This window comes from Neoarius graeffei, chromosome 11, assembly GCF_027579695.1.
Source record: "Neoarius graeffei isolate fNeoGra1 chromosome 11, fNeoGra1.pri, whole genome shotgun sequence".
In the NCBI taxonomy this organism is placed as follows: domain Eukaryota; kingdom Metazoa; phylum Chordata; class Actinopteri; order Siluriformes; family Ariidae; genus Neoarius; species Neoarius graeffei.
Window position 1 is genome coordinate 9,447,984 of NC_083579.1, and position 144,179 is coordinate 9,592,162.

At 41.6% G+C, this 144,179-nt stretch overlaps 2 protein-coding genes and 1 pseudogene across 4 annotated transcripts; 1 reads left to right on the plus strand and 2 right to left on the minus strand.

Moving 5' to 3' along the window:
- The first annotated feature begins 39,391 nt into the window (after positions 1-39,391).
- LOC132894093 (cytochrome P450 26C1) lies at positions 39,392-67,386 on the plus strand. 3 transcript variants are annotated; one of them, XM_060933376.1, is made up of 7 exons: positions 39,392-39,604; positions 40,657-40,987; positions 50,419-50,643; positions 53,317-53,592; positions 55,845-56,000; positions 58,968-59,396; positions 61,912-67,386. In XM_060933376.1, exons 2-7 carry the CDS (start codon positions 40,781-40,783, stop codon positions 62,287-62,289), a joined length of 1,671 nt encoding a protein of 556 aa, XP_060789359.1. In that variant the 5' UTR covers positions 39,392-39,604; positions 40,657-40,780; the 3' UTR covers positions 62,290-67,386. The 3 variants fall into 3 exon arrangements, with proteins under 3 accessions (XP_060789359.1, XP_060789360.1, XP_060789361.1); XM_060933377.1 differs by having other exon boundaries at positions 50,419-50,613; XM_060933378.1 differs by having other exon boundaries at positions 50,419-50,550.
- Positions 67,387-82,675: 15,289 nt separating this feature from the next.
- LOC132894696 (up-regulator of cell proliferation-like) lies at positions 82,676-97,066 on the minus strand (annotated as a pseudogene).
- Positions 97,067-99,251: 2,185 nt separating this feature from the next.
- Positions 99,252-106,831, minus strand: LOC132894697 (up-regulator of cell proliferation-like). Its single transcript, XM_060934839.1, has 3 exons — positions 106,801-106,831; positions 106,562-106,612; positions 99,252-103,918 (listed from the first exon to the last, which is right to left on the minus strand). Exons 1-3 carry the CDS (start codon positions 106,829-106,831, stop codon positions 99,252-99,254), a joined length of 4,749 nt encoding a protein of 1,582 aa, XP_060790822.1.
- Between the last annotated feature and the right edge of the window lie 37,348 nt (positions 106,832-144,179).

A 144,179-nucleotide genomic window follows, 5' to 3' on the forward strand; every position in this document is an offset into this window, starting at 1 on the left:
AGCTTGCCTGTGACCCTGTAGAACAGGATAAAGCGGCTACAGATAATGAGATGAGATGTTGATCATTGACGTAATGCAGGACTCTGGGAAATGTTTCTGAATTTCCCAGAATTTCCTGAAATTGTTGTTTAGGTCAGTTCATTGTACTGTAGGTGTTACTTATTTAATTATTTGGCTTATTAAATTATTATTTAAAAAAAAAACAATGGATGCAGTTGTTTGTGCTTTGTTAACGTCTATTGGTGAACATGGTCTATTAATGGCGAAGTTCACAGTTTGTTAAAGTTAATGCATGAAATAATGTGAGTTAAGTGAACATTAATGTCGAGTTAATTAATCCATTTGATTGAAAATTAACCGCGACTCTGGTGGTGCAGATCTTCTATTGAAAGCAGCTCTGCAGCAGCCATCCATCTCGGTGGCAGGGGGCAGGTGTGTGTAATGAGTGTTTGAATGTGAAACGACGGCAGATAAATCCAGTTAGGCTTTGATTAGATTACAGTAGGGCAGGATGAATGGGATCAGCTAGAGGACTGACAGAGAGCAAGAGAGAGAGAGAAAGAGAGAGAGAGAGAGAGACTCAGAGTTGGGGTTCGAAATGAAATAGCCTCGATCCATTCACCGCTTCCAAAAACTTCCTTCCTCTCCTCTTTCATATTGATAGTGCTCCCAAAGGGGGGGTCTTGTGGGAAATGGGGTAGGGAGGGTACGAGTGTATTTGTCGGTGGGTGTCTTGCTATCCGTTTATGGACGTTTCTTCAACTCTGGGCACTTTTGGCCCTGTGAACTTTTAAGAAATAAATTCTCTCAAAACACAAATTTTAACATTCTATTCTTCCTAGTTTCATTAATTTGCCTTGTAACAAAACATGATAATGGGCGCATTTGCATTCCCCATTTTTCTCAAGCATCATTAAAAAAAAATGTCATTTCTACCACATCTCAAATTATGTCTATTATTTGGAGATAATAGAATAACTAACAGCTATTCCATGAAATAGAATCTCATGAGCTGATTACGGGTATACAGTGCCTTGCAAAAGTATTCATCCCCCTGGGTGTTTGTCCTGTTTTGTCGCATTACAAGTTGGAATTAAAATGGATTTTTGGGGAGTTAGCAGCATTTGATTTACACAACATGCCTACCACTTTAAAGGTGAAAATTGTTGTTGTATTGTGACACAAACAATAATTAAGATGAAAAAACAGAACTCTGGAGTGTGGTATTGAAAGGTAGGTATTCACCCCCTTTCATATGAAACCCCTAAATAAGAGCTGCTCCAACCAATTCACTTCATAAGTCACATAATTAGTTGATTTAGATCCACCTGTGTGCAATCAAAGTGTCACATGATGTCTGTATAAATCAGCCTGTTCTGGAAGGACCCTGACTCTGCAACGCTACTAAGCAAGCAACATGAAAACCAAGGAGCCTCCAAACAGGTAAGAGACAAAGTTGTGGAGAAGTATAGATCAGGGTTGGGTTCTAAAAAAAATCCCAAACTTTGAATATCCCACAGAGCACCATTAAATCCATTATAGCAAAATGGAAAGAATATGGCACCACTACAGACCTGACAAGAGAAGGCTGCCCACCAAAACTCACAGACCGGGCAAGGAGGACATTAAACAGAGCTGCAACAAAGACACCAAAGATAACACTGAAGGAGCTGCAAAGATCCACAGCAGAGATGGGAGTATCTGTCCATAGGACCACTTTAAGCCATACACTCAACAGAGTGGGGCTTTATGGAAGAGTGGCCAGAAAAAGGTCATTGCTTAAAAAAACATGTTTGGAGTTTGCCCAACAGCATGTAGCAAACTCCCCAAACACATGGAAGAAGATTATCTGGTCAAATGAGACAAAAATTTAACTTTTTGGCCATCATGAGAAATGCCATGTGTGGCACAAACCCTGAGAACACCATCCCTACAATGAAGCATGGTGGTGGCAGCATCATGCTGTGGGGATGTTTTTCATCTGCATGGACAGGAAAGCTGGTCAGGACTGAAGGAAAGATGGATGGCGCTAAATACAGGGCAATTCTGGAGGAAAACCTGTTTGAGTCAGCCAGAGGTTTGAGACTGGGATGAAGGTTCACCATCTAGCAGGACAATGACCCTAAACGTACTGCTAACGCTACACTTGAGTGGTTTAAAGGGAAACATTTAAATGTCTTGGAATGGCCTAATCAAAGCCCAGACCTCAATCCAATTGAGAATCGGTGGCATAACTTGAAGATTGCTGTACACCAATGCAACCCATCTAACTTGAAGGAATTGGAGCAATTTTGCCTTGAGGAATGGGCAAAAATCCCAGTGGCTAGATGTGCTAAGCTAATAGAGACATACCCCAAGAGACTTGCAGCTGTAATTGTAGCAAAAGGTGGCTCTACAAAGTATTGGCTTTGGGGCGGTGAATACCTATGCACACTCCATATTTCTGTTTTTTTTTTATCTTAATTATTGTTTGTGTCACAATAAATAAAACAATGTGCACCTTTAAAGTGGTAGGCATGTTATGTAAATCAAATGGTGCTAACCCTCCAAAAATCCATTTTAATTCCAGCTTGTAATGTGATAAAACAGGACGAACACCAAGGGGAGTGAATACTTTTGCAAGGCATTGCAAGCCATGTATGAAAAGACTGCATGGAATAATTGTTTTATTCTATCCATGTTCACTGGATTTTGAGAAACGGAGCATTTTATTTTTAGCAAATTTGATAAATAAAATCTTTATACAAAACATCCGGCCAAATAATTTCCGCTTAGAATGTAAACAAATTGGCAAAATGACAGGAGCAATTTGTGAAAAATTCTATAATAATAATAATAATAATAATAATAATAATTCTTGAAAAAATGATTTTTTAAAAACATATGTTCTTACCATCAAATACATTCATTCCATATTTTGCTGCTTTTTTTGTATTTTTGGGGGTTTTGTTTTCAAGTCGAGTTTTTATTTCATCCTCGGTTGGTTCAGCAATATGCTCCGCCATTTTGTTTTTCTCTACTCATGGTATATGAGCTGATATCCTAATAGTAGAGTAGCCAATCAGCACACGCGATTGCTCATATCCAGTGAATATGACTAGAATAAAACCCATTATGTTTGATTATGCTCCAACTGCCATACCTATGACTATAACAAATAATACAATTTCATGAACTAAATTTATTATTACTCAACATTGCAAAATGCCATGAGTTGTGTTTCCCATCATCAGAAATTCACTGTTTGCAGGTCCATAGTTATTTGTAAATTCACTTACATATTGTCTAGCACAGGGTGGCACGGTGGTGTAGTGGTTAGCGCTGTTGCCTCGCAGCAAGAAGGTCCGGGTTCGAGCCCCGTGGCCGGTGAGGGCCTTTCTGTGCGGAGTTTGCATGTTCTCCCCGTGTCCGCGTGGGTTTCCTCCGGGTGCTCCGGTTTCCCCCACAGTCCAAAGACATGCAGGTTAGGTTAACTGGTGACTCTAAATTGAGCGTAGGTGTGAATGTGAGTGTGAATGGTTGTCTGTGTCTATGTGTCGGCCCTGTGATGACCTGGCGACTTGTCCAGGGTGTACCCCGCCTTTAGCCCATAGTCAGCTGGGATAGGCTCCAGCTTGCCTGCGACCCTGTAGAACAGGATAAAGCGGCTAGAGATAATGAGAATGAGATGAGATTGTCTAGCGCTAATGAAAAAATGAATTAAAAATTTGGAAAATAGTTTAAATGTATATCATTTGTATTTTTTTAATCAAAACATATGATGTAAATGACAGTGTGTGGTGCAAACGACAGTGAAAGTTTTGTCTCTGGTTATTTTTACTGAAAATGTTATACACCATGCCCACCATGTCTTAATTAATTAAGTGACATATATATGTAGGTCAGTTTAGTATATACAGTGCTGTGCAAAAGTCCTAGGTATATGTAAAGAAATGCTGTCGACCAAAAACAGCTTAAAAATTATGAAATGAAATGTTTCAACATTAAAAAAATTACTATAAACAGTAATCAGTAAGCCATAATAAATGAAACGAAGTCAATATTTGGTGTGAGACAACCTTTTGCTTAAAAAAATAGTAGTCTCAGGTACAATGAGTGCAGTTTTATGTGGAAATGAGCTGTAGGTTTTACTGAGCATCTTACAGAACCAGCCACAGTTCTTCTGGACACTTTTGACGGTCACACTTTTGTACCAAAACCCAGTCGCCTTCATTATGGTTTCTTTTTTAATCTGAAAAGCGCTCTCTCTGGAGTACCATCACATTTCAGTGTTATTCTGATACCAAATCACCAAATTCAACTAATCTGCATATTAACTAGACAGGGACACTCTAACGAGTGCAAACCCCGCCTTTTCCCTATTAAAATACATTGGGCGAAAATTTCGAAGTTCTGCCATGACCTTGACCTTTGACCTTTGACCTCCAAAATTTAATGGTTTCCTTCCTGGGTGATTGGCAACACATGTACAAAATTTGGTCCAAATCGATCCATTGGTTCTTGAGATATCTTGCAGACACACAGACAGACAGACAGACAGACAGACAGATACACACACACACACACACACACACACACACAGACTGACGCAGGTGAAAATAATAACCCCTCCGACTACTGTCGGCGGGGTTAATAAGTCTAATCTCGGTTAAACCAGATGAGTTAGAGGCTGTAAAACAGAAAAAGGTGCTTTCGGGCCAAACAGTTCTAGGGACTCAAGAGCCCCTAGCCCTTCAAGGGCTTTATTTCCTGTTTGCATTCGCACTACGGGTGGGAACACTGAAATGATGTACAACCCCGATTCCAAAAAAGTTGGGACAAAGTACAAATTGTAAATAAAAACGGAATGCAATAATTTACAAATCTCAAAAACTGATATTGTATTCACAATAGAACATAGACAACATATCAAATGTCGAAAGTGAGACATTTTGAAATTTCATGCCAAATATTGGCTCATTTGAAATTTCATGACAGCAACACATCTCAAAAAAGTTGGGACAGGGGCAATAAGAGGCTGGAAAAGTTAAAGGTACAAAAAAGGAACAGCTGGAGGAACAAATTGCAACTCATTAGGTCAATTGGCAATAGGTCATTAACATGACTGGGTATAAGAAGAGCATCTTGGAGTGGCAGCGGTTCTCAGAAGTAAAGATGGGAAGAGGATCACCAATCCCCCTAATTCTGCGCCGACAAATAGTGGAGCAATATCAGAAAGGAGTTCGACAGTGTAAAATTGCAAAGAGTTTGAACATATCATCATCTACAGTGCATAATATCATCAAAAGATTCAGAGAATCTGGAAGAATCTCTGTGCGTAAGGGTCAAGGCCGGAAAACCATACTGGGTGCCCGTGATCTTCGGGCCCTTAGACGGCACTGCATCACATACAGGCATGCTTCTGTATTGGAAATCACAAAATGGGCTCAGGAATATTTCCAGAGAACATTATCTGTGAACACAATTCACCGTGCCATCCACCGTTGCCAGCTAAAACTCTATAGTTCAAAGAAGAAGCTGTATCTAAACACGATCCAGAAGCGCAGACGTCTTCTCTGGGCCAAGGCTCATTTAAAATGGACTGTGGCAAAGTGGAAAACTGTTCTGTGGTCAGACAAATCAAAATTTTAAGTTCTTTATGATAATCAGGGACGCCGTGTCATTTAGACTAAAAAGGAGAAGGACGACCCAAGTTGTTATCAGCGCTCAGTTCAGAAGCCTGCATCTCTGATGGTATGGGGTTGCATTAGTGCGTGTGGCATGGGCAGCTTACACATCTGGAAAGACACCATCAATGCTGAAAGGTATATCCAGGTTCTAGAGCAACATATGCTCCCATCCAGACGACGTCTCTTTCAGGGAAGACCTTGCATTTTCCAACATGACAATGCCAAACCACATACTGCATCAATTACAGCATCATGGCTGCGTAGAAGAAGGGTCCGGGTACTGAACTGGCCAGCCTGCAGTCCAGATCTTTCACCCATAGAAAAGATTTGGCACATTATAAAACGGAAAATACGACAAAAAAGACCTAAGACAGTTGAGCAACTAGAATCTTACATTAGACAAGAATGGGTTAACATTCCTATCCCTAAACTTGAGCTACTTGTCTCCTCAGTCCCCAGACGTTTACAGACTGTTGTAAAGAGAAAAGGGGATGTCTCACAGTGGTAAACATGGCCTTGTCCCAACTTTGAGATGTGTTGTTGTCATGAAATTTAAAATCACCTAATGTTTCTCTTTAAATGATACATTTTCTCAGTTTAAACATTTGATATGTCATGTATGTTCTATTCTGAATAAAATATGGAATTTTGAAACTTCCACGTCATTGCATTCCGTTTTTATTTACAATTTGTACTTTGTCCCAACTTTTTGGGAATCGGGGTTGTAAGCCGGCTGACGGTTGCTATAGCAATATTACTAGTTTGTTATTTGTTTTCATATGAATGTGAGTCTTGCCCAAAAGAGTAAACTATTAACATTAGGATTTAAACTTGACCACTTTCGTGTGCTATGTTTCAGTTGCATGTTTCTATAGAAATGGATCATTCAACTTTACTGTAGAACGTGGAGACCAGGAAGTGTTACGTGCTTTTATATTACAAAGAATAAATTTGTGGTGGAAAATAGTTTTTAAGATTGCTTAAAATATGTTTACCGAACATGTTAGCGTAGATTAATTTTTTTAGTATAAACACACAAGCGATGATAGAAAATCACGCGTGCTGATAATCACCTCGATCGACTCGGTAAAATGGCGGCCAATTACTTTGTCACCGTGAGTGAGGAAGAATTACAAATGATGAAAGAAAACACTGTTCCTAAAAACACTAAAGATGCTGCGAAGTTTGGTCTAAAACTATTCAATGGTACGTAAGGTGGGATTATGATTTATTTCATTTATTTCAAAACAAAGTATTTTATGTGACTCGGCGTAGATAAGTGACACAAGTCTGCGCTGTGTCATTATTATATTTACATGTCGCTTTTGAAGTTTGAAATTAATTATTTTTAATATGATTTTTTAATCATCACCTGTGTATTTTTGCTCAAACAATTACCCATTTCAGACTCAGTGAATATTGGTGAATAATAACCTTTCATTGCATTTTTTTTTCTTTTTAAGACCATAATGGTAATTTAAATTAAATTTTTAGATTAATTATATTAATGAGATTATTAAAGATTATTGTAACGTACTTTTGAAAGTATAGTTTTATATTGTATTTTTGAAACTGTAAGTTAGTATAGTTTTTCAGGACCCCTATGGATACCAGCTGTGCTGAATGGGCCACCCTGTTGAAATAAAGTCTATCTATCTATCTATCTATCTATCTATCTATCTATCTATCTATCTATCTATCTATCTATCTATCTATCTATCTATCTAAACATTGTGGAAAATCCATCACTTCCATTATAACAGATATAAACAGATGCTCTGTTGTTCCCAGTCGTGGTGTTAAAGGTTTGCTTTGGCACTCATCACAACCAAATCTCATCATCCTCAGCAGGAAATGGCTGCCAGAGACGCTGAGTGATTGACGTTCGGGGTGTTTTCTGATGACTTCCTTGGCTCAGATGGAGAGTTTACGTCCTCCTCACCTACCCATGTTGCTGGCCATCATATTTGATCATTGCCATTACTAGCAACTCAAGCAACTGTGTTTAAAGCTCTTTTTTTTGGGGGGGGGGTGGATTTGCCAGGATTACAGTGTTGGAAAGAAAAAAAAATACATATAGACAAGTTATTGCACACTCAAACCTTACGAAAGGTCCAATTAGTCATGTCTTTAGAGAACAGATAGATAGATAGAGAGAGAGAGCGCAAAAATATTAAATCTGGATTGCTGTTTAATTTACAACCATCAGAAACACATTCCAGACAGTGTGTGTGTGTGTGTGTGTGTGTGTGTGTGTGTGTGTAATCCTACAAAATGATATATTTTTGGTTTCCTCCCCCTGTAGCTTAGGGTGAATGTTTCAGACAGACCTTTATAGCCTCACTTCCGACTGCACATGATTAACATCCACGCATACCCATATCCAGGTTTGTGTGTGTGTGTGTGTGTGTGTCACTCTTCAGCTAGACTGTGGTATGTGTTCCAGGCACTCACCTGTTTCTGGTCAACGCCCTTTCACAGTGAAGAGTAACCTCAGCGATCCAGGTGTGAACATATTCAAATAGTTATCGCAAGCAGGAAGTACACACCTTCATTGAATCTGCTTCTGTTTTTTTTTTTCCTGTTATTTAATAGCTCTTTCACCCTAAGGCTGAGAGACAGAGAGATGGATTTGGGCTTTGGGATGAGACACCTTTTGAAAGTGCACTTTTGAGGGCCTTTTTAAGGCTTTTGTCCTCCTCTTTCCTCTCCTCTGTCCCTTTTTCTCACCACGCTTTTTGTCTCGAGGTGCATTTGACCCCTTAATCACTGCCTGAGGTGAGCTCCACACGCCACTAATGGATCGCTTACACACACACACACAGTTTGTTGATGTGTGTAAGTAAACAGGGAGCTTCTTCAGGTTGCCATTGTGGCGTGAGAGACAACGGAGTATGCTGTTGTCACAAAGCAATCTGTTAACACACACACACAGAGCCATTCTACCAAGTGACCAATAAATTATATAACACATGATATGAACAGGAATGACATGTTTTACAAAAAGGACTCTAGATGCTTTGAAACATCCACATACATAAAGATCTTCCTCCCTTGTAACACTTCTATCACAATATATAAAGGATATTATACGGTTGCGCGAAGATATGAAGTTTATCTTCGAGTGGTGAATGGATATATCACGAGTGAGCAAAGTGAATATCTTCAACACAAGAAGATAAACTTCATAACTTTGCACCATCATGTAATGTTCTTTATATTATATGGACACACCCACAAAAAATATCCAAGTTAATCAAAAGAATTTTAATTTTGAACCGGTTCGCCATTTTGACAACGTGTGTCTAGTCAGCGGGAAAACACTGGGAGTGACATCATCGGAGTGAAATATCAGGAATTATCCATACAGGACACTTTTTCCATGGAATAAAAACATGCGTTCTATTCCCTTTACATTCATTTGATTCGATAGCATGCAATATTGTTAGCATATCGCTTATCCTACGTGTATTACCGTACGTCATTCTACCCAATGGAGAATGAGCGTTGAATATGGTTTACGATATTGCATGGTTGTCAAGACAACATGACATCACACATCAGAGGCGTAAAACTTCCACGAGCGAGCGACTGTGACAATTTGTAAACAAACATGGCCGTCAGGTTTGCTTCATTTAAAACAGAAAATTTTGAGAGAATTTTGGCTGCCAGGTTGCGCGGTTGTGTGTAGCTGTTGACGTTGATTTTAAAAGTAACTAAGTGAAATGAATACTTAAGTCTGAGTGAAAAATACTGTAGCAAGCATGCAGCGTGGAAGAAGAGTCTGGAGACAGAAATCTTAGTTTCTCGGGCGTTAGCCTGTGCTACTTGTTCTCGATTGTACTGGCTTGACTGTGCTAGTGTTAGCCTTCAGTAACACTACTGCTGAATGCTACACCGGCTGGAAGGAGACTTCACTGCCACACTAACAGCACCGAGTCGCAGGTAAGCTCACGTTGGCCTTCGAATGTTGATATGAAGAGAATGTGTATGTATAATAATAATATTGGCTGGCTTTTTTCATGATATATCAGTTATATTTCATTCAGCTACCCGTCTTTGACTCATTCAATATCATGCTAGCTGAATGGAATATATGTGATATACCACGAAAAAAAGCCAGCCAATATTATTTAAATATGTCACTCAGATCCATAATGTATGTCGTATGAAAAATACAAGTTTTTCAACACGAGAAGATAAACTTCATATCTTCAAGCCAACGTGATTTTCTCGACACATTCACAAACAAAGTCCCCAAATTTATCAAAACAATTCATCGATTTCCTCACAAGTGATATATAGAGATTTATGTCCCCGTTTTGGTTCTCCATGTCCCGGATGGAGCTCGTATGAAAAATACGAGTGGTGTATTTCCCAGTAAAACACTCGTGCCCATATAATACTATTTCATATGAGCTACACAGGTGATTGGTTTCCTGTATTGCACATGCTAGTGTTGCAAAACTATAAAATATGTGATGATGCCACAAATCATCACCACAAGAGTTGCAATAAAGCAACCAGACGTCATTCTCTTTGAATGATGGTTGCCAATTTACAGTGACAGCACATAGACTGATTACTTGCAACATGCATGAGGTTCAGGTGATGTAGTTCAACTTTTATATGAGATGTGAAGTGATGTGGTGACTCCCAGTTTTGTGAGTGTGTGCACTTTATTAATAATAATAATAATAATAATAATAATAATAATAATAATGGGCGGCACGGTGGTGTAGTGGTTAGCGCTGTCGCCTCACAGCAAGAAGGTCCGGGTTCGATCCCCGTGGCCGGCGAGGGCCTTTCTGTGCGGAGTTTGCATGTTCTCCCCGTGTCCGCGTGGGTTTCCTCCGGGTGCTCCGGTTTCCCCCACAGTCCAAAGACATGCAGGTTAGGTTAACTGGTGACTCTAAATTGACCGTAGGTGTGAATGTGAGTGTGAATGGTTGTCTGTGTCTATGTGTCAGCCCTGTGATGACCTGGCGACTTGTCCAGGGTGTACCCCGCCTTTCGCCCGTAGTCAGCTGGGATAGGCTCCAGCTTGCCTGCGACCCTGTAGAAGGATAAAGCGGCTAGAGATAATGAGATGAATGAGATGAGATGTATTTAAGTAAATATATGTATTTAAAAGCAGTTGCAGTCAATAACTCAAACCGCAACAAACCGAAAATGCCGCGCCCTAGGTCTCTGAATACAATTGCCTCAAACACCTTAAAACTTTAAACCTATAATATAATATGATATTATATATATATATATATATATATATATATATATATATATATATAACCTTTTAAACCTATAATGTAATATAACCTATAAATAATGTACTAATATTAAAAGATAAGATAACTATAATAAATTTTTTCCATTGTTAAATTTTCCCATTGTTATATTACAGAAATCTATACGATAATTTCTATTACATTTATTTTATAATTTCTACCATTTTTTTCCCCCAGACGCCACATTCAATGAATTACTGGCTTGTACACCATGTGAAAAGTGCTATATATGTAACAGCGAGCGTCAAGGATTCTGGAGGAATTTCAGTGTGTAAAGGGCAAGGGCTCAAGCCTAATCTGAACACCTGTGAGCTCCGATCTCTCAGACGGCACTGCATCAAAAACCGTCATTCATCTACAGCTGATAGAACCGCATGGGCTCAGGATTACTTTGGCAAAACTTTGTCAAACACTACAAAGCAGAGTTACAGCCACAAATACCAGTTAAAACTTTACTGTGCAAAAAAGGAAGCCTTACGTTAACTGTGTCCAGAAGCGCCATCAACTTCTCTGGGCTCAGAGGGATCATGATTCCACACAGTGGAAACATGTATTGTGGTCAGATGTATCAGTATTCCAGGTCTTTACTGGAAGAAATGGACCCTGTGTACTCCAGACAAAAGACAAAAAAAAAAAAGACCATCCAGACTGTTACCAGCAACAAGTCCAAAAGTCTCTCATGGTATGGGGTTGTGCCAGTGCCCTTGGCAAAGATAACTTACACCTCTGTGACATCTTTTCCAGGGAGATTTCAACAAGACAATGCAAAACCATATTCTGCACACATTACAAAGGCATGGCTGTGGAAGAAGAGGGTGCCTGCCCCCTCTATCCCCAATAGAGAATGTGTGGAGAATTTTCAAATGAAAAAAATATGACAGTGACAACCCCGTACTGTTACATACCTTAAGACCTGTTTGCAGAAAGAACGGGATGAAATAACACCTGAAACACTTGGTGTCTTCAGTCCCTAAACATCTTTTAAGTGTTATGAGAAGGAAAGCGGTGGCACGGTGGTGTAGTGGTTAGCGCTGTCGCCTCACAGCAAGAAGGTCCGGGTTCAAGCCCCGGGGCCGGCGAGGGCCTTTCTGTGTTGAGTTTGCATGTTCTCCCCGTGTCCGCGTGGGTTTCCTCCGGGTGCTCCAGTTTCCCCCACAGTCCAAAGACATGCAGGTTAGGTTAACTGGTGACTCTAAAATTGACCGTAGGTGTGAATGTGAGTGTGAATGGTTGTCTGTGTCTATGTGTCAGCCCTATGATGACCTGGCGACTTGTCCAGGGTGTACCCCGCCTTTCGCCCGTAGTCAGCTGGGATAGGCTCCAGCTTGCCTGCGACCCTGTAGAAGGATAAAGCGGCTAGAGATAATGAGATGAGATGAGAAGGAAAGCAACATTATGAAGTGGTAAATGCTTTACTGTCCCACCTTTTTCAAACATGCTGCAAAAAAATCAAAATTGAAGCGTGAAGACACTGGAGAAACTTCACCAATTAACTTTGGTGAAGTGATCCCTAACAATTAAATTAGGGAACACTTTATTTCATAAGATAAATATGTACATGATCTACAAATTTATCTTATGAAATAAAGTGTTCCCTAATTTAATTGTTTTGCATTTTAATGTATTCATTCATCTTTCATTGACTTTTAGTAACTGCTTTCTGAAAAGGGCAAGATCTTGAATATACCGTACCCTGGCTGGAACCAGGGTGTATTCTCCGACCTTCTGCAAAATTTAATCACATAAATATTGACTGAACTAACCTGAAACTAAGATAAATTCAGGCTATTTAAGCTCTGTTACTGCTAAAATTAGTGACACAACTTCATAATACAACAAGAAGCGACATAAGCTAATTAGTCATAATGATTCATAATCAAGTAAATAAGTCAGATCGATTAAATTATATTAATTTTTACTACTGGCCTCTTTTGAATCTTCTGAATTTGAGGATATACATACCCATGTGGTCAATATTGTTCATTGGTGGAGTAACGGTATTACTCTAGATTATATTGGACATGTGTTGGAATAGCACGCCTACCTTTTAAACATTAAGCATATACATTCATCCTTTCTTCCTGGAGAAATTGACTTCGTTCTATCTATGTATGTTATCTCACTAAACTATAGTGTAATGAGACTCTCAGTGACGGCGTAGCTCACTCCGGCCTCGTCTAGTCCAGAAGGAACGATCTAAAGTGGGCCACCTTGTGCAATAAATGTTGCAAACTATATATAGAAGCTATATCCACCCGACTTCTTTGCAAGAAAGAATCCAAAATGGTGAGGAATTGACCAAGAAGAAGTGATTTTTGTTGAACTGCTCATTAAGGTTTAATTAGTCCATAACTTCATTAATAATTGCAATGAAGCAAATCTGGGTAGAAGTTCTATGCACCCTAGGTACCCCTACCTTCATGGCAGAAAGAATCAAAATTGGTGAAGAATTGAGGGAGAAGAAGCAATGTGTGGAAACTGCTCATTAGGGATTGATTAATTACTCCATTTCTTCATTATTAATTGGAATTATGCAAATTTGGGTAGAAGCTATAGTATATGCACCCCAGGCAGACCTACCTTTCTGCCAAAAAGAATAAAAAAATTGGTGAAGAATTGAGAGAGAAGAAACGATTTTCATGAAATGTGGATGCTGCCGGATGGACAACAGACAACACATGATGGCATAAAGTCATCGCCTATCAGCTGGATGAACTAATAAATTACAATGGTTGTTATTGTTGGGTTTACAATTCTGCATCCATCAATATTATACCATTGCTATTATTTGATACTTATTCTTGAAAAGGTGATATGAACATAATGTGATCATATCCATGATCAGTTTAGTTTCATAACATTTTTGTGACACTATATACTGTATTTAAATGGTAACACACATGCTCAAACTCAGTGTTAACTCCTTAAACTTCCAAAACCTTTCAGCAGTCCAGACTTGTATTCCTCACTTTTATTACTACATACCTTTCCTATTAGTTTTACTGTAATTACTGAATTACTGAAAATTCATGTTAGTTACGATGAATCATATGAATAATATGTGACCAAATAATACACTAGGACTGTTTTCATTGCTTAACAATGTTAGTGTCAGAAATAAGGGAACAGAAGGAGTCCATTTCTATCCCCTAAGGTACAGTCTACACTAATGTACCTCTAGGGCACATTACTGGTCCTTACAGTAACTGTGTAGGTTTTTTGGGACAAAAAGGTACATTATGTTCCCAAGCAGTATCTAAAAGATACAAATAAGTACCTTAGAGGGTACTGCCCCAGTGACAAGCCATTGTACCCCTAAAGGTACTTTATTTTCTGAGAGTGTAGTCAAAAACACCACCATTTTTTTTTAAACCTGTATTAGTAAAAATTAATGGAATCTCTTTAATGATTAGTTAATGACTGAATAATGAATAGTTAACTTATGTATGTAATTGTTATTGTTAACTATTTTAAATGTGTAATTATTGCTAATAGTACATTTTACATTATGGATTAATATTTAGGTATTAGGTTAAAACCTTTATTCATATATTATTTTAAAAAGTTTTGATCTCAAGCCCAGTCTCAAGGTCTGACATTGTCCTGTACATTTTCATCTTCCTCTGCTCCTAACACTCCTCATCTACTCAGCATTAACTCTTCAAGAGCTGGACCAGTCACTGATTCAAGCAAAATCCCTACTAACCTTTCAGATACAGTTAGGTCCATAAATATTTGGACAGAGACAACATTTTTCTAATTTTGGTTCTGTACATGACCACAATGAATTTTGAACAAAACAATTCAGATGCAGTTGAAGTTCAGACTTTCAGCTTTAATTCAGTGGGTTGAACAAAATGATTGCATACAAATGTGAGGAACTAAAGCATTTTTTAAACACAATCCCTTCATTTCAGGGGCTCAAAAGTAATTGGACAAATTAAATAATTGTAAATAAAATGTTCATTTCCAATACTTGGTTGAAAACCCTTTGTTGGCAATGACTGCCTGAAGTCTTGAACTCATGGACATCACCAGACGCTGTGTTTCCTCCTTTTTAATGCTCTGCCAGGCCTTTACTGCAGCGGTTTTCAGTTGCTGTTTGTTTGTGGGCCTTTCTGTCTGAAGTTTAGTCTTTAACAAGTGAAATGCATGCTCAATTGGGTTGAGATCAGGTGACTGACTTGGCCATTCAAGAATATTCCACTTCTTTGCTTTAATAAACTCCTGGGTTGCTTTGGCTTTATGTTTTGGGTCATTGTCCATCTGTATTATGAAACGCCAACCAATCAGTTTGGCTGCATTTGGCTGGATTTGAGCACACAGTATGTCTCTGAATACCTCAGAATTCATCCGGCTGCTTCTGTCCTGTGTCACATCATCAGTAAACACTAGTGACCCAGTGCCACTGGCAGCCATGCATGCCCAAGCCATCACACTGCCTCCGCCATGTTTTACAGATGATGTGGTATGCTTTGGATCATGAGCTGTACCATGCCTTCGCCATACTTTTTTCTTGCCATCATTCTGGTAGACGTTGATCTTGGTTTCATCTGTCCAAAGAATGTTCTTCCAGAACTGTGCTGGCTTTTTTAGATGTTTTTTAGCAAAGTCCAATCTAGCCTTTTTATTCTTGAGGCTTATGAGTGTCTTGCACCATGCAGTGAACCCTCTGTATTTACTTTCATGCAGTCTTCTCTTTATGGTAGATTTGGATATTGATGCGCCTACCTCCTGGAGAGTGTTGTTCACTTGGTTGGCTGTTGTGAAGGGGTTTCTCTTCACCATGGAAATTATTCTGCGATCATCCACCACTGTTGTCTTCTGTGGGCGTCCAGGTCTTTTTGCATTGATGAGTTCACCAGTGCTTTCTTTCTTTCTTTCTTTCTTTCTTTCTTTCTTTCTTTCTTTCTTTCTTTCTTTCTTTCTTTCTTTCTCAGGATGTACCAAACTGTAGATTTTGCCACTCCTAATATTGCAGCAATTTCTCAGATAGGTTTTTTCTGTTTTCGCAGCTTAAGGATGGCTTGTTTCACCTGCATGGAGACCTCCTTTGGCCGCATGTTTTCTTCACAGCAAAATCTTCCAAATGCAAGCACCACACCTCAAATCAACTCCAGGTCTTTTATCTGCTTAATTGAGAATGACATAACGAAGGAATTGCCAACACCTGCCCATGAAATAGCCTTTGAGTCAATTGTCCAATTACTTTTGGTCCCTTTAAAAACAGGGTGGCACATGTTAAGGAGCTGAAACTCCTAAACCCTTCATCCAATTTTAATGTGGACACCCTAAAATAAAAGCTGAAAGTCTGGACTTTATGTCCATTATATAACTATAACTTGAATATGTTTCAGTAAACAGGTAAAAAAACAAAATTTGTGTCAGTGTCCAAATATATATGGACCTAACTGTATTTATTTATAAATCATTGATTCTAATGCATAATGTGAAATAATACATTATTTATATCAGTAACAGTGCATAAATAAACAAATTTAAAATGAGTGTAATTGTTTACATGGTGACATTTATGGAAGGAGTCTTCAATGTCAGAGCCAGTGTTGTAGTCGAGTCACTAAACCTCAAGTTCGAGTCCAGTCTTGAGTCACCGGTGTTCAAGCCTGAGTCATAAAATAAAATTTCGAGTCCACTATTGATCCGAGTTCAGTCCGAGAACAAGACTCCAACTGCACCATTTGACGGTGGCTGTTGCTGCCTTTATATGAAACCATCTCTGCTACTGTGTTGCACTAACGTTACTGCTTGACTGACCCATTTTAGTTAATAGGCTACAGATACAAAGCTTGGTCATCACTCAGCAAGCCCCGCCCACTATCAACATGGCAAATAACATGAGAGAAAGTTAACACTAGCTAGTTCACTGGTCAGCAAGCAAGCCCCGCTATCAACAGAGCAACGAACATAGCGTGTCACTTCCTTCTCTGGGTGGAGTCTTATCAAATGACGATTGAAGTTCGAGGTTGTCCCTGTCGTCTCCTCAATAGGTCTTCTACACGTGGAACACATAGCAGTGCATTTTTTTCCCACTGCATGAGAAGTCTGTATAAGCAAAGCAGACAATCCTAGGGGCGTTCTCTCCAGGCATTTTAGCGTCATTAACGTTAATTTGTTCCTAAACATGACGTATGAACAGGTGAATGTGCATTCTCTTGCACAAAATTAGTATAAAAATTAATATAAATATAAATATCTTATGCCAAATTATTATGGCATGTTACAAAAAAACAAAGAGAAAATCCGTGTCCTCGTCTCCAATTTACGAGTCCGAATGCAGTTAATGCACAAGTCCGAGTCCAAGTCCAAGTCATCAGTGCTCAAATCCAAGTCAAGTGACGAGTCCTTAAAATTAGGGCCCGAGTCAGTCTGGAGTTCTACAAGCCGGAGTTAGAGCTTCGTAAAAGTTAAAGCCGATGTTGTAACTTTAAGCCGTCATCGTTCGTGTAATTTTCTTGGGAATTACACTGAGATGTCAGCATTCTCCAGCCAGCTGACTGTGTCCATGTCCAGTTTGATGAGACCATCAGGCCCATGGGGTGGCCTGACGACTGGGCACTCCTGAAGGATGTGGGGATTGTCTGCGTGCGACTGCACTGGCAGGCGTCGTCCTCACTAGCTCCAATAACTTAAAGCATTCTGACATGACAAAGTCTTAATGACCCACACCTCCATTTTGCTATTTCTTGGTAAAACAACATACTGCATTTTTTTGTCTTATTACCTCTGCCAACTATGTTGGACAAGGTTATGTTTTTGCCTCCATTTGTTTGTTTGCCTGTTCCCAACATAATTCAAAAAATAGTGAACAGATTTTGATGAAATTTGGAGGAAAGGTGAGCCATGGGCCAAGGAACAATTGATTAGATTTTGATGCAAATCTGGATATGTATGCAGATCCAGGATTCAGATATGTATGCGGATCCAGGATTTTTGTCTGTTCCCAACATAACTCAAGGTATTGAATGGATTTTGATAAAATTTGGAGGAAAGGTGAGCCATGGGTTAAGGTACAATTGGTTAGATTTTGATGCAAATCCAGATATGTATGCAGATCCAGGATCCAGATATGTATGCAGATCCAGGATTTTTTTGTTTGTTTGTTCCCAACGTAACTCGAAAAGCAGTGAACAGAGTTTGCTGAAATTTGGTGTCCAGCTTTAGTATTATCCTAGGTTCAAGTGATTTGATTTTGTTGTTGATAATATGCAACTTAGCTGAGGTATGCACTCTCCCAAGTGTCCTTCTAGTTAACTTCTAGAGAGTGAAAAAGATCGGCTGGTGAGGGAATGACTGTTTATAGCTGCTATAACACGCTATAATGTTTCATAGACGTTCCACAACATTAAATGTAACTGAAAATGGATACGCAACATAATGCCTGGCTATTAAATAAATAAAAACGTTAATTGCTGTGGTGTAAAACGAATAAACAGGATGGTGAAAACAGTAATTGTGATTCGTGTCATTGATTATTTTCCTATAACACCATGCATTGTGCCTAAGCATAACAAATTAACAAATATTTTGAAGCAATATTTTAAGAGAATCCTGAGAAATTAAATTAGAATACAAAATTACATTAATTCCAAATCAAATAAAAAGGTTACTCAGACCTTTCAATCCGACTGTGTGATAAATAATTTGGAAATTTAGACCATTTTTACGATGTCACATTACTCATAGGCTTTAAGTCATTATTATGTATAATATGCCTGATGTATAATGTGTTTAAATTAATTTAAACGTGTTGAATTGCTGTATTGTTTTAAGGATTTTTTTTCTTTTTCTTTTTTCTCCTCAGAGGAAGCGAAGGCCTCAGGGGTCAGTGTCCGAGGTCATGAGGCGTCACCAGAACAGAACCTGATACCCGCCGGGCGACACGGCCCTCTGACAGATAAGGAAATGAGACGGGTGACTGGGCGCTGCTAAAGCCTCTTGAAACGCACACACACAGCTAAACAAGCTCACATATGCAAAGACCTAAGAATCTCCACAATACCCCAAGGGGGTCAGTATGTTCCCCCTCGAAATGCTATGTCCTTCTCTCATCTAAGTGACCCCTCCACCCCACCCGAGCACATACACACTGAGTGATGATAGGCAGTGCTTAGGAGGAGGGAAAGACCAGCATTATCAAAGCAGGACGTCCATGAGACGAGTGTGTGAGTGTTGGAGTGGTGGTCCAGTTTTGATGAGAGATGGTCTGAAGCGAGTCTTGCTCCCAGGTCAGTGAGGACTTCCTCTATAATCTTTTCCATATTATCCCTAAGTCAGTATTTATGGCTCTGTCCTAAATGCCCAAATTCATTCTAGATAACTTTCTTACTTACTGGAACATGAGCCTTTCTAAGAAATGTCCCAAATGTAAAAATATGTAACGTCTCTATAGTGATTAATTCCAACATTCCATACAATGTTGTTATGGTAACCAAAAACATAACATTTGAATAACTGTATGTAAATACAATGTAAAGTACACAAAAAAAGCTTACTGAATTTACTTAATTCAAATGCATACATCAGTTCCACGTGATTGAACTAAGTTAGGTTAAAATAATTTGATCATGCTGAATAAAATCAAACCCTGCATTCTTATTCAGGCTCAGGTCTCTATTCGGATCTGGGTCTCTAGCATTGTGAGACGCCATTCTATTGCACGAGCTTTAATCACGTTAATACAATTCTTTATTATAAATATGCAGGTGATTATAGAAAAATCACACACGCTGATTGGTCAAGAAATTCTGACTATTTCTTGATCACCTCAAGTGACTCGGCAAAATAGCAGCCAATCGCTTTGTCACTGTAAATGAGGAAGAATTACACATGATGAAAGAAAATGCTGTTCCTAAAAGCGCTAAAGATGCTACGAAGTTTGGTCTAAAACTATTCAAAGGTAAAGTGGAATTGTGATTCATTTTATCGATTTCAAAATGTGAGTCGGCGTAGATAAGTGACACAAGTCTGCGCCACACTGTTATTACATTCGCATGCCACTTTTGAAGTTTGAAATCAGTTTTTTTTAAATATGATTTATTTTTTAAATAATCACCTGTGTATTTATACTAAAACAATTATCAGCCTCAGGCTCAGTGAATATCGGTGATTAATAAGGTTTATGGTTATTTAGCGCAAAAGTCTTTAAGCACAAATCTAAAGTCTCTTGGCATAGCTCTAAGTTCTTTAGCACAAGATTCAAGAACACTTTATGATGAATACTTACTGATCATTTTTAAAGATGTTTGATGGATTTTTTTATGAAAGTTGCTGAGATTCCAATCGAAAATGAGCGATTGTATTTTCCCACTCCGCCATCTTGTGATCTGATCAGAAGTGACTGAAGTTATCTGTGAAGGTGCCCACAATTCAAGGTTTGTTTTGGCTTAACTACAAATATCCAAAGATACCAAAGAATTGGATTTTCAGTCCACGTTTCAGAGATCAACAACAGCAGCAGAAATTCCGGTTTCCAGTCCCCAAGCAATCATAATAAACCCCTTCCAATATAAAGATGAGGTTTTTTTTAATTGTGACCATAACCCAGAGTTGTGCTAAAGAGCATAGTTGTGCTAAAAGACTTTGGATTTGTGCTGAAAGACTTTTGTGCTAAAGAACCGGATACCATTAACAGGGCCGCTGACAGCTTTGGCTGGGCCCGGGACAAAATGCTCTGAATGGGCCCCCCCTGGGTCAACCCACACACACACCCACCTCTCTTATCCCAGTCTCTACTCACATGATTGGGGTGCTCTTGAAGGAGCAGCGATGGACGGGGGATTTCGGGCAGGGTTGGGGGCGAACATAGTATACTGTGCGTGCGTACTGTCCAGTGTGAAAAGCAGAGAAGAACACACCGCTCGAGAAACGGCGGGATATGATTGTGGGCTAATGTGAATATTCTTAGCTTCAATCAGATATATGAAACACAATGTTATTAAGCCGTTGTGGTTATGAAATGATTCAATGCCCTGTGCGTTTGATATGGTGTTCAGTGTGACTTGCTCTCCCCTCGTTTGTAACATGAATTGCGTGCCGCGCGTGCCTTGGTTGGGGTTACTTTACGGGGCTGGAAAAAGTTGGCTGTGTCTTACCTGGCTCAGCTGCCCCACTGCCTTTGCTAGTACCTGCTGCATCATCCGAATCTTTTTTAAAATATTTATGCAGTGAGCCCCTGAGTCTCTTGGTTTCTTCCTGTCTTTTTCTCTTTTCTTTTCTTTTCTTTTCTTTTCTGTGCTCCTGACTTGTGCATGTTGGCAAATGGCACACACGCTGATTGTCGAAGCGCTATGATCGAACGATGTCGTTTTTTTCCCCTTAATCAAAGAGTCAGACCAAACCATTTTTGCATTAGGGGTGGTAGGGGGTTCTTGACGCCTTTTTCAAAGACAATAAAGGCAAAAGATCTAGAAATCATTTATTGAATGCAAATATAGCACATTTCTCCCCCAAATCAACACATTTTGAAATGAAATAAAATAATCACAACTTCATGAGAGCCCAGTTCTGCCCCCCCCCCCCCCCCCCCCATTCCTGGGCCCGGGACAACATACCCGTTTGTCCCCCCCTGTCGGCGGGCCTGACCATTAATAACCTCAACTTTGTCTCAGTTATTATTTAAATAATATTGGCTGGTGTTGAGTGGTATATCAGATATATTCCATTCAGCTAGCATGATATTGAATGAACAAGTCGAAGATGAGTAGCTGAATGGAATATATCTGATATACCACGAAAAAAAGCCAACCAGTATTATTATTATTATTATTATTATTATTATTATTATTATTATTATTATTATTATACATACACATTCCTTTCAGGTGTTCAATGCATCTTTCTCTTTCAAAATTTTCTCAAAATCTTCCACATTTAACGAAGCAAATCTGGCAGCCATGTTTATTTATGAATTGTTCCAGTCGCTCGCTAGTGTGGAAGTTTTACGTCTCCAACGTGTGACGTCATGTTGTCTTGACAACCATGCAATATTGTCAACCATATTAAATGTTCATTCTCCATTGGGTAGAGCGACGTAATACACGTAGGATAAGCGATATGCTAACAATTTTGCATGCTATCAAACCAAATGAACAAAACCCGCTAGAAGGGAATAGAACACATGTTTTATTCCATGGAAAAAGTGTCCTGTATGGATAATAATCACCAATATTCACTTCGCCTTCGGCAAATAATTGTTAAATCGCTATTTCTTCCGGTCAGCACCAACATCCGCATGAGATTTTATCATGTAACATTAATTCTATGTGACTTGATCACAGTCACACTATGTAATTAAATCTACTGATTAGAAACTTGTTTAAATTAAGTTTAGTATAAGCAATATGTAATGTGCTCTCTTAAATCTGTAAACCTGACCAACTACTTGTTCCATTTTTTTTTTTTACATAGCCAGAGGACAATTTATGTATCTGTCGATGTTTATAACTGCCAATTAGTTAGCATGCTATTATGTAGCTATTACGTTAACATGTATTGGATTTGTTTACACTTTTATCCAAAAACTTTTAACTATAACGAGCCAATTTCAATTTTAAATAGGATGCAATTTCACAAACATACTGTGAACAGTAAGATGTCTATAGATTTTTCTAGCGACTCTAATTTTCCACACACTTTATGGGAAGCATTTTTATGGGTTTTTTTTTTCAGCATTCTGAACAGCTTGTCATTGTTTTTGTTCAAACAACTTCAATAAGAACCATTTGGCTTTAAGCCAGAGTCTAAAAGACTAACCGGACCTCAACCTTGTCTTCACCTCAAACAGGAAGTGTGTATTGCTCTGCTGATGGATGTGTGTGTCCCTCTGTTCTTTCAGCCAGGTGAACACTTTCGCTCTGACCCCGCTGCTGCTTCTATGAGCCGTGATCTGCAATCGATGAGTGACGAGGGGTTAGAGGGAGAAGGAGAGGGATAGAGTGACTGCTTAAGTCTGTGTGTGTGTGTGTGTGTGTGTGTGTGTGTGTGTGTGTGTGTGTGTGTGTAAAGACATGTTGCATGGTTTTCCCCAGACTTTCCACATCAATGCATATATAGATGAGTCAGTGAGTTCAGCTGGTGGACTGGTGGCATACAGGAATATACCGTACACATTACACACATTTAATATTATTCTATCCACATTCACTGGATATGAGTAATCGCATGCTCTGATTGGCTACTCTACTACTAGGCTATTGGCTCATATACCGTCAGTAGAGAAAAACAAAATTGTGGTGTGTGTTGCTGAACCAACCGAGGATGAAATAAAAACTCTACTTGAAAACAAAACCCCCAAAAAATACAAAAAAAAGCAACAAAATATAGAATGAAAGTATTTGATGGTAAGAATTATTATTATTATTATTGTAGCATTTTTCACAAATTGCTCCTGTCATTTTGCTGATTTGTTTACATTCTTCATCCTTCAGGCAGTCAGTTGGTCGAGTTCAATGCCCGAACTGCTAAGTGCATCATCAGTTTCTCTTTGGCTAATCAGACACAAGGTACGCCACCACTCTTGCCGGAGCGGTTGGGGGTTAGGTGCCTTGCTCAAGGGCACTTAAGCCAATACTGCTGGTCCAGGGAATCAAACCAGCAACCTTTTGGTCCCAAAGCTGTTTTTCTGGCCATGGCTTCCCCCAAAAGATTCATCTTTAAGCTTTATTAAAATTTGTTGAGTTTTTTTTCTTTAGACTGGTTCAAAAGCTCAAAGAACTTTGAAAATTACATCACTGAAAATGTCCAAGGAAGAATTAAATACATATATAAAGCTATTCTATACCTCAACATGACAGCAACGGCACTTTCTACAAAAAAAAAACAACACTAAAGTCAATTCATGCAACCATCCATAGGTTTTTAAGAAGTCTGCCTGAGCAGAAATGATTTTGTCAGATGTTTTCTATAAAGTTTTTATTTATCGAATTTGCAAAAAATAAAAATGCTCGGGCGGCATGGTGGTGTAGTGGTTAGCGCTGTCGCCTCACAGCAAGAAGGTCCAGGTTCGAGCCCCGTGGCCGGCGAGGGCCTTTCTGTGTGGAGTTTGCATGTTCTCCCCGTGTCCGCGTGGGTTTCCTCCGGGTGCTCCGGTTTCCCCCACAGTCCAAAGACATGCAGGTTAGGTTAACTGGTGACTCTAAATTGACTGTGAGTGTGAATGGTTGTCTGTGTCTATGTGTCAGCCCTGTGATGACCTGGCGACTTGTCCAGGGTGTGCCCCGCCTTTCGCCCGTAGTCAGCTGGGATAGGCTCTAGCTTGCCTGCGACCCTGTAGAAGGATAAAGCGGCTAGAGATAATGAGATGAGATGAGATAAAAATGCTCCGTTTCTCAAAATTCAGTGAATGTGGATAGAATTTATTTCACTCAATCTCATCATACATGGCTTATAGCCAAGTCAGAGCTACGGATCAGCTCATGTACGACTCGATTTCGTAGAATAATTGTTAAATATTAACATATCACACTATTATCCTCATACCACTTCGCTGTTGAATTCTCAAACCTGATTGGTCGGAAGACGTCAATAAATGTTCTATCACAGCAACTCCAACAATAGTCCCAGCTGTAATTCAAATTAAATGTTTAAATTAATGCACTTGCACTACAGCTAATTCAGCTGTGTTAGTTATAGCTAGCTGCTATACTGTTAGCGATAAGAGGAATTTGTCTCACAGAGATTATATATCATTCAATATAAGTATAAATGTTTTTTTTAAACACGTTCTGCATTAATACATTCAAATTTGTAAACATTGGAAAGTGGTATAGGAAAAAACATTTCAGGATTATAAACTTCTCGAATTTCAAGCCAAACAAAACCCTTGGTCCATACTTTATTTGTCAATCACAGCAAATGCCCTAATGCACTTTTTATTTAAAAATAAAACTTCATGACAACAATTTATCCATTTTAAAAGGTGCGATATTACTAAGAATAGCTTCCCTGGGTGTGGCCATTTGCATCGAAACTGGATATCTGCTTCTAACATAGCCTACTCACTAGTACACCATTTGCTTTAGTAACATAGAGCCATGTAATTAGAAGTTTTCTGTAACCATGTGATTTTTAATGGTAAAAAAAAAACCACTAGAAAGAACTGGAAACCAGAGGTTTAAGCTGTGACACATAGAAAGTGGGGTGAATACGTCGCATGGTGAGTGGTAATGCCAGTCTGATGGAACATGGATTGGTTATCTTGCTGATGAGGAAAGGTCCTAGGTACCTGGGAGCCAGCTTGCGGGAGACAGTTCTGAGTGGCAGGTGGTGTGTGGAGAGCATGACTTGTTGCCCCCACCATAGAGCGGCATTTGTCGGCCTGCCTCTTGGATGCTAGTGCGGAGCGAATGAGTTTTCTCTGGGCCATTGCCCATGTCCTCCTGCAGTGGAGTATGAAGATCTGGGCTGAGGGTACAGCGACCTCCTCCTCTTGGTTGGGGAAGAGTGGTGGTTGGTAACCTAGGGAGCACTGGAAGGGTGAGAGACCTGTGGCAGATGAAGGAAGATTGTTATGAGCGTACTCGACCCAAGGTAAGTACTTACTCCAAGAACCAGCATCCCTGGACACCATGCACCTGAGTGCCACCTCCAAATCTTAGTTCGCCCATTCCGCCTGGCCATTGGTTTGAGGGTGGAACCCTGAGGAGAGACTACAGGAGGCCCCAATGAGTTTGCAGAAGGCCCTCCAGAACTGCACAGTGAACTGAGGACCCCAGTCGGAGACGATGTCAGTGGGGAGTCTGTGTAGGTGGAAAATGTGAAGGATGAGTAATTTGGTGATTTCTTTAGCTGTGGGAAGCTTGGGCAGAGGGATGAAATGGACTGTCTTGGAGAAATGGTCCATAACTGTGAGGATGTATGTGTTGCCACCTGACTTGGGGAGTCCTGTGACGAAGTCCAGGGCGATGTGAGACCAGGGTCGATGAGGAATTGGGAGGGGTCTTAGCAAGCTGGCAGGGGGTCGATTGGCTGTCTTGTTCTGGACACATGTCACAGGCTGCCATGAACTCCTGGATGTCTTCCTTGATGGATGGCCACCAAAAGCGCTGTTGGATGAGCACCAGGGTTCGAGCAGCTCCCGGGTGACAAGCCAACTTGGAGCCATGACCCCACTGCAGCACCTGGGTTCGCACAGAACAGGGAACAAACAGATGGTTAGGTGGTATGTTGCTTGAGTTACCTTCACCAGGGTCCTGCTCCAGGACCTTCTGCACGAGCGTCTCAACCTCTAGAATGGTGGCTCCCACCAGACAGCATGGAGGAAGGATGGTCTCAGGCAGCTTGAACTCCCCTTGGTGGGAAGAAAACATCCTGGACAGGGAGTCGGGTTTGCTGTTCTTGGAGCCTGGGTGATAGGAGAGCGTGAAGTTGAACCGGGAGAAGAAGAGAGACCATTGGACTTCACAGGAATTGAAATGTTTGGCAGACTTGAGGTACTCCTTGTTCTTATGGTTGGTCCATACTAGGAAGGGGAGATCCAACCCCTTGAGCCAGTGCCTCCACTCCTCCAAGGCTAGCTTGATGGCCACCAACTCTCTGTCGGTGATGTCGTAATTATGTTCAGCAGGGGACAGCCAGCAAGAGAAGAAGGAGCAGGGGCGGACCTTGTTATCGCTGGCCCTCTGGGAGAGAGTGGCTCCAACCCCGGACTCGGAAGCATTGACCTCCACGATGAACTGTTTGGTCAGATCGGGTATGGTGAGAATGGGTGCTGTGGTGAACTTGCGCTTGAGCATGGAGAAGGCTTTCTCTGCTTCCTCCCCCCACTTGAACTTGGTCTTAATCGAGGTCAAGGCAGTGAGCGGTCCGGCCACCATGCTGAAGTCGCGGATGAAGCACCTGTAGAAATTGGCGAATCCCAGGAAATGCTGGAGCTCTCGTCGCCAGGATGGGGTAGGCCAGTCTGCGACTGCCTCAAGCTTGAGGGGGTCCATCTGGATCCTAGCTGGGGAGATGATGAACCCCAGAAATGAGACAGAGCTCTGGTAGAATTCGCTCTTTTCTGCCTTGACAAACAGCTTGTTTTCTAGCAGGCGCTGGAGGACCTGCCGGACATGGCCCCGATGTTCCTCCAGGGAGCAAGAGAAGATCAGGATGTCATCCAGGTACACGAAAACAAAGATGTTAAGAAAGTCCCTTAGGACATCATTGACGAGTGCCTGGACGACTGCGGGGGCATTGGTCAGGCCGAAAGGGACCACGAGGTACTCATAGTGGCCAGTGGTGGCATTAAAGGCCATCTTCCACTTGTCCCCCTCCCTGATCCTGATGAGACGGTAGGCATTGTGTAAGTCCAACTTGGTGAATATCTTGGCTCCCTGGAGTAGTTCAAAGGCCGTAGACATGAGCGGTAGGGGGTAATGTTTCTTGATGGTGATAGTGTTGAGACCTCGATAGTCAATGCAGGGGCAGAGTGACTTGTCCTTTTCCACAAAGAAAAATCCCGCCCCGCTGGGGAGGAGGAAGGGCGGATGATCCCAGCTGCCAGAGACTCGGACATGTACTTCTCCATGGCTTGCCTTTCAACAGGAGAAAGAGAGTAGAGTCGCCCTTTGGGTGGTGCTGTCCCGGGCAGGAGGTCAATGACATGGAGTTGGATGGTTTCAGAGTGGTTGCCGGAAATCCTCAGGATGAGCAGGGTGGTAAGGTGGGTGATGGTGGTCAAGCCAGTGCCATTGAGTGTCAGGACTGTGAGAGGGATGTCAAGGGCGAGTAATGGAATTCCCAGATGCTTGGCAGTGGCGGAGCAGATCAGGTTCCTGTCTGCCCCTGAGTCAACGAGATCCTGGAGATGGTGATGCTGGTTGTTGTGGATGACGATGACAGGGAGTAACAGTCAATCAGTGGGGGGCTGGTTCCGAGTGTTGTGCACCAGGGCCCCTCGATTCACTGGTGGTCTTGTTCCCTTTAGCAGGCAGGTTTGGCAGATGTGTCTTCGCTGACTGCAACAGAAACAGGCCCCTGTGCTCTGCCGGCGCTGTCATTCCTCCGCTGACACCTGACCCCGGTCTACCTGCATGGGTTTGATGGACGCGGCAAGGGGTGGAGAGGAGGTGAAGCTGGGGTGGTTCTTCTCTCTCCTCCATTGCTGGACCCAGGCATCGATGTGGTTGGTGAGGTCCATGAGGCTGGAGAGGTTCGACGGCAGTTCCCGCGATACCAATTTGTCCTTAATGGCGTCAGACAGGCCATGCAGGAACGCGTTGATCTGGGCACTCTTGTTCCAACCACACAATGTCGCCAACATCCAGAACTCGATGGCGTAGTCCAAGGTAGACCGGGACCCCTGCCGCAGCTCCATGAGCCCTCTAGCTGCCTCCCGGCTGGACAGTGAGCAGTCGAAAGTTTGCCTCATCTCCTCGGAGAAATCCTTGAAACAGGAACAAAAGGGCGCATCAGCGTCCCAGACCGCTGCTTCCCACTCTCTGGCCTTGCTGGTGAGGAGCGTGATTGTATATGCTACCCGGGAGCATTCTGTGGGGAAGGCCAGAGGTTGCAGTTCTAGGCTCAAAGAGCATTGAGACAGAAACGGTCTGCAAGTACCTGGTTCTCCATCGTAGGGCTGAGGTGCTGGAAGTCTCGGTTCACGGAGAAGAGCAATGGCAGGAGCTGAAGTAGGAGACGGCTGGGCAGGGGAAGGCATGGCTTGGTAGCGCTGCATCTGTGTGGTGAGGAGGTTGAGTGAGTTGGACAGGGTGGCAAGGTTCTGGGTGATCTGCTGGAGGTCTTGTTGATGGGTCCCGAGGAGAGTCCCTTGCTGCTGGATGGCCGTTCTCAGACAGGTGAGTTCCACTGGATCCATGATGGCCAGAACATACTGTTAGGGGAGGTGGAGGTGTGGTGAGATAAGGATTCACAAGCAGAACACAGACAGTAATCCAATAAAAAAAGGGATTTAATCCAGGGAAAAAGGGTGTGGCAAAAAGGTGAACAAACGGGACAAAAACAAATGGCAAAATAGTCCAGGTAAAAAGAGACAAAAAACTTGACAAAAACACAAGGCAGACAAGGACAAAAACGCTAGAGCAAAAAACCATAAGCAAGAAGAAAACCCTAAGTGCAAAAACCATAAAATAGAAAAATAGTTTGAGCAAAAACCATGAAATGCAATAAAGGCACAGAAACGGCTGGAATAGCAAAATGAGACGTTCTGGCAAAGTCAGGGTCTGAGAACGGCCTTTATATAGGCAGGGTGAAAACCAGGAAGTGAGTTGAAGGTGAGCTGGAATTCCCGTCCCGGATCTGGATCAGCGCTGGCGTGGGAGATCCGTAATCTGCAGAGTGGATGTCCAGGGCAGAGCATGACAGTACTGACACAGATACTAGTAAACAATGGTCATTCTCATAGCACAAATATGATTCTTGCCATTTAAAAAGATCACTTTTCTCTGTGAATAAAAACAAACAAAAGTATGTCACATAAAAATACAAGGAAACCCCCCCACTGTGAGTAGTCAGCGACAGAATGTTTACAGTATAAGCAGCAAAATAGCCTGTTGCCGGCAGTTATCGACAGGGCTGCTATGTCTGAGATTTAGATATCTTATGTATGTACAGTAAGCTTAGCCAAGTGCATTTGACTGACTGAATTATGGTTATAGAAGACTCTGAATTATCGCTCACCGTACCGCTTTTATTTTTTTCCTGTTTCTGTAATCTTTTCCGATGTGACACATTCCACCTTGAAGTGGTCTTAGCAAACCACCTTGTACCTGCCAAAATGAAATTTGTCCACAGTGTGACCAGTGCCGATGAAATGCAGCCTTGTAATATTCACTTGTAAAAATAATATCCTTTGTAGGATTGAGGATGGCAAAAAAAGATTTCCCTTCATGACATTTGACAATTATTCCATGAAATCGAGTCATACATGAGCTGATACCTAGCTCCGACTTGGCTATAAGCCATGTAGCCTGAACAGGATGCGAGTGGACCCCTGCCTGGTCACTTGGATCTCCAGCTACCTCACTGACAGGCCGCAGTACATCAGGCTGAAGGACATCACGTCTGACACTGTAATTAGCAGCACTGGAGCACCCCAGGGCACGGTGCTGGCCCCTCTTCTCTTCACCCTGTACACCGCAGACTTCTGCTACAACTCGGAGCTATGTCACATTCAGAAGTTTGCCGATGACACAGCCATTGTTGGGTGTATCAGTGATGACAGAGAGGAGGAGTATAGGAGCCTGGTGAGGGACTTTGCTGTGTGGTGCAACAGGAGCCATCTGCAGCTCAACACCTTGAAGACCAAGGAGCTGGTCATTGACTTTGGGAAGTCCAGACCAAGGTCACGACTAGTTCTGATCGAGGGAGTCGAGGTGGAGGCTGTGGATTCCTACAAGTACCTCGGGCTGTGTTTGGACAGCAAGCTGGACTGGACTTGCAACACCAATCACTTATACAGGAAGGGACAGAGCAGGTTATACTTCCTTAGGAGGCTGCGGTCCTTTAACATCTGCAGGAAACTCCTGTGGATGTTCTATCAGTCTGTGGTCACCAATGTCCTGTTTTACACCGTGGTGTGCTGGGGGGGGCAGCACATCCAAGAAGGACACATCCAGGCTGGACAAACTGATCAGGCGGGCCGGCTCTGTGGTCAGCATGAAGCTGGACTCTCTGGTGACGGTGGTAGAGAAGAGGTCTATGGACAAACTATTGAACATCATGGACGACGCCAGTCACCCTCTGCACACCATCATCAGCAACCAGAGGAGCCTGTTCAGTGACAGGATGCTCCTTCCCAAGTGCAGGACGAACAGACTCAAAAACTCCTTTGTCCCTCATGCCATCAGACTGTACAACTCCTCTCTGGGGGGGAGGAGGGGTAACAGGAGGACAGAGGATGGGAAGGAGCAATAGCCTAGCCTAGCCTAACAATAAGCAATACCGGACAATGTGCAATATAATGTGCAATATAAAGTGCAATATCTTTCCTGCTCCCCCCACACACGCGCACACACACCCTAACCCCACTTCTCCCCCTTTCCCCCCTCCCCCTTCCTCTCTTCCCCATATCTTATTCTTTTTATATTTGTATATGTAAATACTTAATTTATTTTAATTTATCTAGAAGTTTTTCTCTGTTTCTTTTCTCTGTTTATCTGTAATGATGCTGCTGGAATCTTAATTTCCCTGAGGGAACCCTCCCAAAGGGATCAATAAAGTTTTATCTAATCTAATCTAATCTAATCTAATCTAATGTATGACGAGATTGAGTGGAATAACTGTTTTATTCTATCCACATTCACTGGATTTTGAGAAACAGAGCATTTTTACTTTTATTTTTTGCACATTCGATAAATAAAAACTTTATACAAAACATCCAACAAAATTATTTCCGCTCTGGAGGGCTTCTTAAAAACCTATAGATGGCTGCACAAATTGACTTTAGTGCTGTTTTTTTTTTGTTTGCTTGTTTTTGTAGAAAGTGCTGTCTTGCTATTGTGCCGAGGTATAGAACAGCTTTAGACACTTATTTAATTTTTCCTTGGACATTCTTTAAGCTTTTGACCCAGTCTAAAAAATATTCAACAAATTTTAATGCTTAAAAATGAAGAATGCAAACAAAGCAGCGAATTGACAGGAGCAATTTGTGAAAAATGCTATAATAATAATTCTTACCATCAAATGCTTTCCATATTTTGTTGCGTTTAATTGTATTTTTTCAGTTTTTGTTTTCGAGTAGAGTTTTTTTTCATCCTCAGTTGGTTCAGCAACACGCGCTGCCATTTTGTTTTTCTCTACACACTGTATACTACTAGCCTAGTCGTAGAGTAGCCAATCAGAGCGTGCGATTGCTCATATCCAGTGAATGCGGATATAATATTTAGGATTATTTTTACACCCAAACATTTGACACTTGAGCATCTTCAGGGTTCTTTACAACAATTTAGAAGTGATGTGTCCACTAGATCTCAGCCTCGGTAAGTCATGTCATATGTAAGTTATGTCACAATCTCCAGTTCTCTCATGTAATTTGTATTCAGAGCACGATATTTGTACCTCGGAGAAAGTAAGATAAGTAAAAACTCCCAGGGAAGTTTTATTTTCAAAGAAAAGCAATCCGTACACAGTATACGGGTACAAATACAGTATGAACAAGTGAACACTCAAACCTGTCTTGTATGGATATTATCTGTCAGTTTATTTTTTGGGTTTTGTTTGCCTTTAATAAAAGAGTGTGAGCTTTATCTGAGAGTTTTCTCATTAAACTTGAGGATCTAAAGGAAGCTTTAGGATCTGCCAATGCACCAAACAGTAGAGTGATTAATAGTCTAAAAAATGGAGAAACAGGCCTCAACACTTTCAGCGGGCATTTTCGGGATATTCCAAGTCTGCTGAAGTAAAACGATCCTTCAGGTGCATGTGATTTCACACACTGATCAAAGTGACCCTGATAAAGCACGAAGCATCAGAAATGCAATGTTACCCCCTGCAGCGAATTTATATAGCGGAGCCAATGGAAAGTGTGACTGCTTTGATGGTGCTACTTAATTAAAATAAATTTTAGACGCTACAGCATTCCTTGCTCATTTGGTTTTTTGTATGATGTGGTCTGAGTTCTGTCAACTCCGAGACAGTGGGTTAAAAGATATGGGATGGTTCTTTGATTAGACTGTTGTCAAGTCTACAGATGCAGAAAACCACCAAGGTAAAAAAAAAAAAAAAATTAAGGTATGAGAGTAGAAAAGTGGAAAAAAAATAAGAATCCTGCTGATTGATGTTTACAAATCAAGTCTTAAAATTTTGCTGCTACTCTGTGTGTGTGTGTATGGGGGACGTCTCTGTAAATGTGTGGCGGTGTAGCGTGCTCACACATGCAGCCAGAGGTGGGAGCTTCCTCTGGTATCCTGAGTCTCGGCTATTAAAATTAATAACGGGATTTGCCGAACACCTTTGACAGAGAATGTCTCTCTGAATTTTCTCACTCTTCTTTTTTTCAGGCCTTTCTCTTTTTTAGCTGTCTCAATCTTTTTTCCTCTCTCTTTTAGTTTTGTGTAGTGTACTCACTTCATGAGTACACTTTTTTCACTAAGGGGTAGACAGCAGAGGGGTGATTTGAAGAGAAGATGAGGAACTGAGAATAAAATACAGAAGAGAAGAGAAGAAAAGAGGTCAAAAGGTCATCCTAATGGATTAGTCAAGCCCACTAATCCAGGACTCAAACTAGCCATCCTAAGCCTCTGTTTACACTCCAGACATCTTATTCTTTCCTCTGAACAAGAGCTTTCAAACACACGCGGCCCAGAGGCCGTGTTTCCGAGCTGATCCGAGATAACACCGAAAAATCCTAGAACCTAGATCTTTCAGTGATCTGATTCAAGTCCTGAAACCAAGTCAAGTTAAATCTCTTTAAACAATATTCATTCTAAAGAAATTCTCAATCTAACAATTGAGAACCGCTTTGCTGGATTTTTTTAATCAATATACGAGCTTTAAGAAACTATGACCAGATAATAGATAACATAATCAAGACATATCAATAGGTTTGAAGAAGATTAGGCTGTTACGTTACAAAAATAACATTCTGAATAGATGTTCTCAGAAGGACAACAACTAACATTCAGGAAATGTTAGCATTTATATTTCTACAACTAAAATATAGCAATAATATTTACTTAAAGATGTATGTACTGGGAACATGACAAAAACTTGACAGCCCAACAAGACTGTCATTTAGAAAATGTCTGCTAAAATAAAGTTATTGGATTTATTGAACCTTAACCATTGGATGGTGTGTTTCTAGCAGGATAGGACTGTAATGTGCTGTCATGTTTTTTTTTCTTCATTAAATTGCAGGTTGTTAGATGGATGCGGTGTTTTTAGCACTGGGTATGTCAGCTCCTGTATTGTTGAATGAATCTGTCATGTGGTTCGTGGTTTTAGCGCTTCTGCTAACTGATGGCTGTTATTGAGGTATGTAAAGAAGGTTATGTGATGCTGGTGGTCTAATGCATGGAGAGAGAGAGAGAGGGAAGATTGAGAGCATTGTGGCTTTACTTGGCATTACTTCAGTTTACTGTTACTGGATTCACCACATCATGGTAATCATTGGAGATAATCATTGGAGCGTATTTTAATTTATAAATTATAAAGTATGGAATATATTAACTAAAAAATTGTCTCTTCATAAAGCAAAGATTTGGATACGACTTGGAAAATTTAACATGTATTTAAATAACAAAACAGTTTGGTAGCATAACACGATATTATAATGATGGGCACTCGGTAGAGTGCATACCTCAGCCAAGCCACATATTAAAATGTCCAGATGTTTACATACATATCTGGATTTGGATCAAAATATAAACAATTGTTCCTTGGCCGATGGCTCACCTTTCCTTCCAAAGTTCATTGAAATCCATTCACTACTTTTTGATTTACATTGGGAACAGACAAAAAAAAAATCCTGGATCCACATACATATCTGGATTTGCATCAAAATCTAACCAATAGTTTGTTATAGCAGGATTGCAGTGTATTATCAACATCAAAATCAAATCACTTGAACCTAGGGTAATACTAAAGCTGTACACCAAATTTAATCAAAATCCATTCACTACTTTTTGAATTACGTTGGGAACAGACAAAAAACATCCTGGATCCACATACATACATATATGGATTTACATCAAAATGTAGTCAATTGTTCCTTGTCCCATGGCTCACCTTTCCTCCAAATTTCATCAAAATCTGTTCACTACTTTTTGGGTTATGTTGGGAAACGGCAAAAAAAAAAAATCCTGGATCTGAATACATATCTGGATTTGATTAAACAATTGGTCCATCTAAACAAATCTAAACAACTTGGCCCATAGCCCAATTTTCCTCAAAACTTCATCAAAACCTGTTCACTAGTTTTTGAGTTATGTTGGAAACAGACAAAAAACATCCTGGATCCACACACATATATATCCAGATTTGCATCAAAATCTAATCAAATGTTCCTTGTCCCATGGTTCACCTTTCTTCCAAACATCATCAAAATCCGTTCAGTACTTTTTCAGTTACACTGGGAACAATCAATCAAACAAACAAACAAATAAACAAATGTAGGTGAAAAAATAACTTCCTCCAACAAAGTTGACAGAGGTAATCAGAGCCTTGGAAAATAAGATTTTTTAGCCCATATCCCACTAAATATATTCCATTTACAATATATATATATATATATATATATATATATATATATATATATATATATATATATATAAAATTTACCAGCTGGGAGGTCCATATCGTGAAATACCGTGACCGAGGTTGTAAAAATACTGACCAAGGCCTCTGGGCCGAGGTCAGTATTTTCAAGGCCGAGGTCACGGTATTTCACGATACGGACCGACCTTATGCTGGTAAATAATTTTTTTTTCTTTACTAAATTCTAAGAGAAAATGAGAGCGCCCAAAAGGTAAACCATAGAACAAACCTGCTACAAGCTCGTTTTCGGCTTTCTCCTGAAATGTTTTCCTTTATTTCGTCTTCATCAGGGTAGTAAAACTTGCTTTCGCTGTGAACAGTCATTATCACTATCCATGCTGTAAAATTAACGCTATTATACTGAGAAATGCAAAAACAAATGTTGACAAAAAATTGTCACTATGTTTGTTGTTGTTGTGAACGAGCGAGTCGCCAAAGGTCTGTAACCGGGGTCCGGATCGTAGGATTCCGGACTGCTCGCGAGCAGAGCGCATGATTTGATGGAAACCGGACTGTGAAAAAAATAATAACTACTTATTAACTGAGCACAAGGTCTTTACTGAAAAATATCAGACTGAGGTCTTGACAGTATGGACCGAGCCATAGGCAAGACCTCTGTCTGATATTTTCCCGTAAAGACCAAGCAAGCAAGGTTAATAAAGAGTATATTATCTGTCTTTCATTTCTAAGATTAAAATAGATGGTCATTATAATGAGGTGTGACGCTGCTTTCAGTCACATCATATTTGTAACATAGTTGAGTCACGTATGCAGAATAAATGGCTAGCGGTTTCAAAACTGAATTTCTGTTAGCTGTTAGTGCTTTCTGAATGCTCTTCGCTGCTCGTTTCTTGAATAAGTCTGTGATTCATGTTTGTCTTTTGTGTTTTGGTCATTTTTTATTCCATTTTGATTTCCAATTAATCTTTTTTGTCGGGGTTTGTTTGTTTGTTTGTTTGTTTGTTTGCTTGCAACATCGAAAGCCAGCGCCTTGGAAAGAAAGTCCATAATCGCCCACAGGCATTACAGGAAAATACTGCCCGCCAAAGAAGTGATTGGAGCACACAATTTTACCGGAAGTAGCTTGTGCCATATACTAAACCTAATTATTTTTCTCCTTTCATTTTTCTCATAATTGTCAGAATAGAAACGAGACAATTTGGGGAAGTTGGCAAAGGATTTGTATACATGTTAGCTAATGTATGTAGCTTTTATAGACCTATAGGTTAGCATATGTATTAAATACGCATTAGTCTAACTTAGGCGGCACGGTGGTGTAGTGGTTAGCACTGTCGCCTCACACCAAGAAGGTCTGGGTTCGAGCCCCGTGGCCGGCGAGGGCATTTCTGTGCGGAGTTTGCATGTTCTCCCCGTGTGCACGTGGGTTTCCTCCGGGTGCTCCGGTTTCCCCCACAGTCCAAAGACATGCAGGTTAGGTTAACTGGTGACTCTAAATTGACTGTAGGTGTGAATGGTTGTCTATGTGTCAGCCCTGTGATGACCTGGCAACTTGTCCAGGGTGTACCCCGCCTTTTGCCCGTAGTCAGCTGGGATAGGCTCCAGCTTGCCTGCGACCCTGTAGAACAGGATAAAGTGGCTAGAGATAATGAGATGAGATGAGATGAGATGAGATAGTCTAACTTAATATTACCAAATTCACACAATCTCAACCTCAGTCCACTCAAAATGAGTTCAAAAAGATAGTCTTAATTATTTTTAACGCCTTTATATAGGATAATTACTGCATGATTAAAATGTGAAAGACATAATATTTTCTCTGAGAAACATTAGCACTGTGTGAGTGTGTGTGCGCGCACGCCATCATGGCGCTGCTGAAGTCGCCATTAGAACGACCGTTACATTTTAAAAATCCCAGTCAGCATGAGACACTTGCTCTAATGAGCGGGTGGTACATTTGTAATACTGTGTGGAGGTTATTTAGCTTAGCATAATTCACTAAAATGAAAAATCCTGAACAAAGGAACAGAAAGAGATTTTCTCTCTTTTTCTCAAAAAAGGGGTTAAAGGTATTTAGTGACCAAAAACAGGTGATAAATGAGGAAATTACCACTCTGTGGAAAGAATATGTGATAAAGTTTGTGAGGTAGCTGATGACAGGAAGTAAAGGGGAGTGTAGCCTTCAGTAGTTACCAGGTGGACTGAGGAAAACATTATAAATTAATAAAAATGTTAAATATTTAACGTCACTGCCAAGAACATACCTCATCTCATCATCTCTAGCCACTTTATCCTGTTCTACAGGGTCACAGGCAAGCTGGAGCCTATCCCAGCTGACTACGGGCGAAAGGCGGGGTACACCCTGGACAAGTCGCCAGGTCATCACAGGGCTGACACATAGACACAGACAACCATTCACACTCACATTCACACCTACGGTCAATTTAGAGTCACCAGTTAACCTAACCTGCATGCCTTTGGATGGTGGGGGAAACCGGAGCACCCACGTGGACATGGGGAGAACATACAAACTCTGCATAGAAAGGACCTTGCTGGCCACGGGGCTCAAACCCAGACCTTCTTGCTGTGAGGCAACAGCGCTAACCACTACACCACCATGCCACCCAAAAATGTACCTGTTAATTACAATAATAATATCTATAATATTGATTTTTGGTTTATAATGTCACGCAGTGAGCTTTAAATCTGACAACTTCAGGCTTAAATAAGCTGAAACTATTCAGATACAGAGTCAGTATCCTGTGTGTGCTTATTTATTTATGAATAAGGTTTGTAGGTTATTTATTTAAACCTCAAGCAGTTCTGGAGATTTACAGACTAGAGAAAAACAGTAATCTTTTATAGTTCCCTGTGAAGAAAATAAAATTTATGGAGAAACAGGGAGAAAAGGCACCAGATGAGAAGACTACTTCCTTTGCTTCCTAGTTAGTTAGTTAAAAATAAATAAATAAATTTTAAATCAGATAGATAGATAGATAGATAGATAGATAGATAGATAGATAGATAGATAGATAGATAGATAGATAGATAGATAGATAGATAGATAATTTATCAATGAGTTCTTCAGGGTTTCGGGGGAAAACCTTCCTCCATCATTAGATATTTAGCACAAGATGAGAAAATAGGTGGAAGAGTGTAAATAGACAGACAGACAGACAGACAGACAGATAGATAGATAGATAGATAGATAGATAGATAGATAGATAGATAGATAGATAGATAGATAGATAGATAGATAGATAGATAGATAGATAGATAGATAGATAATTTATCAATGAGTTCTTCAGGGTTTTGGGGGAAAACCTTCCTCCATCAGTAGATATTTAGTACAAGATGAGAAAATAGGTGGAAGAGTGTAAATAGATAGATAGATAGATAGATAGATAGATAGATAGATAGATAGATAGATAGATAGATAGATAGATAGATAGATAGATAGATAATTTATCAATGAGTTCTTCAGGGTTTTGGGGGAAAACCTTCCTCCATCAGTAGATATTTAGTACAAGATGAGAAAATAGGTGGAAGAGTGTAAATAGACAGACAGACAGACAGATAGACAGATAGATAGACAGATAGACAGATAGATAGATAGATAGATAGATAGATAGATAGATAGATAGATAGATAGATAGATAGATAGATAGATATCTTCAGGGTTTTGGGGGAAAACCTTCCTCCATCATTAGATATTTAGCACAAGATGAGAAAATAGGTGGAAGAGTGTAAATAGACAGACAGACAGACAGACAGACAGATAGATAGATAGATAGATAGATAGATAGATAGATAGATAGATAGATAGATAGATAATTTACAGCATTGCTCTAATGCCAGGCATAATTAATAATAATAAATTATTTGATTAAAAGGCTATTATTATTATTATTATTATTATTATTATTATTATTATTATTATTATATAAATAGCCTATAACCTAAAGGCGTTTGTTTGTTTGTTTGTTTGTTTGTTTGTTTGTTTGTTAATATCCGATCGGTCTAAATTAGCCTGATTGGGTGTTTTGGAAAATTAAAAGCCGGGATGCGTTATTTTCGCGGATTCGCGCGCGCGTGCACACGTACACCCGCGCGCACGCGCACACACACACAAAGAGAGAGAGAGAGAGAGAGAGAGAGAGAGAGATTGTGATTGGCTACCTGTATATTCCCTTTCTCTTTGCTCTATAACTTATTCCCATCCATGATGATTTATCAATGAGCTGTTCAGGGTTTGGGGGAAAACCTTCAGTAGATATTTAGTACAAGATGAGAAGACAGTAGACGGGAGAGTGCACAACTTTCAGCAGGAAGATAAAACACGCACATTGCTTACTTTCATTTTTTTTTACATATAGGCTATATTATTATTATTATTATTATTATTATTATTATTATTAGGTCTATTTCACTTTTTTTCTTGCAGGAAAACTGGAATGTGTGTATGGCGGCATTTAGGTAAGTAGTCTGACACTATATATATATATATATATATATATATATATATATATATATATATATATATATAACCTTTTCACTCTTTTAACCGAGTTTAGTTCTGGATTTAATCCGTGTATATCCATCTCAGTCTCCAGGATGTGGAGCTTAAATCCAATTTACGGTATAAAACTGCGACAAAAGCCGCATGGCTCCTCTCTCCTCAATAATACAACTGTAGCATTTATTATTATTATTATTATTATTATTATTATTATTATTATTATTATTATTATATGTTTAAAATGTAATAACTCTTAACTAGCCACGTATAATAGTAAACATTTTCTTGGATATTCTTCTGATTTTTTTAGTGTAATATTGCTATCAGGTCTATATAAATATACTAAATGAAATTTGCCTCTGTGTGTGTGTGTGTGTGTGTGTGTGTGTGTGTGTGTGTGTGTGTGTGTGTGTAACAGCATTTCAGGTAGCTGTCATTTCTTTAAAATGAATAATATTTATTTACACAGAAATTAAAATCAAAGTTTAAGCCCATTTGCGTTAATTTATTTGAATGAATGGTTTGATTAATAATGTGCACTAGTTTGCTAAAGTCTATCCTGAATGATTGTTTGCTTTTTTCATGGTATTGTCATGGTTTAAAAAACAAACAAACAGTATAGGTCCCATCCTGTCATGCCACAAAACAAAGCATTTTGGTCAACAGATCAAATGATCCCGTAGGTTATGAGGTGATTAATAAAAGAAGATGAGAAAGTGATGGCATTACGCATGCGTGTAGAGAATATGACTGTCCATGCAAGTCGCACAGATGTTGTTTAGTATGTTCACTGTGCTCCTGTTACATCTGTACACAGTATACAGGCCACTCTATAAAGTCAGATGAAAGACATGCCAGCGCTTGTAACTTGTAAAACTATTTGGCATACCTGTCAGTTTCGAGTTGCGCTTTTTCGGAGCAGACAGAAAGTGCCAGGCATGTTTTTTTTTTCCTCTGAAAACTAACAGGAAATTTATTATTATTATTTTTTTTCCTTTTTACATCCTAGCTATCTGATGAAAGGGTCCCACCTTCTATAAAGAGCCTGGACGCTTATGTTTTTGCTTCTCATTCGACTGAAATTGACCAGGAAGACGTGATTTTTTTTTTTTTGACGGATCTTATGGTTGGAGATGATGTTTGGGAGTGAAGGCGGCTTGGTGTCGGCGCTCCTCGCGCTTCTCCGTTCCGTGCTTCCGGCGCTGCTGCTGCTCGCGCTGTCGCGGCGGCTGTGGGCGCTCAGGTGGAGCGCGGCCCGGGACAGGGCGTGCGCGCTCCCGCTGCCGGAGGGCTCCATGGGCTGGCCGCTGATCGGAGAGACCTTCCACTGGCTCTGTCAGGTACGAGTAGTGTTGAGGGATAAAACCAATGTCCTGAACTAATGTCCCTGTAGCACACTATATAAGAGTTTTAATGGTTAGAGAAGCAGCTTTGGGACCAAAAGGTTGCCGGTTCGATTCCCTGGACCAGCAGCACCTAACCCCAGACTGCTCTAGGTATGTTGCTCTGGACAAGCATGTCTGCTAAATGTAATGTCCTAACCAGTGTGAAAGGAACTATTATGGGAGAAGGTAAGACCGTGGTTAGTACAGTCTCATTACAGCAAAGAGGTTCCGGGTTTGGACCTGTCTTTCTATGTGGAGTCCAAAGACATTTTACAGTTCTTATCTCATCTCCTTATCTCTAGCCACTTTATCCTGTTCTACAGGGTCGCAGGCAAGCTGGAGCCTATCCCAGCTGACTACGGGCGAAAGGCGGGGTACACCCTGGACAAGTCGCCAGGTCATCACAGGGCTGACACATAGACACAGACAACCATTCACACTCACATTCACACCTACGGTCAATTTAGAGTCACCAGTTAACCTAACCTGCATGTCTTTGGACTGTGGGGGAAACCAGAGCACCCGGAGGAAACCCACACAGACACGGGGAGAACATGCAAACTCCACACAGAAAGGCCTCGATCACCGGCCATGGGGCTCGAACTCGGACCTTCTTGCTGTGAGGCGACAGCGCTAACCACTACACCACTGTGCCACTCCATTTTACAGTTATTCCATGAATTCAAGTCGTACATGAGCTGATCTATAAGCAGTGTACGACGAGATTGAGTGGAATCACTCGTATTCCATCCACATTCACAGGATTTTGAGAAACAGAGCATTTTTATTTTTTGTAAGTTCGATAAAAAAATTTTATATGTTCTTATCATCAAATGCTTTTATTCCCTTTTTATGGCGGCAGGGGTGTTCGAGTAGTTTGTATTTCATCCTCAGTTAGGTCAGCAACACGCACTGCCATTTTGTTTTTCTCTACTCACGGTATATGAGCTGATAGCCTAGTAGTAGAGTAGCCATGACCTGATCTGTAAGCCGTGTATGACGAGATTGAGTGGAATAACTGTTTTATTCCATCCACATTCACAGGATTTTGAGAAACAGAGCATTTTTATTTTTTGCAAGTTCGATAAATAAAAATTTTATATGTTCTTACCTTGAAATACTTTTATTACTTTTTTTGGGGGGGGGGTGTTTTCAAGTAGTTTTTATTTCATCCTCAGTTAGGTCAGCAACACGCGCCGCCATTTTGTTTTTCTCTATTCACGGTATATGAGCTGATAGCCTAGTAATAGAGTAGCCATGTGCTGATTTATAAGCCATGTATGACGAGATTGAGTGGAATAACTGTTTTATTCCATCCACATTCACAGGATTTTGAGAAACAGAGCATTTTTATTTTTTGCAAGTTCGATAAATAAAAATTTTATATGTTCTTACCTTGAAATACTTTTATTACTTTTTGGGGGGGGGGGGGGGGTTTTCGAGTAGTTTTTATTTCATCCTCAGTGAGGTCAGCAACACGCGCTGCCATTTTGTTTTTCTCTACTCACGGTATATGAGCTGATAGCCTAGTAATAGAGTAGCCATGACCTGATTTATAAGCCATGCATGACGACACTGAGTGGAATAACGGTTTTATTCCAACTACATTCTCAGGATTTTGAGAAACAGAGCATTTTTATTTTTATTTTTTGCAAGTTCGATAAATAAAAACTTTATACAAAACGTCCGACCAAATAATTTCCGCTTAGAATGTAAACAAACTGGCGAAATTACAGAAGCAATTTGTGGAAAATGCTATAATAATAATTCTTCTCATCTCATTATCTCTAGCCGCTTTATCCTTCTACAGGGTCGCAGGCAGGCTGGAGCCTATCCCAGCTGACTACAGGCAAAAGGCGGGGTACACCCTGGACAAGTCGCCAGGTCATCACAGGGCTGACACATAGACAACCATTCACACTCACACCTACGGTCAATTTAGAGTCACCAGTTAACCTAACCTGCATGTCTTTGGACTGTGGGGGAAACCAGAGCACCCGGAGGAAACCCACGCGGACACGGGGAGAACATGCAAACTCCACACAGAAAGGCCCTCGCCGGCCACAGGGCTCGAACCCAGAACCTTCTTGCTGTGAGGCAACAGCGCTAACCACTACACCACCGTGCCACCCCATAATAATTCTTGGAAAATAAAAAAAAGATATGTTCTTACCATCAAATACTTTCAGTCCATAGGTGTTTTGTTTTGTTTTGTTTTTTGGGGGGGGTTCAAGTAGTTTTTATTTCATCCTCGGTTGGTTCAGCATCACGCGCCGCCATTGTGTTTTTCTCTACTCACGGTATATGAGCTGATAGCCTAGTAATAGAGTAGCCAATCAGAGCATGCGATTGCTGATATCCGGTGAATGTGGATAGAATAGCAAGGGATAGATTGCTGACCTGCCTCCCATCCAATGTCATAAATGAATGAATGAGTGAAGAACTCGTATGAACTTTTATTTCAATGCTGTGGATTTTGTTGTGCACACTATCTATGTGATGGTAGTGCAGCATTGAGTGCAGTTTTGAACGTAACCCAAATGGTGGATATTCTAGAATACACTTACTATAATACACCACCGAGACTACTAAAGTTTCTTGTTTTGGCCAAATTTGATGGTTGTGTGGCCTATTATTAACAGAACGCCAGCCTCAGTATCAGTGCCCTTGACACTTCTGGTCTTGCGATTTACATTTGCACATTTTGTCCTAAAATGTCCATATAGTGCACTATATAGTAGTCCAACATTGGGGAAAAAAAAGTGTTACATTAACACCTGAAGTGTTCAAATGATCGAATATATGATCCAGATGTGCTGATATGAAGTGTTAAATCAACACTGAGGATTTTCCTGAGTACACTGTGCAATCTTGGCCTCATTCCAACACACAATTTAGTGCGGTTTTGGAAGGAACCCAAATTATACAAGTGTTCATAATCTCTCTTGTTTCTCTCTCTCTTTCACACACATTTGCAAATTTGTAACAATTCATATAACTCCTTTTGAATGATTACAAATGTACATTTTCTGATTAGATCATCATGATTGGTATTGAAGGACATCGCCCATGTACTTGTTCAAATTTCTAGGAATTTCCCATGAGATCAAGTCAGTCTCGATACCTTGCAAGTTATTGATAGGCAGCATAAAGTCACTAAATGTATGGATGTTACAAGTGTACTGAATAAGTAACAGGTCATGCTGTTATAGGAAAATAATAAATGATGGGGTGGTGTTTTACCCCATTGTTACCGCTATACATTCAAATATTTTACAAAGCGGTTCATCCTGAAGTGTTTCAATCCTCTTACACCACACCATATTGCCAACAATTACCTGTACAATGTATTATTTAAGATCCACAAACGGTGCTTTTGTCCATTTATAGTTTCATTTAATATTGGGAATATCTGTGAGACAAGTTATTACTTGTGTTATAGCAGTTATAAACAAACAGTCATTCCCTCATCAGCCTCTCTTTTTTAAGTTAAAAAGGTAAAAACTCAGCTTGTCATGTTGCACAGAAACTGCAAAACACAAATTCCTCTGTCCTGAAGATTTTCCCATGTAGGAAAGCATTACGGGTGGCACAGTGGTGTAGTGGTTAGCGCTGTCGCCTCACAGCAAGAAGGTCCGGGTTCGAGCCCCGTGGCCGGCGAGGGCCTTTCTGTGTGGAGTTTGCATGTTCTCCCCGTGTCCGCGTGGGTTTCCTCCGGGTGCTCCGGTTTCCCCCACAGTCCAAAGACATGCAGGTTAGGTTAACTGGTGACTCTAAATTGACTGTGAGTGTAAATGGTTGCCTGTGTCTATGTGTCAGCCCTGTGATGACCTGGCGACTTGTCCAGGGTGTACCCCGCCTTTCGCCCGTAGTCAGCTGGGATAGGCTCCAGCTTGCCTGCAACCCTGTAGAAGGATAAAGGAGCTACAGATAATGAGATGAGAATGAGATGAGGAAAGCATTACAATGTGCTTACATTGGGGATTCCTTCCATGCATGTTAGATTAGCGTATTGTGTTTATATTAGTGCACTCATTCTATCATTTGACTTGTGGCTGGAATCACTGTCAGAGCTGCTGTTATAGAAAACTTATCAACATCTTCTGACCAATCTGGTTGGAGAATTCAACAGAGCTGTGGTATAGTAATCTGGTAATCTGCCATCTACGACCTACTAAGGCACCTTATTTTAGGTACCATAGAGCATCTCAGTAGCACAGTTTTGGACCTTCCTTCCTACCTTACTTACGTTTACTTACTTTTAAATAAGTACAGTGGTAAGTAAGTACAGCTGGGCAGCACAATGGTGTAGTGGTTAGCACTGTCATCTCACAGCAACAAGGTCCTGGGTTCGAGCCCAGTGGCCAACGAGGGCCTTTCTGTGTGGAGTCTGTATGGTTTCCTCTGGGTGCTCTGGTTTCCCACAAAGGCCAAAGACATGCAGGTTGGGTTAACATGGGATGGCCTTGGGCTGAAGTGCCCAAGAGTGGTGGTGTGCACATATGCAGTGGCTTTGCTCTGCTATGATGAACTAAATTTCTTTGTGACAGTAAAAGGCATTCTATTCTTTTTTTTACTTACTTACTTTTATTTACTTACTTACTTTTATTTATTTACTTACTTACACTTACTTTTATTTACTTACTTACTTATACTTACTTACTTACTTGTCAACATTATTTAAACAGATGGTCCAATTCAGCGAAGGCTGGTTTAAATGGAAGCCTTTATAAATAAATAACATATACAAACACCTAAAAAAGGTATATAAATATATTAATATGTATGAGCAAAAAACTATAGGCGATGAACACACATATATCCAAACTAACTACACAAATGAAGACTGAGACTCTTCTTGAATTTAGGGAAGGATGCTTCCTTTCTCAAACTACTCGGACGTGTATTCCACACTTTAGTAACATTTAAGCAAAAAGAAATATAATACTTAGTAGTTTTAGCAAGGGGCAAGCAGATAAGATCATTCTTACGAGTATTATATGTGTGGAAATCACGCAAGTAGTGAAAGTTGTGTAAAAGATAAGCAGGCGCTAGGTCATCAAATCTTTGGATCAGATCTAATGGACCAGCCATCAAATGACAGCATCTCAAAATGTTCCCAAATGGTATATTGATACAAGGGAGTCCCATTTCTCTAAACAGATCTCAAAAAAGGTGTTAACGAGCACCATATTTGGACCTTCACTGCACCCTTTTGCAAAAGCCTGCATCTGTGTGGCTTTAGCTGTAATCTCTGATCTAAAACACTTTGAAATTATTAGCAAGATCCAATCACAGCAGATACATAGATATTAAACACAGGGATAAAATATATTATGATATTGCTTGGGGCGGCACGGTGGTGTAGTGGTTAGCGCTGTCGCCTCACAGCAAGAAGGTCCGGGTTCGAGCCCCGTGGCCGGCGAAGGGCCTTTCTGTGCGGAGTTTGCATGTTCTCCCCGTGTCCACGTGGGTTTCCTCCGGGTGCTCCGGTTTCCCCCACAGTCCAAAGACATGCAGGTTAGGTTAACTAGTGACTCTAAATTGACCGTAGGTGTGAATGTGAGTGTGAATGGTTGTCTGTGTCTATGTGTCAGCCCTGTGATGATCTGGCGACTTGTCCAGGGTGTACCCCGCCTTTCGCCCGTAGTCAGCTGGGATGGGCTCCAGCTTGCCTGCGACCCTGTAGAAGGATGAAGCGGCTAGAGATAATGAGATGAGATGAGATGATATTGCTTGTTTGGGGAAGCCATAGCCTAATGGTTAGAGAAGCCGCTTTGGGACCAAAAGGTCGCCAATTCAATTCCCTTGACCAGCAGGAGTGGCTGAAGTGCCCTTGAGCAAGGCACCTAACCCGCTACTGCTCCCCAGGTTGCTCTGGGTATGTTGTACGTTGCTCTGGATAAAAGCGTCTGCTAAATGCCTGTAATGTAATGTAATGTAATAATATAGATTATTAAAGTGTCTCTGATGAAGTGAGTAGTCTATGGTTTGTGATTCAGCAAATGCTAGCAGAGAAGTCACAAAGGGTGCTGTTTGGGATATTTCTCATCTCATCTCATTATCTCTAGCCGCTTTATCCTGTTCTACAGGGTCGCAGGCAAGCTGGAGCCTATCCCAGCTGACTACGGGTGAAAGGCGGGGTACACCCTGGACAAGTCGCCAGGTCATCACAGGGCTGACACATAGACACAGACAACCATTCACACTCACATTCACATCTACGGTCAATTTAGAGTCACCAGTTAACCTAACCTGCATGTCTTTTGGACTGTGGGGGAAACCGGAGCACCCGGAGGAAACCCACGCGGACACGGGGAGAACATGCAAACTCCGCACAGAAAGGCCCTCGCCGGCCACGGGGCTTGAACTCGGACCTTCTTGCTGTGAGGCGACAACGCTAACTACTACACCACTGTGCCGCCCATCTTTTTTTATTTTTTTCCATTTCTTGAGAAAGCTGCTGCACAGATTTATGGGAAATAGGCAGCACTGAGGATGCATCGATCTTGCCTTCAACTGGGGCAGTTTAAAAGCATTTTAGAAGACAGGAAATGAGAGTTCAGTCAGTTTTGAATGGTCCTTGTTGCCTTGCTGTCTTGTTAGACAACAGCATGAGGTAACATTTTCCCTATTTTGAACGTACCCATAGTGTTTATTATAAGGTTCTAGGAAGTTCTATTTACATTATAATCATGCCTACGATACACTTTCATTTTTATGCTGAAAATTTAAGTATGTACCATTTTGCTAATACTGATTGTGTCTTAGGGTTAAGACTGAAGGATAGATTGTGTGTTTAAAATATTGCATACGATTTTCAGCAATGAGAGTCATGCTCAAATCAGAAAGTGCCATTTGGATTATCGAGATTTGCAGCATCGGTTTAGCTCCCTAGCATTTTGCTGAATTTATTTTAGACATCACATTGGTTTATGTTATTGTCGACTGTCCAATACGCGCTACTAATTTTAAAGGAACCTTTCCTTTAAAGCTCCTCTGTAATTATTTGGAGGAAGCCATAGCTTAATGGTCAGAGAAACAGCTTTGGGACTAAAGGGTTGCTGGTTCAATTCCCTTGACCAGCAGTACTGGCTGAAGTGTTCTAGCAAGTGATGGTGTACCTTGTGTCTGATTAGCTAAAGAAAAACTGATGATGTGATTATCAGTTTGGGCAGATAATAATAAACTTATAAGAGATGGCAGACAAACGAACAAATCTTTTCAAGGAAATCACTAAAACGAATGAACAAACTGATCAGTGATTTTTTTTTTTTCATCTGACTTTTTCTTTGTCTTTCTACTGTTTACACACACTAGTGCACTGACTCTCTTTCATTCATCTCTCTCGTTCATTCCTTATGCCATCCTGGCTCCTCACAGAACTAGCCAAATGCTGAAGACCAATTGGTTCACTGACATGCCAATCAAGCAACTGCAAATGACCGTAGAAGCCTGGAGCAAGAGGAGGAGATTCAGATGACCGAAAACTAGATACATATGCGATCAGTCTTATCTGGATGTGCTATTAGAGAACAAAAATGACCTGGTGCTGTGCCTTCTTTTATTTGCAGTTGTTGGGCAAATTAGTGATTTCACAAAACAGCATACGTGGTGACTTTTGTAGTTATTGAAAACCCAGGCTACTTGTAAGCTATTTAAATAATATTGGCTGGCGTTGGGTGGTATATCAGATATATTCCATTCAGCTCGCGTGATATTGAATGCGTTGAAGACGAGTAGCTGAATGGATTATATCTGATATACGTACCACGAAAAAAGCCAGCCAATATTATTATTATTATTATTATTATTATACACATTTCTTTCAGGTGTTTAACGCATCTTTCTCTTTCAAAGTTCTCTCAAAATCTTCTGTATTTAATGTAGCAAACCTGGCAGCCATGTTTGCTTACAAATTATCACAGTCGCTTGTTAGCGTGGAAGTTTTACATCTCCGACGTGTCTCTTTTCCAGTTTATCAATGTCCATTGGTATGTTTTTCTCTTTGGGTAGCCTTTTGGGGGTTCTACATGTCTCTCTCTCTTTCCCACCGAACAAAGAAATGGTTTTGCACATGCGCAGCAGAAAACTCTCTCATTGAATATTTGCATCAGCTCCGACGTGTGACATCAACCATGCAATATTGTAAACCATATTCAACGCTCATTCTCCATATGCTAACAATATTGCATGCTATCAAACCAAATGAATGAAACCTGCTAGAAGCGAATAGAACACGTTTTTATCCCATCGAAAAAGCATCCTGTGTGTAATAATTTCATATATTGTCTTGATAGCATTGGGTAACAATTCATTTCAGTATAGGGTGAATTTTACAGTAATGCACTTGTACATTTAAAACATACAACTATTAGGCTACTATTTTGTAATTTTAAGTTTGACAAAAAAAAAATGAATGAACGCAGGAGCTGAATGATTCTGAGGAATGAACTGCAACTTTTCAGAAGTGCTCGCCTCCTGAACAAATCTGTTAAATGAGCTGAACTACACAAACAGCAGTTTAACACTGTTGAAGGAAATGCACAGACTTTTACTGGTTTACTTTATGTTGCACTGTATGAAGCCATTCAATTTTAAAGTGATATTTAAAGTTCTGGTACATCTCTGGCACAAAAGAAAATTATCCTTCAGTTTACTGCTCTGTTAATACATGCATGAAATTATTTCCCTGCGTGTGCAGACCTGAAAGTAAAATACAGAATTCCCCTCAGTTCAAGGTACAGTACCCTGCCAAGGCAAATCCTGAGCTCAGTTTCAAAAGGCTGCCATTTTTGAAATGTTGTGGGTAACTACAGAGTAGTCAGGGAGCAGGGAGTGTTTTGAGGTTGCGCTTGGGTCTGTCTCTTTGTCTCTCATGATTTAGATCCATCCATTATCTATGCCACTTATCTGTTACGGTTGCCAGGGGGAAGCTGGAGCCGATCCCAGCCGATTTTGGACGAGAGGCGGGGTATTGATTGGAGGCAGGTCTCCGATCTATTGCAGGAGCTAACACGGAGAAGAACAACCATTCACATTCATGGGCAAATTAGAGTAGCCAGTTAACCTGATCTTCTGGAGGAAACTGGATTGCCCCAAGGAAACCCACACAGGCATGTGGAGAACATGCAAATTCAACAAATAAAGGTTTCAGTTGGCCACAAGGTTCAAACCCAGAACCTTCTTGCTGTGAGGCAACAGTACTAACCACTACCCCAATCGTGCCACTCATGATTTGGATCACTTGCATTAAATCTTTCTCTATTGTATTAAATCATGCCAAATGTATTTGAAATAACATTTACATTTAAATAACCCTCTCTGTTTTCTTCTTCCCACCATCATTCCCTCTCTCTCTCTTTACCTTGCCCTTCATTTCACAGGGTTCCAGTTTTCACATCTCCAGGCGAAAGAAACACGGGAATGTCTTTAAGACCCACCTTCTGGGGAAACCCGTGATCCGTGTGACTGGTGCTGCAAACATTCGTAAGATCCTGCTCGGTGAACACACACTGGTGAGCACACAGTGGCCACAGAGCACGCGCATCATCCTTGGACCAAACACGCTTGTCAACTCGGTCAGTGAGCTGCATAAGAAGAAAAGAAAAGTAAGCAATAAGTCCACACAGTGAATGCGAGATGTTTGATTTTAACCTGAACACAAACTGACCAGAGCAAAGGTTGAGCAAGGGTTTGCAAACATTTTTTCAGCCAGAGAGCCTTTTATCTATAAGATAAACTTCATGGAACCCATCCGTGCAAATTTTTAACATCATTTAATTATTCAATATTAGGTTCATTAGTTAAATGTATACAATATTCATATACAACATTATTTATTGGAGCCACTGAGCTTTTTAATTCCCAAATTTTCCATCAGCAGAACACAATAGGTCCAAATTGACATTATTTATAGGCTCACTTGTTTTTGAGTTACTGATGTTTGGATTAAACCCATTCAATCCAAGTGACCAGAAAAACTGGATAATAACTACAAAAAGTCAATAAAAATACAACTTTCATAACGGGTGGTTGTGATTTCCATCACTATAAGAAATAATGAGACTGTCAGTGACGGCATAGCTCACTCCATCCCCATCTAGTCCAGAAGGAACGATCTAAAGTGGATCACCTTGCACAATAACTGTTGCAAACTATATATAGAAGCTATATACATATTCCACCCTTGGAATATTGACCTATTTACAAGAAAGAATCCAAAATGGCGAGGAATTGACCGAGAAGGAGTGATTTTTGTTGAACTGCTCATTAAGGCTTAATTAGTCTATAACTTCATTAATAATTGTAATGAAGCAAATCTGGGTAGAAGTTCTATGCACCCTAGGTACCCCTACCTTCATGCCAGAAAGAATCAAAATCGGTGAAGAATTGAGGGAAAAGAGGTGATTTGTGTGGAAACTGCTTATTAGGGCTTAATTACTCCATATCTTCATTATTAATTGCAATTATGCAAATTTGGGTAGAAGCCACATACAACCTAGGCAGACCTACCTTCCTGCCAAAAAGAATAAAAATCAGTGAAGGATTGAGAGAGAAGAAGTGATTTTTGTGAAATGTGGATGACGCCGGACGGACAACACATAATGGCATAAGCTCATCGCCTCTAGGCCGGATGAGATAATAATAATAATAATAATACAGACCAATGTGGAGGATCCTGGACACAACCTCCTTGAACTGGAGTGAAATGTTAAATCAATAATAGATAACTATGAAATGAGCTGATTTGCCAAGACCAGTTCATGATGCAGCCTAAATGTTTAACATGGATGAAAATTGTGCCCAAGATACAGCTGTATTTGGTTATTTATTAAGTTGTTGTATGACGAGACAACAACCCCAATTCCAAAAAAGTTGGGACACTGTCTAAAACATAATTAAAAGCAGAATGTGAAGATATGCAAATCATGGAAACCCTATATTTCATTGAAAACAGCACAAAGACAGTGTGTCAAATGTTGAAACTGAGAAATTGTTTTTTTTTAATATATGCCCATTTTGAATTTGATGTCAGTAACACGTTTCAGAAAAGTTGAGACGGGGCAACAAAAGACTGAAAAAGTTGTGTAATACTAAAAAAAACTAATTTGGTTAATTGTCAACAGGTCAGTAACATGACTGCACTGCAAAACCTGATAAGGTCACTGAGCTCAAAAATTTTATTGAAACCGATTATGTAAAAATTTTTGAGGTAAGTAACTTAAATTTTTTTAAGGTAAGATTTCTTAAAAATTACAATTAAGTGTAACTATAGTGTAATTTTTAAGAAATCTTACCTTAAAAAATGTAAGTTACTTACCTCAAAAATTTTTACGTAATCGGTTTCAATCAAATTTTTGAGCTCAGTGACCTTATCGGTTTGCAGTGTGGGTATAAAAAGAGCACCCCAGAGAGACAGTGTCTCTCAGAAATAAAGATGGGGAGGGGTTCACCGCTCTGTGAAAGACTGTATGGACAGACGGTGCAACAATAACATTTCTCAATGTAAAATTCAGCAAGACAATGCCAAACCATTTTCTGCACATATTAAAACTGCATGGCTCTGTAGTAAAAGAGTCCGGGTGCTAAACTGGCCTGCCGGAAGTCCAGACTTGTCTCCCATTGAAAACATTTGGTGTATTATGAAGCGCAAAATACGACAAAGGAGACCCCGAATTGTTGAGCAAATGAAATTGTAGATCAGACAAGAATGAGACAACATTTCTCTTTCAAAACTACAGCAATTGGTCTCTTCAGTTCCCAAACGTTTAGAGTGTTGTTAAAAGTAGAGGTGATACAACATAGTGGTAAACATGCCCCTGTCCAAACTTTTTTGAAACATGTTTCTGATATCAAATTCAAAATGAGCATGTATTTTTCAAAAAACAATAAAATTTCTCAGTTTCAACATTTGCTATGTTGTCTTTGTACTATTTTCAATGAAATATAGTTTTTTTTGTGATTTGCAAATTATTGCATTCTGTTTTTATTTACAGTTTACACAGCGTCCCAAGTTTTTTTGAATTGGGTTTGTAAAATCACCTTTTGGTTATAAACACCAACCATTTTAAAAACTTTAAAATGACCTGACTGGACAGGTGTGCAAAATAGGACTTTTAAATGTGTTTTCCATTAGAGAAGACATTTATTTGTACCATGTCACATAACTTATGTTGTTACATGTTTAGAAATGGTAAAGAACCATTCAGACAAACACAACATTAAGGTTAAACTGATTTGCATGTGCCTTTTTAATTCATTAATCCAAGTCTTCTTCTTAGATCCTGGCAAGAGTGTTCAGCCGGGCAGCACTGGAGATGTATCTGACACGCCTTCAGGATGTGGTGAAGGGTGAAATCAGTAAGTGGTGTGCCGAGGCTGGCCCTGTGGAAGTTTATACTGTTGCAAGGTCACTTACATTCCGCATTGCTGTGCATGTCCTGCTCGGCCTGAGGCTTGACGAGCAGCGCATCACTCACCTCTCCAAGACCTTTGAGCAGCTCATGAACAACCTGTTCTCTCTGCCTGTGGATGCGCCTCTCAGTGGCCTGCGCAAAGTGAGAAAACGTATCTCTATAAATCACATCACCTCACATTTCCCATGTTTTTGTTTTACAGACAAGCTATAGAAATGTATATAGACCAAATTGAGCATTTAGATTATTTACCCCTTTATGTTCTGGTCAACTTCAAATGAATCTAATTAAAACATTTTTAAAGCAAAAAAAAGGATAAAATTCAGTTCACTAAACAGTTTCACAAAGTAGCTTTATAGAAATTTGGATATAGATTCAGTTCTCTAATGACCAAGCCAGAAGTGGCCAGTGAAAAGAAAAAATTTCTGACATGAAATTAAAAAAAAACCTTGAGACTCAAAAATCAAACGTATCCTCTTCTAGGTGACTACAGATGTGATTGGAAATTATTATTTTTATTACTACTGTATTATAACAGTACTAAGTGTCCTGAAAGGACATGCAGTTTGTCGAGATAGGAGTCCAGTCATGAGTAAGGGACAGTATTGATGCACGGGTCAACCCATAACCTGCAGGTCGGCGGGTTCGTGTAAACTTAATTAACAGTTATTCCACGAAATCGAGTTGTTCATGAGCTGATAGCCAACGAGTCACATAACACTGAGTTGGCTATAAGCCATGTATGATGAGATTGAGTGGAATAAATTTTTTATTCTATCCACATTCACTGGATTTTGAGAAACAGAGCATTTTTATTTTTTACAAATTCGAGAAATAAAAACAACCTGACAACTTGTCCAGGGTGTACCCCGCATCTCGCCCATAGTCAGCTGGGATAGGCTCCAGCTTGCCTGTGACCCTGTAGAAAAGGATAAGTGGCTACATATGATGGATGGATGGATGGATGGATGGATAAATAAATAAAAACTTTATGCAAAACGTCTGACAAAATAATTTCCACTTAGAATTTAAACAAACCGGCGAAATGACAGGAGCAATTTGTGAAAAATGCAATAATAATAATTATTGGAAAAAAAAACATTCTTACCGTCAAATACTTCCATTCCATATTTTGTTGCTCTTTATTTTTTGGGGTTTTGTTTTCGAGTAGTTTTTATTTTGCCCTCAGTTGGTTCAGCAACATGCTCGGCCATTTTGTTTTTCTCTACTCACGGTATATGAGCTGATATCCTAGTAGTAGAGTAGCCAATCAGAGCACACGATTGCTCATGTCCAGTGAATGTGGATAGAATAATAGAAGATATCACAGGTGGGTCAGGTCAAAAATCGACAAAGCAGCGTTTCAACTAAGTTATAAACAACTTAATGAAACATTGCGTGTTCCTGTAGCCTGTTTGTTTTGTGGCTTGTACAAATAAAAATTGTTTACATGAGTGTCTGTCCTTTTTGAAGCGTGCACTAAATAAAAAAAGTTCTCTTTTACTCTGTGAACTGGATGTCATCGGTATACTATGGGGTGCCAAGTGTCACCGGGCCCATTTCGTCCGACGAAATGCATTTTGTGATGACGAAATGCATTCTGTGATGGATGAAATGCATTTCGTGATGGACGAAATGCTTTTCGTGGGACGAAATGCATTTCGTGGGACGAAATGCATTTCGTGGGATGAAATGCATTTCGTGATGGACGAAATGCATTTTGTGACGACGAAATGCATTCTGTGATGGACGAAATGCTTTTCGTGGGACGAAATGCATTTCGTGATGGACGAAATGCATTTTGTGATGACAAAATGTATTCTGTGATGGACGAAATGCATTTCGTGATGGACGAAATGCGTTTCGTGATGGACGAAATGCGTTTTGTGATGACGAAATGCATTCTGTGATGGACAAAATGCATTTCGTCCACGAAATGGGCCTGGTGACACTTGGCACCCCATAGTATACAGGCTAAAGTTGGCAGCTTGTGGGTCGGGTCAGGTTCAGGTAGTTGATTAACATTTTTGCGGGTTGGGCGATGCAGATTGTCTCTCATAACAAGGGTCAGGTGGGTGTGGGTATTAAAAAACCCTGACTCGCACATCACTTCAGGACATTCTTTATGATTACAGCAATGTTGCATAAATCTTGGGCATAAATCCACAGTATGTTGGTCAGATTATCCACTGAGGCAAGGGTAAGACTTGGGCAATGCAGTTAAAGTCATAAGGGTATTCATGTAGGACTATCTACAGCAGCAGGAAGTGAGTCACAAGGGCAAAAGCTCGAAGCAGAGCAAGCACACTGCATAATGTCCTGAAGAAACATTTTTCTTCCTTCAACTTTCCCACTTATTTACACAAGAGTCTTTTTGAATCTTTTCCTTTTAGGGGAAAAAAGCACGAGACATTCTGCATGCAGAGATGGAGAACATCATCAAGGAGAAACTGAAGAAGCAAAACACAAATGAGTACTGTGATGCTTTTGACTACATGCTGAGCGCTGCAAAGGAAAATGATTACAGCCTGACCATGCAGGAGCTCAAGGTAAAGCATTCTCATCTCATTATCTGTAGCTGCTTTATCCTGTTCTACAGGGTCGCAGGCAAGCTGGAGCCTATCCCAGCTGACTACGGGCGAAAGGCGGGGTACACCCTGGACAAGTCGCCAGGTCATCACAGGGCTGACACATAGACACAGACAACCATTCACACTCACATTCACACCTACGCTCAATTTAGAGTCACCAGTTAACCTAACCTGCATGTCTTTGGACTGTGGGGGAAACCGGAGCACCCGGAGGAAACCCACGCGGACACGGGGAGAACATGCAAACTCCACACAGAAAGGCCCTCGCCGGCCACGGGGCTCGAACCCGGACCTTCTTGCTATGAGGTGACAGCGCTAACCACTACACCACTGTGCCGCCCGGTAAAGCATTCATTTAAAAAAAAAAAAATGCTCTGACTTGACTTGAAGACCCAGTGACACGCATATTCATGGCTTACCACTTAGAACACATTGTTTTTGCATCATGCCTTTATGTTTTTGAGGGAAAAATTGCTCAACTTTGACTGCCACCATCTTTCAAAGTTCTGGAGTAGTCGTCAAGGCTTTGGGTTACTAGTCAGAAGGAGGAGAGTTCAGTTTCCAGCATTGTTAAGTTGCCACTGTTAAGTCACTTTGGTTAAAAGCATCACCCGAATGAGTTCTGTCTGTGAAAGATATGGGCATGCAGCCAATACAGAGGCGACTGCTCTAAGCCCAGCTTCTTGTAAAATGTCACAAAAAAGTTTGTCTGTTACACAACTTAACTCTCTTATTCGGAATTGATATTTTGTGCTAGAAAGTTTACGGCTAGGTCGTTCAGCAGTTAGTTCTCGCTGGTTGTCATAATCTGATCACATGATTTTTCCCCATAGAAGCCTGTAGAAGCATGACCCATTGAAAACCTACTGATGCTCAGCGTCTCTGTAATTTAATGCCATTACGGGATATGCTTTGATCTTAGTGCAGCACATTTATAGGACAATATGCTTTTAAAACGTAATTTCTGGACGCCTGGCTTCACTGGGGGTCTATGGAGAGCCACCGACAGGTATAGGCGGGACTGGATGCTGGGTTTCTGTATGATGATTGAAGGAACTATCAAATCTCTTTTGAATGTCATGTGACTGACAGCATTTTAAAATTATACGCGGCATCAATTGGAGGGATTCAAGCTTAGTCCATCAAGCGGTGTGTTGGCAAGTGAAGTCGTGAGACTAGCTGCTGCTCATTCACGTTCTTTTCCTACCAGTATACAGTTCCTATTTCCATTTGTAGTTGTATATACTGTAAATAAAATTGTAAATATAGAGTTTGTGAGGTGGGCGGCACGGTGGTGTAGTGGTTAGCGCTGTCATCTCACAGCAAGAAGGTCTGGGTTCGAGCCCCGTGGCCGACGAGGGTCTTTCTGTGCGGAGTTTGCATGTTCTCCCCGTGTCCGCGTGGGTTTCCTCCGGGTGCTCCGGTTTCCCCCACAGTCCAAAGACATGCAGGTTAGGTTAACTGGTGACTCTAAATTGACCGTAGGTGTGAATGTGAGTGTGAATGGTTGTCTGTGTCTATGTGTCAGCCCTGTGATGACCTGGCGACTTGTCCAGGGTGTACCCCGCCTTTCGCCCATAGTCAGCTGGGATAGGCTCCAGAATTAAACAACAGGGCAGAGGCTCAGAATTAAACAACAGGGCAGATCAGTGCCCAAGATCAATTGAATTCAAAAGTCAGGGAGACACAATCGCTCATTTCAGCTGTCTTGGTATGATAAAGTAAACTGGGAGTCCTTTGACCAAGAGGATGTACTGTTGGCCTCGCCTCTTAATGAGACCATCCCAGGGATGGATTATTTGGTCAAAACTGGGTTATGGAGATTTGGCCAACTTTGACAGGACACACAAAAAGCATGAGAAAAGCAAGGAACACTTAAGTTCATGTGCACGCTTAAGTTTACTTGGCAGAGTCAGAGTAGAACATGGCAGAATTCACATATAAATAACATCAAACTGACAAATAATTGACGAACGATTAACAAATAATTGAAAAATTTTATTACGTAGGCCTAAAACCGAGCTTCACTTATTTCAAAGGCCACCAGCTGCCGCACCAATATTACATTACATTACAGGTATTTCACAGATGCTGTTATCCAGAGCGACGTACAACATGCCCTGTGCAGCCTGGGGAGCAGTTGGGGGTTAGGGGCCTTGCTCAAGGGCACTTCAGCCATTCCTGCTGATCCAGGGAATCAAACTGGGAACCTGTTGGTCCCAAAGCTGCTTTTCTAACCATTAGGCCATGGCTTCCCACCACCACCAACATGACCACTATATTCTCCAATATGACACTCCATTCTCCATTGTATTTCTCCATTTTAGATTTTTTTTTTCCTTACAGAAAGTAGAGTGCATGAATTGCCCTCAGCATCTGTAAAGCTTAAATTATTTATTAGCTCATATTTGTGATAACTGGACCAACTGATAACAGTCCTGAAGGAACAACAGAAGTAACACTGCAATGGCTTCGCTAGGTGCAGTAGGGGAACACGTTGTACCCAAATATTGTTTGAATTTCCAAACAGTGAGGCTGAAATATGTTATATTTCCATTATATTTTGCTGTCAAATTTAAATGACAATACAACTATAAAAGTCAACTGTAATGAATCTGTGTAAAGCCCTAGAATAGGTTTGTTCTGTTACTACTAATATCTCAAGAACTTACTTTTAACTTGCATGTTTGCAGTAAAACAATTTTGGAAATACAGCCCTAAAGAACTTTACCATGTTTTGGGATCCTCCTGATAGCAGAAGTATACACAGTAGGATAAATAAGAGATGGAGTGTATAGCATGGCCTCTAATACCACCTTTGTTTCATAAAGGAATTTTTTTTTTTGAAATATTATTTTCAGTTTTATGTTATTAGCTAATTTGCAATGGATCATTTTGTCTGAATTAACCTTATCGATCATACAGGAAATGGCAGTGGAATTGATTTTTGCTGCACACTCCACCACAGCAAGCGCGTCCACGTCGCTCATACTTCAGCTGATGCGCCATTCTGAGGTCACGGAGCGCGCAAGGGCCGAACTGGAGGCCGAAGGTTTAATCGTGGATGCTCCCAGCTCTTGTTGCTTATGCTGCAATGAAAACAGCAACACCTGCCCAAACAGTGAGGCTGAAAAGTGCACACGGCAGCCCTGTCTTAAATCCAAACCTCTGCTCGATAAAACAACCTGCTCTGACAGACAAGAAGCTCATCGATCGTGGATCAACGTCCCATATTTGAGTCTGGAGAAACTCAATCAGCTGTGCTACTTGGACTGCGTGGTGAAGGAGCTGCTTAGATTTTTACCACCAGTGTCTGGGGGATACAGGACAGTGCTGCAGACGTTTGAGCTGAACGTGAGTGGACAAAAGTAGCCCAGATTTTGAAAAGAAGTGATTGTATGGAAGTAAATATAATTCTCTAAAACATTTGGCTTACTAGTTAATAAGAAACTAACATTTACAGCTTTATAAACACACAAAGAATCACGATAGGCTTGAAAAAGACAAATTTACTTTAGGTTTAAGGTCAAAGTAAGATAATTTGTAGGAAAGTATGTGGGTTTGAACTGATTTTAATGCAATACAGGCTTCAGATGTGTCCATGAGAGTGATTTCTGGCATCATTTTTGTACATTTAGAAACTGTGATTCGGTCACTTTAACTGTTTCAAAGCAACAAAATATCTGTCGTAGCTAATATAGCTTCTTTCTGTAGTAATGTACAATATATTTCCATGAAGTCAGATGTCATATGATGTCTATTCAGAATTTGTAGGGGTTTTTTTAATTAGTCCACTGTGTGTTTTAATACTAAAGTCTAATATTACAGAATCCTGAAAGTTGAAGCATTCATATACACTACCGTTCAAAAGTTTGGGGTCACTTTGAAATGTCCTTATTTTTGAAAGAAAAGCACTGTTCTTTTCAATGAAGATCACTTTAAACTAATCAGAAATCCACTCTATACATTGCTAATGTGGTAAATGACTATTCTAGCTGCAAATGTCTGGTTTTTGGTGCAATATCTCCATAGGTGTATAGAGGCCCATTTCCAGCAACTCTCACTCCAGTGTTCTAATGGTACAATGTGTTTGCTCATTGCCTCAGAAGGCTAATGGATGATTAGAAAACCCTTGTACAATCATGTTAGCACAGCTGAAAACAGTTGAGCTCTTTAGAGAAGCTATAAAACTGACCTTCCTTTGAGCAGATTGAGTTTCTGGAGCATCACATTTGTGGGGTCGATTAAATGCTCAAAATGGCCAGAAAAATGTCTCGACTATATTTTCTATTCATTTTACAACTTATGGTGGTAAATAAAAGTGTGACTTTTCATGGAAAACACAAAATTGTCTGGGTGACCCCAAACTTTTGAACGGTAGTGTAAAGCATCTGTTTAATAAAAAGGCTAGCTCACACTTCCCAGGAGCCTCTGTATTAAATATCAAGTTCCTGTTTTCAATGCCTCGTTCTGAAAAACAATCTGCAACAATGCAGCGATGTTCTGGACCATACATCATAAACTGTCAAGTGAAATTGAAGATATTTTGTCAAAGTAGTATATTTAACAGTTATTCCACGAAATCGAGTCGTACATGAGCTGATAGCCGACAAGGCACGTAGCACGGAGTTGGCTATAAGTCATGTACGATGAGATTGAGGGGAATAACTGTTTTATTCTATCCACATTCACTGGATTTTGAGAAACAGAGCATTTTATTTGGATTTTTTGCAAATTCGATAAATAAAAACTTAATGCAAAACGTCCGACCAAATCATTTCCACTTAGAATGTAAACAAACTGGCGAAATGACAGGAGCAGTTTGTGAAAAAATGCAATAATAATAATAATAATAATAATAATAATAATAATAATAATAATAATTCTTGAAAAATAAAAAAGATACATTCTTATCATCAAATACTTTTATTTATAATTATATATATAATTAAATATATTTATTTGTAATTATATATTTATATAGATATTCATGAAGTGTATATATGGTATATATTTTTATAGGTGTATTAATGTAGTTTGGATTTCGGGGTAGTTAAAAAGGGGTAGGAAATTAAAAAAGTATTGTACTTCTTCCCACTCCTTTTTCGAACAATGTGCGGTGTTTTGTAATGTCTTAGCCCTTTATGTTATTTTATTTTTTTTGTCAATTTCTCATTTTCTTTCTTTTGTATGTACAAATAGTTACATACTTTTTTTTATACATGTTCAAAATAAAAATAAATAAATTAATTAATTCATTCATTCATTCATATTTCATATTTTGTTGCTTCTTTTTTGTATTTTTCAGGGTTTTGCTTTCGAGTAGAGTTTTTATTTCATCCTCGGTTGGTTCAGCAATACACTCCGTCATTTTGTTTTTTGCTGATAGCCTAGTAATAGAGTAGCCAATCAGAATGCGCAACTGCTCATATCCAGTGAATGTGGATAAAATCATTTAAATTATTTCAACTAATCCATTGTGTTTTGGTATGGTTATTCTGTTGTAATGGACCAGAATCAGCCTCGGCTGTCTTGTGGACAGACATGAAGGAAAACTCTACCAGGCATATTGTGTTCAAAATTGTGTTATTTTCATTAGTGGAAGTTTTCTTGTAAAGGCTCGGTAATGAGCTAGGTGAGCACACACTAAAAGAGCTAGCAGAGTAGCGGTCATGTGCTTTCAAAACGCAAATTGGATAATGGGAAGGGTGAACTGGCCCTTTAATATTGTCTTACCGATTACTCAATATTCAGCATTTTCTTTCTTCACACATTTATTCAATCAATCAAGTCAGTCCTGTAATAGTTGCTGTTTTAAACAAGCTGAAATCACAGTAAATTGTGCCTTCATCTTTCCCTTTATCTACAGGGTTACCAGATCCCAAAAGGCTGGAGCGTCATGTACAGCATTCGTGATACTCACGAGACTTCTGCTGTGTACACAAGCCCAGAGCTGTTTGACCCTGAGCGCTTCGCCATTGATCGGGACGAGAGCAAAAACAGTCGGTTCAGCTATGTGCCATTCGGTGGTGGCGTTCGCAGGTGCATCGGCCGTGAGCTTGCCTTACTCGTGCTCAAAACACTCAGCGTGGAGCTGTTGGCCACAGCCGAATGGATGCTAGCCACAGAGACTTATCCCAACCTGCAAACAGTGCCCATCGTTCACCCAGTCAACGGACTCCACGTCCATTTCAACTACAGGAATCATATGGGGGCAAGAAATCGCAGGGAGTCCACACACATATAAAAAATAATAATAATAATATTTATCAGTTACTTTTATGAGCCCACTTCATGATTTTTGAACTGCACTGGAGTGTTTTCCACAAGCCCATGAACAAAATCAGCCCACAGAGTGGCTGAAGTGTATTTCAAAAATGAATTGATCTTCATAAGGTAAATAAAAAGTCTAGGCAGTAACATAAAGGGTGTCTGCTGCTAGCAAATCAACAAATGCCTAAGTTGTCTTGCCCCAGTATGGTAGAAAGATGAACAAATGAACAGAGAAGAAGGACAGATGTATTTTTAAATTACTCAGAATCATGATCACTGATTGTGAAAAGACTGGATATCGATAGAACTGAGTTGATTACACAGAACCCAACACAGGGATGTTGTAATAAGAGGAAAGCTCTGAATGGTTCTGTGCACCCTGAGCCAAATTAGGGCACTTAAACATGTGTTAAAGCAAAGACTGTAGTATTGGTGAATGGCTTTTCTCTGAGTGCTTATGATTTGTATCCCCTCTAGTGCTACATGTAGTTTGTTGTGAATGTACGGTCATTTGGTTGGACAGTCTTAAGTACAATTTGGATGGGATAAGATTTCTGGACTCTGTTAAAGAAATATTTAAGAATGATGTCTGTAATAATTAAGATCAAGTTGCAGGGGATAAGTGATGTTGGCTTGTCTATATACACAGTCCCCTCCAAATGTATTGCAACAGCAAGGTCAGTTTGGGAAAGCCATAGCCTAATGCTTAGAGAAGCAGCTTTGGGACCAAAAAAAGTCACCAGTTCAATTCCCTGGCCCAGCAGGAATCACTGAGTTTGCTTTTCCATAGCTCACGGTGCTAAGAGAAGCCACGTCATTACGTTGCTGTATACGTCAGTTACGTCACTACGTTTGCATAAACCTTGGTGTGAATATCGAAGCAAAAACAACACGGAAGAAGCAGCAACAACAATAATAATAATGGATGACTTCGCGTTTGCACAGCTGTTGCTTCTCGTCGCTTAAAAATGGCGCTCTTTCGCGGTCTTGTTATTGTTGTTGGTCTTAACAACTCCGCTCCCCACTGACGTAAGCGGTTCTTTCCTCTGGCCCAACAGAGAGTTGGTGCTAGCCTGGAACCGGTTTTTCTGGCCCCAGAGCCAGTTCTTTGTCAGTGGAAACAGAAAACCCGGTTCCAAACTAAGCACTGGCCCCAAACCAGCCCTGGAACTGCTTTGGTGGAAAAGGGGCATCAGGTGCCCTTGAGCAAGGAACCAAACCCCCAACTGCTCCCCAGGCTGCTCTGGGTACATTGTACGTCACTCTGGATAAGAGTGTCTGCTAAATGCCATTAATGTAATGCTATACACTGAAGACATTTGGGTTTGAGAGAGAGCAGAATTTCAGTTTTCATTCCCTGATATTTATATCCACAGGTGTTAAACAACTTCGAAAAATTAGCAGACCACTCTTTTTTTTGTGTGAGCAAAAGTATTGGAACAGATAATCGTAACATGAACAGCACTTAATATTTGGTTGCATATTCTTTGCTTGCAATAACTGCATCAAGCCAGTGACCCAGTGACATCACCAAACTGTTGCATTTTTCTCTTGTGATGCTTTTCCAGGCTTGTAGCACAGCCTCTTTCAGCTGTTGTTTGTTTTCTACCTTCAGTCTCCTCTTCTCCTCTTCAGGACATGAAATACTGCTCAACTGGGGTAATGTCTTGTACCTTGGTATCTTGTACAATGTCTTCATCCATTTTGTGATGGGTCTGCCTGCTCACAATCTCTTAATTGTTGTTTGGTGGAATGTAGGGTTTGGTGCCATTTAGCTCGACCCAATGCACAAAGCTTCCCTATTGCAATATTGTAATCCTCTCCTAGATACTGTTCAAGATCATTACTCAGTGTCTTCAGGATGTTTAGTCTTGGGCATCCAACACCTTGAGAGCCATGGGTGGGAACCCAAATTAGCAGAAATTTAGGGAGCCTGCCATCTGATATTCGTGCCACATGCCCAAAGTAAAGGAAACGGCAGTAGCTTATGCTGATTTCCAGGCTACAGCAACCATTTCTCCTTCTTATCCCAAGGTTCAAAATGTGATCATGGAACCGTACCTTTTGAATTCTGTGCAGACAGTTATGATAGAAGGCATCCAGTTGATGTAACTGCTGTTGTTTAAGTGCCCAGGTGACGCAGCCATCGAGAAGTGTTGTAATAACTCCACACTCATATATTTTGATCTTTATATCAAGCAATATCCCTCTGTTCTTCCAAATGTTATTGAGTGTGTTGAAAGCACTTGATGCTAGACCGATTAAGGCAGTCAATGGCACTCAACATCTTTGATCTGCCAGCTTTACGTGCCGTTCCAGGTGGTAAGCTCTCCTTTACAACCCTGGTCCTCCAGGTTGGGGGTTTGCGCAGGGGTAGCTTCCCTGCCATGTAAAACAATCACTAGCTACAGAAACTCACAATGGGTAATGTCTAGTCATTGACTTGGCAAGTCTAAAACCTTCCACATTTTTCCCCCTGATGAAGTCCTTTGTTGTGTTGGCAGTGTGCTTTGGGTGATTATCTTGCTGCGGATGAAGTTCCTCCTAGTTAGACTGGATGCCATGCAAGTCCAAACCATGACAATACCTTCACCATGCTTGACCGATGACCTTGTATGTTTTGTATCATGAGCAGATCCTTTCTTTCTCCAAACTTTGGTAGGGGTTAGATCGGTTCCAGAGCTTTTGTGGCTCATCTCTGCATTCTGTTATATATTCTTATATTCATCTTTTGATCTCAAACCCAAATGTCTTCAATGTATAGCAAAAACAAAAGAATTGACCTTCCCATTCCAGGACTTTCAGAGGGAACTGTATGTGTGGTCATCATGCCAAACATTCAATTACTTAATCTATACACCTCATTTTAATTTTTAAGAAAAACTGATTGTTTTGAACATTATTATCACCACTTGTTTAGAGCTTGATCATTACTAGATCACATGACCATAATATGTATGTAGGCTGTACTAGGAATGTAATACAGTAACTTGCCTAAAATCCCTAGACACATCATTTCTCTGACATGTCCCTTTAAATATCATTTATTATATTATTGTTCTACATTTATTTTGACTGGTCATTTTATAGAAAGTAAGATTTTTTTTCTATAAAAGATAAAAAATAATCTTTCTAGATGCATGCATACAACTGACTGACATGTTGGATTCTTAGACTTACTTAGACGCTCCTGTATTTTGTGACACATGAGGCAGTCACACTTGTCCAGCAGTTTCAGTCCACAGCCAATGTTATTGCATCTTTCCATCCTCTACCAACTAGTTGCAAGTCTCTGTCAACTGTTTGGCACCAGTTCATTTTTGGATGTCCCCTCCGATGTTGTCCCTGGGGATACCATCGTAGAACTTGGTTGGCAAATCTTGTTGGCAGGAGTTGAACAACATGTCCCAGCCAGCTCAGTCGTTGTTTACAGATGATTGTGGATGCTGGCTGTTGGTTGGTCCGAGATCTGACTTCCTCATTTGCGATGGAGAAGTCGCACCATCTGATGCCCAGGATTTTTTGGATACACTTGCTGTCAAAGGTATCCAGTTTATTTTCTTGACTGATCTTCATGTGCCAAGTCTCACAGCTGTACAAGAGGATAGTGTAGGCATCCATTTCTCTGATGACTTAGGCCAGTTTAGATGATTGGCAGAGTGTTCCCACGTTCCAATATCCAATGTGTATTCGCAGACAGGACTCCAAGGCACCAGCTTCCTTGGTGAGGCTTTCACTGGTATCCATCCTACTGTCTCTAGCTGGAGATGACTGTTGTCCTGGCTGCTTTGAAGCTGACAAACTTTGAACTGTTTTCGTAGCAAGGGTGTTTCCAGGAACAGGGTGCTGACCTGAAGCCCAACCACTTGCATTTAGTATAGAGACCGTAAATGGAAATGTCTGTTTCCTGACTGCCAGCTGGTGGGTTTGCCACCTTTTACCATGCTGGTGTGCAGGGTGGAACTGCTAATTAGTACCTTCCTGGTGTCATAAGCCCCCTGAAGGTTACAGGTCTCCTATGCACCAGACCCAGGCAGGCACCAGATGGGAACAAGCTGCCACACCTCGACAAGGTTGCAAAGTTCCTTGTCCTGGTAGGGTGAGGCTCCCAGGACCATGGCAGACATGTTGGATTCAGATAGGACTAAAATTCCAGAGACACACCGGTAATAATTATATCACCCCAGCTCCCCATGTAAAACTAATCCAGTCCGAATTAGGCTTTAAAGGTATTTAAACTTCTGAATAACTTTTTTTTAATTAACCAAGTGCTTGTTAGAGGAAAACTAACCACTCTTTTCATTACACATATTGTTTTTACTCTCATGTGTATGTGATATATAAACAAAATATGGTTTTGTTTGGAAAATGAAGTAGGAATTTAAATAAGCTCTACCTATTTATGATTAATTTTTAAAGTAGAGGAAACTAAAGAAAAAAAGAACAAAAAAGAATCTGTAGTTCTTAGGCTTACTACACTAACATGAAATAGCTGTCTGTCTTTGTTGGCTTCCAGATGTTTACGGTAGTACGTAGAGATGTGATATCATTTAATTTCACTCTGTGTTAACATGCTCTTACTTAACGACATTTATTCCAGATGTGTATGATAGTACGTTGATGTATGGTATCTTTTCTCACCATGTTAACGTGCATAGAAATGTGGCATCACTTCACACAGAGGTAACACACTATTAATGATGTTTATTCTGATTGCAAACTGTGAATAAAGATCCTTATAGAAGGATCAGTCTAAAACAGGGAAGGAGAAACCGGCAGCACTTTTACAAGGCTTTTTTAAAAATATATATTTGTATTATTAATAATTGTGAGGTTTTTTTCTTATGTTTGTGCATGTCTCCATAGACACTTGCCCAGTATTCTTTATTATCTGCTATATCAGTCTCTAAATATGCCTATTGCTGACTGGCATGTGTTGGGTTTATTTATGCGAAAGCAGTGCTTTTATTCAAATTACCATTATTCAATATGCAATATAAGTTGATGGATTTACCACTTTTTGGGCATTATCAATATCAACACTGTTAATTTACTGTGGCTGCATAAATTACAAAAGACTAATATTTAAATAAAATGCTCTTGCTTGTTAAAATAAGAACGTCTCGATTTTTGTCGCATTTTAAAAGTCAGTTGACGTCCAGAACTTCTACGGTATAATATTTCGTACAGTTTTGTTAACACAAATAGCTGAAGGTTCATTTTAGTCTCAGAAGCTCCACCCATGGGACATGGAATGTTCAAAGTTGCAATTTGATTGGTTCTCCACACTTCAGTGTGTGTATATATGCAGTATTCATGAGTGCTGGTGTGATGCTGCAGAGGGAAAATAAACTTTTCAACATTACAGGTTTTTGGAACAGGATAAAGTCACTGTACTGGAAAAAAAGGTAATTGAATCCTGTTTTTAAAAGTTGTTCAAGCACATAATGGTGATTATTCTATCCATATTCACTGGATATGAGCAACCGTGTGCTCTGATTGGCTACTCTACTACTAGGCTATCAGCTCATACACCATGAGTAGAGAAAAACAAAATGGTAGCGCGCAGCAAGTCAGATAGATTACTTTGTTATCAAGTATTTAAAAGAAACAGAAATGGCTAAATAAAAGAATATAGGTGTGTCGCCTCCATCCCCCACCCCAATAGCTCCTGTTCCACACTCCAGCCCAGTCGGTGGCAGTAATGTACCTTTAAGTTGGTTCACCAAAAAACCCTAAAGAAGAAGAAGAAGAAGAAGAAAATGGTGGTGCATGTTGCTGAACCAACCGAGGACGAAATAAAAACTACTTGAAAACAAAACCCCAAACCTCATCATACATGGCTCAGCACTACGTGCCTCATCGGCTATCAGCTCATGTACAACTCGATTTCGTGGAATAACTGTTAAATATACTGTATAAGAACAAGAAGTATATAAGTATATTGGGGAAATGTCTGTGGTTGGTCATCTGCCATGTCAATCAAATTCCTTCTTCTTTCTACTAAAGTAGGCGGTTCTTCGCTGCATTCACTGAGACAAAATGTACCAGACTCTCGTGAAGCTAGATGTTTTGCGAGATTTGCCGAAAGGAAGAAAGTGGGTCATCACACTGACGCACACATGTACAGACAAAAAGCTGAGAAAAGAATTTGTCAGACACTGACCCACTTGTGCGCGCACACAAACACACACTAAGAACGCAGCTTGAAGGCACATAGAGGTTTATTAGAACTGTATGAGGGAGGAAGTATAGTGAACTGTAGCGAGAGGTAACAGAGAGATCAGAAATAATACAGGGGGTAAAAAAAGAGAGGAAATAGAGTGGAAAAGATTTAGAGGTTGGACCAGAGATTAATAAAAAAGAAGACTAAATATAAAGCAGACAGTGAAAAAGCAAATGATACAATGAAAGGATGAGTAGAGAGCAGACCGAGATAAGATGGGGCAAGAAAAGAAAGAACAACTGATGTTAATAGATAGATAGGTGGAAAGCAGAAGTAGCAATGGAGGGAGAGGAATGGAAAAAATAAAAAAATAAGACAAGAAAAGGAACAAGAAAGTCATCGGACTTGCATGAAATTCTAAACCTCTGCTTCTGTGTGTGCACATTTTATTTGAGGAATAAAACACATGGGGTTATACAGTTATAGAAAAATAATCAACAACAGGGTAGTGCAATGCGGCCCAACACGAAGCAAAGCTAGTGTTACCACCCTGAAGGTGATTATTTTTCAATAACAGCGCGATTTATTGCTCTTATGAAATATAAATTTGCTAACAACTACAACCCCAATTTTAAAAAAGTTGGGACGCTGTGTAAACTGTAAATAAAAACAGAATGTGAAGATTTGCAAATCATGGAAACCCTATATTTCATTGAAAATAGTACAAAGACAACATATCAAATGTTGAAACAGAAATTTTATTTTGTTTTTTTTAATATATGCTCATTTTGAATTTGATGCCAGCTCCATAGTAAAAGAGTCCAGGTGCTAAACTGGCCTGCCTACAGTCCAGACCTGTCTCCCATTTAAAACATTTGGTGCATTATGAAGAGCAAAATACAACAAAGGAGACCCCGAACTGTTGAACAACTGAAATTGTATATCAGGCAAAAATGGGACAACATTTCCCTTTCAAAACTACAGCAATTGGTCTCCTTAGTTCCCAAATATTTACAGAGTGTTGTTAAAAGTAGAGGTGCTGCAACACAGTGGTAAACATGCCCCGTCCCAACTTTTCTGAGACATGTTGCTGATATCAAATTCAAAATGAGCATATATTTTTCAAAAAACAATTAAATTTCTGTTTCAACATTTGATATGTTGTCTTTGTACTATTTTCAATGAAATATAGGGTTTCCATGATTTGCAAATTATCGCATTCTGTTTAATTTACAGTTTACACAGCATCCCAACTTTTTTGGAATTGGCGTTGTACAATTTATACAACAATAGAAAGTTATTTTTATCTTTTTATGGTTTAATTTAAAATTATGTAACATTAAATGTAATGCAAGTTGTTATAGCAGCCCTGAAAGGTCGCTCCCATGCCAGCCTCTTTTTGTCCTCTCAACGTTATTAAGACAAAAAAAAATGTTGTCATGTTACCAAGAAAATACTTGTTTTTCTTTAAATAGCACGTAAAAAAGGGCTTAAAGAACGTGAATATCCGCTAGTATATATTTTTCGCATGTTCTCCCCATGTCAGTGAGGGTTTCCTCCTTTTTTTCCTGTTTCCCACTTCCCAAAAACATACCAGTGGATGGATTGGGCACTGGGGATGAACATGTTAGTGGCAGGCTTGTAGTACTCAAGTCCAGGACTCAGACTTGAGCCCTAATTTTAAGGACTCGACTTGACTTGGACTTGAGCACTGATGACTCGAACTTGGACTCGGACCCGTGCATTAACTGCATTCGGACTCGTAAATTGGAGATGAGGACTCAGATTTTTTTCTTTATGTTTTGTAACACGCCATAATAATTTGGCATAAGATATTTATATTTGCATTAATTTTTATACTAATATTGTGCAAGAGAATGCACATTCACCTGTTCATACGTCATGTTCAGGAACAAAGTAACATTAATGACACTAAAATGCCTGGAGAGACGCCCCTAGGATCATCCGCTTTGCTTATACAGACTTCTCGTGCAGTGGGAAAAAATGCACTGCTATGTGTCCCATATGTAGAAGAACTATTGAGGAGACGACGGGGACAACCTCGAACTTCAATCGTCATTTGGCGAGACTCCACCCAGAGAAGGAAGTGACACACTATGTTCATTGCTCTGTTGATAGCAGGGCTTGCTTGCTGACCGATTAACTAGCTAGTGTTAACTCTCTCTCATGTTATTTGCCTTGTTGATAGTGGGTGGGGCTTGCTGAGCGATGAACAAGCTTTGTATCTGTAGCCTATTAACTAAAATAGGGCAGCCAAGCAGTAACATTAGTCCAACACAGTAGCAGAGACGGTTTCACATAAATAGGGTGACCAGACATCCCGGTTTTACCGGGACAGTCCCGATTTGGGGTTGTGTGTCCCGAGTCCTGACAAAAGTCTGTCAGGACATGGATATGTCCCGGTTTTCGCCACTCGCGACGTTTGCGACTGAGCAGCGTGGGAATCATTAGCGGAGAAATGTGTGCATTTACTATTTTGATGAATTGACAGGAATCGCAAACTTTCCTGGTTACTGCCCCCTGGCCCTGTGGCATGGGTGTTTATTTAGCCACATTATTCCAGACAACAGACCGTGTTGCCATGCAACAATAAAATAAACATTAACTGGCGCGAATGTTCTTTGTCTAGCAGCTAGCAGCAGTAATGCCGCAGCAATTATGCCGAAAAGAAAATGTACCTTTTCCAAAGATTTACAGGGCACCTACCCCTTCCTCCGAGAGGTGCAGAACAATGCGCACCAAGCCTACTGCACACACTGTAAGTGTTTTGTTCTTATACTGAGTTGGATAGCCTATGTTGCAAATGCTGTGCGCTCCTGTGAGGGCTTTCCTCGGGCTGTCGCCCCTCTCTTCCTTTACTGCTGTTTTGTTTGAGTGTATATTTACGGAAGCCGCGAGAGGCCCTTCATATGATCTTTTTTTATTCACCTTGTTATCCCGAGATAACGACATAATTAATTCAGGATCTCGAGAAAACAACACAACTAATTCGAGATCTCGAGAAAACAAAACCGTTATTTCATGATCTCAGCTGGATCACTGTATCTCCGTCGGTAGAGACGAAGCCGGGCCAGTTTTCTGCGGAGGTGCCACGGACTAATTTTGAAATTATCCCTTATTAAAAGACTTAATGCAATCTCTCCCTATGTCAACCCCTGATCAAAATATTGCCTTATTAGGTGATCGATTATTCCAGACATTCTAATGACCAAAGTTGCGTCTATACAGAATGAGAAATAGCCCCAAAGTCAGCATATCACAAGTCTCTTGGCGCACCTGAATGAACCATTTCTCAGCTGTTTACTCGAGATCACGAAATAATTGTTTTGTTTTCTCAAGATCACGGAATAATTGTTTTGTTTTCTCGAGATCTCGAACTAGTTGTGTTGTTTTCTCGAGATCCTGAATTAATTATGTCGTTATCTCGGGATAACAAGGTGAATAAAAAAAAGGATTATATGAAGGGCCTCTCTCGGCTTCCGTAGGTATATATTCTCAAATCACTTGTCTCTTTTTTGTTTCTGTTTAACATACCATTCTGACAGTTTGGCCATATTGCTGTGTTGAACAGCTTGTTGCACCTTCCATTAAAGTGTTCACTTTTGTCCACATCTTCTTGCTTTATTCATTCAGTTGTGGGGAATGGTTAGTAAGGTTGATTCTGACCTAGGCTATGTTGAGGTCACATATCTACTTTTAAGTTCATGCTATAGTGCATACAATTTTAGAGATATAGCCTACATGTGCATATGCATTCTTCTTGGTGTTCTCACAAACAGGTGAAATAAATCCGTTTAAATTTGGCCTATGGACATAGCCTGGCCTATTCTCAGCTATTACAAAATCTGTTGTCTGACCATAATTTAACTGATCTGTATACCACTATGCTACTAGATAACAACATGCCTGTTTGTTTTATTTCATGTGAGATGATGATAAATGTGAGCTTCAACAAAATGATAAGAGCACCTCTCTGAGTGTCACGTTTATGTAAAAATAAAGGTGTGCTTGCGCGAGCATGGTCGCGCGCAAAAGTGTCCCGGTTTCAGACTAGGGCAATCTGGTCACCCTACACATAAAGGTAGCAATAACCTTCAAATGGTGTGGTTGGAGTCTTGTTTGCGGACTCGACTCGGATCAATAGTAGACTCGACTCTAAATTTTCTTTCATGACTTGGACTTGAACACTGGGGACTTGAGACTGGACTCAGACTTGAGGTTTAGTGATTCAACTACAACACTGGTTAGTGGTGCCTTGTGATGGACTGGTGTCCCATCCAGCACGTCATCCTGCTTTAGATCCACCATGACCCTGAACAGGATACTTATTGGATACAAGTGCTTAGTAACAATGAATGAAAAATGTGACTGCTGAATTATTGCTGCTGTTGCTGTGTGTTACTTTTGTTGGAAGTTACTGTAAGGTTCGATTTATGACTAGTGGATGTACCACTCTTCCCTGAACTTCTTTTAAATCGCTTTGGAGAAGAGAGTGTCTGTAAAATGATTAATTGCAAATTATCATCTCCCATCTCCTCTGAAGCAAATACTGTATATCCTAGACATTAGACAATGTAAACATAATATAAAAATTAGATATACTATACAGATCTTAAACACGGCCAATTCTCTGCAAAGACTCTGAGTGTGTGCGTGTCAAAGTCATGACCTCTGTTGGCAGGGTGTGTGCGCGTGCATGTGTGTGTAGGAATGCAGAAACAGCAGCTGGTGTCTGCACTGTAATTACAACCTCGCACCAATGCTTCCTGCTCTAAACACACACATACTTTTTGTGTGTATGGTTCAAGAAATGAGGGCAAAGTTGAGGGCACTCTCGAGCTCTGTTCCCTCTCTCTCTCTCTCTCTCACACACACACACACACACACACCCCTATCATTTTGTGCTGCTAGCATGGGCCAAGTTCCTACTTTATAGTGACATCCCTGTCTTTCTTCATAGCTGTTTCAAGGTCACTTGGGTGTAGCCTGAAGTCCACACTGGAACAACAAAATCTGGTGCACCATCAGGTTCCTCCTTTGTAGTTCATGCATTTCTCAAATACAAGCTCAGGGTTTTCAGTTTGTGCCTGATTACAAAAAAAAAAAACCCAGCCTAACTGCAAAAAAGGAGGATCTGACAGTAAGCATGTAATGATATATCATGTTATGATCAACTGTAATACAAATTTATGATGATTTGAATTGATAAAAAATGTATCGCAATTATCAGGGTGCCTAATCTCTTAGTTTTTCCTAGTGGTAACTGCACTGTTTAGAAAGCAGAGAGCACAATAATGTACAATTGCGGGAATACACATGACTTCAACATAGGTGGAAGTAGCACAGCTCTAATACTGCAAAAACGCATACATACAAAAAAATGATCTAAAACGTGAAAGAGCTGTTGGGCAATTGCCCATACAAATAGATTTAACAAGAAATCAGGGCTCTCTTTTTACAGGCTGCTGAAAGCTAAAGAAAAGAGAAGCAAATGGAGGAAGTAGAAATGTTCATAAGATTACTAAGAAAAGGCTTATTTGTTATTAGCTCATCCGGCTGACAGACAATGACCTTATGCCATCATGTGTTGTCCATCGTCATCCACATTTCACGAAAATCGTTTCTTCTCTCAGTTTTTCACCATCTCATCTCATTATCTCTAGCCGCTTTATCCTTCTACAGGGTCGCAGGCAAGCTGGAGCCTATCCCAGCTGACTACAGGCGAAAGGCGGGGTACACCCTGGACAAGTCGCCAGGTCATCACAGGGCTGACACATAGACACAGACAACCATTCACACTCACATTCACACCTACGCTCAATTTAGAGTCACCAGTTAACCTAACCTGCATGTCTTTGGACTGTGGGGGAAACCGGAGCACCCGGAGGAAACCCATGCGGACACGGGGAGAACATGCAAACTCCACACAGAAAGGCCCTCGCCGGCCCCGGGGCTCGAACCCAGGACCTTCTTGCTGTGAGGCGACAGCGCTAACCACTACACCACCGTGCCGAGTTTTTCACCAATTTTTATTCTTTTTGGCAGGAAGGTAGGTCTGCCTGGGGTGCGTATGGCTTCTACCCATATTTGCATAATTGCAATTAATAATGAAGATATGGAGTAATTAAGCCCTAGTGAGCAGTTTCCACACAAATCGCTTCTTCTCCCTCAATTCTTCACCGATTTTTATTATTTTTTTTTCTGGCATGAAGGTAGGGCTACCTAGGGTGCATATAACTTCTACCCAGATTTACTTAATCACAATTATTACTGAAGTTATAGACTAATTGAGCCTTAATGAGCAGTTCAACAAAAATCACTTCTTCTCGGTCAATTCCTCGCCATTTTGGATTCTTTCTTGCAAATATTTGAGCTGGACTGGTTGAGAGTAGAACTGCGCAAGGTGGTCCACTTTAGATCTTTCCTTCTGGGCTAGATGGGGCCAGAGTGAGTTACACCGTCATTGACGGTCTTGTTAAATTTTTCAATCTTCCAAGAACATTTGGTTGAAAGACTTTTTAGGATAGCATTTACAGTAACGTGACATCAACACAGTGTGTAATTAAACCAGAGAGTTAGCTTGTTGGCAAACCGATGCCTCACAAAACATTTATTAAACCAGTTTATTTGGTTACAGTCACAGGGTTATAAGCTAAGTACATAACACAATGTTCATTTCTCAGTAGAAATCTAAGTGCAAAAAAAAAAAGCCCAAAAACTTATATCTGTATACAAAATCACTTTTCTGTGAAGCTTGGCCACCATCCGACTGCTTGCTGCACAGATTTATAGGTAATAGGCAGAATCGAGGATGCATTGATGTTGCCTTTAATTGGGGGTAGTTTGAATGCATCCTGAAGGACAGGAAACGAGAGTTTGATCAGTTCCAAATGGTCCTTGATGCCTTGGTGTCTTGTTAGATGACATCCTGAGGTCACATTTTCCCTGTTTCAAATACGCCCAATGAAACGCTGACAGTTTCATTTTCAACATGTATCTAAAACCTGTTGCTAATTATCAAGAATGTCATGTTCACATTCCAGAGCTCTTTTTCACAATCTGCACCAATGTTGGACAAGTTACTCAGGAAGAGTAATTAGTTACTTTTACAAGTTGCTGCCTTTAAAAAGTAATCAAATTACTTTACTGATTACTTGGTATCAAAAGTAATTAGTTACATTACTTGTTACATTACTTTTGCTACCCCTCTTCTGAAATAGTGACATACAGATGTCAGCTGTGGTGGACACAAAGTTTACCTCTCTGAGTGTGGCCTTCAAATTAGATTCCATCAGTGTATATTCGCTCTCGAGGTCTTGAGAAAATATCAGAATTTCATCTTTTCATTTCCTGATATTTACATCTTGATGTGTTAAAGTGACTCAGGTCAATGTGCTGGTTCAGGAATCATTTAATCCACTCCCCTTTCTGAATTGCTTGAGCTGATACCCATCTCCATAGCTGGTACCCATCATCTTGTTTCAATATATTTTATTTCCTAATGTAGGGCGTCCTAACTATGTGTTAGTCTGTTTACAAACCACTCAGCACCCAGTGCGGAAAAGTCACGTGAGGTTATGCGCGGGTCAGAGGTTGCGACCTTGGAGCCACAGCAAACATGGCAGATTGCCCAGATCAAACAAAGACTCCTAAATCGAAGCAAAAAAACCAACGATTTTAAGGAAGTACCTGACATTGTCAGAGGCAAAACATGCCAGAAAAGAGAGGGAAAAAATATTCCAAATCTAAAAGCATCTGTGAGCTTGAAGGCTCTCAAGCGCTCGCTTCTATGTTGGAGGCCGCTGGTTCCGCCATGTTTGTTGCAACCTTGCTCATTATAATATTATAAAGAGGATAAACCTCAGCCGTAGCCAAGTGTAAACATTGGCATGCAGTGTTTTTCTAGTTCGTTCTCCTTCACAGTGTGTGATTCAAGTACCTAGGGGTTATTCTAGCTCCACAGGGTACTATTCATCTTTTTAATACATCGACCTGTGTCACTTTAAACAACATAGAACACAGAAATACAACACTGTACCCTATACACTATAGCTTTAATATCCGCAACGGCCTATCTGTGCTGAGATAGGCCCGGATGGTGAAAACACCAACCGGCAATGGCATGTCTCTTAGAGTTTCATACTCATAGATCTTCATATTCTTATGATTACTTAATCGTATGCCGGAAGATCATAAGCTGATCATGCCTTGGAGGTACATTCCATACCTGACCTGATTAAAAAAAAAAACAAAAAAAACAGAGATGAATTTCCTGGAATGAGGGTGGAGGCGTGGTGTAGGTGGGATGCTGGAAGGTTTCTTCATATTGGGGTGTGTGAGCTATGCAAACACACTCCTTCTGACCTTTCGTTATTGCCTTCTTTAAGAGGAAACATGCCTTTTTGTTTAAAAAATAAAAAACTTATGAAGAAACGAAGTAAAATTGGCATGAACCATGGACCAGAGTACATGAGACATGAAGATTAGGTTTTGTATTCTTTTATTAATGAAGATAATACGCACACAACAGCAAATTTGCTGCCATTTGTATTATTCGCAAAGTACTTCACGTTTATTAGTGGACTTTAAATTATAATCACACACTTTTTGTAATACCGCAAAAGCCTTGATAGAATCTTTCAACCTAGATACTGCAAATGGATACTCAAAAAGAAAGGAACCAAAATGTGCTGAGATACTTTTAATATGTATCTTTTACCTGGATATGTAGCGTTAAGTTTTAAAAGGTACATCATTGGCTTTTAAGTTCCAATTATGTACCTTAAATTATTTTTAAATTCACATTTTCAGGTGGCGGCATGGTGGTGTAGTGGTTAGCGCTGTCGCCTCACAGCAAGAAGGTCCGGGTTTGAGCCCCGTGGCCGGCGAGGGCCTTTCTGTGCGGAGTTTGCATGTTCTCCCCGTGTCCGCGTGGGTTTCCTCCGGGTGCTCCGGTTTCCCCCACAGTCCAAAGACATGCAGGTTAGGTTAACTGGTGACTCTAAATTGAGCGTAGGTGTGAATGTGAGTGTGAATGGTTGTCTGTGTCTATGTGTCAGCCCTGTGATGACCTGGTGACTTGTCCAGGGTGTACCCCGCCTTTCGCCCGTAGTCAGCTGGGATAGGCTTCAGCTTGCCTGCGACCCTGTAGAACAGGATAAAGCGGCTAGAGATAATGAGATGAAATGACATTTTCAGGTAAAAATACTGTACACACACACACACACACACACACACGACAGCTACAACCCAGTGCACCGTTGATGGTACCACCCTAGTGACAAGGAAAAGTATAGTTCAGTACCTTTATTCCTGAGAGTGTACAAACATGGACTCTATACGATACTATATACTATTCAGGCACCTTGGCTTGAACAAGAATAAAAATACCTTAATAAACAAACCATCAGAGACATCAGAGAAAATGTGTCTGCATTTCCTCATGTCAGATCCATATTTTGATAAAGATTTTCATCTGACTGACGCAAATCCAAAAGACGTTGAGAGCATTTCAGGGTTCAGTGCTAAGCTGACTGGCACTCTTTCATAAAACAGAACACATTTACCCCTCTTAATTACCCCGCTCCCTGAGTCATGCATGCAGACACCACACAATTATCAAATTATAATCTCCATAACTGACATCAATATTTTACCAAGCGCTCCATGTGTTAGACTCGGCACTATGTGGTTTAGAAAATTACTGTGGAAGTTCAACAGTAGGTCAAGGTGTTCCAAGCCAACAGTCTTTCTCACCTCAGGGTGACATACCTGCATTCATGACTAACTACTAGCTTTACACACACACACACACACACTAATCATATCCTCTCCCACACAACTCACAGATACCGAGTGTGGCATGTGGGCATATTTATCCAAGCTGCTTTCTAAATAGAGGCGAGGAAACAATCGTGAGAGATCTCTCAATAATGGAAAGTTCAGTTGTGCATAATACTGCTTCAGATCCATCCACAATGTGCTCAGTATCTTTTAAAAAATTATAGAGATTTCCTCTGGACTTTTGCAATAGTATCCAAGCTCTAATGCTTGCTTGGAAAAGTGGTTTATATACAGTATTTGCAGATACAGCAGCCAATGAGAGACAGCAATCACAGTATCTAGTCCAGCTCACAACTGGGCTGGGCTGGGCTGGACTGGACTATCTCTGTGACCTTCCTTTGTTCAGTACAGGTCTGAAGTAGACCCCACCCCTAGTAGTAAGGTTGTGAGATGGTGAACTTGACCTGTTCAAGGTTCAGACTAGGTGATGCACTGCTGCAGTGCTAGTGGTTGCTTTATCTCAAGAGAAGTACCTTCAGGAACTGTAGAGTAATCAAATATACCATGCACTGAGAGGCTCCAATTGAAATTATGGATTCTCTGAGGTGACTGGTATATATATATATATATATAATCAGCACGGTGGTGTAGTGGTTAGCCACAAATACTATCTCTGGATCATGTAAAAAAAGATTTCGCAGCATGAGGTCTCATGTCTGATTCGCTTACCTATGTGCCCACTGCCAAATTTTTTTCTTTTTTTAATTACCTAAATTAGATGAAACATAAAACTTGTGGGCGGCACGGTGGTGTAGTGATTAGTGCTGTCGCCTCACAGCAAGAAGGTCCGGGTTCGAGCCCCGTGGCCGGCGAGGGCCTTTCTGTGCAGAGTTTGCATGTTCTCCCCGTGTCCGCGTGGGTTTCCTCCGGGTGCTCCGGTTTCCCTCACAGTCCAAAGACATGCAGGTTAGGTTAACTGGTGACTCTAAATTGACCGTGAGTGTGAATGGTTGTCTGTGTCAGCCCTGTGATGACCTGGTGACTTGTCCAGGGTGTACCCCGCCTTTCGCCCGTAGTCAGCTGGGATAGGCTCCAGCTTGCCTGCAACCCTGTAGAACAGGATAAAGCGGCTAGAGATAATGAGATGAGGAGATATATATATATATATATATATATATATATATATATATATATATATATACTACCGTTCAAAAGTTTGGGGTCACTTTGAAATTTCCTTATTTTTGAAAGAAAAGCACTGTTCTTTTCAATGAAGATCACTTTAAACTAATCAGAAATCCACTCTATACATTGCTAATGTGGTAAATGACTATTCTAGCTGCAAATGTCTGGTTTTTGGTGCAATATCTCCATAGGTGTATAGAGGCCCATTTCCAGCAACTCTCACTCCAGTGTTCTAATGGTACAATGTGTTTGCTCATTGCCTCAGAAGGCTAATGGATGATTAGAAAACCCTTGTACAATCATGTTAGCACAGCTGAAAACAGTTGAGCTCTTTAGAGAAGCTATAAAACTGACCTTCCTTTGAGCAGATTGAGTTTCTGGAGCATCACATTTGTGGGGTCGATTAAATGCTCAAAATGGCCAGAAAAATGTCTCGACTATATTTTCTATTCATTTTACAACTTATGGTGGGAAATAAAAGTGTGACTTTTCATGGAAAACACAAAATTGTCTGGGTGACCCTAAACTTTTGAACGGTAGTGTATTGGCACTTTATCTTTATTTTCCTCCACTTTTTAATTTTTTTAAATTACACATGTGCATGTAAACAAGACACTCCTTCCCTCAATACCAGTGTTGACTAGTGCTGAGAAAAACAAAAACAGTAATTAGAGATTCAGCCACTGGCTGGATCTGAAGATAAAAACAGGCCTGCTGTTTCCCGGCACGTTTAAAGTGTCAGGTTTCCATTTCCCGCGATTTACCTGCGCGTCGCACAACTGCGTCACACTGACGTCATCAGCACGTCGAAATCGATTCGCCGGGTTTCAGCTCCATCTGGCGGCCACACGGGGTAGCACAGGGTGTTGTTTATTCTAAGTCATTTGTTTTCATATGTATGGAGTCACATGAATGCCATAAAAAAATACTATATTTGCAAAAAGAATAAGAAAATGAATAAAAGAAAATTCATCTCATCTCATTATTTCTAGCCGCTTAATCCTGTTCTACAGGGTCACAGGCAAGCTGGAGCCTATCCCAGCTGACTACGGGCGAAAGGCGGGGTACACCCTGGACAAGTCGCCAGGTCATCACAGGGCTGACACATAGACACAGACAACCATTCACACTCACATTCACACCTACGGTCAATTTAGAGCAAGGCACTTTACCATCAACTTCTCAGTTATATAAATGAGATAAATGTGAGATGCTCTGGATAAGGGTGTCTGCCAAATGCAGTAAAGAAGTTAATAGGTTTCACAAACTGAAAAGTGAGATTATTTAAATAAAAAGTTTTGTTATTTAGTACAAGTTTCACTGTAGTCTTAAGAGACATAATTTAGGCTGAAGGAATTAAGGATTTCAACTGGCAAAAAAAAAAAGGTTGGGAGCAACCATGATGATGATGATGTTGGGCATGATGAGGATCATGATGATGCTGAGCATTTGAAACTATGGACCCTTTTCACGTGACGTCACGACAAATGCAGCCGCCATTTTGGACATGTACTACCAGTAGCTTACCACAGCCAACATTGAGGAATGGCAGCAAAGAAAGTTTTTACTTTCAGCAAGACTTCCATCATGCCACTATATTTTTGTGGACCTGGATGTAGTAACCATCAACAAACAAGGCAAGGTTTATCATTTTATCAGATCCCAACGGAGAAGATGGATAGCGGCCATTAACAGATTGGCAGCCCTCGGCATACCAATGCTTGTGTAGTGACCACTTTGTTGGAGGTAAGACGAATAAAATTAGCCAGAAAAGGCATTACATTGCTGTTAACATTCTGTGGCGGCGAGTGTGTAACCAAATAGGTTAAAATAACCCATTGTAACCTCTTTGTTCTTCTGTAGTAGCTATTGTTGACTAGCTAGTGCTCCGTCCGAGGTTCCGGAGCGCGCTCCAGCTTGCTCCCCCTCAAATTAAGCAGCGCGCTCTAGCTTGCTCCCCCTCAAATTAAGCAGCGCGCTCCGGCTTGCTCCGGAGCAAGCCGGAGCGCGCTGCTTAATTTGAGGGGGAGCAAGCTAGAGCGCGCTGCTTAATTTGAGGGGGAGCAAGCTGGAGCGGGCTCCGGAACCTCGGCCGGAGCACTCCTGGAGCAAGCCGGAGCGTGCTCCGGAACCTCGGACGTTGGCGTGTATGTGTATGGCGATGGGCTTTTAACGACATAGGTATACAGATCATGTGGGCCGAAGTCAGGTAAAGACGAGGGCTTCGTGTACTTCCGTATGTCAGTGAACAATCCTGGTGGAAGCAGGTAAACGTCATTCTCTAAGCCTGCTAACCTCAATTTTTGCAAATACCTCTCCCTCTGCTCGCCCTGTAAATGCCCTACGTCGCTGGATAGTGAAGGTGTTTTCTGCATCTCGCTCCTTTTTCTTTTATGTTTTTCATTTGTTGCCTTCCTTGCATTCAAACTGATTCGAGCCGAAGTCCACTACATGTCCAAAATGGCGGTCGCGTTTACAAAGGTCACGTGACTGAAAAGGGTCTATACTGGAGAGATAGCACACCAATCTCTCAAAGAATTTTCCTTCATTTGGTGTGTTGATGATGCTGCTGGAGCACACTGTCCAAAATTTCTGTTTTTTTTTTTTTTTAAGAATTTTTGTGTAACCCTAAAGAAACAGCAATTGAAGAACATACACCATTCTTTAAAAAAAGATAGCTTCTCTAGAGAGTTAATGGTTCTACATTCCTTCAATGGTTCTATGAATAATAAAGCCTTGCCTATATGGTTTAATTGTAAGTGTTCCTTCAAAGGACAATGAACAAGTCTGAGGGTTTTTGTTGTTGTTTGCTTGTTTTTAATTTTGGCACATTCTGAAATTTTCTAAATAACATTTTAATTTTCCAAACAACAAACACACCTTAAACCTGTGTAAGCGGCAAGGAAGGTGACAGTACTGTCTGTCACAGCCCTTGTCTTTCAGTCATACAACCTTACCGTAGTCCACGTCAACAATTAAGGTATTTATTCGTAATCACTAAACTGCCAGCTACAGTCCAATTTCACAGACTCTGCTATCAGATTGGCTTTCCAAATATTACATTGATTTTTCCTATTATAGCATGTACAGTATGCTCCACATGTGCATTGTCTACTGCTTACTGCAAACTGAAATCCAAACATAGTGTTGAACAGTGTTGATTTACCAGTCCTATTTTAGTTTTAGTTGAGAAAATGAAGCAGCCTCATAGACCCATCTCTCTCATGTAGTATTCTCTGCCAAGAGAACAATCAACCAGCTCCTGCTGTAATCCATCAACGCCATTTCTGTCTCTCTGTTGTTCGCACTGGGTGTATTTGTGCTGAAGGTTTGACATATGTTGCATGTCTCATTTTAGTACCAGAAAGAAGTCTCATTCAATGTCATCAGAGGTTGACAATGCCTTTATTAATATGTCCATTGTTTCTGTCATCTTGTACTGGTTTCTGTGTTCAGAATTTCATTTTTTTCTTTTTGAATTTGAACTTTATACTCCAAATTCAGTTCCCCTGAGTGTCATAACCAGCATTGCTCTTTTTCTATCTGAGCCAACCTTTTCCATTTTTCACCTTGCGGTGGGAGCCAGGTCTTTTTATACTCCACCACTCGATGAGTGCCGGTATGTTTCATGATTTCCTCTGCTGATACACAGGGACTATTTTCACTTTCATCAATGGCAAGACCTAGTTCTTGAACAACCCTCTTCATAGAATTAATTTCACATGATGTCTGGTTCTGCTCACCTATCAATTGTTTAATGGCAAAACTGATCATGATTGAGAAATTTGCCAAATTCACCTTTTGACTTTTTACAATTATTTGCTCTCTTTCCAACTGCATAGTATTAAATGCTGCTTCAATAGATGACTTCACATTCTGGCTCATATTTCTTTGATAGTTGACCACAATCAGGATTTTGAACTTAATTTCTTGTAAAGAGGCAAACAGCCATTGATCATTTTCGTCAACACTGTCAAGGAACACAAAGACAGCTGTTGACACCTGAGTAAGGAAATTGAATTGTGTTTCAAACATCTCTTAAATTAGTGATAGCCACTGGCTCAGGAAAGACATCAATGCTATTGTTTCTACATGGCAGATTCCAGCATATTTCAACCATCCCATTAGCGATTACCCTTGAAGCAGATCCTCAGATCATTTCTCAATGAAAAAAGAAATCATGGTGCTGCTGTGACTTGTTGAGCACTTCGTTCAAAACCTGTGACTTGAACAAGGTGCAGTTACTTAACCTCACAAATGATAACAAGGGAATTTTCACATTAACAAGACTGTCTTCAACAAACCTTTTAGATTCTGACACTGAATGAGGTGCCATTCTTTCAGGACACCTCGAAGAGCCCATAACATAAGAATGCATTGATTCTGTACTGCTTGGGGTAACAGAAAGGGTACTGCAAACTGGCACATTGACATTTTAAGCAGAATTTCTTGCTGAAGGAAACTGTTAGTACAGACAAAGAGAGCAGTTTGGAGATTGAAGAGATTTGGGGTAGCATGACAGCCCTGCTCAGCTAACAAGTCATATGTTTCATTATTTTCACCAGGTATGCATATTAATATCCTTGAATTTGAATTAACCATCAGTAATTTGCGTAAGAAAGTCCATGGTATTGCTTGCAGTGAGTGAACCTCTTCATCAGATATACTGGCACTGTTGATCTAAAGCAAAGACCTCAGAGTTAGTTTGGGTAGTACTTTTCAAGTCCCAGTGTTTCCAAGAAGGAAAGAAGCCTATTGGAATGTAGAGAGTTTATTTTAATATCAGTGCTGTTTAAGAAAATATTCCCCAAACAAATGTGTTTAGACTGCTTATCAACCATTTCTGTCTTATTCAGAAAAAAAAAAATCGATGTTAAACCTACAAAGCTTGGAAACTGATGAGAGTTTCAACAAAAGAGATGTGGATTCTGATTCACATTACTGATGCGCCTCAGGCTTCCCCTGGTCAAGTAGGAATGTACTGTATCTGTGTGAATAATCAAGGTGGTACACATCAGGCTATGGTGGATTTTGGTTGAAATTAGACCTCCATGCATCAAAGCCTGATTCAATGCAAGGAACTAGGATATGAACGGTTGATGGTGAGATGTGTACATGGGGATGTTCACAAATGTCCACTAATGCCTGTCACTATTCATTTCCAGGGAGATAAAGCATTGTATGGAGGCAGAGATTAGCCCAAGCCTCACCCATCCACTGATCCTGGGGACAGATTGGCCAGGGTTTAGAAAATTAATAAAACAGCTAGTAGTGGATGGCTCCTACAGTAGCACATCACAAGGGAATCCTGCTTCAATGTTAGCTGGGGAGGTGGTTCCAGGACCGTCCACATCAGCTCCACGTCATGATGGGGATATCATGATATCGCATCATGATATTCTCTCTGGGGAATACCCTTGGAGATTTCCCACTGGAAGAGACTTGAAACTAAACTCTGAGACATGCTTTTGACCAAGTAGGTGTAATCAGTGGTCAAAACCTCCAGCCAAATGTTGCGCTGTCCTGCCTGTATTTTTACATTATTAAGGATAAGCTATATCAAGTGATGCAGGACACTCAGACTAAAGAAGAGATGACCCAGTTGTTGGTCCCAAAGAGCCATAGGGAACTTTTATTCCATGCGGCTCATCATAATCCCATGGCGGGGCATTTAGGGCAGGACAAAACACTGAACCAACTCATGGGCTGTTTCTATTGGCCGGGCATTCGCGGTGATGTAAACTGGTGGTGTACATGTCGCAAATGTCACTAGTGAATCCACCGACCACCCCAAAACCACCATTGCACTTTATACCTTTGATCAAGATCCCCTTCACAAGAATTGGAATAGATCTTGTCAGGCCATTAGATCAATCAGCATGAGGGTTTCACTTTGTGTTAGTCACAGTGGATTATGCAACACAATACCCAGAAGCAGTGCCTCTTCACAATATCTCTGCATGTAGTGTTGCAGAGGCACTCTTTCACATTATCTCCTGAGACAGGATTCTGAAAGAAATCCTGACTGATTAAGGCACTACTTTCATGTCATGTATTATCCAACTGTAAAAATTAATGGGGATTAAATCAATTTGTACCAGTGTTTCCCATCCGCAAACAGACAGGCTGGTCGAACAATTTAAACCAAATGCTAAAAAAACATGATTCATAAGATCTTTCATGGGGACACCAGAAACTGAGATAAGTGGCAAGACCCTCTGTTGTTTGCAGTGTGCATGGTCCCACAAGCCTTCACCAGGTTTTCTCCCTTTGAATTGCTATATGGGGGCAAGCCTCAGGGCAAAAAAATGGCCTTTTCCACTCCATTTGGGTTACACCAATTGGTCATCCTTTCATTTAGGTTGTTTGGGGCCTTAGTGACATTTCAGTGTCTCATGGACAGACTCCTCTGTCTCCACAGTACCTATGCTGCTGCCTATTTAGATGACATTATTTATAATAATGACTGGCAGCAGCATTTACAACATCTAAGAGCTGTCCTGAGATTGCTGAGGCATGCAGGACTCATGGCAAACTCGAGGAAGTGTGCAATTGGGCAGGTGGAAGTATGGTATCTGGGCATTCACTTCGGTCATGGGCAGGTGTGTCCCCAAGTTGATGACTGCAGCAATTGTACAATGCCCAAGACCCAAGACAAAAAAGGGGGTGGGGCAGTTCCTGGGGTTGGCTGGCTATTATAGGCAGTTTGTGCCTAATTTTTCAGATGTCACCAGCCTGCTGACTGACCTCACTAAAAAGGGGCATCAGATCCGATCCACTGGATGGGGCCATGTGAACAGGCTTTTGCTCAGGTTAAAGCAGTTTTGTGTGAGGGCTCGGTGTTGCATTTGCCTGACTTTTCTCTCCCTATTGTTTAGCAGACCGATGTATCAGACAGAGGGCTGAGGCCAGTTTTGTCCCAGGTGGTGGAAAAGGAGGAGTACCCGGTGCTGTATATCAACTGCAAGCTCTCAATGTAAGAGTCTAAGTACAGCACTATCAAGAAGGGGTGTCTAGCTATCAAGTGGGCAGGCCTCACTCTCTGGTACGGCCTGCTAGGACACCTCCTCACCCTCTGTTCCAACCATGCCCCATTCCAGTGGCTCCACCACATAAAGGATGCCAATGCACAGCTCACTCATTGGTACCTAGCTCTTTGGCTCTTTAAATTGAAGGTGGTTCACAGGCCAGGGGCACAAATGGTGGTGGCAGATTACCTCTCCCACCGGAGGGAGACTCAGCTGCAGACTGGATGGCTCCCCAGCCTGAGTCAGGCAGTGGGGGGGTGGCGGGGTAGCAGAGATGTGATTGAGCATCGGTTGTGAATGGCAAGGAGTCAGATGAACCAGAAGGTAACATGTGATGAGTGACACTTGTGATTGATTATTGGCTGTCTGCTCTTGTGTGTCTTTTGTGTTTTTCAATGGCCAGTAACCAGAGATAGAGCTGTGTCACCCACATGTGTGGTTGTGTGTGAGAGTGTGCATGCATTAGAAGCACTAAAAAGTCCAAGCTATAAAAATAAAACACACCTGTATTGTAAGCCTGTCTCCCATTCCTCATTGCCTGAACATAGAAAGTTAACACAGGTTATTTCAATTACTAGTACGTCTCAAAAAATTAGAATACCATGAAAAAGTTCCTTTTTTTTCATAATTTAATTCATAAAGGTAAACTTTCATATATTCTATATTCATTACATGTAAAGTGAAATATTTAAAGCCTTTTTTGTTTTAATTTTGATTATTATGGCTTATAGCTCATGAAAATCAGAAATCCAGTATCTCAAGTTATTAGAATATTCCCTAAGATCAATCAAAAAAAGGATTTACAATACAGAAATGTCCAACTTCTGAAAAGTATATTCATTTATACACTCAATATTTGGTTGGGGCTGCTTTACCATGAATTACTGTATCAATGCGGTGTGGCATGGAGGTGATCAGTCTGTGGCACTGCTGAGGTGTTATTGAAGCCCAGGTTGCTTTGATAATGGCCTTCAGTGTATCTGTATTTTTGGGTCGGGTGTTTCTCATCTTCCTCTTGACAATACCCCATAGATTCTCTATGGGGTTCAGGTCAGGCAAGTTGGCTGGCCAATCAAACACAGTAATATCATGGTCAGCAAACTATTTGGTAGTAATTTTGGCACTGTGGGTAGGTGCTAAGTCTTGCTGGAAAAATCAGCATCTCCAAAAAGCTTGTCAGCAGATGGAAGCATGAAGTGCTCTAAAATCTCCTGGTAGATGGCTGTGTTGACTTTGGACTTGATAAAATATAGTGGACCAACACCAGCAGATGACATGGCACCCCAAATCATCACAGACTGTGGAAACTTCACACTGGGCTTCAAACACCTTGGATTCTGTGCCTCTCCACTCTTTCTCCAGACTCTAGAACCGTGATTTCCAAATTAAATGCAAAATGTACTTTCATCTGAAAAGAGGACTTTGGACCACTGAGCAACAGTCCAGTTCTTTCTCTCCTTAGCCCAGATAAGACACTTCTGACATTGTCTCTGGCTCAGGAGTAGCTTGATATTAGGAATGTGAAAGTTGTATCCCCTTTCTTGAAGATGTCTGTTCGTGATGGGTCTTGATACACTGACACCAGCCTCAGTCCACTCCTTGTGAAGCTCTCCCAAGTTCTTGAATCAACTTTTCTTGACAATCCTCTCAAGACTGCGGCCACCCCTGTTGCTTGTGCACCTTTTCCAGCCGCCCTTTTCAGCAATGACCTTTTGTGGCTTACCCTCCTTGTGGAGGGCATCAGTGATCATCTTCTGGACAACAGTGAAGTCAGCAGTCTTCCCCATGATTGTGGTTGTGTGTACTGAAATAGACCAAGAGATAGACTGTGTTCATACTGTTTTACTCAAACTCAAAATGAAATATTCTAATATTTTGAGATTTTTTAAAATGTTGTTGCACTGTATGCCATACTGATTAAAATTAAAATAGAAAAATGCTTGAAACATTTTAGTTTATGTGTAATGTGTCTATAATATATAACATTTTCACTTTCTTAAATAACTGATGGAAAATATTGAACTTGTTCACAATATTCTAATTTTTTGAGATGCACTAGTATATTCACATCACATTAAAAATATTTTTGTTGTATTGAATAAATTTATGCATCCTTTAGCCATCCTAGCAAAAATGTATGCAAAGCAACCCTGAGTACCGGGGCTGCATTTTTGTCCTGCAGCCAAAGAAGTGCTAGAGAGTAGAGTTTAGGCTTCTGTGTCTTGAAGCCAGAAGTACAGTGCAGATAAACCATATGCCAGGAGAGGTAGTCCACTACCACCATCTGCGCCCCTGGCCTGTGGACTACTTCAAACTTTAAAAGGCTGTAGGGCCAGATACCAATGGGTGATCCATGTGTTGGCATCCTTCATGCGGTGGAGCCACTGAAGCGGGGCAGATCTGAGCAGAGGGTGAAAGGGCATCCCAGCAGGTAGTAATGGAGGGTGAGGACCACCCATTTAATGGCCAAGCACTCTTTCTTGATGGTGCTGTACTTCATCTCTCGCATGGAGAGCTTGCAGCTGATGTACAGTACTGGGCGCTCCTCTCCCTCCAGCATTTGAGACAAAACAGCCCCCAGCCCTCTCTCCAACATGTCAGTCTGCAAAACAAAAGAGAGAGAGAAATCAGGGGAATGTAAAAGTGGACCCCCAAACAGTGCAGCTTTTACCTGGGTAAAGGCTTGTTGGCATGGCTCCGTCCACTGGACCAGATCCAGTGCTCCCTTTTTAGTGAGATCAGTCAACGGGCTGGTGACGTCTGAATAATTAGGCAAGAACCTACGATAATAGCCAGTCAGCCCCAGGAACTGTCTCACCCCCTTTTTGGTCTTGGGCCTCGGGCAGATCGCAATTGGTGCTGTCTTGTCAATTTGGGGACGCACATGCCCATGACCCAAGTGGAAGTCCAGATACCATACTTCCACCCACCCAATCACACATTTCTTTGTGTTAGCTGTGAGTCCCGCATATCTCAACAATTCTACTATGGCTCTGAGGTGTTTCATGTGCTACAGCCAATCATTACTGTATATAATAATAATTTCATCAAGGTAGGCCATGGCATAAGTGGTGTGTGGACAAAGGATTTTATCCATGAGCTGTTGAAATGTTGCAGGAGCCCTGAATAACCCAAACAGAAGGGTGACAAACTGGTGTAAACCAAACAGGGTGGAAAAGGCCATTTTCTCTTGGGATAAGGGAGTCAAGGGGATCTGCCAATATCCCTTCATTAAATCCGGTGTCAAATAAAAGTGAGCCACACCTAACCGATCGAGCAGTTCATCAATGCAAGGCATTGGGTAGGCATTGAATTGAGACACCGCATTGACCTTGTGATGGTCCACACAGAACTGGACCGACCCATCAGTTTTGGGAACCAACACTACTGGGCTGCTCCAGTCACTGTGCGACTCCTCAATTATCCCCATCTTGAGCCTGGCCTTAAGTTCGTCCCAAACTACAGGTTTTTTGTGTTCGGGTAAGGGGCAGCTTACCTGAACCCCTGGGGACATCTTGATGTGGTGTTCTATGAGGTGGGTGCAACCGGGCAAGGGTGCAAAAATGTCAGAAAACTCATTTTGTAACCTGGCAACCTCTGTGAGTTGGGACGGTGAGAAGTGGTCTCCACAGGGGACCGGGGCGGGATGAGTGGCGGGTTTTGTTTTAACCTCTGGCCCCAGCTCCTCCTTCTCCAGAACTACCATTGCCAATGCCACAGGGACCCCCTCATTCCATAGTTTGAGCAGATGAAGGTGGTATATCCGCCACACCCCACCCCTATCCAATCGCTTCACCTCAGAGTCAACATCTCCAACTTGCCTCAAAGGGCCCTTGCCACTTGGTGAGTAATTTAGAGCTTGATGTGGGTAATCATATGAGAACCTTATCTCCTGGTGTGAATTCTCTAAGGCATGCCCTCCTGTTGTACAGCCAGGACTGGCGCTCTTGTGCCTGCTGCAAATTCCCTTGGGTTAAGTGACCAAGGCTGTGGAGTTTTGCATGCAGGTCAAGAACATATTGAATTTCATTTTTGCTGTCAGAAGGCCCCGCCTCCCAATTTTCCTGGATGACATCTAGAACACTCCGAGGCTTCCACACTTTGAGGTTTCCACTCAAATGGGGAAAACCCCATGGAGGCTTGCTGGATCTCTCTTACTGCAAACAACAGGGACTCGAGCCATTTAACCCAGTTACAATTGTTGTTGTTTATGAACTTACAAATTAAGTTCTTAAGAGTGCAGTTAAATCGCTCGACTAGGCCATCTGTTTGTGGGTGATAGATGCTGGTGAAGATTAATTTAACCCCTAATAGCTCAAAGTTCACAAACTGTGCATGACATGAGTGTAGTGCCCTGATCAGTCAGGATTTCTTTCGGAATCCTGACTTGGGAGATTATTTTAAACAGTGTCTCCGCAACACTTTGTGTGGAGATGTTATGCAGTGGCAGTGCTTCCGAGTATCGCATTGCATAATCCACCAGGACTAAAATAAAGTGATGCCCTCAAGGAGACCACTCTAATGGCCCAACAAGATCCATCCCAATTCATTCAAAAGGGATTTCAATTAAAGGAAGAGGGCATAATGGAGCTTTTGGAGTGGCCACTGGATTTACCTGTTAGCACTCACGGCATGCCGCACACCACCTGTGGACATCTCTATGAATCCCTGGCCAATAGAACTGGGCCATGATTCAGGCTACTGTTTTGTCCTGCCGAAAGTACCCGGCCATTGGGTTATGATAAGCTGCATAGAAGAGGGGTTCCCTGCAGCTTTTGAGAATCAATAATTGTGTGATCTGCTCTCCAGTTTGAGTGTCCTGTGTCACTCGATACAGTTTGTAGCAAGTGTTTAGGTGGGTGGAGCACAGAAGCACGGCAGGGCAGTACTGAGTTCTCACTAACTCTTTTTATTTGCACTTTTCAGTCGCAAACACACTCTCCCAGCCACATGCATACACACACACATAAGTCATCTAGTTGGGGAGAGAGAGCCCACTCTGCTCTCGTTCTCTTCCTTAAATAGGGTGCGGCTCCTGGGAAGACACACAAACAGGTTAATTCACCTCCGGTGTAGTGATTCTGCCACTTACCTTCCCTGACTCCGCCCTCCGGTCACAGACCAACGCTTGACAGCCCCCTGCCACATACCCCCACCGCCCGACTCAGGCTGGGCAGCCGTCCGGCCTGCAGCCGACTCCCCCCCCCTTGACGGGAGAGGAAGTCCACCACGACCATCTGCGCCCCCGGCCTGTGGACCACCTTGAAGTTAAAGGGTTGGAGTTCCAGATACCAACGGGTGATCTGCGCGTTGGCATCCTTCATGCGGTGGAGCCACTGGAGGGGTGCGTGGTCCGAACAGAGGGTGAAAGGGCGTCCCAGCAGGTAGTAACGGAGGGCAAGGACCGCCCACTTGATGGCCAGGCACTCCTTCTCTATGGTGCTGTAGCACCACTCATGCACTGACAGCTTCCGACTTATGTACAGCACTGGACGATCCTCCCCCTCCACCTTCTGGGACAAAACAGACCCCAGCCCTCTGTCCGACGCGTCCGTCTGCAATATAAAAGGGAGAGAAAAGTCAGGGGAGTGTAACAGTGGCCCCCCACACAGTGCAGCCTTTACCTCAGAAAAAGCCCGCTGGCACTGCTCCGTCCACTGGACCGGTTCTGGTGCCCCCTTTTTAGTGAGCTCAGTCAGCGGGCTGGTGACGTCCGAATAATTAGGTATAAACCTACGATAATAGCCAGCCAGCCCCAGGAACTGTCTCACCCCCTTTTTGGTCTTGGGCCTTGGGCAGGCCGCAATTGCCGCTGTCTTGTTAATTTGGGGACGCACCTGCCCGTTGCCCAAGTGGAAGCCCAGATACCGTACTTCCACCCGCCCAATCACACACTTCTTCGGGTTGGCTGTGAGGCCCGCCTGCCTCAGCGACCTAAGGACGGCCCTCAGATGTTGGAGGTGCCTCGGCCAGTCATTACTATAGATAATTATATTGTCGAGATAGGCGGCCGCATAGGCAGCATGGGGGCAAAGGACCCTATCCATCAGCCGCTGAAACGTAGCAGGCACCCCAAACAGCCCAAAAGGAAGTGTGACAAATTGGCATAAGCTGAACGGTGTGGAAAAGGCCGTTTTTTCTCAGGATAATGGAGTCAAGGGGATCTGCCAATAACCCTTTGTTAAATCCAGTGTCGAGTAAAAGCAAGCCGTGCCTAGTCAATCGAGCAACTCATCAATACGAGGCATTGGGTACGCATCAAATTTAGACACCGCGTTGACCTTCCTATAGTCAACACAGAATTGGACTGACCCGTCGGCCTTGGGAACCAAGATCACCGGGCTGCTCCAGTCACTGTGGGACTCCTCGACAATGCCCATTTCGAGCATGGTCTCGAGTTCTTCCCGAACCACCTTTTTCTTGTGTTCAGGCAGTCTGTAAGGGCGGCTGTGCACTACCACCCCTGGGGGTGTCTCAATGTGGTATTCTATGAGGTGGGTGCAGCCGGGCAGGGGCGAGAACACGTCAGAAAATTCTGTTTGCAACCGGGCGACCTCCGCGAGCTGGGTCGGTGAGAGGTGGGCTCCACAGGGGACCGGAGTGGTGGGTGATGCCAATTTTCCCTTTTGAACCTCCGGCCCCAGCTCCGCCTTCTCAGGAACCACTGACACCAGCGCCACGGGGACCTCCTCGCTCCAACATTTTAACAGATTGAGGTGGTATACCTGTAATGCCCCACCCCTGTCCGTTCGCCTCACCTCATAGTCGACGTCCCCGACTCGCTGTGTGACCTCAAAGGGTCCTTGCCACCTGGTGATTAATTTAGAGCTCGATGTGGGCAACAGTACGAGTACTTTATCTCCCGGTGCGAACTCCCTGAGGCGCGTACCCTTGTTGTACAGGCGGGTTTGTGGTTCTTGGGCCTGCTGCAAATTCTCCTGGGTTAGGTGGGCAAGTGTGTGGAGTTTTGCGCGCAGGTCAATAATGTATTGGATTTCATTTTTACTTTGTGAAGGTCCCTCCTCCCAATTTTCCCGCAGCACATCTAGAATGCCGCGCGGCTTACGCCCGTATAACAATTCCAATGGGGAGAACCCCGTGGAGGCTTGTGGGACCTCTCGCACTGAAAACAACAAGGGTTCGAGCCACTTATCCCAATTACATGCATCCTCACTTATGAATTTTTTAATTATATTTTTGAGGGTGCGATTGAACCGTTCAACTAAACCGTCCGTTTGTGGGTGATAAACGCTGGTGCGGATCGGCTTAATACCCAACAACTTATACAGTTCCTTTAGTGTTCGTGACATAAACGCGGTGCCTTGATCAGTCAGAATCTCTTTCGGGATTCCAACTCGGGAGATGACGCGGAAGAGCGCCTCCGCAATACTGTGTGCTGAGATATTGCGAAGAGGCACTGCTTCCGGGTATCGCGTTGCATAGTCCACTAGAACTAATATAAAGCGGTACCCTCATGCTGACCAATCTAATGGCCCGATGAGATCCATCCCAATTCTTTCGAACAGGGTCTCGATTAATGGTAGAGGGCGCAAAGGCGCTTTTGGAATGGCCACTGGATTTACTAACTGGCATTCGCGGCATGCCATACACTACCTACGGACATCACCGCAAATCCCCAGCCAATAGAATCGGGTCATTATTCGGGCTAGTGTTTTATCCTGCCCCAAGTGTCCAGCCATGGGATTAAAGTGAGCTGCCTGGAATACCAATTCCCGGTGGCTCTTCGGAATCAAAAGCTGCGTGACTTGCTATTTAGTCTGAGTGTCCCGCGTCACTCGGTATAATCTATCCTTCATAATTGCGAAGTAGGGGAAGGACGGGGCAGCGCTTGGCTGGAGCATTTGACCATCAATTACTCTCACTTGGTCAAACGCATGCCGCAGACTCTCGTCTCATGACTGCTCTAATGGGAAATCTGCAAGGGATTCCCCGAGAGAGAGAGGAGGGGCCAGCGGCTCCTCACTCTGACGCGGAGCTGATGTAGACGGCTCTGTGACAGCTGCTCCCACCAATGCCACACCGGGACCTTTCCTTATTAAACTGCTGCAGGACCCACTCTTTACTAAATGAGTCATTAAATCCTGAAATCCCGGCCAATCAGTCACCAAAATTATAGAGTGGGTGAGGCGAGGATTAACCGCCGCCTTTACTATAAATTTCTCCCCTCGAAACAGAATGTGAACTGACACTAAAGGGTAGCTGTGAACATCCCCGTGCACACACAACACCTTCACCAATTGTGCTCCCCCCAATGCCTCGTCTTGCACCAGGCTTTGGTGGATTGAGGTCTGATTACAGCCGGAATCCACCAAAGCCTGATACGTATCCCCTTGGATACTCACCGGTATGTGATACCCTCTGGCCCGATCGAGGGTGGCTCCTGGTGCGTCGGGGATCTGGACCACCGCGCCCGCCTCCATCGCCGAGCACTGATGCTGGAGGTGCCCTGGCTCCCTGCAGCGCCAGGACACTGGCCCGGGCTCTCTCTCTGCACCGGTGTTCCAGATATCACTCACCTGAGGGGGGGAAGACACAGACATGGAAGTAGGAGAAGATAGGACACCACGGGTGCGGGGAGCCGGCTGGGGTGGAGCCGGCCCCCGCCTCCGCAGTGGGGGAATGGGGTGAGGGAGAGGAACAGAAGGAGAGAAAGAGAGGGGAGGGGAGAAGGGGAGACACGCCGTCCTGACGTTGGAACGGCCGCCATATGGTCCTCCGCCAGCTCAATGGCCTGATCTAGTGACGCCGGGTGATGGCACTGGACCCACTCTGCAGTTCCCTCTGGAAGTCGAGCAACGAACTGCTCCAGTGCCACCAGATCGATGATCTCCTCGGCATCGCGGTTGTTGGCCCTCAGCCACCGGCGGCAGGTGTCCCGGAGTTGCTGGCCAGACACGAACGGCCGGCCGACCTCCAGGCGCAGCGCGCGGAAGCACTGCCGCTGCTGCTCCGGAGTGCGACCCACTCACTGGAGGACGGCCCTGCAGAGGTCCGCATAGACCAGCTGGCTGTCGGCGGGGAGCTGTAGCGCGGCCAGCTGCGCCTTGCCCGTGAGGAGGGGGAGGAGGCGCGCTGTGTGCTGTTCCACCGGCCAACCCCACACCTCTGCTGCCTGCTCAAAGAGAACGAGGAAGGCCTCGGGGTCATCGTGCAGGCCCATCTTCGTCAGGGTGAGGTGGGAAGGGCCCGCGGCAGTGGAGGTGGTGGACCCCGACGACGCGAGTAGGTGCCGGAACGCCAGGCGATCTTCCTGCTGCGCCAGCACCAGGGCCTCAAACCTTTGCTCCTGTTCTTCCCGGAGCGCGACCAGCGCCTGGTGCTGGCTCTGTTGGGCCATGGCGAGGGCATGGACCAGGTCCTTGAAGAGGGAGGACTCCATGGGGCTGTTTTCTCTTGCACTCCGTCCCGGGTTTCGGCACCACTGTAGCAAGTGTTTAGGTGGGTGGAGCACAGAAGCACGGCAGGCCAGTACTGAGTTCTCACTAACTCTTTTTATTTGCACTTTTCAGTCGCAAACACACTCTCCCAGCCACATGTATACACACACACATAAGTCATCTGGTTGGGGAGAGAGAGCCCACTCTGTTCTTGCTCTCTTCCTTAAATAGGGTGTGGCTCCTGGGAAGACACACAAACAAGTTAATTCACCTCAGGTGTAGTGATTCTGCCACTTACCTTCCCTGACTCCGCCCTCCGGTCACAGAACGATGCTTGACCATGCCCCCCTGCCACACAGTTGATCTTTAATTACTGCAAAGTATAGGTGGGAGTGTGGAACATTCGGCTGGAGGTTCTGGCCATCGATTACTCTCACTGGTCAAACACATGTCACAGGGTCCTGCCCACAGCACCAGCATACCACCCCAGGTACCTCTGCAGTGCTGGGGCTAGGAACATTCACCTGCAGGGAAGACACAGAAACATAAGAGGAAGAGGGGGAAGGGGAACCATGGGCTCGGGGAGCTGGCTGCAGGGGAATCAGCCCCTGTTTCCATGGTACTGGGAGGGAATGGGAGGAAGGGGATGAATGAAGGGGGGATCAGGATGAGAGAGAGAGGCAGGATGTCGGCCTGCCAAAGGAACTGCTGCCAGATTGTCCTCCGCCAGCTCAATGGCTTGATCCAGCGACACCATGCAGTGGCACTGGATCCGTTTCCCTGTACCCCTTGGCAACCGAGTGATGATCTGCTCCAGTGCCACGACGTTGGTGACCTCCTCGATGTCGCTGTCTTCTGATCTCAACCACCGCCAGCAGGCGTCCCACAACTGCTGGCCATAGGTGAGGGGCCAGCCAACCTCCTCAAGTATCAGCACACAGAAGTGCTGTCGGTGTTGCTCTGGGAAGCGGCCAACTTGCTGCAGGATCACGCGCTTTAGAACTGCATATTCCAGCTGGTTGTCTGTGGGCAGTTGCTGAGTCACAAGCTGCACTTTATTGGTCAGGAGTGGTAGAAGGCGGGCCACTCACTGCTTGTTTGGCCACCCCCACACCTCCATGGCTCACTCAAAGGCTCCAAAAAGGCCTCTGGGTCATCATGTGGCCCCATCTTTGTAAGGGTGACATGGGGGAATCCCATGGACTCTGGGACTGGGGCATCTGCTGGAGTGATAAGGCACAGGAGCGCCTGGTGGTCCTCTTGCTGGGCCTGCAGCAGGGCCTTGAAGCTCTACTCCTCCTCAGTCTGCATAGCGACCAGCAGCTGTTGCTAATTTTGTTGGACGAGCTCCTTGAATGGGAGGATTCCATGGAGATGGTTCCCTTTCAGCATCCTGGGTTTTGGCACCAGTGTAACAGTTCCCTGACAGGGGTGGATGCTGAATAGACAGGCAGGCGGGTTCAGATTCACCTGTGCGTTTTATTCACAACAGAAACCAAACAAAAACACACTTTCCAGTGGTCTATAACTGAAAGAGTTGCACAACCCACATGCAATGGACAGGCGTAACTCCAGCCAGGGGGAAAAAAACTAGCTCTCTCTGCTCCTTTCCCCCCTTTATCTGCTCACTTTCACTGCACACAAACACACAGATGGAGCACATTAATTAACAACAGGTGCTTTCACTTTGCTACTCATGTTCCCTGGCTTCGCTCTCCATTCACAAACCGGCACTCAACCATGCTCCCGCTGCCACAGTATAGTAAGTCTAAGAATGTCTATAGTATGCCCGCCATTGGACTGGCATTGAACCTCCATCCTTCAAGATTAAGGCCAAGCTTGCAGATGTTAAGCCCACAAGAAGCCCACAACATGTCTCCACATCAACAAATTGTGCCTTTTTAGTACAATTGTAACACTAATTAAGTTTAAGTCTAGTAATACCAGATACATTTTTCTGTGTAAAATTAGGTTAGGCTCAGCCGAGGCATAAGAGACAGTCCTTTAAAGAGTTACAGTGGAACATGAAAATGTGTTCTCACCTGAGTGCAGAGCTTCTTTGAAGACATATCCATGGGGTCTTCAAATTAATTGATGAAATCAAACTACTACGCTTGCCTTTTAATGAATCATCCTCAAAGGGCTTCAGTTTATTAAAAGTATAAATCTGATACATATAATGTTTGAGTACAAATTAAGATGAAATAAAAAGTAAATAAAAGAATTAAAATGTAACTACAGTGAGCAATTCTATCAAAAGTAAACCCATGCTATATTAAACATAATATCTGAAAGAGCAAATAATTGTTTGCAAATAAACTGTCAGCAAAAGCCTTCTATATAATGAAAGCCTCAATACTACAGATAATAAGAACCTAAGTTCTAAGCATCCTAACTCACCAACTAATGGGGTTTACTGGGATCTTTTATAGTTAAACAGTCAAGCATGATTAAATCATAAAACCACAAAAGTTCCAGTAAGTGGAAGATATTTGAACAGTAAGTGAAATAAAATTGAACAATAACTTTTTACTGTAATAAGCAATATCATATGCCGAGCAGGCTAGATTAAACTGGTTTTTCAATGCAATCCTTTGAGTTTATTTACTAAATGTGCAAACGCTTTTCTTCAGCAGAATCTGCAGGTGCAGTGAAGCTTACACCTCCCACGCAAGCCTCATCATGACTCACAAAGTTCATTGCTTGAAGTCAAGAGTTCAGGCCCTCAGTCTCCCTAGTTAATCTGAGGAGTCATTGACGATGGGGTAGTATCTCCAGTCGTCTCCTTATTTCCACCAGCTTCCACTGGTTTTCTTCACAAATCTGTCTGAGAGTTTTTTCCCTCCTGATCCTGCTTCTCTGAGCTCTGTAATGCTTCTTGGCTTCTCCTTGCTGCTTCTATCTTTTTGTACCTGCTTATGCATAATTTGATTTATATGGTAGACCCATGAAAATATAGTCTTGTCAGAATTCAGTAACACTGCCTTCTGAAAGTAATGGAACAGGAAGGCCATTTCTTGTATTTTTGGAAAAGAAATTTGGGTTTAAGATCAAAAGATGAACACAATAGATTAAAGTTTCCACTTTCATTTCCTGATATTTACATCTAGATGTGTTAAACAGATTAGTTATTACACACAATTTTTTTTATTTCACAAAATATAATTGATTAAGTCTCCTCACTATTAAGATTGGTTCCATACTCTAATAACAAAGATTACAAAAACATAACAGACCCTATTTATCCCCCACTCAATTTTCAGATGGATTAACTAAACAAAGTGAGGAGTAAGGAAACAATGACTTTTTTTCAACACTACTTGATGTGCTTAGACTCTTTATCAGCAACTTTGTTTCATGTAATATTGAAGGAACGTTTCAAACTACTAAGAGCATTTTCTTTTGTGATTTTATTCCATGCACCTGGATACATCGCTGGCTTTGCTTCGTACCTTTCAGCAAATTGCTGATTGAATGTCACCAGCACATACTTCCAGTAATCTGAGGCTTCGATAAACATGTCAGGTGCAATATGCCAGTCTGGGTAGTATTTCTGGTAGTCTTTGTAAGGATGAAGTTGGAACTTTGTTTCATAATTTTCAAAAGCCCCATTGCCATGTACACTAGATGTACAAATCTCCTCAGAAAGGACAAGAGTGTCTTTATCTCTGTAGGCGCCAAGTCCTTGTGGTCTATGCACAGCTGCATGGTGTAGCTGATGTTCCTTTCCTCCTGCTTCACATGGTGTTTTGCAAAATGGACACTGCATCCCACAACCAAACACTCTCTTGAACAGCTCATCTTGGGGTTTTACGGACACATTTTTCAGTGTTTCAGTAATATCTGTTGAACCTGAAATCTCTTTTTCTACTTGCTTTTTCAGGTCGTCAATGCATTCATAGAGACTTTTGGTGAATGGAACACAACAGCTTGCGTTCTGAAACAGGACCCTTTCCACTGTGCTCATGGACATTGAGATGACATGGCTCATAGCTTTGTAAAGGTTCTGGATAAAAATTGCGGTTCCTTCTGCATTATTGGGCAAATGAGTCCCATCAGCTTCAAGCTTAGAAGCTTCCATTGCTTGAGTGATCTTTGTAATTACACTGTCCAGCTTCTTCATTTTTAATTGTTGCAAAGATGTGTCTTTGGAGAAGCATTCAATGACATGATTATATATCCACTCTTTGACATAATTCTCATAATGCAAAATGTACTCTGCAAAATCATTGAACTTTGATTTTTCCAGTAGTTCTTTCTGAATGGTGTACTGAAACAAAACTCGCGTGCTGTACTGAGAAGGATTATTCTCCAAAACCACATCAACAATGTCAGGTCCAAGAGACTGGTTGATGTACTCAGTTACTGCTGGCTTGAGACAGAGCTGAGCGAAATCTTGTGCTTTCCTCTGGCACTGATCCCTCTCTTTGTACAAATCAATGAAATCAGAGAGATATTGACTCTTAAACTTCTCCAAATGTTTTAATGGATCTTTCTCACGGAGATACTTCCTGTGCATCTCAAGGAATTTCCGGGAAGCAATACCACAAATGTGCAATTTAAGGTCTGTTTCAAATTGGAGACTGATTTTTGAGCCTTCTTTTTTGAGGCGTCCATCAATTTCATCAAGCACATCTTTTGTAAATGTACCTTGGTAATCACCTTTGGTTTGTGTAAAATGTTCAATCATCCTAGTGCAACTAGTAATGACATCAACTGCAATAATCTGTAAAGTTTGCATTGTAGTATGGATTTTAAAAAAACCTTTCAGTCTTTCAAAACCTTTTCCCATATTTACATGTTTTTTCTTGACCTTGAAATCTTTTTGGCCATATTCTGTCAAATTCTCAACTTTCTGCAAATCCTCATTGACTTGGCGATTTCCTAAACTTGCTCGCAATTGCTTCAAAACATCAGAAGGAACATCCCTTTCTTTTAGACATGTGATGTTTGCCACCTCTCTGTTCCACATTGTTTCAAAATCAGCTTCGAGAGTCTCATCAGACACCTTTTCTTTAGAATGTTTGTAATTCTGCAGTAATTTCAGAACTTGTTCCTCAATCATAGCAGCTTGCTTACTCTGTATTTTTTCTACTTTTTCCTTGTTTCTTCTCATTTCAAGTGCAGCATCCACTCTTTTTCTCATTTCATCCTTCATTTCACTCTGCAGAGATTTAATACTGTTAGTAAAATCAATTTTGTACTTTTCCACCAAATGCACATTTTGGTCTTTCCTTTTGTAGTAGTCTTTCAAGTTTTTAGTAATTTCGTTCGTTTGAAGTGTGATCTCTTTCTCTATATTTTGTTTCAGTGGCTCAACAACCTCTTCAAAATGGCTGCTGTCAGTGTTAGAGATTTGAACTGATGCATTAGTTAGCAAAGACAAGATCTGTCTTTTAAAAATCCACTCCCATTCTGAAAACTCTTTACAAAGTTTGTCATACACATGGGCCACAAGAACATTTCTGAAACTAAAGATGAAGTTCTCAAATTTCACTGCACGCCATAAGCTACTCATCCAGTGCAGGAACTCTGGGATCTCAGAGGGTTGTGCATCTGTTCTTGCTTTAAGCGCCTCCAAGAGTCTTTTCTTAAAATCAAGAACAGCCACACTGTAGCCTGTATTCACAGGTGCCATTGGTGGTGTGCCATGCCATAGACCTGGTATATACCAGTTATTATTTTCCAAATCATAATCCAAAACATCAGTGAATTTCTTCACATTAGGCTTCTTTTCCATTTCAGCTGCAATCACTGTCATCTCATTTAGTTGGTCCAAGAGTTGTTTTCTGTCTGTCATGCTTTTTTCATATGCAGATACACCAGCAACATTTTGATGGACAAAGTAGCAGACTGCTTTTTTACCAACTTCCTTCATCCGTAGAAAAGCATGAACTGCTATCTGCAAGATATCTTTCATCTCTGTGGAATTCTCCATTGCTACATTGATGATGGTTACATCACTCAGTCCAATCACAAATGTGGCCAATTCATTGTCATGCTCATAACTGTCTTCCAGTTTTGCCAGTGCTGGTGATTTCAAACCCTCTGTATCAATCAGAAGCACAAAGTCACAACATAACTCCTCCTTCAAATCATTACCCACAGGAAGGAAAATCATGAATGCTCCACGTGTGCATCGTCCACTACTCACTGCAAACTGAACTGCAAACATCGTGTTGAGCAGTGTTGATTTACCAGTACTCTGAACCCCTAACACAGTCAGAACCAGCAAACGACTCTTCTCCCCAACCATCCTGTGAAGCTCCAAGAGAACATCACTCACCCATTTCTCTGGGATATTTGATGCGTCTCCATCAAGTAGTTCAAGAGGGAACCCAGCCAGAAGCATTTTGGCAGCCAGAATGGGGAGACTTCTTATTTTTCCAGATATTTTAGTTGAACTAAATGAAGCAGTCTCATAGATTTGTCCTATCTCTCTCATGTAATGCTCTATGCCAAGAGAACAATCAAGAAGCTCCTGGTCTATTCGAGTCATGCCATCTCTGTCTTTCTGTTGTTCACACTTTGTGTATTTGTGCCGAAGGTCTGATATGTGTTTGCGTGATCGCATGTCTAGTTTTAGTCCCAACCATCTGAGAAAGAAGTTTCGCTCAATGTCATCAGAGGTCGACAATGCCTTTATTAATATGTCCATCGTTTCTGACATTTTATACTGGCTTTGTTTGTTCCGAATTTCATCTTTTTCATTTTGAAGTTGAACCTTATACTCCTCCAAACTCACTGCCCCTGAATGTTGTAATCGGCATTGCTCTTTTTCTATATGAGCCAACCTTTTCCAATTTTCACCTTGCAGTGGGAGCCGTGTCTTTTTATAGTCCACCACTTGACGAACACCAATACGTTTCATTATTTCCTCTGCCGTTTTCTCTGCTGATATACTGGGACTATTTTCACTTTCATCAGTGGCAAGACCTAAGTCTTGAGCAACACTCTTCAAAGAACTGATTTTGCATGTGTGGTCGTGCTCACCTACCAGTTTTTTAATGGCAAAACTGATCATGTTTGAGAAATTTGCCAAATTCATGTTTTGATTTTTTACAATTGTTTGTTCTCTTTCCAACTGCAGAGTATTAACTGCTGTTTTAATAGATGACTTCACATTCTGGCTCATATTTCTCTGAGAGTTGACCACAAGAAAGATTTTGGACTTAATTCCTTGTAAAGAAGCAAGTAGCTTTTGCTCCTTTTCTTCAACACTGTCTAGGAACACAAAGACAGCTGTTGACACCTGAGTAAGGAAACTGAATTGTGTTTCAAATGTGCAAGCATCTCCTCTTAAATTAGCGATAGCCACTGGCTCAGGAAAGACATCAATGCTATTGTTTCCACATGGCAGATTCCAGCATATTTCAACCATCCCATTTGCGATTACTCTTGGAGCAGATCCTCCGATCATTTCTCGATGAGAAAAGAAATCATGGTGCTGCTGTGCCTTGTTGAGCACTTGGTTCAAAACCTGTGACTTGGACAAGGTGCAGTTACTTAACCTCACAAATGATAACAAGGGAATTTTTGCATTAACAACACTGTCTTCAACAAACCCTTTAGATTCTGACATTGAATGTGGTCGCCATTCTTTCAGGATACCTCGAAGAGCCCATAACATAAGAGTGCATTGATTCTGTAGTCCTTGGGGTAACAGAAAAGGTACTGCAAACTGGCACATTGACATTTTAAGTGCGATTTCTTGCTGAAGGAAACTGTCAGCACAGACAAAGAGGGCAGTTTGGAGATCTAGAAGATTTAGACTACCATCACAGTCCTGTTCAGCAAACAAGTCATCTGTTTCATTATTTTCACCAGGCATAGTGAGTAAAGATCTTGAATTTGAATTAGCCATCAGTATCTTGCGTAAGAAAGCCAGTGGTATTGCTTGCAGTGAGTGAACCTCTTCATCAGATACACTGGCACTGTTGATCTCCAGCAAAGACCTCAGAGTTAGTTTGTGTGGGTAGTACTTCTCAAGTCCCAGTGTTTTCAAAAATGAAAGAAGATCATCTGTAAGTTGAGAATTTTTATATGTGTTAGTTTCTCTATTGTTTTAGAAAATATGCCCCACACATCAGAAAAAAAAACCTCTCAAACCAGATCTAATTACCTCTGCAGTTTTCCCAAGAAAGCAATGGGAAATGGGATATTATGACCATTGTAGGGAAATCCGGGGGCTGTTTGTTTGTTTGTTTGTTTGTTTGTTTGTTTGTTTGTTTGTTTGTTTGTTTGTTTATGGAGCTGGTCCCTGGGGGGTCTTCTGAGATTAAAGTCATGAATTTACTTTAAAAAAAATTGGATATTCTCAGAGGTTATAAAGTTATAAAATGAACAAGTGAGAATCAGTAATAAATCTTATATAAATACAGATGCAATATAATGCAATAATAATTATACTGATAGTTTCATCAGTTTTGTTTAATTTCTTAACTTCCATGTACCTTATATTCCATATATTCCAAAACTAAATGAAGCTTCTCTACTTTCCTCACATGCATTGGTGTGACAGCTTCAGCATTTACTCACCTTTGCGAGGGCTTGCTTTCATCTGTGCTGATCCCAAGCGACAGACTTGCACTAATAGAAACACATTTACTTTAACACATGTAGTAGCTTCCAGGTGCATCATATGGTTAAAGTGAAGTATTATTAAGGCAAAATATACAACCCCGATTCCAAAAAAGTTGGGACAAAGTACAAATTGTAAATAAAAATGGAATGCAATAATTTACAAAACTCAAAAACTGATATTGTATTTACAATAGAACATAGACAACATATCAAATGTCGAAAGTGAGACATTTTGAAATTTCATGCCAAATATTGGCTCATTTGAAATTTCATGACAGCAACACATCTCAAAAAAGTTGGGACAGGGGCAATAAGAGGCTGGAAAAGTTAAAGGGACAAAAAAGGAACAGCTGGAGGACCAAATTGCAACTCATTAGGTCAATTGGCAATAGGTCATTAACATGACTGGGTATAAAAAGAGCATCTTGGAGTGGCAGCGGCTCTCAGAAGTAAAGATGGGAAGAGGGTCACCAATCCCCCTAATTCTGCGCCGACAAATAGTGGAGTAATATCAGAAAGGAGTTCGACAGTGTAAAATTGCAAAGAGTTTGAACATATCATCATCTACAGTGCATAATATCATCAAAAGATTCAGAGAATCTGGAAGAATCTGTGCGTAAGGGTCAAACCATACTGGGTGCCCGTGATCTTCGGGCCCTTAGACGGCACTGCATCACATACAGGCATGCTTCTGTATTGGAAATCACAAAATGGGCTCAGGAATATTTCCAGAGAACATTATCTGTGAACACAATTCACCGTGCCATCCGCCGTTGCCAGCTAAAACTCTATAGTTCAAAGAAGAAGCCGTATCTAAACATGATCCAGAAGCGCAGACGTCTTCTCTGGGCCAAGGCTCATTTAAAATGGACTGTGGCAAAGTGGAAAACTCTTCTGTGGTCAGACGAATCAGAATTTGAAGTTCTTTATGGAAATCAGGGACGCCATGTCATTCGGACTAAAGAGGAGAAGGACGACCCAAGTTGTTATCAGCGCTCAGTTCAGAAGCCTGCATCTCTGATGGTATGGGGTTGCATTAGTGCGTGTGGCATGGGCAGCTTACACATCTGGAAAGACACCATCAATGCTGAAAGGTATATCCAGGTTCTAGAGCAACATATGCTCCCATCCAGATGACGTCTCTTTCAGGGTAGACCTTGCATTTTCCAACATGACAATGCCAAACCACATACTGCATCAATTACAGCATCATGGCTGCGTAGAAGAAGGGTCCGGGTACTGAACTGGCCAGCCTGCAGTCCAGATCTTTCACCCATAGAAAACATTTGGCGCATCATAAAACGGAAGATACGACAAAAAAGACCTAAGACAGTTGAGCAACTAGAATCCTACATTAGACAAGAATGGGTTAACATTCCTATCCCTAAACTTGAGCAACTTGTCTCCTCAGTCCCCAGACGTTTACAGACTGTTGTAAAGAGAAAAGGGGATGTCTCACAGTGATAAACATGGCCTTGTCCCAACTTTTTTGAGATGTGTTGTTGTCATGAAATTTAAAATCACCTAATTTTTCTCTTTAAATGATACATTTTCTCAGTTTAAACATTTGATATGTCATCTATGTTCTATTCTGAATAAAACATGGAATTTTGAAACTTCCACATCATTGCATTCCATTTTTATTTAAAATTTGTACTTTGTCCCAACTTTTTTGGAATCAGGGTTGTAGTAACATACAGCATATACTGAATCATTTCGCAAGAAAGCAATGGGAAATGGGATATTATGACCATTGTAGGGAAATTCGGGGGCTTTGTTTGTTTGTTTGTTTATGGAGCTGGTCCCCGGGGAGTCTTCTGAGATTAAAGTCATGAATTTACTTTAAAAAAATTGGATATTCTCAGAGGTTATAAAGTTATAAAATGAACAAGTGAGAATCAGTAATAAATCTTATATAAATACAGATGCAATATAATGCAATAATAATTATACTGATAGTTTCATCAGTTTTATTTTATTTCTTAACTTCCATGTACCTTATATTCCATATATTCCAAAACTAAATGAAGCTTCTCTACTTTCCTCACATGCATTAGTGTGACAGCTTCAGCATTTACTCACCTTTGCGAGGGCTTGATTTCATCTGTGCTGATCCCAAGCCACAGACTTGCACTAATAGAAACACATTTACTTTAACACATGTAGTAGCTTGCAGTTGCATCATATGGTTAAAGTGAAGTATTATTATGGCAAAATATAGTAACTTACAGCATATACTGAATCACACACAAATATGAATACATTTCTGAAGTAAGATTCAGTACTCAAAAATGCTAGTGTATGAAATGTGTAGCTCATACTTTCTTCTAAGTCATCTGTGTCAGAGGCCATATTTCTTCACCATAAATTTGTTGGTTATTCCAAATCTTGAGAAATATCTGTAGAGAGAAAAATAGAACATGATTTGATGCAATTAATTTTATTTAAAATGTGTAATCATAATACCATGGATGGAGGGCTAAAGCATTACATGATTTAGAAAAGGTGAAAAAGACAAAAGGTGCTTTTTTATTCAGATTCTGCCTGTAGTTCTTTTTAAAAGGCTGAAATCACTCATTCATTCATTCATTTAACTTCATCACTTTATCCTGAACAAGGTCACAATAGATCTAGAGTCCATTTTAGGAAGACTGGACAAGAGGCAGAAATACACCCTGGATGGGTTGCAAGTCCATCACAAGGACACATAGGGAACCTGGAGCTGTGAGGTCATAATGATATGCACTGCGCCATTGTGCTACCAAGGCCACTACTTTCACTGCAAAATCATATTGAACTGAGAGCAAATTATTCATATTGATAACATTTTATTTGGACAGTCCATTCTTACAGTCAACCTACCATCTATAGAATGTCAACATGCTAGTGCAATCACTTTCTTTACCCACACAGAAACACCCTTGTCCACAAGGACTGAAGCCAGGCTCAGTCAGGTATGTTGGTACTATGGGGAAGCCAGTTTCCTTTTGGAAGCTGGGGAACAGGGGACAGTGTCCGGATTACTGACATACCTCAAGCTTCCCTTGACTAAGTAAGAAACTTCGACAAACCATTACATATTCAAAGGGTGTGTCAGCACTTGGTGAACTCTGGGTGCAATCAAACCTAATCCACTAAAGCTTGATATAATATGGGGCACTGGGAAAAGCATGTAAGGTGAAGGTGAGGTTTGTACAATATCCACTTGGGCCCCTCTTAATAAATTTCAGCTGGTGGTTAGCCCTTGCCACAATCATCCATTCATTTTGGGGACTAATTTTCTGGGGTATGGGTGAGGAGGGATTATCTCATCTCATCTCATTATCTCTAGCTGCTTTATCCTTCTACAGGGTCGCAGGCAAGCTGGAGCCTATCCGAGCTGACTACGGGCAAAAGGCAGGGTACACCCTGGACAAGTCGCCAGGTCATCACAGGGCTGACACATAGACACAGACAACCATTCACACTCACATTCACACCTACAGTCAATTTAGAGTCACCAGTTAACCTAACCTGCATGTATTTGGACTGTGGGGGAAACCGGAGCACCCGGAGGAAACCCACACGGACACGGGGAGAACATGCAAACTCCACACAGAAAGGCCCTTGCTGGCTACGGGGCTCAAACCCGAACCTTCTTGCTGTGAGGTGACAGCGCTAACCACCACACCACCGTGCTGCCCCGAGGAGGGATTAGTTAAATATTAAAAGAGCTTATGGTGGATGAGTTCTGATTAGTGGTTTGAGCCCCTTGTCACAGCAGCAGACACAAGTGCAGGGTAAGACAAATCTATTAGAAAAGCCACCTGCTTCAGGTGTACCCCACTTCTCACCTGAAGTCAGCTGGGACTAGCTTCAGCCCTTGCTGGGATCCTGATGGATAAGTGGTACAGATAATGAATGGATGGATTTGGTTTTGTTGTTGAGCTTTTCTTATGAAGTTTTCTTACCCTGCACTTGCATCCGTGTCTGCTGCTGTACAAGGGGCTTAAGCAACTTATTTAAAGTTCATGCATTGTGAACATGACTCGCTACATGTCAGAACTCATCCACTATCTGTTGCAGAGACAAACAACCTTTCACACATTATGGGCAATTTAGAGTAGTCAGTTGACCTAATCTATCTAATCCAGCCACTGAGGTGCACAAGCCAGTGCATTCTTAGTGCCAGTCCCAAGCCTGGATAAATGGGTGGGTTGCGTCAGGAGGGGCATCCAGCATGAAACCCATGCCAAATCAACTATGCAGACGAAAAAGTTGTTGACCTAATCTGCATGTTTTTGGACTGTGGGAGAAAATGAAAGCACTTGAAGGACACCCGCACAGGCAGAACATGTCCATACAGAAAAGTCCCAAATGGCCATGAGGTTCAAACCCAGAACCTTTTTGCTGTGAGGCAACAGTGCAAACCACTGCACCACCATGCCATCCCTGAATCCAAATCTTCAGGCAAAGTTGTAAACAGTGAACAGAGTAGGGTCAGGCAATCTGCAAACAACATGAACTAGGCAAAGACTATTAATGTGGAACCAAAAAACAATGAACAAGATCACAAGCCAGATAGACTATGACAATGTAAAATGCTTGATAATGACAAGAATGAAATAATGGGTGTATACTTTGCAGTTTGTGAATGGATGCAAGAGTCCTTATATTGTGTGAGTATGTCATTGTGTCCAGCTGACTGTAATCAGTAATTAAGTGAACCTGAATGTGGGTGATGGGAGTTGGAGTTCTTTGCAGCCACATATGTAGGCTGCATTGTAATATGGATGTGGAGTTCAGTGCTGAATCCGGCATAGACATAACACCCCTGTTTGAGCATGCAAGGGTTCTCCCTTTTTAAATTATAGTATGGGTGCAAGTCCCACTGCATCTTAGATTTCACTGAAGAAAACTGCGAAGATGGACCTTGCGAAATTTAATGTGATTTGGTTCCAATTGAAAAAATTGTCCATGCCTTGGATGAGGTAACACAGGAGAACTTGCATCTGGCTCAAAAGTAACAATCACAGCTGCATTGGTGGCTGGTCAATAGGGGGCACTGGGGCACTGCCCCTTCCAATTATCCAGATTAGGAAGACAACATAATAAACAAATTAATTATGCAAAATTTTTTAGTAAGTCAAAATTGTTTACTCATCCTACTTTACCCTGTATCCCTCTAAATATTGTAACCCATTTTTAAACTGTATTTATTTAAATTTGATGTGAACACTTACACTTCCTGTACACTTCTGACCACCAGGGTGCTGACCAAATGAGTTTGTATGTGGCTACACAAACTTCTGGAAAGCAGATGACTTGAGGCTGCGTTTTAATTGGTGGCTTCAAGATTTGGCCTGGGGCGCAGTGAGTCCCGGACACACCTTTTATTGGCAGCCAATTGGAATTGTTACCAAGTTTTGGGTTGTTGTTTTTTTTTTTTTCACGTGATTGGACAGTTTTCTATGGACCTTCATATTTGCGGCTGTCACTCACTGCTGCTCGTTAGACTGTAACTTTCATAAAATCGCAAGTTCAAGTGGACTCACAGAGAAAGAAAATTCTGTTATTTCTTTCCAGAAACATTCTTTTTGCGAAAATGAATGTGATTCGGTTCCAACTGAAAAAATCCACACCTTGGATGAGGTAACACAAGACGAGTCTTGACTGCAGACAGGTGCAGACATGACAGAAACCCCAGCCCCCACCCCAAGGGTGGAAGTAGCCTGCCTAGCTCACAAACTCGAATCAGAAAGCACACTCCAACAAAATAATTTACCTACATCGTGACATATCATTGATGTGATGTGGAGATGAAGGACAAAAAACCAATCACGCCAATGTCACCATTCTGATTTGGGTTTGTGAAGGTGCCCTGTGCCACCCCCATGGAGATGCAGCCCTGGGCAGCTGCCCATGTTACCCATATACCTAAATCCGCTATGAGAAACAATGCCACAAATAATGTGCTTCATAATCAAAGTTAAAGGCAGTCAAACAAAATATTAGTGTGTGCAACTTATTTTTGTCCAGGCAATGTATGTTGTTTCTGAGTTTGAGTTGTTGTTTTTTTTCAACAAGTGTGCTTGGCTTAAACCTTCTGAACATGGATCCTCACACTACAACTGTAATGTAATTGTCAGTGAAACATGACATTGTTATTCTTAAAGGTAGACCGCATTTCAGATTTTTCAATTGTAGGTCATAAAAAGAATTTTCCCTGACACCCAATTATTTTTGTTTAGTGGACCAAAAAGTACTGAATTCAAATCATAGACTTCCGATTTTATTAGGTTTTTTTTCTAATAGAACAATTAATTAATTTAGGGCCACGTGGCTCTAATTCTCTACTATTTTTGCCTGCTTCAACATGACCCAATTCAAGATACTACATCATGCATCACGCGGGGGGCTTTCCCTGTTTGCGCAAGAAATATCAGCAATCAGCAGAGACGGTGGGATGATCAAAGGTAAACTTACACATGCACACATGCACTTCCTCCGTTTGCTTGACTGCACGAACTGGGCAATCTCATGCACATTATTTGCTACAGAATCCCCTTAAATTAGATATGCTCCCAGTCACAGAATTACCTTGTATTTTGTGAGCTATTATAGAAATAACCATACAGCATTATGACCAAGTTTCAGAGAGAGATAAATTGTATTGATTTTATTAAATTGAAAGGCAGTCTTCCTTTAAATATGTGAGACTGAAATAAAAAAGCATTTCATCAATCAATTAATTCACATCATTAATAATTTCTGATATCGTTTGTCATGCATTTATACAACCCCGATTCCAAAAAAGTTGGGACAAAGTACAAATTGTAAATAAAAACGGAATGCAATAATTTACAAATCTCAAAAACTGATATTGTATTCACAATAGAACATAGACAACATATCAAATGTCGAAAGTGAGACATTTTGAAATTTCATGCCAAATATTGGCTCATTTGAAATTTCATGACAGCAACACATCTCAAAAAAGTTGGGACAGGGGCAATAAGAGGCTGGAAAAGTTAAAGGTACAAAAAAGGAACAGCTGGAGGAACAAATTGCAACTCATTAGGTCAATTGGCAATAGGTCATTAACATGACTGGGTATAAAAAGAGCATCTTGGAGTGGCAGCGGCTCTCAGAAGTAAAGATGGGAAGAGGATCACCAATCCCCCTAATTCTGCGCCGACAAATAGTGGAGCAATATCAGAAAGGAGTTCGACAGTGTAAAATTGCAAAGAGTTTGAACATATCATCATCTACAGTGCATAATATCATCAAAAGATTCAGAGAATCTGGAAGAATCTCTGTGCGTAAGGGTCAAGGCCGGAAAACCATACTGGGTGTCCGTGATCTTCGGGCCCTTAGACGGCACTGCATCACATACAGGCATGCTTCTGTATTGGAAATCACAAAATGGGCTCAGGAATATTTCCAGAGAACATTATCTGTGAACACAATTCACCGTGCCATCCGCCGTTGCCAGCTAAAACTCTATAGTTCAAAGAAGAAGCCGTATCTAAACATGATCCAGAAGCGCAGACGTCTTCTCTGGGCCAAGGCTCATTTAAAATGGACTGTGGCAAAGTGGAAAACTCTTCTGTGGTCAGACGAATCAAAATTTGAAGTTCTTTATGGAAATCAGGGACGCCGTGTCATTCGGACTAAAGAGGAGAAGGACGACCCAAGTTGTTATCAGCGCTCAGTTCAGAAGCCTGCATCTCTGATGGTATGGGGTTGCATTAGTGCGTGTGGCATGGGCAGCTTACACATCTGGAAAGACACCATCAATGCTGAAAGGTATATCCAGGTTCTAGAGCAACATATGCTCCCATCCAGATGACGTCTATTTCAGGGAAGACCTTGCATTTTCCAACATGACAATGCCAAACCACATACTGCATCAATTACAACATCATGGCTGCGTAGAAGAAGGGTCCGGGTACTGAACTGGCCAGCCTGCAGTCCAGATCTTTCACCCATAGAAAACATTTGGCGCATCATAAAACGGAAGATATGACAAAAAAGACCTAAGACAGTTGAGCAACTAGAATCCTACATTAGACAAGAATGGGTTAACATTCCTATCCCTAAACTTGAGCAACTTGTCTCCTCAGTCCCCAGACATTTACAGACTGTTGTAAAGAGAAAAGGGGATGTCTCACAGTGGTAAACATGGCCTTGTCCCAACTTTTTTGAGATGTGTTGTTGTCATGAAATTTAAAATCACCTTATTTTTCTCTTTAAATGATACATTTTCTCAGTTTAAACATTTGATATGTCATTTATGTTCTATTTTGAATAAAATATGGAATTTTGAAACTTCCACATCATTGCATTCCATTTTTATTTACAATTTGTACTTTGTCCCAACTTTTTTGGAAGCGGGGTTGTATTTTTCTGATGTAACTGTGAGGACATACTGTGAAATCAATGGTTCAGTTTGTGACTCGCATTGCCTCTGCATTGTTGATGTAGGAAAGGAATCTACAAAGTACTTTAAAATCAATCACTGAATTCTTGATTTCAAAATTAACAGCAAAACCCTTACAGAAGAAGCTTAAACTTAAAGTACATGCTCTGTTAAGTTAATCAATATACTGTACACTAAACCTCATGTGTGTTAAGATGTTTTAGCCCTATAATTGATTTAATTTGATGTGTCACTTAATGAACTAGTTTTGTTGCAAAACCTCCCATCTAATTTTCACCCAGATAAGCTTTTCTTTCCTTACACATGCCTGAAGTAACCATCATGCAGTTTCACTATGAGATCGGGTTACTGAAGGAACTATGAGAAATATCAATAAAACAATTTATTTTTTAAAATGTAGGCAAATGATCGCCAACCTCTTTTTAATTCCTCCATTTTCTCATTTACAATACAAGGCATTTGTTTGGTCATTCAATGTAATGCGTAATTTTCTTTCCAATTCTGTAAAACACATATTAAACTTTGCAACTGGAAGAGTAAAAGTAACAGTTTGTAGATGACAACAAAATAACTTTGTAGTCTGGAAAATTATGAAGTGTCATAATTGCTTACCCATCATACTCAATTAAAGACACCGAGGATAAGTTCTCATGGTGATGTCTGTGTCATTTTTGTTGCAGCTGGTTATGATCATAATTTATACTCCAAAACTGAAAGTGGACTTGCTCTTACAGGAAATAAAGGGTGACAAACTATCTTGTTATATAATAGTATGATTTGTTTATTGTCAGATATGCAGATAACGGACTGCTGTAACAGCTGAGAGAGTTTATTCCGGCAAACTGGCAGATAGCAGAATCAAAAACAGGCAAAGGTCAGGTGAGGTACGAACGGGAAATCAGTGGCAATATAAAAAGGGAATTGTCCAAAGTACTAAATAAATTCAAACCAGAACAATACAGCAATGATCAATAGGATTTGTAAAATCAGACACACGGAACTGAGCATTTACTTCACAATGACAAACCATGAACAGAGTCCTTAAATAGTGCAGAGGTGCCAATCATTACGATTTCGTTGTAATCATTACGATTTTCAAAGTAAATTCTGCAATTACGATTTTGACTCTAATTGTTCCGATATTGAGAGTTTCTTACATGGGTACATCATAGTTGACCATTCCACAGGTGGCACTTCTGCATTTTTTTTCCAGAGTAGTATAATTTACAATTATTGGTCAAAAAATAAATCCACAATGACCAATAGAATTCAATCTTACATGTCTAGCGTGAGTCTGGACGCCATGCTGCTTGTTTATCAAGTCATGGGATTTCTTTTTCAGTTTTAATTTTTGAAGTATAATTATGTCCAGTGAAAAGGATAGTAAACCTAAAGCTGGTAGACCAACAAAAACAGTTAACCAAAAGTTTCGTAAGGAGTACACTGATAAATTTAATTTCATCATCCCTGCTAAGAAGTCAGTTCACCACGCTTTCTGCTCGACATGTCGAGTAGACATCTCTATATCCCATGGGGGTATGTGCGACATACGACGGCATGTTAATACCGAAGGACACAAGGGTAACGCCGAAAGTCTTGGGAGCAATAAGAGAATATCGGATATTTTCATGAAGTCCAACAGTGACCTGGATGCCAAGGTGACAGAGGTTATGTTCACGAACTTCATTGTGGAACATAATCTGCCCATTGCCGTTGCAGACCACGCTGGACAACTTTTCAAGAACATGTTTTCTGATTCAGAGATCGCGACAAAGGTCAGTTTATTATTCAATTTTTTCAATGATTAATTAGCAATTATTAGGATCAATTAGAAGTGTCCGGGGTGGGAGATCTCATCAATTTGAACCATATTTTACACCCTCCAAATAGGCAAATACCTTGAATAATCATTTAAATAATTCCACAATTTACTATTTTATTATATGTCTGCTGTGAGTAAAATACTAATATTAAAAAAAACTGGCAAAAAATTAATCTGGCAGTCATTCATCTCATCTCATTATCTCTAGCCGCTTTATCCTTCTACAGGGTCGCAGGCAAGCTGGAGCCTATCCCAGCTGACTACGGGCGAAAGGCAGGGTACACCCTGGACAAGTCACCAGGTCATCACAGGGCTGACACATAGACACAGACAACCATTCACACTCACACCTACGGTCAATTTAGAGTCACCAGTTAACCTAACCTGCATGTCTTTGGGGGAAACCGGAGCACCCAGAGGAAACCCACGCAGACATGGGGAGAACATGCAAACTCCGCACAGAAAGGCCCTTGCCGGCCACGGGGCTCGAACCCAGGACCTTCTTGCTGTGAGGCGACAGCGCTAACCACTACACCACCGTGCCACCTCTCTGGCAGTCAATGCTTTCTTTAATTCATTTGTAATAATTGATCTGCAAAAGTAATCTCAGTAATTGTTTTTCTATCAATTGTTTGATAGAATTACTTTATCCATACTGATACTATGTACTTTCATTGGTTACAATTGGTAGGTGTTGAATGTCTTGCAGAACAATTTTCTACAAGTATATGACCAAGTTTAAAATATGTATTTTTTTTTCAATTGTAAAGTGATGATTTTTTTTTTTGGGGGGGGGGGAACAATGACTGTATAATGATTTTAGATATAAAATTGTTGCAATCCTTTGTAATGTGACATGTCAATAATATTGTTACTATAATTTTTGATACAGAAAAATAAAGATGACTGTGGCAGCGGGGGCGTGGTCAAGCGCCGGTTTGTGACAGGAGGGCGGAGCCAGGGAAGGTAAGTGGCAGAATCACTACACCTGACCGTAATTAACCTGTGTTTGTGTGTCTTCCCAGAAACCGCGCCCTATTTAAGGAGGCAGAGGGAGAGCAGAGGAGAGCTCTTCCCGGGACAAGAACACAGCGTGTGTGTGTGTTTATGAGACTAAAGCCTTTTGCTATACTGAAAAGTCTGGCAATAAAAGCCTATTTCGTACCTGAAGCTTTGTCCTGCTGTCCTCTGTGCTCCACCCACACCTCAGAGAGCTTACAGTGGTGCCGAAACCCGGGAAAAAGGTGGAGCACCAACCCCGCAGCCCCATGGAATCCTCCCCGTTCACGGACCTGGTCCACGCCCTCGCCACGGCTCAGCAAAGCCAGCAACCCGGCACTTGACCACGCCCCCGCTGCCACAATGATACTTCCTACTTTTTTCTAATACATAAAGTTATTAAGCAAATAATGTAATCCGCACTCTCCGTTCGCGTTGGATCATTATGATATGGGATCACTAAAGGTTGGCACCTCTGATAGTGTGCTGTGGTAACTGTAAAGAGGTGACAGCAATCAGTAATCTGGAGACTGTGAGCAGTGAAGTACAGGTGTAGTCCAGGATGGCCATATTTGAAGGCCTCTGTGAATTCTGGGGAGTGGAGTCTTGACTGCAAGCAGGTGCAGAAGTGACAGAACCCCCCCCCAAAGTATTACTTCATGAGTGATACTTTTCCCTCAGGTGGACCCAGGGGTGAGGGCCTGGTTTATCAGGATGCTTGGTGTAGGAGTGGGTGTCAGATGTCTCTAACAGGGACTTAGCAGTGCCTTAGACCTCCCATTCAACTAGAAATTCCAATTTACTTTCCTTGTGGCGAGAGTTGAGAATATCATGGATGATGTAAGCTGGTTGACTGTCAAGGGTGAGTGGTGCAAGAGGTGAAGTGGAGGGCACATGGGTGGCTAGAGGACCTGGAATGGCAGGTTTCAGACATGAAATATGAAACATGGGCAAGAGTCGACTGTGTCTTGGCTGGTAGAGCTTGTACATAATGTTGTTGACGCACTGGATGATTTTAAAGGGGCTGATGTACTTAGCACGAGGCAGTGTTTCTCTCTTCAAAGCTTGCCTTCTGTGTCCTCGTTCCCTTACTGCATACCAGGGTGCATCACTGTGAAGTTTTGCCATTCCCTGTGTTTGTCTAGGTTCTGAGCTTTGTTTATTGTGTTTGCCTTTTTGGGTCTTAAAGAAATGCTTGACTTTTCAATTACTCTTTTACACTCTGGGAATGCAATTTATTACTGATCATTGTTTGACCATGCAATATACACTGCCTGGCCAAAAAAAAGTCACGATTTAGATTTAATTAAGCAAATATTTAAGAGTTTTTGATTGGATAATTACTGAAATGATTAATATGTTTCATCTGGCAACAATTCTATTAACCCTATCTGATGCAGTGAGGAGTTTCCCATTTATTAAACAACTACGTCAGAAGACATATCCCATGGTCATGAAAAAGATGTTACTGCATTTCAGAAGGATCAAATTATCAGCCTGCATCAAACAAAGAAAAAAAAAACAAGTAAGGAGATTGCTGAAATTACTGGAGTTGGAGTTGAAATTACATTAGTGTGTAAATTACCATACTGTATAAGCCCTATACAGCACAGCCAGAGCCAACCTCAAAACAGCCATCAAAGGTGCAAAAGCTGAGTATGGGAAAAAGATTGAGGACCATTTTGCCTATAACGACCCACGGAGACTATGGCAGGGGATCCAGCACATCACCAATTACAAAAACAGCAATGTTGATGTGAATGCCGCATTAGCAGAAGAGCTTAACTGCTTCTTTGCCCACTTTGAAGTAAGAATGGCAGAGGCAGCAGACATTACAACACTCCCACCTACAACAGCTACATGCTCATTGTACAGGTGCACGAAGTGAGACGTGTGCTCAGGGTTGTCAACCCCAGAAAGGCTGCAGGACCAGATGGAGTGACAGGAAGAGTACTGAGAGAATGCGCAGACCAGCTCTCAGCAGTCTTCACAAACATCTTCAACCTATCCCTGTCCAAGGCCACCATCCCGGCCTGCCTAAAATCAGAAACGATTATCCCAGTACTGAAGAAACCAGTCATCAGTGGCCTCAGTGACTACCACCCAGTGGCACTCACCCCGATCATCATGAAGTGCTTTGAGGAGATGGTCCAGCAGCACATCAAAACCAACCTCCCAGCCACCTTCAACCCATACCTTCAACTCAGGACAGCAGAGTCCTGGCCTGAGGAACTGGCTCTCCTGTGTTGAGCCATGCGCCTGTGAAGCGGTTTATTTTGTTTCCCCAATATATGAGTCCGTGCATTCCTCACTGCACTGAATTGCATACACTACATTGTCCTGTTTGTGTCTGGCTATTCTGTCCTTAGGAGGACAGAATAGCCAGACACAAACAGGACAATGTCCTTAGGAGAACAGAATAGCCAGACACAAACAGGACAATGTAGTGTATGCAATTCAGTGCAGTGAGGAATGCACGGACTCGTATATTGGGGAAACAAAACAAACCGCTTCACAGGCGCATGGCTCAACACAGGAGAGCCAGTTCCTCAGGCCAGGACTCTGCTGTCTATCTTCATCTTAACAACAAAGGACACTCATTTCAGGACTGCAACATACGCATTCTAGCCAGAGAGGATCGTTGGTATGAGCGAGGAGTTAAAGAAGCCATTTTTGTCAACCTGGAATGGCCATCACTGAACAGAGGTGGTGGTCTAAGACATCATTTATCAGCCACCTACAATGCAGTCCTTGACACACTTCCCAGACAACTGAATGCACACCAAAACCCAGCTGTTTTCAGTGACTCACAGGAGGACAGAGAGAACCAACGATCCTTTGATCACCCCCATGACTCTCTAGGCCGTTCACACCCAGCCCCCAGTGACCCACACCAACAGGATGACTTAACAACATCTTAGGATTACTTTTCATCCATGAGAGGATAAATACCTGATAATCCCTATTAGTCAGACAGAACTGAAGAAGCCTTTCGGATGAGAGGTGAAACGTCTTCAAGAATCTTAAAGCAAGTCCAGTTCCTCTCTTTTACCACCCACAGTTTACTATTACCTGGATGACTGAGAATCTTCACAGACACAATAAGGACTACACTCCATTGCTAATCAGTGGGGTCAGAGTGGAAAGAGTGCCCACTTTCAAGTTACTGGGCACACACATTGCAGAGGACCTCACCTGGACCACAAACTCCACAGCGGCAGTGAAAAAAGCACAGCAGCGACTGTACTTTCTGAGGCTCCTCAAGAAGAACAACCTCCACAAGCAGCTGCTAGTGACCTTCTACTGTTGCTTGATAGAGAGTGTGCTGGCATACTGTATCACTACGTGGTACACCAGCAGCTCTGTGGCAGACAAGAAAGCCCTTCAAAGAGTCATCAACTCTGCACAGAAGATCATTGGCTGCCCACTGCCCTCTCCAGAGCAACTCTACACCACCTGTTGCCTCAGCAGAGCCACCAAAATCTTAAAAGACCCTTCCCACCCTGAACACCAGCTTCTTGAACCACTGCCCTCTGGTAGAAAGTTCAGGTCCATTGCATCACGGAAAAATAGACTAAAGAACAGCTTTTACCCGAGTGTCAGACATGAACTGAACAAAGCCAGTCACCTACACAATTGCCAGTAGTATGGACAGAAACAGGACTGAACGGTAACACAAACTGTCTACACCTCTGCATGCCTAGCTCTTACCTAAATAGTATATGTTTTTACAACCACATGCACCTTATTATCTCGATTACCTATAATTATTTATTTATATTGCTCCTGTTCAACTGCACTCTGTAAACATGGGCAAATGTGCAATTATCAAGCCTAATTGTGGAATACATCCACTTATTACTGTGCAATAACCTGCTGTATCATAGATACATAGAACTACTTTTTTTAAGCAGTTGATTTTATTAACCACCCCCCGTAAGTGTTTGTATGAATACACCGACTGGATTGCGTGCTTCAGTTTCACTGTACTGTATGGTGTAGTGACAATAAAAGAATCTTGAATCTTGAATAATTAAAACCTGGAAGAATAGTAGGGAACCATCAACTTAACTGAAAAAATATGATTTTAAAAAAATCTTGACTGACAGTAGAAAAATTGACAGTAGAACTCACAGCTATGTTTAATAGTGAAAGTAAGAATATTTACACACATGCACGCACGCACACACACACACACAGAGAGAGAGAGAGAGAGAGACAGAGAGAGAGAGCAACCAGAACTCACAGGATTTTGACTAAACAACTGTGCGGCCATAAGAAAAGTTGTTGCTTCAGTTGGTCAGGTTGAGGTTCAGCAACATTATGTGGCAATAAAATGAAGTCAGTTGATGGCATGAATGTACTGATCGACCAGGTTATCCCATCAATGGGGTTTCAAGATGGTGCTCCCCAGAGGGCGACGTCACGGAGCTCTCTGAGTCAAGTTACTTTTTTGTCTTCTTCTCCTTCTTATTTTTTTGTGCTGAGTTAAGACACACTCTGCTAACATTTTCTATGATCGGGCGACCTTATTACAGCTGAGAGAGCGAAGTCATTTTGGACTTTTCGACCAGAGCATGCTGGAATCCTACCCTGAGCTAACATGCTATGCTGACTCAATGCTAGGCCGGCCCCCGACAGGGAGCTCTCCTGAGAACAACAGGCCGAAGCGGAGGTGCGGCAGACAAGGAGGAGCTGACCGAAGGCTCCGGCGCTTGGTTAACAATGGAAGGCTAACCCTCCCAGTCATATTGTTTGCAAACTTTAAGTCTCTGGAAAGTAAAATGGACAAACTCCACGCTTGGATTTCCACACAGAAGGACATTCAGGATTGTTCCATATTGTGTTTCTGTGAAACCTGGCTGGGGGAGAGGACACCCGACGAGGTAATAACACAAGATGGCTATACGGTTTTCAGAGAGGACCGATGCGCTGCAGAAAGCAGCAAGACTCGCAGAGGAGGAACGGCTGCCCTCGTCAAATAATCCTGGTGTACCAACTGTAAGATCATCTCAAAATCTTGTTCTGAAAATGTGGACTATCTGACTTTGAAGCTAAGACCATTTTATCTGCCCAGAGAACTGCAATGCATTATTGTGAGTGTTGTGTATAACCCCCCCCCCCCCCCCCGCCAAGGAGGAGGTTGCACTGAAGGAACTACATGACATGATCAATGAGCATGAAAACATGTATCCTGATGCTGCCATCATTATTCTGGGAGATTTTAACCACTGCAATCTCCAGAAAAACATGCCTAAACTGCATCAGTTTGTGACTTTCCCCACCAGGGAAAATAAAACACTGGATCACTGTTACAACAACATCAGAAACACCTTCTCAGCTGAACCAAAACCCCATTTTGGAAAGTCTGACCACCTGGCAATCCGGCTCAAACCAGTTTATAACAAAAGGCTCAAGACAAAACCAGTCACAGTCAGAACCATTAACACCTGGACTGAAGGTGCACAGGCTAGCCTGCAGAGCTGCTTAGAGGCCACAAACTGGAGCACTTTTAAAGAAGCCACTAATGACATCCACGAATACACAGAGACTGTGAGTGACGACATCAGCTGGTGCATGTCCATATGTGCACCTCCCAGGACTGTGCGTATGTTCCCCAACCAAAAACCCTGGTTTAATGGGGACATAAAACAGAAAATCAGGAAGTGGCGGGAGACTTTCAAGTCAGGAGATCAAGTGGAGTATAAGAGAGCCTGGTACGAGCTGCAGAAGTCCATCAGAGCAGCAAAAACGTCTCACTCCCAAAAACTTGAAAGCTACTACCTCAACCACAACACACGCAGTATGTGGAAGGGAATCTAATCTGTCACAAACTATAGGAGAACCACAGCAACCACAGACCCACGAGATGCCACCCTGCTAGACAGCCTTAACACCTTCTATGCCAGGTTCGACAGGCTGAATACAGACACACCCTCAAAAGCCCCCTGTGACCCCATGGACACTGCCTTTCAGGTGACACACACACAGGTCCTGAACCCAGATAGTGTCCGTGGCTGATGTTCTAAGGTCCGCATTGGCTCTGTCTGATAGGCCAACCCTTTCCCTGGATCAGCGTCGGATGTGAGCAGAATGATACACACAGTGATAGGTTTATACACCCGCAGGGCGGGACCGCACGGGCGCGCTCTTCAACAGTTTCAATAGTTTCAAAAGCGCAGGCGTGCTCTTCAACAGTTTCAACAGACACCAACAATTTCTTAAACAGTTTCAAAAGCACAGGCATGCTCTTCAACAGTTTCAACAGACACCACTTCAGTCCAGTCCACTTGCTGTATGCAGCACTTGGCAGACTTTTTCGGTAAGTGCTTTTTCGACATTAAGTTGTTTTATGATGCGATTCCATAAAATACCATAGTATTTTATGGAACAAAGCTAAGGTTGTTTGGGATAAGTTATTTTGTGTGTGATCGTGTTTGAATCATGCCATTTTGAGAACTGATAAATGTTTTTCATCTTCAGGTACAAGGGGCTGAGCACGAGGCTAATGGTGATGTGTGATTGTAGAGAGGGGTGCTCTCTGAGGGCACAGATTCACATGTGTGAAGATTTTGTACCAATACCATACACTGCCATTTTCTTTCTTTTTTTTTTAATCCAATTTTTAAAACCATGGTTCACTTGACATGCTGGGCCTGTGTGAACTTACAAGCCTGGACCGTGAACTTGAGTACATTTTGGCCTGAAAGCCATCTGTTTTATATCCATGTTTTACTTGTATGGTGTTTATAATGCAGTTCAGTACTTAATCCATGTTTTACATATATGGTGATGTAGTATATGATGCAGTTCAGCAGTTTGAACATTGTTGACATTGTTTAACTTTTTTTTGCACTGTTCATTATTGCACTGTGCCAGAAATTTTGTGAGCTGATACCAATTACCAATGTGAAAATAGCTGATGTACTAAGTCACATTTTCACATGTCAATAAAAGCACTTTCTGATTGAAGATTTTTCTTAACATTTGTCTTATTAATGCTAATTAAGCAAACTTGGGGCTTGGGGGTTCACCTCAGATGGTTGTTGTAAATATCTGGACTACATACGGCCCTGATCCGGCACTGATCCAACTCACATCCGTACCTGATTTGGGCAGTGCAAAGAGGTTTTGAGTGATCTGTGCCGGACCTGGCCCACATCCATTCCAGATCCAAAAATTGTATCTGTGCCGGATATGGGGCAGAGAGTTTTTTTTAGTGATCCGTGCCGGACCTGGCCCACATCCATTCCAGATCCAAAAATTGTATCTGTGCCGGATACGGGGTGGAGAGCAAAAGTTATGTGGGATGGATCCGTTTGCTGTATTCAGACCAGACTTTGGGGTACATCCAGTGCTGATCTGGCTCAGATCAAATTGCTATCTGGGAAGGTTCTGAAGAAGGTGAACCCCCACAAGGCTGTAGGACCCGACGGAGTCCCTCTCAAAGTTCTGAAGGCCTGTGTGGAACAACTAGCTGGTGTGTATGCTGACATCTTCAACTTGTCATTATCCCAGGCTGTAGTCCCCCATATTTTCAAATCTTCCACCATCATACCAGTCCCCAAAAGACCAGATACATCCACCCAAAATGACTTCAGGCCAGTGGCACTCATACCAGTCGCCATGAAGTGCCTAGAAAAACTAGTCCTCATACACATTAACCACACGGTCCCGGCACTGTCCGCCCCCTCCAGTTTGCCTACCACCCCAATCGATCAGTGGACAACACGGTAGCAATAGCCCTACACCACACTCTGCAACACCTGGAAAGCAGCAGAACATATGCCAGGATGCTCTTCCTGGACTACAGTTCTGCCTTCAACACCATCCGCCCGGGCAAGCTGATCGAGAAGCTGACAGACCTTGGTGTCCCAACTCCCACCTGCAACTGGATTCTGGACTTCCTGACAGAAAGACCACAGGTGGTGAGAATGGGAGGACAGGTGTCTGCTGAGCTCACAGTCAGCACAGGATCCCCACAGGGCTGCTGCCTTAGCCCTAAACTCTTCACCCTGTACACCCATGACTGTGTCTCCACCCAGGACAACACCATCATCATCAAATACGCTGATGACACCACTATCCTGGGGCTCATCAAGGGGGGAGACGAGTCAGGGTACAGGACCCTGGTAAACAACATTCTTGTCTACGTAAGAAAAATGACCTCATCCTTAACACAGACAAGACCAAAGAAATAATACTAGACTTCAGGAAGAATCCTCCCCCTCTACAGCCTCTCATCATCAAAGGGACTGAGGTGGAGAGGGCTGACAGCTACTGATTCCTGGGACTACAGGTTACATCTGACCTGAGCTGGACTCTTAACACCACAGCCATAGTGAAAAAAGCCCAGCAAAGGCTTTATTTCATCAGGCTGCTCAGGAAAGTTGGTCTGAGCCATTTCTCTCTCACCCTGGCCTACAGAGGACTGATAGAGAGCATCCTCACCGCAGGCATCACTATCTGGTATGGTAACACCACACAGGCAGAGAGGAAGGCTCTGCAAAGACTCATAAAGACTGTGGAGAGGATCATAGGGACAAAACTTCCTTCCATGGACTCTATGTATGTGCAGTGTTTTTGGAAAAGAGCAGAAGGAATCATCGGAGACTCACTCCACCCAGCTCACTCTCTGCTCAGACACAAACACTGAACGTACAACCTGAGACACAGCAGAGCGGACAGCATCATCACTCATAGAACACGGTTCTTCAACAGCTTCTTCCCTGCCACAGTCAGACTGATGGCAAAACAAAACTATTGAATAAGTGTAACAATAACCCATTACTACCTCACTTCACTTGTCATATGCAATATGTGATATATTATTATTTGTGAAATAGATTATGTTATATACCCTCTGATAAATGTGCAATATTCTAACTGTGCAATATCCCCACATAACTCTCATCCCCCTCCCAAAATGTGCAATATAACTTTCCCTTACTTTCATAATCCAGGAACAGCACTCAGGACTAGCCTTTTATTTTATTACTGTTATTTAACATTTGCCCTCCCCTTTTGTTTAATACTTGTATTTTTTTTAATTTTGTATATATTACCACCTTTTTGTATAGTGCTTTATATTTTATATTTTTTATTATAGTGTTCTATTTGCAGTCGGAGGTCAGGATTACAAATAGAACACTATAATAAGAAATATAAAATATAAAGCACTATACAAAAAGGTGGTAATATATACAAAATTAAAAAATAAATAAATAAAAAAACTCCGCACAGCCTGGCTCGCTGCCGAGAACAGAATGAACTGGAGGGTCATCTGCCGAGGCGCCATGCTCTCATGAGCCAGCGAGGATGAGTGAGTTCTATTTCCTAACTGTAACGGTTTGTATGGGTGGGTGGAGCACAGAGGATGGCAGGACAGAGATCAGGTTCGGAAATAGGGCTTTTATTGCCACACTTTTCAGTGAACAACTCTTAAACCAAACAGACACACACACACGACCGGCGTCTGGTTCGGGGATGAGCTCCTCTGCTCTACGCTCTCCCTACTTAAGTAGGGTGCGGTCACTGGGAAGACACACACAAACACAGGTTAATTGACATCAGGTGTAGTGATTCTGCCACTTACCTTCCCTGACTCCGCCCTCCTGTCACAGACCGGCACTTGACCACGCCCCCGCTGCCACACTAACGTTGTATTGTATACTTTTATTATTATTATCATTATTATTATTATAGTGTTTTATTTCCTAAATTGATGACTCAGAGAGCCCTGCACAAAAATTCCAATGTATCTGAACTGTTGGTTTATGCACAAATGGCAAATAAAAAAACCTTGACTTTGACCTTGACCTCAATGGATTTTTTCTTCCTTGATGGCACCGGAGTAAAATTAGGGCTCAAACTGTAATTTCATTACATGCAGAATAATACACTTATAAAGAGATAGCATAGCAGCATACCTTAATCTTTTGCGCATTTTCCCTCTAATTTTGCTAATTGCATTCGCCTTGTACAAAGTTAGAGGCAATAGATTCTCACACTCCCCATACCTAAGGCTTCCAGTGAGAAGAGCTGACGTCAACCTATTCCTGCCCCCTCCCCATCTTGTACTTCTGAGTGGGAGACCAGGAAGAAGCTTGCCTAGCTCACAAACTAGAATCAGGGAGCCCATTCCAACAGATTAACTGACCCACACGGTGACATGATATCATAGATGTGACATGCAGATAATCAATTGGTTTTCTGTCACACAAATGTCACCGTTCCAGTTTTGGTTTGTGAGGGCTCCACATGCTGCCCTCACCAAGATACAGTCCTGAGCAGCTGCCCACATCACCCATATACCCAAAACTGCCACTAGAAACAATGCCACAACTAATATGGACCATGATCAAAGCTAAAGGCAGTCCAATGAAATATTAGTGTGTGTGACATTTTTGTCCGGGCACTGAATATTGTTTCTGAGTTTGGACTGTTTTCCACTAGTTTGCTTGGCTTAAACTTTCTGAACATGAATCATTCACTGTAGTTGTTTGAAATTACATTTTTATCCTTAAATATGTGAGACTGCAATAAAAAGCATTTCATCAGTCAATTCACATCATTAAAGCTATACTACCTTTCAGATTTTTCAAGTGTAGGTCATAAAAATAATTTTTCTGTTACCCAATTATTTTTGTTTAGTGGACTGAAAGCTACTGAATTCGAATCATGGACTTCCAGTTTTATTATTTTTTTAATAGAACAATTAATGAATTGAGGCCCACGTGGCCCTAAATTCTCTGTTATTTTTTCCTGCTTCACCCTGATCCAATTCAAGATACTACTTCATGCATCATGTGGTGGGTTTTCCCCATTTGCACAAGGCATTGTGGGATACAAATTTGAAACAGGAGAGAAAAATGGAGGATGTGAGTGTGCAAATGAAACATAAAAGACCGACTACAGTAACAGAAAGCGAGAGGAAAAGGCGTTATGTTGCAAAGAAAAGGAAACGCAGGACCAAACTAATAAATATCAGTGGTCAGCGAGCACCTCGGTGTGATCAACTGTTCATTTAGCAACAGAATGATGGAACTGTCAGTGTATGGCCAAGGTAAACCTGTAGATGGCAGTAATGCAACACTGTGGATGCCAGCTGCCGTAAAACCCAAAAGAAGAAGATAAGCCTGCACATGCACACATGGATTTCCTCTGTCTGCTTGACTGTGCAAAGTGAACAATTTCATGCACATTATTTGCTTTAATCCCCTCAAATTAAATAAATTCCCAGCCATAGAATGACCTGATGTTTTGTGAGATATTACAGAAATAAACATATATCACAATGACCACATTTCAGACAGAACTAAATTTCACCAGTTTTATGAAATCGAAAGGCCGTCAAGGTTTAATAATTTTTTGTATGGTTTGTCATGCATTTATATTTTTCTGATGTAACTGTGAGGACATACTCTGAAATCAGCGGTTCAGTTTTTGACTTGCAATGCCTTTGCATTGTTGATGTACGAAAGGAATCTACAAAGTACTTTGAAATCAATCACTAAATTATTGATTTCAAAGTTCACAACAAAACACTTACAGAAGAAGTTTAAACTTAAAGTATATCTTCTGTTAATCAATATACTGTACACTAAACTTCATGTGTGTTAAGATGTTATAAGATGAGATGAGATGAGATGAGATAAGATAGCCTTTTATTATCCCACAAGGGGAAATTTACATTGTTACAGCAGCAAAATATATAAAGAGAAAAAGATAAAGGCCCGGTCCCACTGGCCGATGGACACAAAACGTATGCAAAAAGGACACAGCGGACGAGCAAAATTTCGGGGGTGGCTCTATCCGTTTTCATCCGCTCCAGAAATGGACAAAATTGGCGAAAATTTGCGAAAACAGAACGGAAAAGAACGGGCGTGGGTAGTATATAGCGGGGATGTTAAACGCATGTTCATAGGAAGCCTAGCGGATGAAAGCGGATGGAAGTGGATGACAGCTCCGAAGGGGTTACCGGTGATAACTGAGAAGCGGACGCATAGCAGAAAGAGCGGATGCATAGCGGAAGAAGGGGATGCATCACGTACGCCTAACGGAAACAAAGGGGATGTTGCGCGGATGTATATCGGATGCAGACCGATTGTCCGCTAGGTGTCCTTATACATACTCTAGACATACTCCAGACATCCTAAATATACAAGATACATCCCAGATATAAACGCTTTGTCCGTTTTGAATACTTTATATACGAGATGCATACGCTTACATCCTTTCTATTTCCGTGCTACTAACGATGAATAGACGTTTCATGTACCTTATCTTTCCTCCCTCTTTCCGTTTTCAGCTGCAGCGGATGTGAGTTGCGAGGATGCCCAGAGGATGCAGAGAGGATACAGCAGACGTTTAACGGATGATGACGGACATAGAACGTTTGTTGCTCGTATATGTCGCGGATTTACATCGTACACGGCGGAAAGTTCATCCGTTCTAAAAGTTTTGTGCAGCTCAAAACTTTTTGCGCGGATGAAATCACAGTGGACGGATGCTCGATGGATAGAGCGTATGAAGCACGTATGCAATGAGTACACAACGGATGCATAGCGTTTTCCAACGGATGGCAAAGATTTTTTTACGTTTTACATCCTCTTTGCATCCGTAAGTGCAGTGGGACCGGGCCTTAAAGCAGTGAAGGAGAAGTGCAAAAGTATACAAAAAAGGATATACAACCCCGATTCCAAAAAAGTTGGGACAAAGTACAAATTGTAAATAAAAATGGAGTGCAATAATTAACAAATCTCAAAAACTGATATTGTATTCACAATAGAACATAGACAACATATCAAATGTCGAAAGTGAGACATTTTGAAATTTCATGCCAAATATTGGCTCATTTGAAATTTCATGACAGCAACACATCTCAAAAAAGTTGGGACAGGGGCAATAAGAGGCTGGAAAAGTTAAAGGGACAAAAAAGGAACAGCTGGAGGACCAAATTGCAACTCATTAGGTCAATTGGCAATAGGTCATTAACATGACTGGGTATAAAAAGAGCATCCTGGAGTGGCAGCGGCTCTCAGAAGTAAAGATGGGAAGAGGATCACCAATCCCCCTAATTCTGCGCCGACAAATAGTGGAGCAATATCAGAAAGGAGTTCGACAGTGTAAAATTGCAAAGAGTTTGAACATATCATCCACAGTGTATAATATCATCAAAAGATTCAGAGAATCTGGAAGAATCTCTGTGCGTAAGGGTCAAGGCCAGAAAACCATACTGGGGGCCCGTGATCTTCGGGCCCTTAGACAGCACTGCATCACATACAGGCATGCTTCTGTATTGGAAATCACAAAATGGGCTCAGGAATATTTCCAGAGAACATTATCTGTAAACACAATTCACCGTGCCATCTGCCGTTGCCAGCTAAAACTCTATAGTTCAAAGAAGAAGCCGTATCTAAACATGATCCAGAAGCGCAGACGTCTTCTCTGGGCCAAGGCTCATTTAAAATGGACTGTGGCAAAGTGGAAAACTGTTCTGTGGTCAGACGAATCAAAATTTGAAGTTCTTTATGGAAATCAGGGACGCCGTATCATTCGGACTACAGAGGAGAAGGATGACCCAAGTTGTTATCAGCGCTCAGTTCAGAAGCCTGCATCTCTGATGGTATGGGGTTGCATTAGTGTGTGTAGCATGGGCAGCTTACACATCTGGAAAGACACCATCAATGCTGAAAGGTATATCCAGGTCCTAGAGCAACATATGCTCCCATCCAGATGACGTTTCTTTCAGGAAAGACCTTACATTTTCCAACATGACAACGCCAAACCACATACTGCATCAATTACAACATCATGGCTGCGTAGAAGGGTCCGGGTACTGAACTGGCCAGCCTACAGTCCAGATCTTTCGCCCACAGAAAACATTTGGCGCATCATAAAACGGAAGATACGACAAAAAAGACCTAAGACAGTTGAGCAACTAGAATCCTACATTAGACAAGAATGGGTTAACATTCCTATCCCTAAACTTGAGCAACTTGTCTCCTCAGTCCCCAGACATTTACAGACTGTCGTAAAGAGAAAAGGGGATGTCTCACAGTGGTAAACATGGCCTTGTCCCAACTTTTTTGAGATGTGTTGTTGTCATGAAATTTAAAATCACCTAATTTTTCTCTTTAAATGATACATTTTCTCAGTTTAAACATTTGATATGTCATCTATGTTCTATTCTGAATAAAATATGGAATTTTGAAACTTCCACATCATTGCATTCCGTTTTTATTTACAATTTGTACTTTGTCCCAACTTTTTTGGAATCGGGGTTTTATATATATATATAAAAGAAATAAACTACAAATTTAGAGACTTTTTTTAATTGTATAAATTAACAGGTTTGCAGACAGTTAACATAAGTGTATTACAAAGGTGGAATTGCATGTGTAAGTATTGCACAGATAGTATTACCAGTCTTACAAAGGTAGTATTGCACAAATAAGCAGGTGTATTGCACAAGAGCCATTTTAACCATGTGTAGCTAGCAGTTCACTGTAGAGTACTGATGCTGATAGTCAGTGCACACAGTATACATTCAGAGGGGTTTCTATGGATGTAGAAGTGATCTGGCCAGTATTGTTGATTATTGTGAGGAGTGTCTGGTGCTGTGCTTGGTGAGGTACCGGTTGTACAGTCTCACAGCAGTAGGGAGGAAGAAGCTGCTGTATCTCTCCTTAACACACCGCAGATGGAGGAGCCGATCACTGAAGGAGCTGCCCAGTGCTGCTACTCTCTCCTGCAATGGATGGGAGGTGTTCACCATTAAGGATGACAACTTGGCCAACATCCTCCTCTCCCCCACTACGTCCACTGAGTCCAGTGCACAGCCCAGGACAGATCCTGCCTTCCTAATAAGCTTATGTTTTTTTTTTCTTTCTGCTGTTGTGATGCTGCTTCCCCAACAGACAACTCCACAGAATATGGCTGATGCCACCACAGAGTCATAAAAAGAGTTCAGAAGTGGACCCTGAACTCCAAAGGCCCTGAGCCTCCTCAGCAGGTGGAGTCTGCTCTGACCTTTCTTGTACATGGAGTGTGTGTGATCAGTTCAGTCCAGTTCATTGTTCAGATGAAAGAGAAAGTTTTAGCCCTGTAATTGATTTAATTTGATGTGTCACTTAATGCAGTGTTTCCCAAAGTTTTTTTCTGGGGACCCACATTTTAGAACTCAGAAACCTTTGCGACCCAAGTCAGTGGACATTATAAGTAAATCAAGAAATAAATGTGTACTTGACCATTATTGAACATTAAGGAGTATATTTTATTCAGTGAACAATCCATCATCTGAACAGTTAGTAGCCTATCATTCAAGATTTAAACAGTAATTGAACCAACAATCATCCACAAGTAACCCATTTAAACATTAAATGTTGCCCATTTCTTGAAAATACAAACAAAAAACAAACAAAAATACCAAAATAGTCAATAAAATAATTAGGCTATATAAAGATTGCTTATTTTTACATTATCCACTAATGGGATAGATGGGCCTGTCTGCGTTTTTGTAGTGCGCTCCAGTCCGGGTTGCAGGAGGAGAGCGCAACAAGCATATCAGGCGCAGCATTCAGTCTGTTTCTGTGCTGTGGCTTCATTTTTGTGAGGACAGAAAATCCCAATTCGCACATGTAGGTTGTGGTGAATGGAATGAGAATCGAAATACTGGTCCTACTGAGTACAGGGTATCCTGCTGAAACTGTTATCCAGAATGATAAGGTCACAGACTCAAACAGTCTTTTCAGAGTGCGATCGCAGCTGAGCTGCAACAACTCAGCTTCTTCTGCAGGACTAAGTGTCAACTTGAGCAAAGATTCGGGTCTCTCAAACTCAAAGGGATTTTGGATCCATCTTTTATCACCCAGGACGGAAAACCTCTCTGATAGAAAATAGCAATCAAATCTCTCGATCAGCGCAGCGAGATGAGTTTGAATAAGAGCAGAGAGGCGGTTCACGTGTGTGCTCATGACATGTTCTTCTACGTGCTGCAGTATAGTGGGGAACATGTAGTAACTTGGGTCTGGCCTTCTGAGTCTTGCAAGCCACAGCTTCAATGACTTTTGGAAAGCCTAGACATTTTTCCAATTAAAGAAAACATTGTCATGCCGTCCTTGTAATTTCAGGTTCAGTTCGCTGAGCAATGAAAAGATGTCGGCCAGATACGACAAATTGAGAAGCCAATCATCAGTGAACAATTCAGCAAGATGGGACTTTTTCTGGATTAGGAAGGCATGGATTTCATGTCTCAGTTCATAAAATCTTGTTAAAACTCTGCCTTTGGAGAACCAGCGCACTTCCGTGTGAAACAGTAAGTGCGTGTGTTCGGCTCCCATGTCAGTGCACAATTGATTGAACAGTCGGGTGTTAAGTGAGCTGGCCTTAATGAAGTTTACAATGTGAATAACTTCGCTTAGTGTTTTCTCTAGGGCAGGGGGCATACCCTTGCATGCCAGTGCCTGGCGATGTATGAAACAATGGTTCTATGTAATTTCCTTCCCCGCTGTCTCCTTTATTCATGCCACAACTCCGCTTTTCCTGCCCGTCATATTTGCTGCCCCATTGCTAGTTGCACCTGCACAGTTACCGCACTCAAGTCCACACTTTACCATGTGGTCGTTCAAGACACAGAATATATCTTCTCCTGTGGTTCCCGTTGGGATATTCAAGCAACACAACAAGTCCTCCAAAAATTCATTTTCCCATGCATATCTAACATACACCAGCAAAGTGGCGCAGTCTGCGATGTCTGTGCTCTCATCCAGTTGTATTGAAAAACATCCTGCTTTCTTTAGTCGGGTAACAAGCTGCTCTTCCAAGTTGTCTGCAATGTCATGTATTCTTTGTGATACAGTGTTGTTGCTCAAGGGAATGCTTTTTAATTTTTCAGACGACTTCTCGTCTAAAACAGCGCTGACCATGTCAATTGTGGCAGGCAAAATTAACTTCTCTGCTATGGTGTGTGGTTGTTTCTCCATGGCCACACGGTGAGCAACTTTGTAAGAGGCGAGTTGGACTTTTTCGTTCAACGTGACATTTTTTTTGTAGAATGTCGGCTGATGCTTTCATCTCCTGTGCCTTTCTTTGAAAAAAATCTAAGGGCTTGTCCACCAAATCTGGGTGCAGAGTTTCAAGATGCCTCTTAAGTTTAGTTGGTTTAAGACTTTCGTTGGCCAGTTTTTCACTGCAGATAACACACATTGGCCTTGCATCATGGCTAGGAGCAGCACAATTGACAAAACCATAATTCAAAAAATAGTCTTTGTAAGGCCTTGCTGCTGATTTTCTCTTTTTTGCTGGGGGCTCCGATCCTTGCACAGCATTAACACTGCTAGCCTCTTTTTCTGCATTTTCAATACTAGCATTGGTATTAGCTTCATTGATTGCCCCCTGACTTCCCTCACCTTGAGCTGCACTGACCTTTGATGTTTCATCAACATTCCCCTTGTTTTTTGACAGCCAAGCAAGCATTCTCAACTTTAGGCAATTTTAAAACTAATTGCAAGAACACTCATACACAAATTCGTGATTCGTACTAGCCCTCTTACGTGACAGAACTGTATACATAGGGTTGCCAGATTTTATTTGAATTGCTTCCGAATGTCCTCCGCACATCGGCTCCAGCAAAGCGCTGAGCACTGCTCTGCCAATATTCAATTCCACTGATTTCAATGCAACATACCGGACCCAGCTATGCAGCTACAGCTCGATAAAATTGTGAATCCATAGGCTATTCTGCATACAATGAACCGTCAGTTTGCGGGAGCAAGCGAAATAGTCGAATTTGAAAGTGCTCAGTCCGCAATGCAGTCAGAACTGAGCGGAGGGCCAGGTAAAAAAAAAAAAAAAAACAGATTTGTGAAAATTGGGCTGGATCGCTCACCCCTCCGTCTAACCTTGCTACCTTGCTTTTAGCAATGTGTATAAATAAAAATCCAGAATCCTCAATCATGCATGTTCACATGCCGACAGAAACAGCTCAAACAACGCAGAGAAGGTCTCTGCTCTGCTAAAGTGAGACTGCGGGAAAGCAATCACCACCTATACTGTAGGTTCCACAATCGGCCTTGTCTTTTGCAACATCGTTGAAAGTTTTAATTAGATTAGAACTTGTTGCGTGCTTCTTGCTACAGTATTGGTGTTAATTGGATTAGAACATTTTCAAGTGCTTGTGTTTAATCGGTTTTAGAACAGTGGCTTTTTGCGCTTTTGTGGAGAAAGACAAGACAAAGAATACTGTACCTATTTAATACACAGTCTGTAATTTTAATAGCCTATGCTATTTTTTTAACTGTACAGAAACATCACAGGCGGAGGTGTAGCTTTTAAACTGGCAGCTATTTTGAGGTCATATGCAGACAGCTGGATGACCACTAAGGAAACATGCGAGACGACCCACAAAAAGTCTTTCACGACCCACATGAGGGTCGCGACCCAGTCTTTGGGAAACAGTAACTTAATGAACTAGTTTTGTTGAAAAACCTCCCATCTAATTTTCACCCAGATAAGCTTTTCTTTCCTTACACATGCCTGAAGTGACCATCATGCAGTTTCACTATAAGATCGGGTTACTGAAGGAACTATAAGAAATATCTATAAAACAATTTATTTTTTAAAATGTAGGCAAATGATCGCCAACCTCTTTTTAATTCCTCCATTTTCTCATTTACAATACAAGGCATTTGTTTGGTCATTCAATGTAATGCATAATTTTCTTTCCAGTTCTGTAAAACGCATATTAAACTTTGCAACTGGAAGAGTAAAAGTAACAGTTTGTAGATGACAACAAAATAACTTTGTAGTGTGGAAAATTATGAAGTGTCATAATTTCTTACTCAGCGTACTCAAAGACACCAAGGACCAGTTCTCATGGTGATGTCTGTGTCATTTCTGTTGCAGCTGGTTATGATCATAATTTATATTCCAAAACTGAAAGTGGATTTCCTTTTACAGGAATTAAAGGGTGAAAAACTATCTTGTTATATAATATTATGATTTGTTTATTGTCAGATATGCAGATAACAGACTGCTATAACAGCTGAGAGAGTTTATTCCGGCAAACTGGCAGACAGCGGAATCAAAAACAGGCAAAGGTCAGGTGAGGTACGAACGGGAAATCAGTGGCAATAAAAAAAGGAACTGTCCAAAGTACTAAATAAATTCAAACCAGAACAGCAGAGCAATGTTCAAAAGGCTTGATAAAATCAGACACTGTCATGGTCCTACCTGTGGGCTTCTCTCTTCAGGTAACATCTCCACTCAGCATTACTGGCCACACCCGCACTCACTTCCTCTTATTATCTTTCAGTGACTGTCATTGGCTGTTGCCGATCACCTGCTCTCCCCCTGGGTGTATTTAAGCTGCAGTTCTCCCTAGCCCCTGTGTCAGATTGTCTGTAACTCTCAGCCTGATAACCTGCTCTGTGTTCCTACTACTCTGACTCCTGAAGATTTCCTGTTCTGTCTGACTCTGTCTGCTCTCCAGCCCTGGTAACCTGATCTGCCTTCTGTTCTGTCGACTCTGCCGCTTGCTTGCCCCTCCTGTACCTTCACCTGATCTCCAGCTCACTCAGCCCTATAGCCACACCTCTCTGACTACGCCTGGTCCTGTCTCATCTCTGAAGCTAAGCAGGGTCAGGCCTGGTCAGTACTTGGATGGGAGACCTCAGACATCACCACCAGCCATCCCTGCCTCTCAGTTCTCCTGCCACTGGACTTCACCCACACACGTTCTTCCAACTCCCCTATTATTAATAAACTGTGGTTTGAGCGCATTTGATCTCCTCTCCTGTCTGTTCCGTGACAGACACACGGAACTGAGCATTTACTTCACAATGACAAACTATGAACAGAGTCCTTAAAGTGCTAGTCTTACGAAAATGACATCATAAAACCCCAGGTTTTCTGTGTGATGTGTTCAAATAGGTTGTATAGTTCACCGATAAATAAAAAATTGGTTTGAAAAAGAAATTTCTTGCATCTGAATTCTGTTCCAAAAATCATTAAAAGCTTGTCCGCCATTAGATCACAGTGATTTATAGGTCAGCGGTGCTGCATGTGATGTCATTTGCACCACTGCCTTCTTTTGTGTCCACACTAACTCTATAATATTCTCTGCAAAGGCGTGCGTTCTTGATACTAATTCTTTTGAAAAAGATGACGAAAGCTACAAGAGGATGGTACGCAAGTGTCACAATAATAATTATATTATTTTATAATTTTAATAATTTTATTTTAGGTGCCTATAGTAGGGAATATTGAGTGTTGTTTTATGCCCCTGTCCCACAACACCAGTAACTATAACTCTATGACTATGCCTATACCTGAATTTAGTTCCAGTCTGGAGCAGTCACACCACAACTATTATCCCGACTATCGGTTGTTGGTTTTCGCAGGAAAATGTAGCTGTTCTATGCACACCCAGTGCACTCAGCAGCACACAATGGCTGACAGTGACGGAGAGGAAGAGCTGCTTTTAATGCTCATTTTGCACAGAAGGCAAAGCCAAAAGAAGAAGAAAAGGAGAATCTGGGTGCATGAAATCCTGCAGCACATAGATGACTGCTAATCTCAGACTCCTGGCACTCCTGCATGTAACAGACCCACTTGGACAGTCAGTGGCATGACACACACACAGTTATACACTGTACATACATAAGACACATGACTGTGTGTTTTGCTTTGAGAGTGCTAATAAATTAACCTTTAACACAAACCAGTAGCCCAAACTGTGACTGACAGATTTTATCATGTTTACAGTGGGTGTTCTCACCATGAAAGAGAAAGCAATTGAAACCGAAAGAGTGAAAGTGATTATCATGTCATTACCATGTGAATAGTCTTTTATGAATGCATAAGTGGGAGCTTAGTGCTCCGACTCCGGTGTGACTAAGGCCCTGTCCACACGGCAACGGATTCAGGTGAATCTGATAAAATTGTTTATCGTTTCGGCCTGGCGTCCACACGCCACCGGCGTTTTGGGTGCCCCAAAACGAAATCTTTTGAGAACGGGTTCCAGAGTGGAAAAATCTGGCAACGGCGCCGTTGCGAAGTCGTCTGGATGAGTAGAACGGATTTGTTTATGATGACGTCACAACCACATGACTGTGAGTGCTTCACGCCAGATAGAAGTGTAACGAACTCGATGCGAGTTGTCAACAAATCCTATAACTTGGTTCCTGAAACACGCTTACAAAATATGTTCACTGTGAATATTTATTGTGTAATGGTGCAAAGTCAGAGAGAGAGAGAGAGAGTGAGAGAGAGAGAGAGAGAGAGAGAGAGAGAGAATAGCCCTTAGGGCAGATTCTTTAGTCCAAACACTGCGGAAGTACTGAGTATAACCAAACCGCGCACCGCCCATGTGCTTTCCAAAAACAAAAACAATCCCGCCAGCAAAAATAGGGAAAAAAAAGGAGCGATCTCACCTCTTCAGATGTTGGTTTAAGTCCGACAATACATTCCTCAAAAAGGGCGTAGAAGAACAAAGTAATCCATCAACGTGTAGCATTCAATTTATACCGGACCATTAAAGAATTCTGGAGGATATCAGAATGTTGGCGTACCGGCTTCCATCTACCCCCATTCATTCCTCTTTCCGCGTCTTTCGTTTTACGCTACTGATTAATAATCAAAACTTTATGTGGCTGATGCTACAGAAGAAGGGGTTTATGCGCATGCGTCTACTTCTTCTATTGTTCTGGTGTCTCCGATGGGACCATCTTACAGCGCATGTAGAGGTGTGGCATGTGTATTGCATCGTTTTCAGCAAGTGTTGCGTTGCCATATGTACCTGATATTTTACTGATCCGTTGCCCATGTGGACGCGATATTAAAAAAAAAAATCTCGTTGCCGTGTGGACGTAGCCTAAGTGAGGCGACAAGTTTTATCTCATCTCATTATCTGTAGCCGCTTTATCCTGTTCTACAGGGTCACAGGCAAGCTGGATCCTATCCCAGCTGACTACGGACGAAAGGCGGGGTACACCCTGGACAAGTCGCCAGCTCATCACAGGGCTGACACATAGACACAGACAACCATTCACACCTACGGTCAATTTAGAGTCACCAGTTAACCTAACCTGCATGTCTTTGGACTGTGGGGAAAACCGGAGCACCTGGAGGAAACCCATGCGGACAATATGCAAACTCTGCACAGAAAGGCCCTCACCGGCCACGGGGCTCGAACCTGGACCTTCTTGCTGTGAGGCGACAGCACTAACCACTACACCACCATGCCACCCACAAGTTTTATGTTTCATCTAATTTAGGTAATTTAAAAAAAATTATTTGGCAGTGGGCACATAGGAAAGCGAATCAGACATGAGACCTCATGCTGCGAAATCTTTTTTACATGATCCACAGATAGTATTTGTGGCAAAGTGTGTGTGTGTTTGTGTGTGTGCATTCTAAAATCTCGGTTTTAATCGAGACACACACATACAGGTCATACCCACTCTACTGCCGATGATCTTCCATACCTCTTCCTTCCTGGCTGTATCTTTGTACAGCTTGTGCTTTTTGTCATAAAGCATGGGATTCTTTGATACTTCTATGATCAGCTTCTCCTCCACTGATGCAACAAGGGTGTACAAAGATGCCCAGGGAAAATAGCATGTGCTCAGACAGCGTCACATGTAAACAATTACCTGATTGGTCAGATGTTTTATCAGATCAGTTCCAGGCCTGGAAAAATCGCTCCAGAAGCAATCTCACTGATACGGATAAACCCAGGCTTGGGCTACAAGTATCGTTATCAGTCTGGTGTGACCACCAACCACATAAACTGCAGGGGACCCATTTATTTATAGAGGTAAGTCATAATAAAGTTGCCTTGTTACTTAAGAATCAAAGAGCATTCCAAGCAGGTGGATTACGATACTTTGTCCATGCCTGGAAATGTATTACATCTGATCCATTTATACTGGATACGTTGCACATTGTCATATAGAATTTGATTCTATACCTCATCCTAATATTAATATAAGTAGCCCATGTTACTCTTTCACTGAGATAGAACAAACTGTTATTGATTGTGAACTTAATAAGTTTCTTGAGAAAAGGATAATAAGATTATCCACAGCTGAAAGTGGTCAAATAGTGTCTCCTATATTTGTTAGACCTAAAAAGGATGGTTCATTTAGGGTGATATTTAACTTGAAAGAATTAAATAAATATGTGACCCATCATCATTTCAAAACGGATACCTTAGACAAAGCTATCAAGCAGATGCAGCCTAATTGTTATGACTTCTACTGGTCTTAAGGATGTGTGTTATTCTATTCCTATAGCTATCGAGGATTAGAAATATCTTAAATTTATTTGGAGAAAAAAGCTTTATGCCTTTATTAGTTTACCCATGGGTTTAACTAGCAGTCCAAGAATTTTCACTAAAGTGATGAAGCCAGTTTTTCTTTATTTAAAAACTCATTATGGTCATACTTGTCTAGGCTACACTGATGATTCTTTATATCTAGAGGATAGTTATGCAGAATGTGACCATGCCACTCGCCATGCAGTAGAACTCCTCTGTGACCTTGGGTTCAAAGTTCACTATGATAAGTCAGTCATCACTCCAACACAAGTTATTGAATTTCTTGCATTCCATTTGAATTCAGTTGACATGACAGTCTCATTGACAGTTAGAAAAGTGAAAAAGATTCTGGAATTATGCAAAAGCTTTTGCCATCCAGGGAAGTGGCAAGTAGCTAATTATGACAAGTAGCATAATTTTTGGGGTCATTAGTTTCTAGTTTTCCTGGGGTAGAATTTGGACCATTGCACAATCTAGAGCTTGGCAAAGAGTCCAACCTTAAACTTAACCAAGGGAATTTTGATGCCTCCATGGTATTGTCAGATGGAAGTCTGATGGAAATTCATTGGTGGATCAATAATATCGAAGAGGCCAAACAAACAGTTTGCCAGTCCAAGCCAGACCTAGTTGTTTACACAGATGTGTGTAAATGGATGGAGTGCTAGAATAGAGAGTGGTAGTAGCACCTCTGGAATTTGGTCCCAGGTTGAATCGAGAAGACGCAGAAATTATTTAGAGCTGTTAACAGTAAAGCTTAGTTTGATATCGCTGTTGAATGACAAATATAATATTCATATCAGGATCACGTCGGACAATACCACTGTAGTATCCTATATTAATGTCATGGGGGGTTGCAAATCCATGGATTGTAATTCTCTTTCTGGTGATATCTGGAATTGAGCTGTAGCTAGGAACAATTGGCTATCTGCAGCCCATATTCCAGGGAAGTTTAATGTAGAGATTGACTCTTTCTTGGGGGTTGAATGTCAATTTAGAATGGATGCTGTCTGTCTTTCAAGTTAAATATCACCCTATGAACCATCCTTTTTAGGTCTAACAAATATAGTAGACACTATTTGACCACTTTCAGCTGTGGATAATCTTATTATCCTTTTCTCAAGAAACTTAAGTTCACCATCAATAACAGTTTGTTCTATCTCAGTGAAAGAGTAACATGGGCTACTTATATTAATATTAGGATGAGGTATAGAATCAAATTCTATATGACAATGTGCAACCGTATCCAGTATAAATGGATCAGATGTAATACATTTCCAGGCATGGACACAGTATCGTAATCCACCTGCTTGGAATGCTCTTTGATTCTTAAGTAACAAAGCAACTTTATTATGACTTACCTGATCAGAAGGTTCTTCTACTGAGTCTCGGGGGACTGTGTTTTCCCAGTCTGCCGGGACCTCGTCTGGCCCCGTCCTGCCCCTAAAAAAGGACTTGTAGATTTTGAGCCTCTTCCTCTTGCAGAATTGGAAAAACATCTACGACCCTGACCTCTTGTGGCTGAAGTCTTGTAAGGCTCATATCATTGCCTTGTAGTAACTTTATTACTGATATTACGGGTCCCAAGAGTGGTACAAGCAGTAATAAAGATAATGTACCTGTAAAACAAGTGGATAAAATGACGAGATGACACAGGCTGCTGCTTTCACATACTTCATCCAAAGTGCATCTTTTATTACTTCCAATCATGTCAGAATATCAATGTGCAATAATCTCTTATACGTGTGGTTTATCACCAAACATGTTCAATGCATTCATATTGTCAGCACTCATTAAACATGCTCATGTATTCCAAACATACATTCACAGTCACCTTTACCCAAGTGATAATATGGCTGAATTAAACTTGGTCTTCGTTTCTTTAAATACAGGCTACATGTAGCTGCCTAATAAACCAACTGGCTGAGCAGTCATACTGGATAGAATTCCATTTCATAGCAAGGACTAACACATAAGGATTAGAACATCCAACCATTCCAACTTACTTATCAACGACAATATTAATGTATCCAAGTGATTACAGTTACATACTTTATACTCAATCAATTATTCAAGATGAAAACCATTCATTTCAGTGTCATATCTCAGTATCTACATTCATTGCTACAGGCTAACTGTATATCAAAACTGTATTCCGTGTCCATACTTTACAATATAGCATTCCGTACATCAGCATATTTAATCCTCTATCCTCGTGTAACTTATTAAAATAATCATGTCTTATAAACAGTGTGTATTTATCTATTTATACTCTTGAAACTTCATTAGATTATGTATCTTATCTCCAGTGTGTCTTAACTTATTTATACTCAAAAAACATTGTATATTATCCATTTCATACAAGCAGTGAGTGAACGTATTTATACCCATGAAACTTCGTGAAATAACAGTGTCTAAAAAGTGTCAACAGTGTTCGGGAGCTCACAATGCTAAGTTAGCAGTTGCTATATAAATGAATAGGATCTCAAGGAATCCAGCTAGCTCGTAGACAGCAACTAACAGTCTGAGGCACTTTCGTTTACCGCCACGGATAGCTCGTGAGACGGCGGCTGAACGTTTACCTCAGCTAGCCGCTTCATACAATGGGAAACTTTCTAATATTACTTCTATATTTAGAGTTCGAAATCACACAAAAACAAGTGATCAAACAAACAGTTATGAGTTACAGGCACTATAACAATGACGGGGGGGGTTACCCAGTACTAACCTGTAAAACAGGTGGATAAAATGACGAGATGACACAGGCTGCTGCTTTCACATACTTCATCCAAAGTGCATCTGAGGGCTGAGCGGTGGTCCGCCCCCTTAGCAACCCAGACGCAACTGCAGCACCTGTGTCACGCGCTTATGTTCCTACTAGGCACTAGGCCGTTCTAAAGTAATAATAGTTAAGAAATATGAAATACTAAACAAAAGTAGTAATACATTTAAAGACCTGTGGTCACCTATTTTGGGTGCGCCACATGCTCCCCAACTACAAAAGTGGCTCCCGACACTTGCTACTAACAGCTAAGTTATCCTTGACCAAAGACCCACTGGAATTCACAACCAAGACAAAGACATGTTAACCTTAAGATAGGCCAGTGTGAAGACATGTTCAAAAGCAGTGAATGAGGTAAGGGGATGGCAAGTAAGTGAAGGGCATCATGTGTGGGGGATGGGCCGAACAAGGTGTGGGCTGAACAGCATAAGAGGTGGGCTGGACAGCATAAGGCGTAGGCTGGACAGAGTAAGGTGTGGCCTGGAGAGAGTGAAGTGTAGGTGGAATGAGGTGAGATGTAGGCTGAAGAGAGTAGATAGCTGACTGTGGCTGAGGAGGTGTGTAATATGTTGTCTGAGCATCTAGAGAACTGACACTAGTGTGTGGCTGCGATGAGGGTTGGCCGAGAGAGGTATAGGTCAACATCTGTGGGGGGTGCCTTTCTCTGGTCGACCTTCTCAGTACAGGCTGAACATCAGACGGTGGCTCCTGCATATCTTCAGCTGGGTCACTGGCCTGGGGCATCGCCTGCTCCTCACAAGCCTGGAGTTCCCTCACTGGCAGTGCCCTCTTATCAGATTCTCCCGGTACCTCCTCAGCTTCACATCCTTCTGGTTCAGGTTGGTCATGGTTGCATGACCCAGAAAGCACTCTGCTTAGTTCACCACCAATCTGTGGTTCACCAGTGGCCACTTGGTGGTGTGCAAAGGTCTCAAACTGCGGCACTTCCCTGGGTCTCCGCAGCCAATAACAAGGTCTCTCTTCATCTGCCTCAGAATTACTTGTCTCACTCTGTATTCTTTCAACAGGTCTTGATGGTTGTGTTGACTTTATTTTTCTCTTTCGTGACTCAACAGGTGCGGGCGTGACTGGAAACTCTACAGGTAGGTCATTCACTTGGAACAGCAGGTTTCTGTGGAGAGTGCGAACTGGTAGGTCTCCGGCTTCAGGACTGACTTTGTAGACAGGGTTATCACCTATTTGCTCTCTGACAATGTAGACCTTCTGCTCCCAGTAGGGCTTCAGCTTGCTGGGACCTCCTCTGTCTGCAAGGTGACGGACAAGGACTCTGTCTCCAGGTTGAAGGGTGACACCTTTGTTTTGCCTGTCATAATACTGCTTGCCTTTGGCACTGGACTGTTGACTGTTGCTGGCAGCTATTCGGTACGCTTCGGACATTCTCTCTTTCCACTTCTCTGCAAATCCTCTCGGCGTGCTCATCTCTCCCTCCGCATGCAACCCAAAGAGAAGGTCAACAGGAAGGCATGGATGGTGGCTGTACAACAGGAAGTAAGGGGAGTAGCCGGTCGCTTCATGCTTGGTGCAGTTATATGCATGGATGACGTGGGACAGGTGATCTTTCCAGTTTTCTTTCTCCTTCTCTTCAAGAGTCCGGAGCATCTGAAGTAGGGTCCGATTGAATCTCTCTGCAGGGTTACCCTGTGGGTGGTAGGGGGAGGTTCTAGAGTAGCTGATGCCGGACAGTTGTCTGAGGGTCTTGAACAGCTCATTCTCGAACTCCCGGCCTTGATCATGGTGAAGCTTGCCTGGATAGCCAAATCGCGGGATGAAGTCATTGAAGAGCTTGTCTGCTGCTGTCTTTCCAGCTTTATTCTTCATGGCATATGCTTGTGCAAACCTGGTGAAGTGGTCAACTACAACCAGGATGTACTCGTACCCACTACGACTGGACTCAAGGTGGAGGAAGTCAATACAGATGAGTTCAAGGAGTGAGTTTGATGTTACAGATCCCATTGGTGCTTGGTAATTTGTGGCAGGCTTCTTCTGTTTGATGCAGCAACACTTCCTGGTGACATACTCTTCAACATCTCTTTTCATAAAAGGCCAATAAAAATGTTCTCTGGCCAGGCTCAAGATTCTTTCGATGCCCACATGCCCCATGTTGCTGTAGAGGTGTGTGAGTGTCATCTCTTTATAGATTGCAGGCAGAACCAGCTGCTTGCGACCCAATGCTTTCCTGTATAGAAGGCCATTCTCCACACACAGCCTGCCCCATTCCCTTGACAGCTTCCTGGTGGGCCTGTCAAGTGTCCTACGCACTTCCTCAGTCAGCTCTGCTGTCCTCTCTTTAAGAGTCAGGATCTTCCCAATGACAGGGTCTTTCTGCTGCTCACATGC

Coding starts and splice junctions, on each gene's coding strand:
- LOC132894093 (XM_060933376.1), top strand. CDS start 40,781: ATGATGTTTGGGAGTGAAGGCGGCTTGGTGTCGGCGCTCCTCGCGCTT. Junction 50,644..53,316: donor TGCATAAGAAGAAAAGAAAA/GTAAGCAATAAG, acceptor TCTTCTTCTTAG/ATCCTGGCAAGAGTGTTCAG. Junction 59,397..61,911: donor TGCAGACGTTTGAGCTGAAC/GTGAGTGGACAA, acceptor CTTTATCTACAG/GGTTACCAGATCCCAAAAGG.
- LOC132894697 (XM_060934839.1), bottom strand. CDS start 106,831: ATGGCCTCTGACACAGATGACTTAGAAGAAA. Junction 106,613..106,800: donor CACAGATGACTTAGAAGAAA/GTATGAGCTACA, acceptor TGTTTCTATTAG/TGCAAGTCTGTGGCTTGGGA. Junction 103,919..106,561: donor GAAATCAAGCCCTCGCAAAG/GTGAGTAAATGC, acceptor CTCAACTTACAG/ATGATCTTCTTTCATTTTTG.